Raw genomic sequence first — 121,896 nt, forward strand, 5'->3', positions numbered from 1 at the left:
ATTTCAGCTGATCCCAAATGATGCAAACTGACCGACTGGTTCACTGAAGACATAAATATCACTCAGTAGGCTAAAGCTGACTGTGCGCACAAACCGGGTGCCGTAAATTGTTCTTTATATTAATAGAAAGTTTTCTCACACACACACTTTCAATTAAACATTGAGCTTTTCTTCTTACGTTGTTTCTTTTAGTTGACTGATAATAAAAACACTTTCAGAATCATATTGTCAAATATAAAATATGATTTAAAAAGTATAATATATTATTATGATTATATTATTGTTTTGTTCTTAATATCACGAGTGGACAATAACTGCACACAGACTCGCTATCCATACAGGGATATTCCGGTGCTTTTTAGTTAAGTGGAAAAATATATTTGAGTGTCAAAGATCAAGCATGTCGACGTACTTTTGACAATTTGTGACAATAAAAGGCATAGGCCTACATGATAAAGTAAAACATAAATAGTAGATGTATACATTTTTGTATTTCTTGTATTTTAAATCTAAATCAAACTTTTCCAAATAGTTTTATTCTATTTCTTATTTTAATTAGGTTTCAAACTGGTAACAATTAGGCGTTTCTTTTTCCTCTTTGGCTCTGCGATGCATTTTCGCCTGATTGCTTTGCTTTAACGGGTTTTCAGGGGCAAAGCTGACAGAACACGACGATCAGGCTCCAAGTCGCTTTAATAAGAGTTTTATATGGGGTCTCAGTGTCCGCTCATATGAATGCGTTTTAAATCAAATCACAGATGCACTTTTATTCAGCCGGTTAAAATAGCAGAACAAAACCGTCTTTAGAAATAAAGCTTTTTTTTATTCCTCTGGGCTTTTTTTTGAAGAGAAGAGAGGGCAGGAGAGAAAGGCCGAGGGGCGCCTCCTCCGCAGCTGAGGCTGACAGTTAGTTCATGCTTAACAGGATCATGAGCGCACTGCTCAGGCCGCACACTTCTCCTGTGCGCACTGAGCTGCGGCTCTGCGCACTGAATAGAGCCTGTGCAAAAAGAGTGATATTTAACACATCTGTTAAAGCGTTTTGATAGCAGAAATCCGTTTAAGACATTATTCCATGACGAGGGCCAGATTGAGTGTTGAGAATCCTATGAAACCCTAAAACTGATTTACATTTCATATGCTGCGCGGCGTTGCAACTAGTGAAGAAAATGTTCGCCCAGATTTAACATAATACACTCAGTTATTATTTGAATAGTATTATATTGTTTAAAGCCTGCTTTTATCATCTTGTATGTGTATATATTTTTTATTTTTGTAGTGCTGAAAATAGAATAAAAGAATAATTTCACATTGTTAACAAGTAGGCTGTATATTTTTTTATAATCTGCATAACAGAAAGACACCATGAATGGGAACGAATAACGTATCTTTTATTTAAGTACTCATTAAAAGTCCCCATATAATGGCTGAATCTGTAAAGATTGCTCTTTAATTAGGCCGCTTGCCTCTGCCAAACAAAACAAATTGAAAGGAAAGTGGTCAACATGCAAAATTGATGACTGGGACTCTTTTGTGGTGGGGACATTGTGTGTTGCTTGCTTATGAAGTCTAATGCAATCATAAATTGCGTCCTTCGGCCAATCAGCGGGCCGGGGGATGCGGCATGAAAGCGACCCATGTGGAGAACTTTGTTGAGCCCCATTGTTGAGGCTGTCAGCGCTGAGCGGAGGGCCGGGGAGGGGGGGGCAGGCCACTATAAAATACCTCTCCCCTGAGTGGGGAAACCAGAGGAGTTAGCAGCCATTCACACGACTGATTCTCTCCCAGCTGACACAAGGAGTATCTCAGATTTCACACACTGACTTTTTTCTCATCCGGGACCATGATGATCCCAAGCGTCCTCGCGCCTCCTGCCTTCTACCCGGGTCTGTACCGGCCCGCCGCCGCTCTGCCGTTCCACCACGCCCACCCGTCCGGCTTCCATACCCACTCCAGCTTTCTAGTGGAGGACCTGCTGCGGATAAGCCGGCCTGCCGCTTTCATTAACCGGACTGTCCCGTCAGCGTGCGCCTCCCTGCCCACGGCCACAACCACCGTATCCTTCAGTGGCGTGCCCGCGGAGCGCGCGGTGGCCACGACCGCGGTGACGCGCGAATCGTGCTCGCCGAAAATGTCGGTGTCGAGCAGCAAGGACCCAACTTTTCTCAAGTTTGGAGTGAGCGCCATCCTCGCACCTTCACCAAAGATCGGTGAGTAGACGGACTCCGTGCTCCTACCATCAGTTTGAGTTGACGTGTTTCTTAGAAATTATTGTTTCTCATTCGGGAATAATTAACGTGTGATGTTCCTCCACAGCGTCCTCACACCCTACTTTCCACAGCCTGCACTCCAAGACCTTCCCCATCCCCTGCTTTGACGGAACCTTTCACCCCATATTCAGGACGCCTTATTTTCCAGGTAGGCGCAACTTTTAAGCACTTCTCCATCTATCTTTAGCCTTTAGAATTTTCTCTGAACTAATTGCTTTTCAATGTAAAAAACTCTCGCACCCTGTCATATAGTTTTTTTTACCACCGAAAGAAGAAATCACTGTCTTATTAATGGGGAGCTCTGGCCCCTGCCCGGACGCACACACCCACCCCTAATTAACCAATTATCCCAAATCGTCACGCTCTAAATTTGAGGCGGGGTGGCGAGTTATAGTCCCCCCTGCTTCCCATTGGGGGCGTTTTGGCATTTCTCTGGCCCCGCGTTTTCCCACAGAGCCCGGGGGGCCACCGGGCCGCTGTGGCGGGCAACAAAGCCTTCAGCACCATGACCAATTTGGTCAGCTCCCACCGGGCGAACCACCCACACACCCCGGAGAGTGACTTTTACCAGGGGGGGTGTGGGGGGGCCAAAGGCGTGAACCAGTCATGCACTAATTTCCCTATTAGGCGCTATTGAGAGTTTTCAATATTCTCACAAGACCACATAGCGCGTCGTTGTTCCTGATTCATCTGCGGCCACAGGGCAGCTACTGTCAGGAAGACGTCCAGTTAGCAGAACGCAGACAGGAAAAGTGTCTCGCGCGGAGGGAGTTGAAGTAAGGCGATTTAAAAAATAAAAAAAGCCCTACTGCATCCAAAAATGTCCCAGCTGGGGGACGTTTGTCACTGCGTGCTGCTCGGCCCATAGGATAGGTTACCACTGACCTCCAATCCTCCCTCTCTCTGTGCCCTAAACGTTTATTCTCCAAGCGGGCCAATCAACGAGTTGAGATAAAGAATAATCTCTTAGAAAAGTCTATAAAGTCGCTAGTCCGTGCTTTCATTCAGACAAATCATAATGGAGATGGAGTCTTTTCATGGGCTCAGCTGAAAGCCTCAACAAAACAACTCCAGCGTGCTGAATAGCTTTTCGTGTTCATTTAATGAAAATGATTTGAAGGCACGAAGAAAAAAAAAAAGCGCCATTCCCCTCCACTCTTCACTCCCCCCTCCGGGCATCAGTATTCTGGTATGCAGTTGTGTTTAGTTTGAAAGTGTAAATCTCCTTTTGTTGCGATAATATATGGCCTTCGCCGCCTGTCCAGAGTCTTTTCTGCGTTAGTTCATTACTACACAATTACCGTTCACGGTTTATTAACTCCTCTATCCGCCCTCACAGGGTTCCTTAAAGGATATGCTACCTCTTTACCATACCAATGCGGTTGGAGACCGGCCAATGTGCTAATTAGTCACCTCGTGCCATTTCACTCAAAACGGAGACGTATTGCACAGTTCTAAAGGAAGAAAACTTCCAATAAAAAGTTGAAAAGTACGGGCTTAAAGGGAAATCATTATATTCATATAGATTTCTGAGGGATTTTTAGTTTAGATTTAGACAACAGAAGAATATTCAATATCTCCTAGTTGGTCATTTGTGTCTGCAGGGTCGTTTTAAGGATAATTTCTTCTCCGCGAACAGTATTTTTTTCGGAGATGTAGCAAAAAAAGAAAAGCTAACAAGTTCCAATTTCTCCTCTTTCTTTGTATTGTAGCATCTTCATCCGTTATCCCCATTCCCGGGACCTTTTCTTGGCCCCTGGCCGCCAGAGGGAAACCCCGGAGAGGGATGCTGAGGAGGGCCGTGTTCTCCGATGTGCAGCGCAAAGCTCTGGAGAAAATGTTCCAGAAACAGAAATACATCAGCAAGCCCGACAGGAAGAAGCTTGCCTCTAAGCTGGGCCTTAAAGACTCACAGGTAAAACTTCACAAGTGATTCAAATCTTCAATACGTCGTGCGTAATGTGCGCGTAACACCACTGTTGTGCATTCCGCTGCACTTAACGCAGACCTTTTTCACTCACCGTTTTTTCTCGCCGTCTACAGGTGAAAATCTGGTTCCAGAACCGGAGAATGAAGTGGAGGAACTCCAAGGAACGAGAGCTGCTGTCATCCGGTGGCAGCCGCGAGCAGACGCTGCCCACCAAAGCCAACCCGCACCCGGACCTCAGCGACGTGGGCAAGAAGTCCTCGGCTGAGGAGGAAGATGAGGAAGAAGAGTTTCGACGAGAGAGAATCAGGGCGCACTCCAGCATCTCCTCTCCATCTCTTTCCAGTAAGCACTCGGACTTCTCAGAGTCAGACGAAGAAGAAATAACAGTATCTTAATTTATTTAAAAATAAGCAAATATAGAGAGAATATAACCCATGTTTTGTTTTCGTATGAGACTGTGACCAGATTTGTAAGAAGCTGCCGACCCCATAAATGTCATTGTTAAAAAAAAAAGTTTCTCTCAAGTTTGTTGCTTACTCAGCGCATGCGCACTGTACAGGATCTGCTTCTGGGACACAATTTGCTGTTTTGCACAGCTTTGTTCAATTGTACAGTATTTTGTACAATTTTGTATGGAAATTTTATGCCAAGAATATTGAGTTACTTTTACCTTGAATAGAGTTGTTTATTGAAAAAAATTTAGCTATTTCGTTAATAATTTATATGAATTTCTTTAATAAGTATGTTGTATTATGTGCTGTATATATGTTTATTTCACACTTTTTGTACAATACCAAATAAAATTGTAAACAATTCCAAGTCAAATGTGTGTTTGTTACATTTTTTGTTGTTGACACAATTCACAAATAACCTGGTTGACATGACACCGGCTCTAAACGCCCACCTGCTTTTCCAGAAGGTAGGCTGGGAGGTTTAAAGAAAGTACAATATTCTTTACATCACAGTCACAGAAATGATGTCAAACCGTTTTACATCACCATTCAACCCAGATACCTTCCTATCTTTAACCTCAGATTACTTATGTCCCTATAAACAGAGTAGAATATACTGTAGTTTTGTTCATCACAAATCACATAAAGCAGGCTTTGCAGTGAAAGGATGGGAATGAGTTATTAAGTCAACACATTTTCACCCAATCAACCTGCAAAACGTTCTGATTTCGAGCACCAAAACACATCAATATATTTTTTTTTGTTGCTAGTGGTCCAAATATTTACACCAACTTCACAGCATTGGGTTATACATGCATACACTTTAATTTGAATCCCAAAGTACTGCTTCTCGTTCATGTCTGCTCCTTGACAACCCGAGGTGCTCGAGGGGAGAGTCGACTCGAAAGCCCTATTAAGTTTACAGCCATTTATTAGACAATTTAAAAAATCTGCGAATGTACATAGTCTGTTAGAAAATAAGGTATTGTTTGAATTCAGTCCAGCACCAAAAGGCATTTGTGCAACAGCCTGTTTTGGCCAATCTGCATGGAGATCTAAAAGGATTATTAAGTAGTCAAAGTGATAACTTGTAGAGGCTTATTTGTGAAGAGGAAAAAGGACATTATCTCAAACATGGTAAAGGTTAAAAGGATAAATCTAGCCATGGTGAATGTTTATTCCCCATTTAGAAAGTCTGTGTTTTTGGTAAAAGTAGGACTCTAAAGGGATTTTGTAAATTAGATTTAGTCCTGGGCTTGTCTTGCTTTGTAAAATACATTAAAGATGTGGATGTCTGTGCTTACGTATGTGTTTGACCAGTGAAATGTGTGCACTTAATGACTGTGTTTATTAAAATTGCATACTTGTATACTATTCATGCTAAGTATGATGTAAAAGTGAAAGTGAGTACGTTTGTTCACACTTCATAGTATGTGGATGTAGATTAGCAAGAATGTCTGAGTTTGCGACATGAGCTTTCTGTGCATACTCAACTGCCCCACAATGCATTGGGACCGGCTGTCAGTCGTGAGGTTTTGAGCCAGGCCAAAACCTGATAATGTGTCAATTTGCTAAGTCTTTGTATATTTTCAGGCCACAGAGTGACTATTTAGTATGTGGTCAGTATATCCAAAAAATGCCAATTTGGATATTTGCGATGATGTTTTCAGAGATGTGACAGAGAAAATAGTTCCTATCAAATACATCTGAATGAAATCCATGATATAAACATGGTAACATGGAAGTTGGCAAACACTGAAGCAACATTGTTTCACCACCAGAACAAAGTCTGTGAAAAAAATCTCCAAACCCAGGAGACAAGCTTGGCCATATTAATCAAGCATTCTCACAACAATCCTTGTTGACAATTTGTTTTTGTTTCTTTCGGGGTGCTGACACAATCTCCTTCATTGACTATTATTTCAAAATTGATATAAATATAAATATGGCTTTGATATAGTTTTGGGTTGAATAAAATGAAACAGCGTACGGAGTTTGGGATGTAACTGATGATCTCTCTGAGGAGTTTTTTGGACGTGTTTGTGGGCTTGCTGTAGGAGTTAACATTCACTTATCCTCCAGTAATCACACAGGCAACTTCAGCCAAAGAGGAGGAAGAAGAGCAGAAAGCTGCTGGCTGTTGATCCATCCAACCAGCAGCAACAGCCTCATGAGTGTTCTCAGAGGCTGGTAACTGAGGCCCACTGATGCTGCAGAGAGTCTGTATCGCCATCTGCAGACAGCTCAGACACACTGCAGCTGGGCAGGAACAGGAGTATCTCAGTCTAAATGAGATGAAGCTGTGGCTCGGTGGAGATTGAAGGACTCCTGGTTGGTTGTTGGTGATGACGGTTATGACTCTTTAGGGCGCTCTAGGAAGAGATAATTAAACATAAATCCCAATGACAGTAGGCAACGCTGAAGGCTGCTTTGAATTAGTAAAAAAGTAACAGCTTCTGAGGAAACAAGCCAGCAGTACATTGATATGAAATAAACACTTTATGAGTATTCTCTAAAACCAAACAAAGCAAGGATGGAGAATTGCAACTGTTCTATTATTTTATTCCAGGTGAAGATGAACTGCAGTCTCAAAAAAAAAAAAAAAAAAAAATGTTCACATGAATAAGTTGAATTTACTTTTTTTCTGAAATACGGTGCCAAGACTTTTTTGTGAGTAACAATGCTGGGACATATTATTTATTAAACATGTTTATGAAATATTATACTATTATACTGTATCAGCTGAACAACAATAAAATACAAGCATGCAGGTAGATGAGGGTCGACCGTAATCGTTTCAGTTGTGTTGTTCCAAATGAATAAAAGCGAATCAATGGCTGCACATGTCTTTGGATCAACATAAAGTGAGATAGCATACTGTTCTTGATATCCCCTCCAACTTTGCCGCAATGCACGGCTCTGACGAGTCGTCTGTTGCAGAGAGAGGAGGAGCTGTAGGACAGGAGGAGGAGCTGTAGGACAGGAGGAGGAGGAGGAGGAGGTGCAGCGCAATCAGCTGAGAGGATGTTAGAGCTTAGTTAGCTGTTAGCTTGACGTTAGCTTATCAATATGACACGAACGCTGCTGAGGGGTCTTCAGCTACAATGCTCTGCGATCTTTGACGTTGCACCACGTATCTTAGGAAGGACGTTTCATATTCAGACGCTTACGCTAAACAAAGGCAAGCAAGCTATTAGGATGGATAAGGTTACCACGAGCAACATCTCGAGTGCTTACCGACGTTAGCTTCGCTAGCCTGCCTAGCATGTCTTTAGCATGCTGCATTATTTATCCGTCGAGCACTTTCTTGTAAAGACCAGCAACACTACCTCTGCTTTATTCTGGTACAATGCGTAAGTAAAGCGAGGCTTATTATTATACAAGTATGTGCTTTGGTGACATTATTTTTAATAGAGGTTACGGTTGTTTACGTTAGGAACTCTCGCGAGAACTTGGGTTTCAGATGCAACGTGGTGACGAAAGGGTTGTCATTTTTTTTGCAGATTTATCTATCAAAAATGGGTTTTATTCACAATGCATTCAATGACAGTTATGTAGCGACGTGTATAAGAGCTTGGAGTTACCACCACGACGTGTCACGGCGTATGATAAAGTATATAGTTAAAGTTACGTGTCTTTTGAGGAGGGGCTAATTTGGCGCAACTCTCAGAGCGGGAGATTTCATTCAAATAGCAGGGACCGCCAAGAACACTGGAGCAGAAGCTTGTTAACCTTCCAGTAGTCTGTTGTAGCTTCACGTCTTGCTTAGTCTTTTGTCCGTATACATTATTCAGTGTACTATCGGTCTTAACTGTGAGAACTTGTGCCAACATGCCCTCCCTAGAAGTTACAGCAGTTACAGATGCATCTGCAATTTCTCCATCGAAGAGAGCAAGGACGGAGACAAAGCGTGCAGAAGACAGATCTGTCCTCAGGTTCGCAAAGCTTTCCGAGTATGCCACGACACCGACCAGAGGCTCAACTAAAGCAGCGGGATATGATCTCTACAGGTTAGTTACACGATGAGTTAATGGTGTTTAGCTTTACTGATAGTCACTTCAAATGCTTGTGAGTATTCAGCTTGCGCTCCTGCAAAGGTTGCATCCAAGTGCTGTGTAAAAGCGTCTGTTAACCAGCCAACCTTAACTCTCTGGGTTGAAACAGTGCATATGATTACACCATTGGTCCTATGGACAAGGCCATCGTGAAGACAGACATCCAGATAGCAGTTCCACATGGCTGCTATGGGAGAGTGGGTGAGTGTTTGACATACTGATGCAACTCTGCCAGTACATGTTTTTCCCGCTTTGTCTACTTGCTGCTTAGGTTTAGCTCACTGCATGCGAGTTCAAGTCAGGATTATGTCACAGCAGTTGATAAAATGTGTCTTTGTCCATTGTGTCATTCTCAGCACCGAGGTCTGGACTGGCAGCAAAACACTTCATTGATGTTGGCGGTGAGTCTTTGATCTAGTTATGATAAGAATCCATGTGAGCAGCTGATGTTTTAACCCAGGACGTGTCCAGTCATTCACATTTTATTTCTCCGAATGCATCTATATGTTCTCTCCTCAGCTGGAGTTGTAGATGAAGACTACAGAGGAAATGTGGGAGTTGTGCTCTTCAACTTCAGCAAGGACTCTTTTGATGGTGAGTCGTGGCCTCATCGTGACGATGTCAGGCTGGGGGGGGGGGATGTTGAGTTTCATTCACAGTAAACATGACATGGTGAGTTTAAATCTGACCCAGCTCCCTGTAGGGTAACAGATTTAACTGTTGTAAAATAAATCTATGTATATATAGCAGAATGAATGAGGTCATTGCATCTCTGATACTAAATTATCTCTATGTTTGGTAGAACACAAAACTGGCTAAAACTAACCTGGAATATTTGTTTGCCTCTAAATTTAAAAAGTAGAAATGAATAAGTAAAATTGTTTTGCTATTAACATGCTTATTGCATCCTGTACATAACTAAAGATATGAAGCTCTTTATACATATATTTTTTTAGTCTTTGCTGCAATTGACTAATAACTGCTTTTTAAAATGTATTTATTATCTCCGTCTTTGTCTTTCCAGTGAAAAAGGGCGACAGAGTTGCTCAGCTTGTCTGCGAGAGGATCTGCTACCCAGATCTGGTGGAGCAAAAGGTAAACTGCAGGTTGAAAAAACAACACTAAGTTTCCAGTTTATTGGGTACACTTGTATTAAACTGCATTAGTTTAATCTAGCGGTCCTGCAGTAAATCCTACCCTCCTGGAGGTTATAATGTTCAGTGTTTGTCAGCTGCATTAGAGAGGTGTTGATTCAACTTAATGGAGGCTTTAGTTTGTGGTGCTGTGGAATTGTATTGTTACAATGACGGGTGTTTTCTATTATTTTTACCCAACCCAATTATATCATCGAGGATAGGCAAAATAACACCTCGGAAATGCAATAAAATGTAACCACAAACGTCATCCTGTGAAAGAATCATTAACCAACACCTCTCTGGAACAGTTTTAACAAACAGAACATTCAACACCTTCATGGTGATAGAATTTATTGCAGGACTGTTGTATTGGACTAAAACTGGCAACTTGTGTGTGCTTTACCTGTTTCAGATTGTTGTGGAAACATTGTCAGATTTTCCATTTGCTGTTTGGCTTTATTTCATGTTAGTAATCAGGTAGATTTTAATCATAAATTCATGGCTGTGTTCTTTCAGACGCTCGATGAGACGGAGCGTGGCGCTGGAGGTTTTGGATCAACTGGAAGCAACTGAAAGCTCCAAATATTATATGTTAAAATGTATTGATTAGGTGCTAATAAAGTCTTTTTTTGTACTTTGGAGAGTTTGGTGTCTTTACTGGGACTGTCACAGTTTGAGTTCTGTCAGATGAACTGACCCTCCAAAGTAAAGAATAACAATCTTCCAAATCTCCACATGGGGGCAGTGCAGGACAAGAAATGCTTCTCGGGGAAAATAACCTAACCATGTTGAGCTCAACTCATAACAGTTTCCATTGGGCTAATGTGAGTTTTACTAACTAAAACAACCACAGATCAGGTTGCACATGACTGAGGGGAAGGGATGTTAAACATGAAGCAAGCAGCCTGTAGTTTAACTTTGTCACATTAATAATTCAATCTGGATAAAGGGGAAGGTACAGCAGTGAATACATATACACCAAACATGTTTTTATTGTGAATTTACAACTAAACCTTTACTGATGGAAACACAGACTGGTGTCAGGCTGGTCTGTGGCAATGCAGCACTGATTGTATTTTGTGAGAGAATGTGTGGCCACGAAGACCTCAGTGCATAATCATGAAGGCCCAGGTTTGGCATCATCAATGTGTGTGTTGTGTGTGTGTATGTATACACAGTTTACAAAGGAAGTAGTTGGTCATTATAAGCACCATTACAAACCCCTCTATTCCAGGGGCTTCCTCTAGTTTACAAATGCTTCATAGATTAAAAGTGGCATCGGTTATTACAGTATAAACACAATTTACATGTAGTATAAAGGAGAGCGGACAGGCTATGCAGCTAGCTGTTACTGTTGCAAAGACATGAAATCTTCAGAATGACCAATGGGATTGTATTGTTGACTACTGAGTTTTGTATAGTAGTACAGTGCATTCAGAAGTCTATGTGGTTGTGTTGCTAGCACCAGTAAATATGAATTATTCTAGTCAGTAGGAAAAATGGAAAAGCATAGTTTAAATATGCAGTTGGAGTCATTCAAGCTCAGACATGGCTACATCTCAATAGTCCATAGTGGGTTCCTTTCCTCTCCTAAACATTCTCATAATTTCATCTTCACTCCGTTAAATTAACATCTGGGGAAGGAGAAATGTGTTCACTTTCATGTATCCAGGTTTGTTCAGTTGTTTACCTGAGCTGAGGGGAGGAAATGAATGTATTGCAGACTATTGGGACTCACCCTTTTCTTCCACCTAAGCTGAGTTCTAAAAAACTCAGCCTTTAGAGCTTTCTGCAGTCCTCATGCCCTTCAAAGTGGCACCTGATTCCACATATCATCATACAACATGAAACCCGACAATTAAAAACCACTCACGTTCTCAATAGTGCTTCACACACAGCTGACGTTGTGTGTCGGGGGCAATATGCTCTTCATTTGACTGAAATCTCTCATACTACCTCATTCAGCCTGCATGTTCCACAGCAATTGTATCTATGATATGTAGAATCATCTTTGGCAATCAAACGACGCAGTCCCCCCCCACCCCCCACCCCCACCCCTTTCTTGTCTCTTTGGTGGCGAGCCCTTCTCCCTGTTGGAGCAAGTAGAAGTTGCCCCTAACCACTGATCCAGAGTCAGAGATGTTTGGCCTTTTTGGCGAATTGTGAGCCTGACACTGGATTAGCAGCTTTAGCAACATCTGCCTGTCTCAGTCTTGTGACGGTTAATGGAGGATGATCTGCACCCTCATCTTCAGTATGTCTCCCAGCTGTCCTGTGAGGTAGTCTTTATCGTGTCGGTCCTCCAGCTCAGCCAGCTCCTCCTTCCTGTAGAGCGGCATGCTGCTGATCTGAAGGTAGTACGCCCCTGGGGGGAGGGCCTTCTTCTTGCTCAGATGCAGGTAGCTGACGCCCTCTCTCTGGTTGATCTTGAAGTAGCCCTCTTCGTTTCCGTAGTCGATGCTGTAACGCACGTGGTCAGTGAGGGCCGATAAGGCCGGGGTGAACTCAAGGATGTGGTCGCGGTTGCTCAGGTCGCTGATGTTCAAGTGGAACTGCAGAGTGTCCTCGATGTCAACACTGGCCAGGCTGACCATCTCCTTCTCAGTCAGCTGCAGAAAGACAGATATGGTCCAACTTTTTAGTGGATACAAGACATGTGTCCTAGAGTACATAATGTTTTCTGTCATTAATCAAGCGAGGGAAAATAACAAGTTGTAATAGTACGTATGCTTCCCCCAACCAGTCAAGTTGTAGTTTACGTCCATGTCCAAAATCTAATCACTTCATTGTTCTATCCTTTTAGATCCTGTGTCCACAGATCGTTTTTTTACAAGCACCAGTGTCAATTTGTAATTGTTCCCAACGAGGAGAGGGCATAAAGGCGCTGCACACAGTGACTTTTCTCTGAGCGCTCCGCCCTTTTTTGTGTGGCCACTCAGAGTGCTTTAAGTTGAACGTCCTCGTCGCTTTATAGCTGTCGGGTTGAGCGGTCACAAGCTCATCCACACAAAGAATGAAGCAGACATCCTTTGGTCGGTGCTCATGGTGAAAAACAATGTCAAACAAATGGATAGTAGCCCAAATAGACAAGAGAAAGCAAAGGAGCGATACTAGTCTATCATACAACGGGGGTTAGAGTAGTAATATGTTGGTAAGATATTGGTAAGATATTGTTGTCACTGAAACATAAAAAAAGGGCTTGGAGCATTTTTTTATGAAATGCTGGAATGAAGGCCTGCGAGCCTGTGGGCGCTTTTTTCCTCCAGAAAAAGATGCTATGTGGACACAGATTCTTATCCATTAGTGTGGAATTGTCATAATTAGCATATGAATTCTTGAGTTATGGTCAAAAATATGTTTTGTGAGGTTGCAGTGACCTTAGACCACCACATTTTAATCAATTCATCCTTGGGTCAAAAAGAAATTCTCTCAAGGCGTTCCTGGGAGAATGGGACGTACGGACGGATGGACAGAAAACCTGAAAACATAATGCCTCCTGCGCAGAGAATACAAGTCCATACAAACTGGACTGTTGCCAGGATTTTAGCTATAGTGAGTTCCGTCAATGAGTCCCTACCACCTGCAGAAACGTTTCACGAGAAACCAAACAGGAGGTTTCTATCATGTTTTAATTATTTAGATGTTACATGATTCAGATATTTCTGAAGGTAACTGTTGGTACATTCCATTTCCCAACATGAATGTCTAAATGCTGCTACAAGGCCTTTCCCACACTGCCAGGAACAAAATAATGGGGGTAAATGCTGAATCGTTTACTATATTTGTTTATTATTTTGTTGCCCCGAAAGTAGGAAAATCTATAAATATTGCAAAATGACTGGAATTCATTTATGTTTTTATTTGTTGAATATTAAGTCCCCTCAGGTGGGTAAAACCCGAAAGGTTCCCATGACTTTCGCGTCCTCAGCGTCGGCATTATTGCACACAGACAGACAGATTACCTGCATGTCTTCCAGAGGGTCCTCCTGTGTTGAGTTGGTGCTGCGACGTTTGCGTCCCTTCTTGGGATAGCCGTTGATCTTGCATTCATAGCAGGCCTCAGGAGACAGAGAATTATCATCCACCTCACCTCCCTGTCCAGCACTGGAGTCGCCACCAGTGAAGCCCAGACCTGTGACACAGTGCCTGAAACGAAGACAAAGCCATCAGTCGACTAGAAACCTCTACAGAGAGCTTCCACACACAGTTTATTCGCTCACGTACCCTTGTCCTGCACGGAAGTATCCAGTTGGACATCCACAGAGGTAGCCCCCGTCTGTGTTGGAGCAGCCAAACTTGCAGGGGTTGTGGCTGGTGGAGCACTCGTTGACATCTGAGCAGCCGCCGCCCGTCTGCTCGTAGTTGAAGCCGGTGGGGCAGAGGCAGCGGAAGCTCCCCAGGGTGTTGTGGCACGACGCTCCCCCACAGATCTGGCTGTTCTGACACTCGTTCTCATCTGGGTCACAGGAAGTTGACGGGAAGTAAACAAACAAGAGGTCAGTCCAGTCAAAGGACACAAACAATACTGGGAAAGTCTGCCATGAATGTGGAGAGATTCAAATTAAAAATAGATGTTTAACTAACAAAAGCTCTTTATTTTGGGGCATTACACCAGGGCACACGCACGCTGTACCACACAATTACTTTGTCTATGCTTGAACTATTTCTGATTACTTTTAAGTTCTTACAGAGTTTGATGTTGCACCATCCTCCTTTTTTAATTTGTTTTTTGTCCCTACTTCACTTTATCCATTTAGAGTGAGATATTTCCATAACATCTCTTATCACCCTCATGATTTGTGTTTTTTGTGTCTTTGTTTTACTTAGTGGGTATATATAATAAAGTTTTGAGCATTTAGTTTTAACATAACATGTCCTTTTCTCATGACCTTACCACAGAAAGGGAAGGGTCAAACTTCCAGAGGAAAGGAAAAATATATTTATATTTTAAGAGGCAGGAAAGAGGTGAAGGATGGATAACTTGTTTTAAAAAGGCTCCAGGCCAGCCTCTAATCCCGAACATCAAGGCTGCATACTTTGGCAACCAAGTCATAAGGTTGCCCCAAAAGGAAAGAATTTTTATATTTGCTGATAAAAACAACGGCATTACTCACCCACACACTGGTTCCACTGGTAGTGCTGTAGGTAGCCCTGTGGACAGCTGCATCTGTATCCACCCACCAGGTTCTGACAGCCATGCTGACACCTGTGGTTACCGTCGCACTCATCCATATCTGTCAGGGACAAACACACAACAAAACTACAGTAAGAGCCTGGTTTTCTGTGATGAATCAGCTGATACTGAGGTTGGTATCAATCGTTGTCAGACCTTCACAGGCTTGTCCATTGGGATCTAATGAGAATCCCCGCTGGCAGTCGCAATTGAAGCTCCCTGGAGTGTTCTGGCAGGCACCGTTGGAGCCGCACAGATTAGGGTCCGATGCACATTCATTGTTGTCTACACAGAGAGGAGGGAAGGTTCAGACAAGGGTAAAGTGGGAAATTTGATATAACGGCTGACTAAAACCCTGATTTGGATGTGCAGAGTCATTTTAAAATTCACGGGGGTCGACATTGGTTCCAAGATAATAGGACAGGTCCACTATAGGCTGGTGGCACAAATGGGGTTTAGAATACAATCTCTCACCTACTGATTTGACTTCAGACCAGAGGATATAATCACATATGACAATCAACAAGTGAAACACAACGTCCACTTACAAACTTTTCCCGGGAAAAAAAAAAGTTGTTGTTCGGCTGTTGTGTCGGCAAATCTGAACCCAATTAGGCAGTTTAAACTGTTTAGCAACTCAAATGAAAGAAGGTTGCAATGTCAGCTGTTGTAAGTGTGATCCTTGTCGTCTCATGTGTTCCCAGATTTAGATATTTGTTTGCTGATGAAAAAGATTTCAAACAAGTATTGTTTGAAAGGAAGCAGCACTATTATACTGGAAAAGGACACATATTTCTTTACAGCAGCAGCTTCAAGGAACAGATGTATTGGAAGGAATAAGAGGATCTTACATTCAGTATTTACAACATGTCAAGTATTCAGAACAATAGAAGTGTCTTTGGCCAATGGGCACCTGCCCTGAAGGAGTTTGGAGTTTAGTGTCCTACACTAAAGCACATCAGCAGTAGTTAATGAGGTATGATTTGAACAAGTGTTTTAATGTTCCACCCATGTTTCTCCAACCTCCTCACTCCAAAAACACGTCCACACCTACTGTGTGTCATTTGCCTGGTGTTATTCCTATAGTCAAAACTGAGGGTTCCCTGTCCCTAATTTGATCTGAGGTCATGGGAGCTGTTTTATGGTCTGGAAAAAAAAAAAAGAAAAAAGATTGTGGTTGTCATGGCGATCCACTGCAAAGTTCCATAACAAAGCATTGCTAAGCTGCCATGACTCCAAACCAGTCCAGCCTAATAAGATCAGTGTGATATCAGCCGGAGTCTATTAACTCTGAATAAGAGTTGGTAAAGGTTAAGATGATTCAGGGGTGTTTATAAGCTTGGCAGGAAGATACTATATGAAATGATTCTGTGAAAGAACATTTGACACGATATGGGAGTGGAGGCTGAATTTGTTTAAATGTTCTAAAACAATGCTTTCGGGAATAAACAGAAAAGTGCATAAAGAGCATTTTTAATTACAAAATATTTGGATGTGCAGTAATATCTATATTGTGCGTTTGCTCATTTACCAATGCAGGCAGTATGATGCTGGGTGAAGCCAGGAGGACATTTGCAGGTGAACCCGCCGATGGTGTTTACACATAAGAACTGACAGTTATGCTGTTTGGTCGAACACTCATCCAGATCTGAAAAAGAGGAGTTGCACAACATTAAACCACCTATAAATTCTACAGAAAAGTAAAAACTGCGAAGTAGTTTAAGTAGTTCATCTAAGACACTGTTTCAGATCACCACTACTGTTTGGGCGCTGCTCTTTTTCTGAGTCAAATTCCAGTCCTTCTACAGTCACTGACCTACAAATGAACCAGACACCGGAAACACGGAGGGGGTCCGTAGAGGGGGAAACTAAAGCTATGGTAAATAAAGATGAAAGAGGACCTAAAAAACTGAACACCACGAGCACACTTGTTTAGACTCACAAACAAGTCCGATAAACAGAGACACTGCCAGATGCACTTTGTCACAGGCCCTGGATGTAGGGTACACGTTCATGAACAAACACGTGTACACGGACAAACCAGTCCAAGTGGAGCGTCTTTGGACAGTGAGCAGATCCCTGGCAGGGGGCCTGACCCACTCAGCACTACAGTGGGTCTAACCTGGAAACTAAGTCAAGCATAACTTAAACCTTATTGTCCTAAAGGGGAAATTTGTCTCACAGCCAAGTACCTGCTGCTGGTCGCTACAAGAGCAGTGCCCTCTTTCCACTAAACTCTACTGATCTGAGTAGCACTGGGCTTAATGTGGGCTACTCTCCACTATGTAGAGGTTCTGTTTTGGTGTGTGTGTGTGTGTGTGTCACCTCTGCAGCTCTTTCCATCTTCCTGTAGGATGTATCCGCGGGGGCAGGAACAGAGGTAGCCTCCCTCTGTGTTCTTACAGATAAAGTTACAAGGCTTTGGTGCCTGTATGCACTCATCCACATCTAGACAGAGAGGGAGAGGGTGATGGTGAGACAGTGAGGGAGAGAGAGAGTTTGATCCTGTAGACAGAAATTCCATAAGGGGAGATGATGAGACAGACAGACTCGGGCTGCATTTTTCGGAGGAGTGTGTGGGCAGTCCACCCACGTAGTTTCAGCTCTTTACTAGACAGCAGGACTGAGAACAGGAGGTAGGCATGGTAGGAAGAGAGTCCATAAAGTGTGTAAGCGCTGGAGGTGAAAGTAAGACTTACCCACACACTGTGTGCTGCTGATGTCAGTGCTGTAGCCAGGCTTGCAGTTGCAGCTATAGGAGCCCAAAGTGTTGAGACACTGACCATTTTTGCACAAGTTGCCCATCACACGACACTCGTCAATATCTGGACGGAAACAAAAAATGTTAGCTCCAGATAAACTGGAACGGAATTACCAGAGTGGGGATAACAGTGTTACAGTGTATATGCTAAGATGAAAAAAATCAATGCTTGCAAACAACAACCATCTGTTAATTTAACACTCACTATATGAGTGGTTTCATGTGAACATTGCTGCTGACAAATTCAAAAAGTACAACAATTGATTTCGTACTTTACAGGCAGCAATTTATCAGGATGGTTTCCAATCATTTCAGTGCACATAGAACATTAACTCATAGAGACCTTTAACACTTTTACATTTGAGGATCATTGTTCAAGGCTAAATCATAGAAAAAATACATTGATATTTAATTTACCTCTGCCATCGGTGGTGAACCCAGGTCCAAGAGGACACATCTTCTTATACTGAGTGGTCCCGGGCAGGGGACACAGCTCGCAGTTGGTGCCCCAGCCTCGGCCTCCATCACAGCAACACTCGGACTTGGTCACCAAGTTCCTGTTACTAGAGGTCATCTGACACAGAGTGGTCAGAACTTCAGTGAAACAGAAGCCTTCGCGGTTATCTGGAGGAGGGGGGAGAGATAGAGTAATGAACATAAGAGCGAGAGAAACAGAAGGACAGTCAAACAAAGAGATGGGCCCGAGGAAAGCAGACCAAACCACCCAGAAAGGAGCTGGCCTGAGAGAACCAGACGTAAATAGATGACCCACACTCCTCTATCACTACTGTCTGTAAGAAGTAAGATAGTCATAGAACCACGGAGGTTACAAAATCTCCCCGGTGGTTTTCTCACCGAGTTCAGCACATCACGTCTATCCAGAAGTATATATTTAGATTAGGGAGGAAGGCTTTGAAAGGATTTCCTCTCTCCTATCTTGACAGTAACAGGCATGTTTCTTAACGATACAGTGTCATGGAATGGTTACATTTTTTTTGTTATTTCACCTAGTTAGTCAGGATTCATTAAACATTTCTATTCAGATATAAAGGTCATAAAAAAGCAACAACACGTGGCTATGTTAAACTCTAAAATATTGATAATGTCATGTATTTAAACTGATATATATAGTAATTAATATGGGGGATTGAGTGAGAGGGAGAAGTATAGCTTTTTGATGTTCATCAAACCCATATCCCTGTCACAGTGACTGTAACTTGTTCAATTAATTTAGCAATTTCAAAAAGTTCCCAAAAGACTATTTACAACATTTTAAAAATCTTTTGGTCTCCTTAACTGTCCATCACAGTATTACCTTCCATTCAAACATCCTATTTCAGTCAGAGACGTTTGAAATACAGAAACAAAATGACAATAAATACAAGTGTTTTCTTTTGAGCTTATAACTTTACGGCCTCATTTCCTACAAGCTGTCTTAACACAAGAGGCTCCTTCTGAACAAACTGGGGTAAGTCAAATTAGAGATCCTGTTAAAAACTGACACTGAACTCAGATCAGTGAAGTTAGAGCGCAATGAACACAGTACGAGCAAGATATATACATTGATAACAATGTACGTACCGATACATTCAGTCTGCGTGGGGTTAGCGACGAATCCTTGGTCACATCTGCAGCGGTAGCTTCCCACTGTGTTGTCACAACGGCCATTCTTACAGACACCTGGTTTGGCTGTACACTCATTGAGATCTAACACAGAGACACACATGCACATGAACAGTGAAAATATAAACATTTGTTACACAGGACTTTCTCTTATATGCTAAACTTAGTTAAATGAAGCTGAAGTAGAAGTTCAACAAGGAAATCCACACATCAAAAACATACTTAAAAAATACATTTCACAATCAGGGACATAGCCATTAATAAAAGGCCATCATCTCTCCTACAAACACAAGTTTTTACTCCTAAATGTATTGTGCAACCGTAAGCCTTGAGGGTTAAGGGTTTATTCCATACTGTTGTGTGTCATGAATACTTACGTATATAAAGTAATTAATCCTTTTAATCATGTTGGTTTTTTCATCCTGGTTTAACTAACAAGTTATTATTTACAAAGGGTGGATTTTAGTAAGAAGTAAATATTTCCAATACATCAAGAGTGAACCCTGATATGTTGACTGAAGCTGGACATTGCTAGTAGAGCTTAACATTTCATTTTGAATGGCATAAATGGAAAGGATTAAGTTTGTCATCCAGATTTCTTTGGCTCAGTGACAAGTCCACTAATTACCAGGAAAGAATATGGGGGAGGGTTAACAACTTTAAAATCCAGAATACACAACTATCTTTGTATACTGTTACACAGACGTGCATAGTAAAACAGATTGAGGCAAAACAGATTTGTATCATTCAAGTGAAGCCAAGATTGGAGGCCATAAACAAGAATGATGGTTCATTGCTTCCTACAGTGGGACACAATGATAATCTTACCCATGCAACCGTCTCCGCCGGGCTGCCGTGTGTAACCAGGGGAACAGATGCACATGTATGTACCAATCAGGTTTTTGCAGGTCATGCCTCTGCTGGCGCAGTCATCTATACCATCCTCACACTCATTCTGGTCTGGAAAACAAACAATGTTCTCAGAGTAAGAGGATGCAAAAGTAAGGCAAAGACAGATATATGTGTATGCATGCATGTGCAGCACACCAGTGGTGTAACACAGACACTCATGGAAACTGCAGCACTCAAGAGTTTAATGTAACCACCCAATGAACCACTGAGCTGTGTAGCGCTAACAGGCGTGTAGTGGGAGGGTTGGTGGTCTGTTTGGAGCTCTAATGTAAACAGTGACGCTATAGACACTGACAAGTTCCTCCTGTCTCCGCGCCTCGCTCCAAATACAACCGTTGCTATGTTGCCCGAGCTATCTGAGAGAGCGGAGTTGTAAACAGTGACTCGGTTTTAAGTTCGTCCGAGACAGAGAACTCTTGAGGATCTCGCAGAGATAGTGTGTTACGTAACTTTATGAACGGGGCCACCGTGTCTCTATGAGGTACTTAGTTTATTTTCTACCAACACTTTCCAGTAAATGGACCATGACTAACAAAGCAGGGTGTATGAGTGAGTCATTTCGCTGTAGTACCTTTACACATCCTCTTGTCCTCGCGCAGCACGTAGCCTGTGGGACACTTGCACTCGTACGAGCCCACCACGTTAACGCAGCGGAAGGCACATAGTAAAGGATTCTGGGCGCACTCATTGATGTCTGGACAAGAAGCAGAAGGCAACAAGTTACAGTTGTAGTACAGCACCACAAAGACAGGATGGAAGTGAGAGTGCAGACATAACTTCACAGACCTTCACAGGTCATCATTGGCCCAGGCTCAAAGCCGTCATCACATGCACACTCAAAGCCACCGATGACGTTCGTGCATGTGCCGTTGCCGCAGGGATTGCCAATGGCACACTCGTCAGTGTCTGTATTCAAGAAAGTTACAAAAAAGCACGTTAGTGTTACAGAACATCGAACAGGTAAATAAATCAATGAGTACAACAGAGAGAGGAGGAAGATGAGGATAAGAAGACATTGAGAGAAACAGTGAGTAAACTGGCCTTCACACTTGACTCCAGTAACGTCCAGACGGTATCCCATGGGACATTCACAGCGGAAAGAGCCATCTATGTTGATGCACTGGCCATTGATGCAAGGGTCATTGAGGCATTCATCAATATCTACAATTAAAAAACATCAACACCAAATTAATTACCTGCCACAACTTTAACAGAGGTGTAGGACAGTGAAGGTTCAGTGTTAATGACACACATACCTTTTGGGTGGTCGTCTGTTCCCCGTTGATATCCCTCATTGGGGCAGAGAAGAGGATAACCATCTGGAACCATGAGATGTAATAAGTCATGAATAATACCATTCAGTAATACACATCATTTCATTGTGTTCCCTGCATGTGTGTCTATGAACGTGGTTGCTCTTATCTTTTCAATGCAACTTTTGTAATCTGATTACGCAAGGATGCATTAACTGTCAAGGCTGTACACTCCGATCAGATCTGGCTTACATTAGGATCCGATCACGTGGTCTACCTCGCATTGAGTACGGACAGCAAATGGGCACAATCCGGACAATTTATCATCATCTTTCCCCCACGATGGAGTTCCTCCCCGGAGTGAGAGCAAAGGTAAGAGAGGAGGAAAACCGAGGCTGGATCGTGTTAAGTTACTGCTGATGAAAACCAAACATTTCCTGATTTTGCTGCATCAAAATCAAAACTTAAAAAAAAAAACTGTTCTACCAACAGTGCATAGAGGAAGAGTAAACAGCAAAAATAAAGTGCATTTGAATTTATAGGAAATTAAATGCTTTTATTCACCATTTTGCCGTCGTTCCTTTGACAATAAAATATATCCGATCACCATCCGATTAGACAGATCCTACTGAAGTGTCACATGTAGACACAGCTGAGTTTACGATCTGGTGCATCCGATGACGAAAGTCGCATTGAACAGAAAAGTGTAACCACGGCGTATGTGATAGGAGGTGTACGTACCCTCTCCCTTGGTGGGACAGATTTCACAGGGATCTCCCCAGCCTTGACCTGGCATCCCAGTGCAGCAGCACGCTTCCTTAGAAGTGTTCTGAGGCTTTGGAGCCTGGCAGCGGCCATTTTCAAACTTGGTATAGCAGTAGTTCACACGGATATCTGAGGGTTAACACACACAGGGGAGAAAAGTAGTGAAAAATTAGAGACTGAAGGAGAAGTGAGTCGTGGGTTCAGTGTTATGCTCACCTCTGGATACTGTAAATTGACAAAAACTACAACTTTTCTTTTAATGTATTTTTCCTTTAAACCACCATTTTACATTTTTTGATGATGTATTTGCAGTGAGGACGGAGGTTGGCTAATTATCCTGAATTATCTGTGTTTGCCAGTCTTTCTCCCTGCTTCTGAGGGCTCTTGTTCCTCCTGGACGAGGCAGGAATTTACTTGTAATGAGAAGCATATGGTCGCGCTCTTCTGCTTGCATTGGCCTTCACTGAACTCAACACAAATAAGCTTTCTGACCACCATAGATCACACACACACACACACACCTGGCTCAGAGGCAAGGATCACATACATGAACACCTGGTGCTTTGAGGAGAATGTCAAAGAGAGTCATGTTACTTTCCTCCATGAAACTGATTTGTCAGCCTTTCCGCAAAAGAGATTTATGGTGCTCTGTGCACAGCTGTTGTTCAAGTGTGTGTGAGTGCATGCACAAGTGCATCTGCACGTGGATATGTCATTCTTATTTGGTAGTTTGCACACTGAAATATGGTACAAATGTTTAAATATTGTGGTCTGATTAAAATGTCAAGGCTACGTCATTTTTCAAATCAGATGTTGAATTTAATACTGAAAAAAATAAAACAATTAATAACATTTTTTTTTTTTTTAATAAATCAACAGTTCTGGTTTGGCAGTGATGACACACATCTGATGGTGGTGTGGGTGGGTGACAGATTTAATGGTCATGATTATGGAAATGTGCATAACCACTACGGCATTTTAATTTAAAACATATTATTAATTGGGGACTTGTGGCCTAGTGGTTAAGACACATACCATATACTGTTATCGCAGTATCACAAGTATGATTCCAGCCAGGGACCGATGTTGCACGTAACCCCCCTGTGTCTCTCCCTATGTGTATATACTATCGATAAAGACTGAGACTGTAGACTGGAGTCCTTTGCAGTGGCCTTTGCGGTCCTTGGTCATCCCCTGCCTCTCCCCCTTTGCTGTCATTCTCCAGCTGCTCCTATAAAGGGCAATAAATGCCTAAAAAATTAAATAAATAAGGACGAAGAAAAAAATAGGACTGTATTTTCTGCGGCTGTTGTTTTGTCACTTAGCGTCTAAATAGCTTAACATGTGGTTAAGAACGGGTCCAGCTAAAGTGGAACTTGCATTGGTTTAAAACGCAGCTGCGTGCAAAGCTGGTCCTGAGGGTTTTGAGTCTTTATTTGTCAATTGCAAAACAATTACAGTGGAGCAGTTGGAAATGAAACTCTTGCTCCCGGGCTCTCTCCTAAATGCTACTACAAAATGTGTAAAAAGAAAAATGCACAAGTAAAGATGAGAATCGAAGACATAAACGAGCACAGGTTCAGCACCTAAACACAACAAGCGATGTTGTGTTAATGACTATTAATATTCTCACTGTTCATTGCAACTTTATGAGTCAATGCAATAATTAGCAATGAACTAAATTTAACCAATAAATCACAAGTCTGTAACTGTGTAACGTTCCCCCATCTATATTTTAATATTACATATAAATGAGTGCAAACAAAGACCCACAAATGATTTCCATCACGGTTGCCATCATGGTTTTCTTCATTTTCTTCATGTCAATCATCATTTTTAATAAAAACAAGGGTTTTTCTCAGTGGGATAGGCTTTGTCCTCAATGACTTTTACTGCTCATGTTGCTCACTCTCCACCCTTCTCCTCCCGCTTATCCCCCAACCCTCAGTCGAGCACTTATGACACTGGAGAGAAAAGTGAAATACAAACTGTAAACTGCCTCACTGAACTGATGATGTCATCACTTCAGTGTTTGGAGGGGGAACTCCCTAACAGAGGACTCAGCGCGCCCCCACCCAACCCAAAAACACACGTATGTACATAAACACACACACACACACACACACACACACACACACACACACACACACACACACACACACACACACACTGGTGAGGAAATGGAAAAGTGATCTGTTCAGAGCCACCCATGGCCTTGTTGAGGAGGCTGCAGCAGCAGAACCAGCTGGAACACTGTGTGCTATCATGAAAGAGCAGGAAAAGTCTAACACCACTGACTGCTGCTTTGTCTCCACTAGCACTCAGAGACAGACTATACAGATGCACTAATATTTACACTTTGCACTTTAAACTTGATGCATAAGATAGTTTCATAGCCTCGTCTCTCCTCTTCCTCACACACACACACACACACACACACACCTACACATGCACACACACACACACAATTACCTAAACATCTGCGTCCGGAGGCAGAGACCTGGAAGCCTTCGGGGCACAAGCAGATGAAGCTTCCTTCATTGTTGGAGCAGGTTCCAAATGTACAGATCTCCGGTGACTGGGAGCACTCGTCAATATCTGACACACAAAAAGAGGAACAGCATCAACCACCTCATCAAATTCACACTTTAAAATCCATTTCTAATTTTCACCATCTGAAGTTTCACCCATGCAGTGCTTCATTGACATCTACGTTTTGTTTTTAATATCGTCATAGCTGCAAGGATGACTTAATACATGTATTCTCAACAATGGACAGTTGGATAAAGGCGTATTTTAGCCTCCACGTCACGTTTTTGCTCATCTCAATGAGCAGCTGCTGCTGTTACTGATGCTGAGAATTCAGTGCTGTTCCTCCCTGCTTCCAGGAACAGAGCACAGAGCAGGAATGTGTTGAAGTCTGCCGAATATCTCTTCATCAGCCCCACTGTATAAACAATCCAAGTGTTCTGGCTTGGGCCCACTCCCACGTGTGAAAGGGAGAAGAGGGGTGTTTTGCAGCAGCGAGGCAATTGAAGAGAAGGAGGCGTTTATTCTTGTCCACCTCAGCAGAGCTGTGATTTGTGTGTGTCTGTGTGAGTGAGCGTGTTGCATGTAAGCAGGTGCTGTCTGAATTGCTTGAGGTGAGATTTACCCCCACACATGCAGATATTTTATTACTTCATACATTCCTGTTATTTTCCATATTTGGCTTATATATTTGTTGACCATGACGCAGAATGAACTTAAGGCCGCTGTACCTTCACAGGTTTCCTCATGGAGGTAGTAGCCAGCTGGGCAGATACACCTGTAAGAGCCATCCATATTCAGACAAGTTCCTGCACCACATGTGCCTGGATTCACTGCACATTCATTGATATCTGAGGAAAAAAAGGAATTCATAAGGAATACACTGTAAAAACATACCTTTTACATTCAGATAAACGTTCAAAATGAAAAATGGCGCTTCATTACCTCCACACTGTCTGCCGTCCAAAGTGAGCTCATAGCCATCGTGGCACACACAGAGGAAGGTGCCCACGGTGTTCACACACTGGCCATTTCGACACATGCCCCTCTGCGTCGAACACTCATCGACATCTGATCAACGCACAAACACAACGCTTTTCATATTAATACAATGACATCTGTTGCCTTTTCTCTTTTACAAGCTCACATCCGCAGACGCACATACCTATGCAGTCGCCGTTGTGTGAGTTCTGAAAGCCGTGGTAGCAGAGACAGTTGTAGGAGCCCACTGTGTTCTTACAGGTCCCGTTGCCACAGGGTTGCCTCTCACACTCGTCCACGTCTAAAAGACAGAGAGCGTCGTCAACACAGTTTAACCTCAGACAGCACTCACATTCTTGTCAAACACAAGCGAGAAACTGACAGGAACCAACGCAGCTTACCGACACACATCGACTTGTCCCGCGTTGTTTTGAAACCATTGGGGCAGATGCAGTGGTAGCTCCCCAGCGAGTCAATGCACTGACCTGGGTTGCATATACCAGGACTCTCAATGCATTCATTACGGTCTGAAAGAGGAGGAAAACAACTGTCACACTGTGTGAAAACTCCAGAGTTAAACCATCTCTGAAAAACAGTGAAATATACAATTCCACTGAAATAGCAACCAACTTGTTCAATTATAACAGATTTAGTTATTTGACTAATTTACTGTTGTATTTATTCTACTGGTATATTATGGGGTAATTAAACACCTTTAAATGAAGATCCCCTTTCTATATTGTTATCTTTCTCTTTCATTGTACTCAAAATTACAAATAAATGTGTCCTATAAATGTGAGCATACAGTCTGATAGCATTGCATTGCCAGTCAATCATTTTCCTCTCCCGCTGTTGTCTGGCAAGGCTCTTGATTGAGACATGTCATTTGAATCCAGCTGGAGAATAGATGATTTGCTGCTCTCTCCTTTACTCAGACATCAGTGTGAAACCTAATTACTCCAGACTGGACAAACCCCCAATCTCCAGGCAGCCATTAGTCTTTGGGACAATTTTTAAACAGGAAAAACTGTCCATTTGTCCAAATGTCCATTTATATACCTGCATGTATATCATGTGTATCATCATGTATATCATCAATCAAACAGGTATCTTGTCAAGCTTAAATTACTCAAAGGTGGTTGTGTGCCATACATACTGTAAAGAGTCTTGATATGCAAGGCCAACATTTGAAGAGATCCAAACTAACTATTACTGTATAAATAATTTCAAATATGTATAACAATTAAAATAATTATAATCGCAGTTAACAATCACTAATATGGGCATTTATTTATTCTTTCATGGGACACAAAACTGGCCAATAACTCATACAGGAGTAACATTTAAGTCAAAATATGTCTATTTTGAAATACTCTATTTCCCATCATGCCTTGCAGCAATGCTTATTTTTTCTTCAAATCCCTATAAATCACTGTATATAATTCACACTTCAGCTTCTCTCTCACTGGAGTCTGACCGTGTTTTGTTTTTAGGACTTGCATGAAAAGCAGGAAGCAAAACAGGATGTTGATTTAACATTTGCTTATCAGTGAGGACTGACAGTGACATGTTTCAGATATACAACAGCATATGTTCAACAGCTCAACACATGCTCCACATCCTCTCTCCTTTAACAAGCCCACGAGGTAGAATTCCTACTCAGCCCGACTGTCATTGTGCTGCCTCTGGTGCTTTATCTTTGGCCTACAACTGGCAAGAATGTGCAGGTCAAAGAGTTTCATATAACTGAGTTTGATACAAGAGCTTGAGGAGGCAAGACAGTGTCAGGCCACAGGAGGATCCAAGGCATCATCCTCAAGGAAGACAGCAGTGTTTTGGCTGCTTCCTCTAATCTTTTCTCTAATCCTGCTCTGTGTTTCCACCAATTCTGTATGATCTCCACTGAGGTCCTGAGGCAACCAAGCATCACACCAGTAATGCACTGTATAATCTGAGTGCTGCTGACCCATTTCACCTCTTTAAAGGACAATACCTGATCACCACCACAGACTTACCGAGACACTGTCCGGTCGGGGTGAAGCGATATCCAGGTTTACAATCGCAGCGGTAGCTTCCTGGCTGGTTCAGGCAGGCTGCATTCTGCTGGCACACCGGTCCATTCTGACACTCGTCAATATCTAACAACAGGGACAGACGAGTTCAAAGGCAGTCATCTACTGGTGACACTTTTATCAAGAGGGTATGAATATAAAAAGACTGACTTAGTTTCAAAACCGAGGAAGAATTGTCAGTGTTTTACATTTTGGCATCATTTTTGGTAGGACTTAAATTGAGTGCAGGCTTTACTTTACCTTCGCAAATCAACAGCTTGTCGTTGTAGACGAAGCCAATGGGGCACTCACACCTGAAGCTGCCAACCATGTTGATGCACACTCCATTCTCACACACTCCTGGGATTTCCCTGCACTCATCAATATCTAGCACATAGGAAAGAGACGAGGGGAAAACATTAGAACAGAACTAACATTTATTTTCATCATAAAAACCTTTGAATTCTGAAATATTACCAATGACCCGTCCAGTGGTGATGTCGATGAAATATCCTGGTCTCTCACTGCCGCACAGGATCGCAAACTCGTCTGTGAGGACATAAGACACGAGTTTATAAAAGCTCCTTTTTAGTTACTTATACTTTCTACATGTGTGTGTGTGTGTGTGTGTGTGTATGAGACCTCACCTGTGCTGGGCACAGGACACCGTTCACAGGGTTTATTCCATGCACGGCCAATGTTGTAGGAGCAGCAGCACATCTTTTTGGTCATGTTGAAGGTCAGCTCTCCGTCACATGTCCCGTTATCAGAGTAAAAGTTCCTGTAGCAGTAGCTCTTCCTCATATCTGTGTGTGTTCATAAGAGAAATGTTACTGAATGTTACTATATCTTGCTGATTGATGACTTCATGAGAGGGCAGCGTGCAGGCCTACCCATGCAGTTGTTCCCGCCGTTGACCTGCATGTAGTCCACAGGGCAGATACAGGTGTAGTTTCCAATGGTGTTGTAGCACTGGCCTGGGCCGCAGATACCCGGTCGTTCACACTCATTGACATCTGCACACAGAAAGAAGGATAGACAGCAATTAGTCAGTGTTTTTATTGTTGTAGTTGAGGTGAAAAAAAACGTATTTATTTAAAATTTGTAATTTAAAGCAAGGTGGAATGAAAGATACAACATGATACAAATTCCCAATAGAAATCGACCTCTCTGCTAGATATTCCGATCATATACATTGTGTTTAACAACCCCTCCCCCCTCCCTACAACTACAGCAAGACACATTCTGGGATTTGCTTTTAACATCTTCTACTCATATCAATAATACTTTTTTCTAATAGCTTTCCTTGTTTCTATACTTCTCTATCAACAGTACTGCTTGTTCCTTACAGCCCAGCTAACAGCTGAACTGTTGATTGGCTAGAGACATAGTGGATGTGCAGTCCTGGACTTTACAGAGAAGGCACATGCGTTTGTTCTCCTGGCCAACAAACACACGCTAATTAAAATGCCGCCAGCCACATGTCATTGTCTAACCCGTAGCCCCCTCCTCTCCTCTCTTTGTTCCTATTTCTCTTTTCTAAACACCCTTCTCATTTATTTTTGTGCCCCCCCCCCCTTCCCATCTTTCATTCCTTCGTCTCTCCCTCCCTCTGTCATCTCTGGCCCGTCTACAGGGGACTCAGTGTACTTCCCTGAGGAGAGGGCTGACCACATCAGAGCCTCGCTCCTCTGGACACAGTTAGGCGCTCAGCTGTCTCATCATCCTAGTTGAGCTTTGCAGGGTTAGCAACAGACGGGGAACTCGGGCAGAGACACATTGAGCTAGAATGAGCTGCAGTGTCGTCTACGGGACAAAAAGGGGCCAATACTTCTTTGTCTCTTTGCTCTCAATGCTTTCTCCCCTCTTTCCATGTGTCCTCGCTGAACGAAGGCCTTTGAGGATGGACTCAATTTCCATCCCACTGAAACATCCCAGGGCAAGAGCTAGAGTGGAATAGGTCGCCTGTGTGTTCATGTGATAGTTGGGCTGCATAGGAATATAAATATGTGTGTGTGTGTGTGTGTGTGTGTTTAATACCTTCACAGACTCTGGTATCTGGGTTGAGGGCGTAGCCTCTTGGACATTCACACTGGAAGCTGCCAAAGGTGTTGATACACTGTCCTCCCTGGCACAAGCCTGGCAGCTCCTGGCACTCATTGATGTCTACCAGAGAGAGAAACCAAACACTCAGTGGGCATTGTGTGTGTGTGTGTGTGTGTGTGTGTGTGTGTGTGTTATTTGTGTCTCTAAGTGTGCACAGGAGCAAATTGACACAAATACATGGTGGCATGTTGCTGCCTGACCTTCCAAGATGACAGTGATGGGGTTCGGTCTGAAGCCTTCTCCTCCGGGACACAGCGTCTTGTACTCAGCTGTAACACAGTTCAGTAACAAACACATGAACAAGCAACAACGACACAGCGCAAAAGCCACAATCAAGATTGTTTTAATGCAGGATTTGACGTTAACTATCAGCCAGCTCAGATCTCAGGAGTTATTCACAGTTTTTGTTCTTGTCATAGAAGCAAGTATTTCCTCGAGCTGAAAAGGATGAGTCATTTCCTGCAATGTTTTGAACCATCTGTTGGCAATTTCAAGTAAGTTGCACAAAGCTGTCTCATTTTTACCAGCAACAATAATTACAGCAAACACAAACGCGCACCATGGAACTAATAAATAATTTTACAACTAATAAAAGGATTTGACAGGCTGTTGATCAAAGCCAGTGACAGTGAAATTACTTTGCCAGATAGTGACATTCAAAATCCATTTTTTAGCCACTTCCCCGTCCATTCAGTCATCCAAAGTCTACTCAACTCTTTACTTATTAAGTGTTGACAAGACAGAGACTGAAACTTTAAGACAACTCAGCTACACAAACTAAAAACAACAACTTTGGTCTTAGAGAGAGAACACCTGACAAAGTAGCATCAACTTTGTTTTTTGACATTTGTATTGGTTCTCCTTTCTTATTATCCATTCTTATCATCTACAACTGACTCTATTGTGAAAATAACGACAGAATTGTTCATTTTAATTATATGCCCATGTATCAGGAGTTCTGTGGTTGAGTTGGATTGGTGGAAATAACTTCATAAATGTTGCTGCATCTCTCATGTTAAAAAAAGATGCATGTTGTTGTTGATTCAGATTCATTCAGGAACGCTGCACTTGTTTGTTTCTAAATAAACATGACAACTCACTTCGATAACTTGAGGAGGTTTTAATTGAAGTAAGTAATAAATCATTAAATTCTAATGTCTCAAGCTACAGAACTTGCTGCTGGGAGGTGAGATATGTCGCTTCTGTACATCTCTGCCAAGAGCTCGCAAACCTTGCTATCGAACTGAAACATAAAAATAAACATACACTATGCTGGCAAAATCTAAATAAGGATGGGTTGACTCACTTGAGTTGACGAAGGGGCATGATTCACAAGGATTTCCCCAGCCCAGGCCCATGGAGCAGCAGCAGGATGCTTTGGGAACACCAACTCCAATCTCATTGGAGCATTCCAAGCTCTCTGATGCATCTCCTCGAGAACGAACATCTAGGTAGCAGCTTCCAGAGCGAGTGTCTGTAAACACACACACACACACACACACACAGGTGTTCAGGTATACTGTACAGGTGTGTCTTGCCTTTGCCTCAGAATTAGTTCAATGATTAGCTAAGCTCAAACACCAACAATGTGTAGTGAGAACTTGTTGAGTCTCACCTACACAGCCCACCCGAGTGGGGTTGAGTTCAAAGTCTGCAGGGCAGTTACAGTGATAGCTTCCAGGGATGTTGACACATATCCCATTAATACAGATGGTCGGGTCAGCACACTCATTGATGTCTGAGAGAAAAAGAGAAAGCAACAGTCTATGCAAGTTCTTTATCTCCACAGAAATATGTTCAACAGCCAAGAGAGAAGCAGTGACTTCCCCTGTAAATCTCAGAGGGGATATGAGAGCTGTTCACTGCTGTTGCTCCATTTCTTTTACATTTAAAAAAAATCTCCTCAGCCCATTGGGGCATAAACAGAGCATCATTGGGGCTGGCAGCTTGACTGGTGCGTCGACTAGTCTTACCTGTGCAGTTGCCTCCACTCCTGTCCAGTTCATAACCAATGTTACATTCACATCTAAAAAGTCCTGGGATGTTCTGGCAACGTCCATTGACACAGATGTCAGCAAAGGTACATTCGTCTATGTCTGTAAAAGAGAGAAAGTTAGAGAGAGAGAGAGAGAGAGAGAGAGTGATAAAGAAGGAGAGAGAGGCCCAGCTGTGAGGGATTAGTGGATCATGGGATCATCGTGGAAAATTGGCAGCCAGCAATAGGAAGTGAAGGCCGCTCACCTTTGCTAAAGAATGACAGTTCTGGGGCAAAAAGAAATGCCCAGACAGACACACACATACACTATCAGAGTATCAGCCAAGGTTATGAAATTGTGCTCTTCCACATCATTAGACTCTGCACAAATCATTACTGTCCAGTGCTGCCTGAGCTGAGACAGGCAGGACTGGACAGGTTATTTCAGGATGTTAGACACATCAGCACAATGAGGTCAGTCTGCTGCTCATTCGATTGAATCCAGCAATGTCTTATCACTGGAAGCATGAGTCACACTCGTCTTCTACCAGTCATAAATGTGCTCATTGTGTCGACTCTACAGTAATTTAGCTAGACAGATCTACTGTCTATGGGATATTGAAATAAGGCAAACCTGAATTGAATGTAAGCATAACACCAATGTATTGAATTAAAGGTTCAGCATTATCTCAAACAAGAACTTGAAAAGAATAAAAGACCAATGTAAACATCATTGAAGCCAGCAGGATGTCAGAAATTAGATTCAGACCACATGGCCCTTTGTTACCACTCTATTCTGTAGCATTTGTAAGTCTGTACAGCGTATAGACAGACGTTTTGTACAATAAATGTTAAATACAATGACAATTTGCACTTTAGGGGAGCAAAAATCTTTGGCCGTGAATTTCTATGGTGCAAAAAAGAGTTCCTTTCACCCAGTCCATTGTTTATCTGCATCAGGAAAAATCACAGACCTTTATCACTCTAAACTGTATAACATGGACATGGGCCAATGAAGCCAATGTTTAATTAACTCAAGACAAAACTAAAGTCAGGGCCCACTCAACCTCCTGTTGTTATCTAACAAGAAACGCTTGGATAGCAAGGTTGTCATCAGCCGATGTCTGCTATTTTGACCCTCAAACAAAAGCAAACAAAAAATATTTGACCGACCACCAAACCAACAACCAAATTTCTCTAAAGTTGTCAGTCTCTTAGAAATGTTCTCACAACTAAAACCACTTGGATGCTGAGCTTATTGTGTGCTTCCTACGTACAAATACGCACTCATGAGTTCCATTTGAAGGCAACATCTGTTTGGATTATTTGTTTCTCCAAACAGGGAAACAAACAACCATTCACTAGAGTAGCCGAACACCAGGCCTGTTTCAATCACTCAACCTAATTTAGGATGTGGGCACCAATTCAGAGGTCTGGAACCAAAATAGTCAGGAATAGCAGTGTTGTATTGTTTTACCCTCGCAGGCCTTTCCTTCAGCAGTCGGGATGAAGCCCATGTCACATTCACAGCGGAAGCCTCCTGGCTGGTTCAGACAGTGGCCACTCTCACACAGGTTGCCGTTCTCTGCACACTCATCGCTGTCTGTCGGGGTGATCAAACACACATTCACAGTCCGTATACACACAATGCATTAGTGTATCTTTTAAAAAAGCAATACATGTGGTTTTAGAAGTGTGACCTGAGCAGTAGAATCCATCTCCAGAGAATCCATCCTTGCACGCACAGCGGTATGAGCCCAAGGTGTTGAGACAGTCGGCGTTGTTGCTGCACATGTGTGTCCCATTGGAGCACTCGTCCAGGTCTGAAACACAACAACACAATAACAATAACATGTATGCATGTGGAAACTACTTCATCCAAATGTTGAGGATATGTTTTCTTCTTGGTAACAAGCACATTCATCACAAATCTAAAAAAAAAAACAGCTCAGAAATTTAGTTTCATTTACAAAAAAGGCGTTATAATTTCCTAAAATAGCTTGGCACTGTCATGTTAACAAAAGTTACTCAGACAGGGGTAGTGCATTTGTTCAGCCATGGATTAATACACAAGTATTAAGTCACTGTATGTGGTACTGTACATTGTAAGGTAGTTTACAGAGAATACTGTAAGATACTCCATATATATCTTGGCTAGAGCGGCAATACTTCACCTCAATTGTTGGTTTTGGTCATTTCTGACCAACTTTTAGCAAAAACTAGCTTTTGTCATGCCAGAGTATTTGTAACCTTTTGTTTGGTTGCTAAATCAAAAACAGCGAGATAGTCTCACATCAGCTTTCTTGGATACTGACAAAATGTTAAAGAAATGTCTACTCCTTCTCTGAGATCATATATACTATTTCAATGGAGCCATTGAGTGGCAGCATTTACCTGTGGGGTTAAAGGCCATCAGCCTTACCTGTGCATTTGAGGCCGTCGCCAATCCATCCGGAAGCACAGTCGCATTTGAAGCCGCCAGCTATGTTGGTGCAGGTAGCATGTCTGTCACAGTTATGTGCTCCGATCTCACACTCATTGACATCTGAAATAGAGGAAACAAACGAGGGGCCATGTAAAGAAAAATAGGCAGCGCTCTGATGGTCTGATGTTTTGGGTCTGCATTCCCAGTCCAGTGGGGTTCTTGGCATTGTGGGGCGAGTTGATGCTCGGTTTGAATTGCATACAGACAGCAGCAGGAGACGACGGGACTAAGTCTTTCTGGGTCACTGTCTCCGCCATGTATTTCAGAGCAGAAGGCAAAGAGACATTCTCATGATCTCCGATACTAATAGCCTTCCTGCAGAGGTTTAATGAGCAGACCCCGTCTCTGGATTTTCATTGTGCAAGTGTGTCCAGGGAGCTATGAAGAACGCCAAGAGGGAGAACGATATCCTAACGCTAAGGCCTTGTCCTGTCTGCTCAGTCTGAACTAGAATTTCTGAGGTTATTTTAGGCAAAGATTTCCCTCTTTGCACACAGACCCCCAGAACCTCTCATATGAGGCTTTTATAACAGCCCTCTTTTAGTGCTCATGTTTGGTTTGCTCACCACCCCAGATGTTTGGAAATGTAATCTTTCCCAAATATAATTTCTATAAAAATGCGATGTGGTAACGTGCCAACACTACAAATAAACATTCCTTCAGGGCAAAACCATTAAAATTATTATAATGGATGAAATATTGAGGCACTTAGTAGATAATGCGGTTATAAAAGTACCTCTCTATATAGGCTAACCTATTGTATCTGGCCATGGAGTCTAATAAATGAACAACAGCAATTAATGGGAACAATTAAATTGGCTACTATTAAAATCTGCCCTGCCCATAAAGTTGTTTACATCCTTTAGGGCGTAACCAATACGATTTCCATGAAGCAGCTGGCGGTGACGAGATACTGTGAAAGTGGCTCTGCAGCTCTTGTTCTTCAAGCAGTTCTGACATGATCGACGGCATGGGACCATGGAAAAAGCCTGTATGGTGTTACAACAATGACGACTGCTAATATGAGTCAAAAACAACCCTGTGAAAAGTGACCAACACAATGCCTTGCCACGTGTTACAGCTTTGATAGAGAGTTTGTGTGTGAATGTGTGTGTCCCTTTACATCAAGGGAAGCCATGCCATGAACTCGATCAAGATGTTAAGACTTATCAGCCAATGAGATGCACCCCGCTCTGTGTGTCTGTCTTTGTGAGGGTAGTAATTCAAAACACTGTCAATTAGAGAGGTGCTGCTGGTTTACAGTCTTCCTGAGGAGAGGGTACGGTATATTTACACTACATTTGATGACGGGGTTAATATGAGGGCTGGTAGCAAACAAATCTCCCTGGATTACAGACGGAATTAAAGATAATTTCCCACCAAGCCTTTGATGACAGAGAGAGCACAACAAACAGACACACGTTCTCATGTGGAAATGTAAAACGCAAACAGGGGTTGTTGCATGCAAGAAGCGTGTCAGCGATCACAGCTGGTGTCAAAGAGGAGGCTTGATTTGACTATGGCGAATGTTTGACAGATGAAGGGCAAAAAAAGGGAGAACAAATAATTACAGATGTGCCTACCTGGCTGTCCAGGTGTCTCATTACATTCCAGTCATTTAGCAGACGCTTTTATCCAAAGCAACTTACAATTCTATCACATTTCTACACCGTAGGCACAGCTACGGGAGCAATATTTTGGGGGTTAAGTGTCTTGCTCAAAGACACATCGACATGCGACTAGCGGAGCCGAGGATCGAACCGCCGATCCTCTGATTGAAGGACGGCCCTGCTCTCCACTTAGCCACAGTCTCCTAGTCTGTATACCTGCCTGATTACCTGTTTATCTGTTTTCTGTCTATATGTCTGCCTGCCTGTCTGGCTAGATGTCTAAATGCCTGCTAGTATGGCTGCCCTCCTGACAGCCCTGAAGTAATAGCGATACACTACTAACTATCTGCTGATCCAAGCCATTTTAAGCAAATTAAATAATCCCATTTTACTAAATTTGAAGGCTCCCCTCGCCATTTATGTTTCATCGCCTGACAAGCCCCTTTCCGCTGTTTTTGTGAATAGCTATGTGCTGTCATCTTCTCTATGTATCTGTTATGACACAATGAATCCTGACACTGCGTGATTTCTGATAAACTACAACATCTGTGGCCACAAGACAACAGGGAGATAATGGTAAGTATTAAAATGCATTGTAACATTAGCACAAGAGTTTTGCAAGAGTTTTCCGCCCAAAAAAAGCAAATATTGCGCTACGGTCCAAGGCTAACATTAGCTATCTTTAGCCAACATAAGCCAATAACTAAGCATACTCATTAATAGGGAGACTATGTGGCAATAACAGGATAATGGTAATAAGTAGAGAAGAGTCATTAAGTTAAGAAACTCAATCAGTAATGTCGGTTACACAACAATATAATATAATATTCAAAGTAACCACTAAGGATCTAACATTAGCTAGCTTTAGCCAACATAAGCTACAGGTTGTACCAGACCAAATAAGACTGTAGAAGCAAAACTTGTTTTTTTATTGCTTTTGAGCTTAACTTTTCATTTTTAAGAGGAAGATTGTGTTGTGTGTTATGCTGAAAATGTTTGACAGTTTAGTCATTTAGCTTTAAGATGACAAATTCAACACGATTAAGCTTTCACCCTGATCCTCTCTTTAAAGATGAGATACTCCCAGCCTTGTAAACTCCCCCAGCACATCTCCACCCAGTCCTAACTTTCTATTACACACGCAAGGACACAAAACTCCCTAAGTGTTCATACAAATACTGACTCCATGCCTGCCCACTGAGTTGTCAGTGTTGTAGTGTGTAATAAATAAAAAGAGAAATAATTATTGTGGGAGATTCATCCACAGCTGGATCAGATCTGAGCTTGAGAGCACCACTTACTCATTATCACTCACACACACGCAAGAAGATTTAATCCACGCATACCAACGTGGTCACATGAAGCTTTCCGACAATGACAACAAATTTCGTATTCATTTTTCGTCTGAATTGAAAGCGGATCCGACCCAAATAGATTAGCAGGTTTTGTTCACTTGTCTATAACAAGACATCCTGCCTGCCTGAGAGGAATTAGTGTCTTGACTCCTTGGTATTCTGGGGCTGAAATTCCAAACCTGTGAATCAGCACCGACTGCTTTACTGCAACCCCAGCTTTCTCAAAACAAGTGAAATACTGTACGGACATTTTAATGGGATTAGAACGAGCGAGGGTGTGTGTGTGAGTGAGTTTGAATCATACTTCAGACCTGTTTATTTACGTCTGAAGGAAGACACGCTGCTGCTAACTGTGTGTCTGACTCATTTCGATAACCAAGATGAGGTCAGATAAGATTTCTGAACGAAAACTCTCAACGAGCCTTCAATTCCAAACTTTTAAGTGCCCTTGTAAATCAGACTTAACTCTGGCTCGACAAGGAGTGAGTCCAAACTATAGCAAAAGGGCTCTACTGGCCAGACAGACTTTGTATTTATGTGTTCTGGAGCCCTTTCAGGCGATTGCATGCTGCAGAACTCTTCCAACCATCACGTAATGTTTAACTGACCTTAATGAAAGAGCAACAAAGGAATAAACAAAGGTGCGATGTGATCCATGCATCTGACAGAAGACAGTGACCTCACTGCTCCTGTAGCAGTTGCTGCTAGCGCATGTGAGTGTGTGTTAACGACGTCCGTGAGCGTGTTTCTCGTCAAGTCAGACAGGAGCTCTTGAATGAAGGTGAGTAATGTTAGAGAGGCTTCTGGTTAGCCAGACGTTCTTCGTGCGTCCTCTCATTTCTCACCTCTTTCTTCGAGTTGCTTTCACTCCTGTAGTTTAACAAAACCACACACACACACACACACACACACACACACACACACACACACACACACACACACACACACACACACACACACACACACACACACACACACACACACACCTCTCCTTCACCACTTAATCAGCAGCAGCCCTCTATACTGACTCACCATCGTTTTCACTCCCATCCATGTTCTTCCACTGACAGGATGTTTTGTTGTGGTTAGCAATGTGTGGGTTTGTTTCGCTCACCTGTGCAGCCTGTGGTTCCCTTGCGGACAGAGTATCCCAGTTCACAGTGACAGATGAAGGATCCCTTCGTGTTCTCACAGTTCCCACTCAGACAGATGTTTGGATTCAGATCACACTCATCCACATCTAGACAGGGAGGGAAGAGAAGAGTGGAACAGAGAAAGAGCAAGAATTTTAATTTGCTTAACACAACTATAATAAAGGAAAAGATCATTACAAATTGATCGAATTCATTTTTGTTTGTAAGATGTGATATATGGAAGTGAGTCACAAAAGAATCACATTATGAACTAAAATAAATGTGTTAACCATTATAAATACAGCAATAAGAGAGTGTGTGTGTGTGCTCACCAATCTAAAAGTCCTTACATCATTGATGGAAGGGTTTTGTTTTCTTGCTCAGTGGAACCAGACTTCTAAATGTCAAGCAATCCTCCATGCTCAACCCAAACTAACACAATGTTCACTGTCTTGTAAATCAACAACAACAACATTACATTCTGTTCTCTCTCACACACACAGAGTCATAGATCTGAGTCATTAAGTCTTATTCTCATGACTCATATCTTGGATAACCTTTAAGATAATCATTAAGGTGTTTCAGTAAATCTCTGAGAACCCACTGAATATAGTAAAAGCCAAGCTCCAGGAGGGTGTGGTGTTTTATTTCAGGCATAAATTGTGCATCCATTACCCAGGCAGGTCTTCATATCGTCAGATGACATGAAACCGTCAAAGCACAGGCACTGGTACGTCCCTGGGGTGTTGGTACACTGGCCTCCATCACAGACTTCTGGGCTCTCCTCACACTCATCAATATCTGGAGATTGAAGACAGAGAGGCAAATCAAAAATGAAATGTGAGCAGACAAAGTGTAGAGGACAGGAACAACTGTAATGAGTACTAGTAATCCAGGATTGAATGTTGATACATTATTTACCCCACAGATTTTAATAGAACACATCAAGACCACAACATAAAACAATGCGACTTCAGGGGCATATTCCTCTTTCCTATGAGTGACAAGTACATTTACTTTGTCACTCATAAATCAGCACGGTTAATTCAGGACACAGCATTTGCAATAATGTTTCATGATATTTCAAGCTCTTCGTTTGCACAAACAACTCTGAAATTACCCTTGTTGTGCCTTTGATCTCTGTCTGTATATCTGTCTCTGGTAAATAAAGGAATAGGAATCACAGGAGTCAGTCTACGTACAACACGTGAGGCCTACAGTCATGGAAATGAAATAAAATGCCAGGAATCAATAAACAAGCACCATCTACTTATCTATCGTATTTGGTAACATTTTGGATCTAATAGCAAATGATAAATCGTCAGATTTGGCCTTAACTTTTTTTGTCTGCCGACGAACTTATGCTTTCTTTGAACACGTGCCAGTCAAATCCCAGCAGTGACTCTCTCTGTTTGTTCCTGCTCTTAAATCCGTTCTCTCTAAAAACAACCTTTTAAATGTCTTTAGTACTACTGCATGTGCAATCTTCACTCAATCTCAAAAACCTTGATTCAAATAATTTAAAGGTAGTTTTGTTTAGATAACACATCTATTACAAATTGTAGAGATGAAAAGGTGAATTACGACAGAATGAGAGCCAGAGAGACAAGATACAAAGCTACTTACCAGTGCAGCTTCTCAGGTCGGGCATCAGGGCGTATCCACTGTGGCAGCTGCACTCATAGCTTCCCTCTGAGTTGGTGCAGAAAGTCTCACAGCCACCGTTCTCAATGGTACACTCGTCGATGTCTGAGAGCCAGAAAAACCCACCGTCACATTTAAACTTCAGATGGAAACATCTCTGAGAGGAAATGATCAGTAATATGTTTAATACGCACCAACACACTCCAGTCTGTTCTCTGTAGATTTGTATCCCGTGTCGCAGGAACACTGGTAGCGGCCGATCATATTGACACACTGGCCGTTCCTGCACAGCCTGTCACTCAGGTCACATTCGTTGATATCTGTGAAAGAACAAAGCAAATTCAAAGTATTTATAAATAAATAATCAATACGGATAACCCCCTCATTTTTAAAGCTGAAGGTGCCATCGGCATGTTTGCATGATGGTTTTAATCTTCTTCTGCAAGTCAGGATGGAATAAATGGAGTAAGTCACACGCTCCTAAATGTCAATCACTTGCCCTTCAAAGTGCCTTTAAGCAAGGCACCCACCTACAGTATGGTGTCACCAGCAATTCATTTCATTATCGATTTCCCGGTTGATTTTTTTTCTTGATTATTTGATTAATAATTTGACTCATAATATCAAAAGAAATTCACAATTTCACAAAAATCCAAAGTTACAAATGTTACAAAACAGTCCAAAACTCAACTCAATAATATTCATTTCAATACTACGGAAACTACTGTTCATATTTTAAATATTAGAACCTTTAATATTATTGCAATTTTTGTCATTGACAAACGATGAATTGAATATCAGAATAGCTGCCTTTAAATTTGAGCCGATCGACTAATTGATAATCGTTTCGGCTCTACACCCACAGTTGATTGCACTGTTAAAACTCTTACAGTGGAGACACGAATCATACTTCAAGTATAACTTGTGACAGATGTTTCATGATGGATTCAGTACTTAATGGTGATATATAGGACCTTTCCAACAAAGGATCTGACATCATTAGGCACACTGTATCACACCCATCTCTGAAATATGCTAAATATTCAAGGTTTATTATCATCATCATTTTAGCACTTCAACTTGTTACTTCACCAGAGATAATGAAGACCATTGTCTCAGAAGGGATGAGGTGAGCAGTTTTCAGTAATGCTTTCATTATTTGTATTACTTGTGTGGGTTATAAAGAAAATAAATGTGCTTGAAGGGCAGTGGTTGAGCATTAGGTCATGGCCTGAAACCTTAATACACTGCATTAGGTCATCAGAATGACACCCAGTGAATATTGCATGATCAGCGCAACGCAAACTAAACATGGGTTGAGTTGTGAAACTATAGAAAGCGTGGGAAAAGTCAGGCGCTCAGTGACAAACTGACTTACTGGAAGAAACTGGTCACTATTGAGCCAACATGTTTCAGCAAAGAGTATTCACTGGGGTGTTTTACAGAAAAGGGGCAACAAGTTGCCTGTATATAGACAACAAGATGGCTGAATCTCAATTATCCAATCAGAGCTAGACACATAAAAAAAGATGTCCTCTCAAAACTGATTTCTGAATAAAAGTTGTGTATTTAGTCACCGCTTGTCTTTGGTCAGTTTGTCTTTGCTGTTTAGTTGCTGTATGAAGTTTTTCTGTTACCTGCCTTTTTTGTACCAGTACGTTTTTTATGAAAGTATCTTCATCGTGTCCGAGTCTGCGTCTGTTGGATCCTTCTTGACTGTGCTGCTTCATCAGCCACAACACTGACACACTCCCACCCCACACAGAGGCAGAACCAGAGGAAGATGGAGTAGGACGAGCCAAAGCTTACTTGTCACTCATACTGTCTCCTCTGAGGCAGCAACTGGACTTACTCATCTTCTTTTTGACCTTCTTTCCTCTCTCAGGAAAATAGAGTAGAAACTATATTCTGCAACACATATTTCACAAACAACGGAGAAAAGCGAGAAGGAGGAAAAAGTTGGGAGACGCTGAGTTTGCTGGACTCTCCTCTCTGATGACCTCATCACTCACCGAGACAGGCCGAGCCATCTTGTGCGATCTCGTGTCCCTCGGGGCAAGTGCACTGGAAGCTTCCCTCTGTGTTTACACATTCACCTCCACGGCACAGCAGAGGGTTCCTCTCACACTCATCGATGTCTGATAGTGGACACAAGTAGAGATATTTATGTTACGTTCAAACTGCAGGCAAATCAGATTTGTTTCTCGAGCGGCCAGAGCGCCAATTTAATCAAACGGCAATGGCGACGGACCAGAACAGAGATAGAGCGTTAAGTATTTTCTCAGATGGCAGAACATTAGGACTTGTACTGTAGCTGCATATGAAAATCATTGCGTGTCCCTCACATGCAGGTCAAGTATGTAATAAAGAACAATTATCTTTTAAGACTTTATGGAGCACTTTTTCAAAGTGATTGTGACGAGACTTTGGCTGCACAGACTAAACCCCTTTCAACACCCAGCAGGGGTTTAAATGAAGTCAGTTTAATTCTCCGTCTCTCTCTCTCACACACACACACATATATATATATATACAAATGCACACAGCCTGCAAATTTCAGATTACATCAGCCGTCTAAACAGTGAGTCCCGTGTCTGGCATGTTAGCCTCAGCACCTCATCCAGAGGGAGTGTGGAGGAGATGGCCGGGTTGTGATTAGGACTGGGGATGTGACGTAGGTCTTCCCTATACTTGGAGACCTTTATAGGTTGGCAAAGCTGTCTGCTCTTTAGATGTTGCCCATTTAATAGGGTGTGTGAGAGAGTTGTTAAGGAGATCAAGTTTCTCGCTCATGTCCTCACAGACTAAATGATTTCATATGCAAGAGTGCTGTCTCTGCATGTAGCGGTACCAAATCACCTCCCGCTGAAGATTCAGTGAAGGTGTTTTTAGCATCTGCAGGTGTCGGTGTGTGAGGATTCGCCACTCACCCATGCAGTTTTTCATCATCATGAAGCCACTCTCATAACCTTCGAAGCACTCGCATTTAAAATCTCCGACTGTGTTGATACATCTGCCCTGTCCACACAGGTCAGGAGAGATGTGGCACTCGTCAATGTCTGCAAGACAGGAACACAATAAAACTCAGCAAGGTAAAACTTCTCTTTAAAACACCATTAACATTCCCGCATGCAGATAAAAACATTTAGAGAGCTCCCTGGATTCATTATAAATATAGCGAGATAGAGAAATAAAAAAAAAAACATGATGATTGTTTTGTAGATATTTTCAACTCTGTAACAAATTCATTTAACAAAGAAGTGAGGAACTGATAACATTAGTAGCAAAAAGCAATGACGCTAAGGTACAAAATATGAATATAAGTCAAACCAAGCGAAAAAGCACAAAAGGTTACAACAAAGAAAGGATATAAAATGAGATAAAGGGGTGAATTTATGGAGGACTTAGGCAGCCTTAGCTCTTCAAGCTGATTCTTCCAAAGTCTAAAGCTAAAGGCCTGATCCCCTTTGAATTTAATCCGCATTCTGAAACACTCAACACAAAGACTTTCTGCTGGGATCTCATTCATATGGGTTTAAAAGGCCTCAGATATCATTTACTTACTGAGACCATATACATTATCTCAAAATAAAGCCATGGCACTGGCATTTAAAGCTAAAATGATGTGTGCACATTTCACCAGAGCAGTAATGCAGACTACAGGGACCAGCTCCAACAAGTCCAAAGCAGCCATACTCTCATTAGACTGAATGAGTGTAGGCAATGGCTTTACACCACATTGCTGTGATTAGCATTGGCAGAGGGATTCAGAGAGGGCGACTGATGAAGAATGACTCAACTGGTAAATTTACAATGGAGCTGAGATATAAAGCAAACTTTCCAGCCAAAAATAGCAACTACATGTATATCAGCTTTTAAATTATTGGCAATGTGAACAGCTCATTCCAGAAGAGCTTCAAATTATTTTGATAAAAATACTGATTTTTAATCAGTTATGTATTTTTCAATAAATCAATGTGTTGTTTAGCCTATAAAATGTCAGAAAATAGTGAAATATGCCTATCACAATTTTTCCAGAGTCCCAGGCGTCTTCAAATTGCCCCAAAACTCAAAGACATAAAAATAACAATGATATAAAACAGAGATCCTGACAATTCTGAAGCTGGGACCAGCAGATGTTTGATATTTTTGCTTGATAAATAACTCAAATGATGAATCAATTATCAACTTGTTGTTGATTAGTTTCCTTGTCGACTAGATGACAATTAATCGGCTAATTGCTTCAGTACTACTCACCAGTGCAATTCCTCTCATCAGAGTCCAGAGCATAGCCGCCATCACAGCGACACCGGAAGCTCCCGATGGTGTTTCTACACCTTCCATTTGAGCACAGGCTGTTTATCATCCTGCATTCATTTAAATCTGAGGTAAGAAGCAGAGGGTTGAAGGCAGGTGAGAGACCATTAATGAAACAACCCACGCAGTCTGTCTGTGGAGGGTGCGGTACCTTTGAGGAAGGGTCTGCCGTTGATGAAGTCCCCCCTGTGCGAGAAGCCTGGGCCACGAGGACAGAGCTGGGTATATTCTGGAGTGCCCCTCTCCGGACACTCGTCACACTCAGGGCCCCAGGCTACACCCACTGAGCAGCAGCAGGCATCCACACGCTGCTTCCCTGAGATGGCAGCCCCACAGCGCTCATCGTCATGGGTGAGGTAACAATGCTCCATACGCAGGTCTGGAAGTCACACGTACAGTATATTACATGCATTTGTAGTAAAGTGGTGTAAATGACACATTTAACAGATGACATCAATTCCACTACACGTGGACAGTCCTCACCAATGCACGTCCTGCCGCTCACATCAACAGTCATTCCTGGAGGGCACTGGCAGAAGAAGGAGCCCGGTGTGTTGATGCATTTGCCATTGATACACACTCCGGGAAACACTTGACACTCGTCCACATCTGACAGTCGGCAGAGAAAATAGAGCAACGTCATCAGCAGGTCCAGTGTTTCAAATGACTAAAACGAGATGCAAGTGCATTTCTGGGTCTAAATGGAATCAAAGCAGACCTTACCTTCACAGACATTTCCTTTGACTCTGGCAAAGCCTTTACCGCAGATTGGATCTGAAAAAGAAGGGCACCCAATAAAATGTCAGTCAATGCAGGTATGTGGTTGACTAAAATGTGCAAAAACGGTGCATGTCGATCATCTCACCTTTTTCGCATTTGGCACACGGACTGTTCCAGGCTTCTCCCAGTGTGGAGCAGCAGTGGGACTTCAGTGTAGCCCCGTTGATGTTGACCTCACAGCGATTATTGACTATCTTCAGCCAGCAGGTGCTCTTAGTAGTCTCTGTTTTAATGAAACAACCCTTATAGTTACTTGACATTCAGTTATGTGGAACTAAATAACATGTGGGTCAACATGTTGAATATAGATCTTTGATGCCAAAGGTCTGTATTTAATTAGTTGATTCAATTAATCTTCATAGCTGTTCTTAAATAAAAGGGAGTGCTGAATGGCTTACTAGTAGTCAACTTGGCCTAGACGGGACAACCAGTCCCTCCTGGCTTCACTATGAGCTCATTTCATTCAAGTGTGACAGTGCTGGTAGAGCATTTGACCCAACTCTTGTCACAACACGATGCTCACTCACCGATACACTCCATCCCAGTGCTGTCCAACGAACTGCCGAGTGAACACAAACACACAAAGGACCCTTGGCTGTTCCTACAATCTCCATTAACACAGGGGCTAGACAGACACTCATCCACATCTGTGGGAGACAAAAAACAAACAACAGATCTGTTTTTCTCAATTTGGTCATTTCTTATCCATCTGATATAGCAGACATGCAGTGAGGAAGTGACATTGTGCTGTACAACAGAATGAATGAGCCTCTGACCCGTGCAGACGTCTGTCTCAGGATCAAAGACGTATCCTTTGGGACACTGACAGGTGAAACTGCCTGGCGTGTTCCTGCACAGACCGTTTTCACACAGCTGCCTGTTCATCAGACACTCATCAATATCTGAGGAAAAAACACATACAGAGAGAGAGAGAGAGAGAGAGAGAGAGAGAGAGAGAGAGAGAGAGAGAGAGAGAGAGAGAGAGAGAACAGGGTGACTTTCCTCAAACTGGCTTTTGATATGAGGGCTGTATGCTTTCATTTTCAAAGAGGGCGAGGACATAAAGGAGCAGTTAACCTACCGACACAGTTTTTGCCCGTCAGGTCTACCTCAAAGCCTTCATTGCAGGTGCATTTGTAGGCCCTCAACATGTTCTCACACACCCCATTCTGGCAGATGTCTGGGTCGAGGGCGCACTCGTTAATATCTGAGAAGGCAAAGAATAACCTGTTGAACGTCACAGTGTGAAAAAACCTTACCACCATTAATAACCGGTGATCATTTAATTTAGTAGTTTTAATATCAATGGAAGACCCACGACGAGCTTGCGTTCGTTACCTCTTCCATCGCCGCTTATGCCAGGGCCACTGGGGCACAGAGCCAGGAACTCAGCTGCAACAAAACACACAAACAGCAAAGTTTGGTTGATAAAAAAGAAGAAATACCAGCGTTTGAGAAAATATCACATTTGCCAAAATTCAAGAAATCTTAAAGCGAAACATTTAATACCATGTCATTATCCATTTCCATGCTTTCTCATTTAGCCAAGATGTATATAAAACTGTCTCCTTAATGTGGTGCAGCTCTGGCGTCTTTTGATACAGAAACTTTAATTGGCAGGACTAATGACAAGTGACTGGATGAAGTGTGTGTTCATTTGTGCGTGCGTGTGTGTGTTTGGGGGCTGTCAATGTCTCCTAACTGTGGGCGTCTCTGTCAAACAAGTTAGCCATGACTTCATCACCGCTATTCTGTCATTTGTGAAATCCAAGCTAGAATGTCAGAGAACACGAAGCATTTGATCTGGTCATCCGGACTTTGACAGGTGTGTTTTGAATTAAACACAAGTGTGTGTGTGTGTGTGTGTGTGTGTGTGTATGTGTCAGGCGGCAGGAGGTGGCTCCATATGTGTAAAAGGCAGGGTGATTCTAGTATCCGTACCAGAGGTTTGTGGTGGGCAGGGTTGGCAGGGCTCTCCGTAGGCGTACTCTGTGCTGGCGCAGCAGCACTCCGACTTGGTCACAGATCCAAATAAAGGCCTAACACACTGCCCTCGCGTGTAGCCACCATAACACGAACTGCGCATATGTGTATCTGTTTTGGACAACAAAAAAAAAGACAAGAGTGTGTGCAAAACAGAGATGAGGCAAAATATCTGGAAAGAGGCTAGAGACAGAACGAAGGAGAGAGACAGGGAGGCAAGAGTCCGTAGCTCCAAAAAAGCAACAACACTGGGAAAACAAATGGTTGTTCCCTCTCCATAATATCCAGGGATTTGAGGCATTCTTCTGCGCTGATATCATCCAGACGAAGAACTCACCCAGAACGAACAACAGCATTTCAACACTTTCCACACAACACACAAAAAAAAAGTCATTTGGGGGAATATACTGTCGGAATGTTGAAAATAGAGGCATAAACAGATCTGCTCTCGGAGTCCCAGTCCAGGAGATTAAAGCCCAAGGAGGCAGGAAAACATTCATCAACACATGCTCATTAATGATAGTGAGCATATGTTTGCAACAGGGATGAGCTGTTGGTCAAGTGTATTACAATGTGGTTATTCTCTGCTTGCTCACATTCGGTTTTGTTTATTTAATCACTTGACTGGAAAATGCTTGTGTTGTGGTTATTCTGGGTAAAATGTGAAGACAGCAGTGAGATCAATCCTTAAAAGTTTGCTCACACTGAGCTTGTAGTTGCTTACAAAAAAGGAATTTACTAGAATCTTAAGCATACGTGCTAGCAGGAAACTGCTGGAAGTACTAATTATTTCCCAAAGTAGTCAATTAAGTTCTTAAACAGACATGTTGTAAAAAATAAAACAGAATAACTTCATTTGCATCTTCTCCATGCAACAACAGAGAACTTTTAGCCAGACTGAAACAAGGGGACACATGACGGAGATAAAAAAAAAAGAGGTTTTAGTTTTGTGTGATTACTGTTTGCCATGGTATCCAAAATGAACACATGAACCGTTCCTGGAAACACAACATTTACTCACCAACACAGACCCGTCCATCCAGGCCCACTGCCATCCCAGCCATACACTCACAGCGGAAGGATCCCTCCGTGTTGACGCAGTGGCCGTTCATACACATGCCTGGAGTCTCACACTCATCAATGTCTAAAAACAGATACAGCAAAATCAGTCCTTTGTTTACTTTTCTTTACAAAATGAATGTTATGAAGCTCCAATTTCCTGCTTAAGCATTATTAAAGTCCTCAGGTGCTTGATTCATTAAAACCAATTGAGGCAAAACTGCTGCACAGTTTCAATTTTATGACCTCAGTTAAGAAAACATTCTGTTCCTTTCCTCTTGATCCCATCAGCGTATTACAATAATTATCCCAATGAGCGTAAACAAGGATATGGTATGCAAGCATAACTGTGTTTTTATGTGTGTTCTGTCTGGGTGTGTTGGGAACAGACAGACTGTAGATAGAAATGATGAGGGCCCCAGGGCCCCTTTAGACTACACATTTCATTAATGACTGCATACATCAGGACACATCACCCACACCCTACTCCCCTATTTATTTATTCTGCTCTGACTTAACCAGGTCAGTGTCTCTGAGATCAAACGTCTGTATCTGAAGCCGTGTGGAGCACAATGGCTGCAAAAGATTTGCCTAGTTGGAGATGTATTTCAAACATTACATGAATTAATCTGTTTTGATGTTGCAAATAAGCTTCCAAACAGCATCTAATACATATACCATAAATGGTGGATCCTTTGGTAAGTGACTGACACGTTGGCTCCTCCTAAACAAACCAGTGTTTATTGTGGCATGTTTTGTCGATTTCAGGAGAAGGCCCAAATCTCTTTTCTCTTTGCATTGAACAGGTTTAGGGAAGGCTGTCTGAATCACAGGCGTGCCCCAACAGTCTGCATGTCCAGCTGGCCTGCCAGGATTCTGAGGGGGTTTTCCAGGCTGTTAGGGGGATTTTTTTGGCTTGCTTGCTACATGCCAGAGAGAAAGCGACCTTCCAAACTAGCTAAATATGAAGGTCAAAAGAGCAAACTGACTCAAAGTTTCTACTGGTTGAAGTAGCTGGTTACATTAGAACGTAGAGATGTGACTGTAATAATCTGCGGTTCTTTCTGACAAACGCACCTACACACATGCGTCCACTGGTGTCAAGCAGGAATCCAGGTTTACAGATGCATTTGAAGCTGCCATCGTCATTGATACACAGTCCATTTAGACACATGTTCCTGATCAGACACTCATCCTGGTCTGTGGATGAACAGAAACAAATTGATAGCTTAATAGCAGTGCTTTTAGGAAAGATGCACAGATATACAGAGTGGTTAAAGGCACAACCATGGTTTAGTACATTCACAACAGCTTTCATAATTGTTGACCAGAGACAAACTACACTTCAGTTAACTATATTCTGTCTTGACAATCATATTGTAATAGAACTTGCTTGCTTTAATCAAAGTTATATTGCTGTTTTTTTTACCAATGCAGCGTCTATATTCAAAACCCTCCTTCACACATTGGAGAATTGATCATTACACTGGCGAGCTATGTATGCTGTCAGGAAATTAAGTCCAGAGGACAAACATAGGCAGACATAGGAACCAGGACATTTTGGACAACAAATGTTACTTTTTAGCAGCCAACCCTTGAATTTGGGATCGTAGCGCATTCTTCAACAAAACAGCAAGTGGGTTTCCAATACACTTAAAATGTAATTCCCATGTGTCAATACTTATTTGACTAGTTTGAAGCTGTTCAGAACGGCCACATTGGAAGGCAGGTGAAAGAGACGGTCATCTTAAAAAGGGAGGATATTGTTTAAAATGGGGATAACTGCAAGCATTTTCTGTCCGGGAGGGTATTTATAAACAAGTTCTAAAGAAATGTGACCGTACTTCTGATATACAGATATATAAACTGACCCCTTAGTCTCAACAAAAGGTTTCCTGTGATGGACTACCTATCTAACGCAAAACTTGCCAAACTATATAGCAAACTAAAATGAATGGAAACAAATCGATGCCTGCAAGGTAAGAGAAGTAAATACGAATAATATGGAGTCCTTTGGAAAAAGGTTGGTAGTGATGTAAAATGTACATATTTTGTAGTTAATAGGCTAAAACACACAAAACCACCAGCATGATCATTTAAAAAGCTGTCTATTACAGCACATGCCTCCAACAGGCATTGGTATTAAATCACCACCTCCAACAGATCCACGGTCCATTAAACATAAACATTACACATGCTGTGGTTATTACAGAAAACTACCCTTTAAAAATGTCTTAACTCCATAAATGCAGATGTCAGAACTTGACAAACCTTGACAGTTTTTTCCATCTGCTGTAATCTCAAATCCAGCGTTGCAGACACAATGGAAGCTGCCCACAGTGTTCACACAGCGGCCATTGTTGCAGATACGACCGTTGGCCACACACTCGTCCAGATCTGGCGGACACAAACACGTAGCACAGTAAACACATACATCCTCTTAAAGGTGTGTGCACATGTGTGTGTCTGTGTGTGTGTGTATGTGTAACCTCGGCACTCTGTCCTGGTTGCGGTAGTCTGGAATCCAGCGGGACACTGACAGATGTAAGACCCTGGGGTGTTCACACAATCTCCGTGTGCACACGGGCTTCTCTCGCATTCATCATCATCTGGGGAACAAACGTAAAGCTCATAAACCTTCACCTTTGTGTGCCTCCAGTTTAATGCTTAAGAAACTTGCTCCTCACTCACTTACCGAAGCAATCTCTTCTTTCATTCAACTTGAAGCCCATGTTGCACTCACAGCGATATCCGATACCTGGCATGGGGATACACCTGCCATTCTGGCAGAGGTTACGGTAGGCCTGGCACATGTTGGTGATGTTCTGGGTTTGGATAATACCTGACAAAAACATTCACACAAATCTTTTTTTGTCTTGTTTTACATTTTTAAGATAAGTGGTCAACCGAAATCAACCATACAATATGTCTGAACAAAGTAGCAAAGGAAACGTAATATCTCAACTGCTTGCAAAAGTAAATTGGCATTTCATAAGCACGTAGTCTTGCATTGCCAGATGTACTAAAGTCACTATGATTCTCATTAAGGCAAAAAAGCTCTGAGTTGTTTGAATTTCCTAAGCATAGCCTAAACTTTTCCAAGCTCCCTTGTAAAATACTGTTGCGGAGGATTTTGGCTAAATAAACTCTTGACATGGTCTGGTCTGCAAACTTGTCAGAAGCTTTTCTTTTTCCGCTTATATACTTTTGTATCTGTTGATACGCCAATGCCCAAATGGAATGAGCAGCCTTACGTCAGTGCACAATTAGAGTCTTAGTAAAAGTAACCATCATTAACACGTAGCTCATTAGCTGGAGGGTGTGTGTTGTGATTGCTCAAAACTGGAATTTTGAACATGGCAACAGAAGACCAATGGGTGTAGAGCAGGGGTGGGCAATTATTGTTCCCAAGGGGCCACATGAGAAACAGAGACTGTTGTGGAGGGCCAGACCAATAGACTGAACTCAGTCCTGCTCCATATTATTCCACCTCTTTATAAAAAGTAAATTGTCTATGGTTCTGATAAGCTGTGAGTGGTAAGAGTAAATATTATGATCAGTGGTCGAATGTAACTAAGTATATTTGCTTAAGTACAAATTCAAGGTACTTTACTTTAGTATTTCCTTTTTATTCAACTTTGTACTTCCACTCCACTACATCTCAGAGGGGAATGTTGTACTCTTTACTCCACTACATTTGTCTGGCAGCTTTAGTTACTTTGCACATTATCATTTTTCAAACCTTTCCTAACTACCCAACTGAACAAAGTAGTTAAGTACAGAGGAGTTAAAATGAGCTCCACCTGAAACATCTGCAGCAGAATTAAGGATCCAAACAAATATACATTTATAATATCCATATATAATAGTACAACACTGACAGGAATCATGTTTCTGATAAATTAGTACTTTTATCACTATTGTTTGTAGTCCAATAACCTCATTTTCTGTTTGTCAGTTCAGTGAACGAGTGACTGAAGTCAGGTTGAATGTGTGAGATGTGAAGGACAGGTGACAGGTGATCGTCAGTGAGAGAGGATCTGGATCTGGATTGTTAAACTTTATCACGGAGAATGTTTGTTTACATATGTAGGTCGATCCAAAGAGAACAAACTAATTCTGAGCATGTTGCTTTTGCAGCTTAGCTAGCAAAGCCTCAGATGTCCGTGTCCGCTCTGCATCACAACACATCCCAGTTTGCCAAAATGACGTGGCCCAGCTCCGGCGTAAGCTCGGCATGCCGGAAGAAACACGTCAGGCTGAGACTCGGGATGAATTACGCCTTCAAAATAAAAGCAATGCAGCTGTATTCCGTGCATGATGTACAATTATTTACGTTTTATTCCTAATTTCCCATTGACGTCCCACGGGCCGGTCGGCGACAGCCAACGGGCCGGATATGGTCCGCGGGCCATACAATACATGTATACGTTGTGAACCAAACAAAAGCAGAAAGTAGGAGCGTACCTGGTGGAGGTTGTAAAGGTGGTTGTCCTGGAAATGGAAATTGTCCTGGAATTTGTCCAGGAAATGGAAGTGGTCCAGGAATCTGACCATTGCCAGGGATGGGAATTTGACCAGGAAACACTCCAGGGACCTGGCCAGGACCTTGCCCAGGAGTTTGACCAGGATATGGAACTGGGTAGATGCCAGGAAAGTCAGGACTCCCTGGGACACGACCGGGTATCGGCCCTCCACCGTTCCCATCGGGTGGCTGGAAGCACAGTTTCTGGTACTCCTCTAAAATGAGCACATGTGGGAAAACAACAGGAGGTTAGCTCTGTGTTGTTGAGGCGTTGAGACACATAGATGAGAAGAAGAAATTTAAAGCCATGTGATGGTGAGTGACCCCACCTGTTCCACGAATAGGGCACATTTCAGGGGAGGATCCATCAGACCAGCAGCGTCCATTATCACAGCAGCACTGCATTTTGGTCGACAGCTGCGAGTTTTGGTTGGCGCAGCGCCCGTTCAGCAGGCTAGTGAAGCAATACCCACCTCGAGAATCTGTGGGAAACATCACAGCATGAAGTTGACTTAACCGTGCTGTATGCAATATAGCATGTGTTGTCTTCATGTTGAGCATATTGGCACAAGAACAATCACAACGTAGTGGTTGTTGCTTCAGATTTTCCATCATTTGGAAGCCAATAGTCATCACTTCCTATTTATGAGAACCTTTCCTACATCCTGCAGTTTCTGGCACTGTGCACTAGCATGACTAACACTCAGGTTCTCTATTAACATAAATATATCATGTCTTGTTTCACACCCAGCCCATCCAGCGTATTCACATGGAGAAACTGACAGGATACACTACTGATTGCTTGGTTACATTTGACAAGATGTCAGGCGAGCATAGAGTTGGTTGAAAGAAAAACAGTTGGGCCCTTCAGGCGTCGGAGTAGACGTTGCTGCATGGGAAACAAACTAAAATGTTTGGCACAACAGTTTTCTGGAGCAAAAGACTCAGACATTCCTTTCTTGCAAACATCCTCTCCTCGGGGGGGTAATCTGAGCGTGGGTTTGCATATGTTTGTGTGCGAATGCATGTGTGTATACATGCACGTAAGAGTATGTGCGTGTACATCTAATGGTCTATTCTGATCCAAATTCCTTCCTGGTCTGTTTTGGGTCAAACTGAGCTGAACCTGCGAGCTTAACAGGCTTTTCTGGCGATCGCGTGTGTATATGTGTGCGTGCACATACTGATAGAAAAATGCACACACACTGTAAAGTCAAAAAGCAAAGTCACTTGAGCACGAGAGGAGTTCACTTTACTTCTCTCGTCACGTCTCCTCCTCAGTTTAAAGAGAATATAGCTCATTGTTGTGGAACTAGAAACAAGTGACTACTGACCTAAATTCTACCAGCTGGAACATTGGACAGATTTCAGTTCTTCCTGCCAGGCATAAAGGGGGAAGAACCAAAATAGGGTGGAAAAAGGAAAGCACCTTCTTTTCTCAACTGCTTCGTCTCATATTTCATCTATCATAGTGACAATAAACCAAAGCAAGTACAAAGCAGGCGATTATCCTTCGAAGAGGTTTGACAGCCAGTGGGACAGACAGCTCACCTATACACCTGGATCCGTCCGAGGAGGTGTAATATCCCGGGGGACACTTGCAGAAGTAGCTGCCGACAGTATTAGAGCATTCACCTACACCACAGAGACCTGGAATGTTTGAACACTCGTCCAGATCTACAGAGAGGAGAGGAGGAAATTAACAACAAAAAGAGCTATCAAGAATGTCTCAAAACATTTCAGATCACTTCCTGTTTGTTAAAAACTGCACAGTAATCCTAACTTTCGATGAAAGCGATTCAGATGAAACGTGAATGCTTTCAAAAGTGACTTGAGCACATGTTGGCAGGGACAATGGAAATAAGGCATTGTCACAGGATATTAAATCCAGGGGCCTCTGTAGCTGCTCATCTGTTAGCACCGTTGCACAAAGTCTCTTAAGAAATACACTGTAACTTAGACCCGTTCAAAATGTCTTTTACACAGTCCAGAAGTTTTCCGGTAATTATTTCTGGGCATAAAATAGCACATATTTTACTCTGCAAATGAGTGCCACAAAAGTTTCACTAGAGTAAAACTCGGTCTGGAAATTGTCATATTCAGGTTTTAATGAGTCAATATTTTACACAAGCTAACTGTGGGTCTTTATGTGCCGAGGACTAGAAGTGATGCAGAGTGAGGGCCACTATTTACATTTACTAACATAAGCTAACATCAGCTACCATAAGCTACTGGTCAGTAAGGTTAAAGCAACAAAACCTGTGAGTGTATTTATTGCTCATCAACGTTTTATTTGGATGAGGTGTTATTTAGACTTTCAAAAGTTGCATAGTCTCTCTTTAACAAGCGTATAGTGGGGGAAAAGCCTCTTTCAAGCCTCACAATTAAGTGTTAAACAGGATTACTGAGAGAAAGCTGAGTGCTGCTTTGGTTTAATTAAACGTATTTCTAGGGAAGGGCAAAGTGGCTTATGTGTGGTCTTTCCCCACAAAGTAATAATCAGAATACCGCAGCTGAGGTGAAGTTAACCACATCTAGACGGATGTGGCTTTTAACTCTACTTTCACATTGTTAGCTGGTAGCTTTTAAAATAATTTCTTTTAGCCTACCCTGTCATTCAAGCACACACTGACAGTCAGACATTTCACAGCTTTAATGTGACGGCTGCTAGCTTGATACCTACCATCACATTTCTGTGAGACCTCATTGAACTTGTGCCCAGCGGGGCATTTACATTCAAAGGATCCCACTGTGTTGATACAGTTTCCTCCTTGACAGATGCCAGGGATGGCCTGGCACTCATCCACATCTGTACATACAAAGCATACAATTAACACACACACACACACACACACACACACACACACACACACATGAGCACACATTACTTAAATGTACAAAACAAGGAAAATGATAAAGAGATGATAAAAAATAAACTCAGGGGTAAGAGGGCAACACACACACGGACTAACATGAACACAGAAATCTGCACACGTTTGGATGTGCCTGTATTGAAACTGGGTCTGTTTTAAGAGTCTGGCTCTGACCTTCCTGCAATCAAGTGAGTGACAAGCGAAGAGAGAGAAAGAGAGAGAGAGAGAGAGAGACAGAGAGAGCGAGAGATAGAGAGAGAGAGAGAGAGAGAGAGAGAGAGAGAGAGAGAGAGAGAGAGAGAGAGAGAGAGAGAGAGAGAGAGAGAGAGAGAGAGAGAAAGGAATGTCTCCTGCAAGAGGAACAGAAATCAAAGCCAAGTAGACCACGGAAGAGATAGAAATATAGAAAAGACAGGTCTCCAGTAAGACAGTAGGTAATAGTTGTGATCACATACAAAGACTAACATGAAGATTTACTTCCAAAGGAGGGACACTCTATCAATCTATCCATCCAATAATTTTTGGGGGAAAATAAAAACTTGAATTCTGTGACTTTGTGAGTTGCATTGATGGTTAAATGAAAGTAATTTAATGAATTTGACAGAATAAAATGTAGGTCTCAGGCTGAAAACCTCCAGGAGGCTGTGACCTGGAGTCTCAGAGCACTCCATGTTCTTCTGGGTCCTGGCTCAGGTCCGCCTCCCCTGCAGAGGTTCTGATGTTGTTGGGTCTGGAGCAGACAGGCAGAGGGCCGTCTTACCATAAATGAGCTCTCCCACGTGGTACCGCCACTGACCCGTGTTACTGACTCTGACAGTCCCGCCACAGCGGGTGTCTGCGGGCATTCCATACACATGTGGGAGGCACTGCCACCCACCCCAATTTAACCCAATTAGAACTAATCTTCTGGAGAGGGGATGATGGGTAGGGATGAGGGGACGACAGAGGGAGAGGGGCGAAGGCAGACAAAGAGGGAGAAGGAGTTAAACGACAGAGAGGATAGAAGCAGCACTTCACCTGAAGAAGGAGGGGGAGGGAGGGTGACAGAGAGACAAAAAACAGACAAAAACGGAAAAAGAGACAGAGATGATGAGGAACAGACTTTACCTTGGCACGCCCCGGTGCGGTGGTTTGGTATGAACCCTCTGCGGCAGGGTTGAGGCTGGGCTGGGCACATCTCACAGGGGTGACCCCACGCCCGTCCCACTGTGGCGCAGCACAAAGTCTTTGTGCACACAATGCCTGTGAGCTGGCCCTGACACATCTGGTTATGCACCGAGGCGAAGCACGGCCCAGTGCGATAGTCTGCAGAGGCAAAGCAAGAGTTTGTTTTTGTGGAAACTTAAATTTGTTTCTTTATTTCCAGTACAAACGCAATGCAAAACAGCAACGTTTTTGGTCTTACACGTAAAAAGGAAGAGAAATTTGAAAAAAATGTTTTGAAATACTTCAACCAAAATTGTTCAACCAAAAGCTTAAGTTTATAATCCTGAAAAACCTAGAACCTGAACTTGATTCTGTGAGTGAATGATTGTGAAATTACACAAACAGAGACGCTCAAACTGAATGCAATTTTGCATGACATTCACAACTCGCTTACACTATATGTGATTAAAGGGCTGCAGAGCGGACAGTAACACACTCCATAAAGAATGCATTGTCTGTTCCTGGCATTTTAATCAGTCTGGCTCTCAGGTGCATTGTACATGCATGTGTGTGTGTGTGTGTGTGTGAGTGTGTGTGTGATAGAGAAAAGCAGAGATAGGGAAAGGGTCTGGAAAACCTTTTAAAGTTGTGTGGGCGGATGTGGAGAGTAAAAGACACAAGCTAGAATAAACAGAGACAATGAAAAATCAGTCTGGTGCACACGATATATGATCATCAGTTCTTTAGTTGCCTGTATTGTGTTTGAAGGCAATGTCACAAATTCACCATGGAGTGTGCTGCTTTTTCTCATTTTTCTAGCAATACACAATCTAGGCAATTGATCAACTCTAAGGCCAGCAGGGGCTGATTGACAGGGCACGTCTGCGGAGTACAGTGGGTGATTTTGGCCGCTAGAAACAGCAGCCTAGAATTACACACTGAATAGCTTATAATAAATATGAGCTCAAGTGTGTAAAGAAAGTCCCTTCGTCAAGATTCTTCACCTCACCTCCCCTTCAAACTGGTTTATTCCTCATTCCCTTGATCCCATTGCTTGCATGCATCTAACCCCTCACTTCATCCTCTCTCCAAACACCACTCCTTAGCTGCAAACTCCCCACGGATTTAACAAAATCACTGAATCTTATCAGGTGAGGATTTGGAAGATGGCGAAACAGAGATAGGGACGGAAAGAAAGAGAGAGCGAAAAACTCATCCCTCCCAAAAGAATCTGGCCGTGATCCAGAAGCAAAAATCATTTCCACATTTCACGGCAGACAACAGACGGCGAGAGGAAAGAGGGAGACCAGTTCCAACAGTGCAGTCGTTTAAAACAAACGAGACATTGTGCGTTTCCCGTGTGGACAGGGGCCCAGCCCAGATCCGTCACGTGCACCACAGCCTCCACGGTCTCTCTGCCTGTGGCACCAGCGCTGTGTGAAACAGAACTGGGTCATCTCTCCTGCTCTTTCTCACTCACTCCTGCTCTGGCTCAACTGGGGACCAAATGCTTTTAATCCTTAGTCTACTTCTCTGTTCACCCAGCGGAGGAATGTAACTAAGTACATTTACTTAAGTACAATTTTCAGGTACTAGTACTTTACTTGATTATTTCCATTTTGTGCAACCTCTACACCAGGGAGCAACCAGAAAGCTACTTGCTATTGTAACAGAACTATAAAAATATAGTCCAAGAACAACAAGTTTGACATAGCACCAGCTGGACCAGCTGAAACATTTAAGGAATAGTTTAACATTTTGGGAAATACAAGAGTTAGATGAGAAGCTTGATTGTCCTGCACAAAGGCCCCTGTAAAACCGCAACCTGCTGTTTTTACAGTTCAGGTTTTCTACAGCTTAAACAAACCAGGTAAAACATGCTAATTAGTGAACTTTAGTGGTGCAGGTCTGCAGGTAGGTCAGTTACTTTAAGAGAGAACCATGCTAGTTGGTACTAAACTAAGCTTTATATTCAACAGACAGATATGAGAGTGATATCATTCTTCTTGATCTCTATGCAAGAAAGCTAATGGTTGCATTGCCAAAAACTATTCCTTTAAAAATCTATCAATATATGACCTACATACACTACAAAAATCATAAACGAGACATCAGCGAGAAGATTGGCTATTTCTATATCATTATTCATAATTTTTGTCATCAGTGCCACCGGGTCGGTTTATGCGCAAAATCAGATGAAATCATGCAGGTTCACAAGTAAGTCAAGTGGGGCCTCCGGCAGTGACCAGCCCACCGCGGACAGACCCAGATACGGCTACGCTGTCGCCTTCGACCTGCAGACGGAAGCTCCGGCGGGAGGAGGAGAGCCCCGTAGCAGTGTCTCCTTTTCCTGCCAGGAGCAGAGCTTTGCCTCGTTGCTCTGACACCATGCTGCTGGAGAAAAGGGAGGCACGGGAGAACCAGAACCAGGACTGAGTGGGGCAGATTGTCAGATCCCGTTGCATTGAAAGTTGAGGTTTTCTAAAGGGACACTGGTGGTGGGAAACACCGCCACTTTCATCCACAGGGACCCCCAAAATGAAAGTTCCTTGTATTAACTTTAAGCAAAACTTTTCTGCAGACAACAAACACAACCAGCTGCCACGTATCGTCTGTATTTACTTAAAGCCTACATTATGTGCCTTACCTACAACAACAAAGCAATACACCGTATAGGAAAAAGCAATTACAGGAGCTATGGAAAGTTTTTACATGGCGCCCGAATAAGTACAGCAGACTGTGTAAAGAACTCAAGTTTCTCTTTTCATCAGATTAAGGTTTATGTGTTATTACAGTCGGGCTGCCACACATAATAAATCTGACATAATACCTGCTCATTACAGCTGTTAGTGGAGGAGAGCAAACACTAAAAACACAAAGATCTGAGCATGAAAGAATGCGAATACAAGTGCAGCACTTAAACAGTCAGCTGAGGTAAACAGGGAGAGGCGGACAGCTGTATGGTGAAAGTGTTGTCATTTCATCTGTCATCTCACTGTCTCTCTGTGAACTGCATACATCTGGAGGATCCACCCATGTCCTGTACATCTGGGAGCAATCGCATGTGTTCACACACAAACACACACACACACACACACACACACACACACACACACACACACACACACACACACACACACACACACACACACACACACACACACACACACACACACACACACACATACAGAATCTAAGCCAATGTCCCAGCCCCTCATCCGCAGTCTAGCCAGAGATGATCTCAACAGACCAAAACTTACAAAAATGCCGCTCTTGTTTTTGCTTAACTGCTTTTAACTTTTGGGAACATGTTTGCATATTATGGTAGCTGCTTCAGTAAACATGCATCTCAATATGGGAGCAAATTTCTCTGCACAGACAATTTCATGTCTGTGCAGAGGTTCAGTTAATTTTGGAACAAAACAGAAATGCTGGCTTCCTCAATGATCGGTGAGTTTATGCACAACAACAGCCTCGGTGTGAACAGGAGGGAAGCCCGAAGGGAAGTTGATTAAAAGAGTTTCCTGGATTAACTCCAAAATGTTTGTACACAGACACACACAAAAATCCATTTAGCTTTTCCATATCCACCCTTCTCCAATCTACGTCCTTGCAGATGGTGTTCACAGCATCCTTACATGCCTTAACATAAGGAATTTGTGCACATGCATTCGTGTGTGCATGTTTGCGTGTGTTTCCATGCATGTGCAATGGGGTCTTGTATCTGGGTGGGGTCTTCCCTATTGGCTCATCAGCAGATTTCTCCATCCTCCCAGGACTAGCAAGTTGAGCGTGCACTCAAAGACACACACAGACACACAGTTGGTTATCTATCTTCTGAGGTTTGCATTGGGCTAGAACAGAGCCTGATAGGGGAAAGTCAGTGAGGCATTAAGAGACAAGAGAGCCTCTCAGCTGACTGACCGGCTTCCCTGTTGTGCTCTGACTGCTGACTTATCGACTGTGTAACTCACATGTTACCACTTTTCAGGCCAGTCTTTCACCACCATCCCATGTGAACTCGATGGCGTCACACCGAAAGCTCAACTTTATTGCTCCGTAGCTAAACGACTCTGCAGCAGGAGCAGAGAGCCCTGCGTGCGATCAGCAGCAGCGAGCTGGATCTCACCAATCCCACATTCCGACCTAAATCACATTTATAACCAACAAAGAACACGTTGACGTACCAGGCTGCATTTTCACTGCAGTCAGCTGTGCCTGGTGGTGGGACCACTGGTCAGCAGATCGCCAGTCATTTGGCAGCAGCACACAGCTCAAAGTCACACAGCTCCGCAGTGGTGATGTGTTCTCGCTGAGCCCTGATTGCACCAGGATCTTTTCCACATCCAAGACAACCTCCTGATTGCAGCTACTTCTCCCCTGGTCAGATCACGTGTTTGTGTAAAACCTTGTGTTTTTGTTAATGTTGATAAGATCAGGCCATAATGGGGCACGGTTCTGTAAATTGCATTAAAAACAGTGTGGGGTCGTGCATGTGCGCATGGATGTGTGTATACATGTACTCTATGCATGTGCTTGTGTTTGTGTGAGAGCACAATGGCTTTCGCTTGGGAGGTGATGGATACTAGCCAAGGAAATTCCAAGGAAAGTAACCTAACCCAAAACGCCACTGTATCCGTTGGCCTACTTTCTCCACCTTTCTTGGTGTAACGAAATGCAAGATAAAGGACCAAATAACTGATAAATTTACAAGGCTGCAAATACTGATTATTTTGCTATAGTTGATAACCGTAAAGGTCAATAAAATGTGTCATAAATAAAGCCCATCACATGTGCCCGAATACAAACAAGATATCTTCAAACAGCTTCAAAACCCAAAAATATTGAATTAATAATCATACAAAACAGATAAAAACAGCAGATCCTCACTTTTGAGAACCTCTTTCGATATATTCAGCACAATGAACTGTGTAGATGACTGATAGAAGACGGAAGCTGTTCCCAGACACACACAAACACACACACACACACGCACACAACAAAAAGTCTGCCTGTTTCAATCATAGAACAACACTATCATTATAGCAGACAAGAAACGACCATTCATAAAGCAGCAGACAGCGAGTGGCCAGTTTGCATGCTTGTCACCTTACAAGACAAACTATGTGGTCATATCCTTTGCCCGTACACTATTTCTTCATCACAAATACAACACAAGACACAACAGCAGAGTTTCGCAGAGATTTCTTATGTTCACTGAAAGGTATGAACATCTAGAAGAGACTGTGTGCTGATTTTGAATTCCTCCACAGTCTCACAAGGTCTTTGGCCAAGCTTCCGCAGGAAAGAGTGGAAACCAGAGTCACAACATGTAGAAGTGTGCTTCAGCAGATAAGACCTGGCGCTAACCCACCCGGCAACCAGATAGAGACTTATTAGCTGCAGGGTGGAAGAAAACACTGAAGTAAACTAAAGGATCAATCCTCATCCAGACCCGACAGACAGCCCTCTGAAGCATGGCCTCATTAAAAAGGGACGTTACTAATTAGGAGCTCTGCAGCCAATCCAAATATTAGCTTTACACGGTCACATCTTTGACTTCTACAGGTCATCACAGCCACAGACCCCAAGCACAGACACAGCGTAGGGCTGCTCTCGGTTTGTGTGTGCTTGTATACTTTGGAGCCTTTGCTCTCATGTGCAAGAGAGCAACCACAGGAGGTTGGGAGGTCTTCAGTTAACAAACAGTGCATATTTAGAAAGACGTTACATTCCCCAGAGCGTTGTTTGGGAACAGATGTGGAAAATAATTGTCATTTCTGAGCTCAAGCTTGACATGCAAATGTTGCACATCAAACCACATTCCTGGTGCTGGTGGCATGACTAAGCAGGAATTTGACTTGAGTCACAACAAAAAAAAACGTCATTCAGCGTCCAGTCACGTTGTCACATAAGCAGCACGTGTGGCTTTAAAAAACACTTCATCAGCAGTGAGTTGTGAATGTAGAGCACAGAGACAGCGTGATGTAAGACAAATGAGAGAAACGCGAAGCACCGCAAGTGTGGCGCTCATTACCTCTCTCACACTGAGCGCCGGTGAAGCCGTAGGTACACACGCATCTGTTGGGAGCCACACACCTTCCTCCATTAAGACAGCCATTTTCACAAACCGCTGGAGAAGAAAAGAGAGAAAAACAAACAATGACATGACGATAAAACAAGTAAAAAATTCACAGGATATTTTATGGCTTGTATGGGTCTCATGTTTGTAGGCCATCATTTCTATTGGTTATGGGTAACAATGCAGTCACTAAATAAATTGCAGGTATCTGGGAACATGACGACATCGCTAAAAAGAAGTCAGATGGGGAAACAAACAGAGCAGCTATTGATCGGACCAGCCACAGACAAACTAAGGCACATTAACTAAACCACTTTATTTGGATGTAAAACCCAGAATGCTGGCAATGATCCTTCATTACACTGGAAAACTGAAAACAGCACACACAACTATAGTAAGTATGCAAGTTGAATCAGGAACATGATCTGTACACAGTAACAGATGTTTAAAAGAGTTTGATTGAAAATGTTACAGCTTACATTTGTTTTCTCTTCCAAATAAGTCTGACTGCTCTTGTTTCTTGCCCCGTCGCTCTTTGTTCCAGAAGTAACCTAAGCCTGGGTGGCGATCATGCCTTCAGTCGCGTGTGTATCTGTCCGTCTGTCCACTAATCTCGCATACTACTGGACCCATCAGCCAGCTTGTTCTATGGAGCAGAGCCGTATTTGTCTGACTCTGGTCAGAGGTGGCAGGTGCTACGCCATGATTGGCCAGTCTGCGGTGGAAGGGTGGGGCTTAAAGAAGGATGAATTGAGTGAGATTCAATTCTTCTTTGTTTGCAAGGAGAGAGGGAGACCCACCTGGCGAGGATCTGCACTCTACTGTGTGCGCTTTTCTAGTTACTAATAGGAATGATGGCCAAAACTATCTATCAGCTCTGAGGGGCCGTCCTTGGGCATAGCAGTTTTGAGCTAAACGCTAACGCTGACATGGCAACACGCTCACAATGACAATGTTAACAGTCTAATGTTTAGCAAGTCTAATGTTTACCATGCTCACATCTTAGTGTGATAGTATGCTAACATTTGCTAATTAGCACTAAACTCAGGCTTAAAAGGATAAACTTTAGGAAATGGATGTTATATGTCTTTCTCTTGAATAAATCTTAAGATGTCAATGTTAAAACATGCTGACAATGTTAAAGTGTGTCACAGCGGCCATGTTGTATTTTCAGGATGATCCTTACGTTGACCACAGTGGTTTCCCACGTAGCCTTTCTGGCACTGGCAGTTGTCCTCGGCACATGTTCCCCCGTTCATACACCGAACGTTACAGTGCTGGACTGTGGGCACAGCAACACAAACACACACACAGACATTTACACACAGAGCAGTGTTGCGAGTTAAATTCAGAGTACACAAACATGCGCTGCATATTAGATTTACAACATAAACAGAATGCACTCTGAACTTCAAAGTCATGCTCAGCTATAATTTCGGGTTGAACATTGGGTTGAAGCGCTGAGAGCTGCAAGAAGAGCAACATGGAGAACATGTTGACTGTGGATGTCTTCCAAAGCACACACACACACACACCCAAATGACTCACGCACGCACACACACACAACCCACGAGATTGACCGCTATTTGCAAGATCGTGATTGCAACATATATATAAATTGCTTGACACAGTTTCAAGGGATGCTTTTTTGGCTTAGTACCTCATATTTTTGTGCCATGCTAGGTAGTGCTCATTACTCATGATGAGGAAAAGAAAACTTAAGAAAAAAAGATGCAGATGTAAAGATCTGAGCCAATTACAACCGCTTAGATTTTTATCCTAAGGAGGATAAGATGTGACAAGACTGCACCTTTTCTGCCATCTATCATCTGTCACTGCTTGTCATTGTTGTTACTGCATGGTGAAATGTTTGTTCTTCAGATTACAGATTATTTTAATTAAAAAAAGGCAAAGATGGGGGGGGGGGGGGGGGGGTGTTCTAGAAACACAATTTGTTCACATATTCTCTTATTTACATAAATCATATCATTACTGTGTTTATCCATAGGCCAAATACCAGTGAACGCCTCCATCTATGCACACCATATTATAAAACACGTAAAGCTGATGATAGCAAGCTTCAAAGGAGTTCACTCCGTGGGAAAGGGGAGGCGCTGTTTAATGACCTGACTTGGATCCACAGGATGGGGCGATCTGGCCGGTGGGGCAGGTGCACATGTTGGGTCTGGAGCAGAAACCATCTCCACATGTACTCCGACAGATCGCTGCAAAGGAGAACATGAGACTCGGTCAAACAACATAACAAACTTCCTTTGACAGGTGAAAGGTAAAATAACACTCCAATGCTCACTTTACGGTGCCAGGATTTGTCTGGATTGTGCGTGAGAGAAAATTCATGTTATGTATCTGTTGCTTGTTAGCCTCTCCCCTGCTGCTTTTGAATTTCAGGTTTGAGTTTCATTTGGTGCAACTTAGGCCATGATCTAAACATCATACTGAACTCTCATCTATAATATTTCAAAGCTAAAACAGACCACAGTCCACATTTGGCCAAACCTTCCTTTTAACCTTCATCATGGCTACGTTATAGAAGCCCAATTGGCAACGGTATGGAGCTATTTTCTTCTTTGAGTTGTGTTGCCATAAATGTGTACCAGTGTGTGTTTTCAGTTGGCGCAGGCGGTTTTCGCTCAGTTGTTCTCTTTCCCACAGATTGTTGTTGGCATGGTCCCCTGAACCCAGCTCCCATCAGGTAGAGTCCAGCCACTGACCCCTACTCCCTGAACCCCACTGCTAAACAATGTCATTAGAGCTGCAACAGGCATCCGGCCAGCCGACCCGCCAGACTGAAATCACACAACTCTAGAGCCCCTCAGACCTTCCTGTCTACTGAGGGGGAGAGGGAGAGAGAGGGAGAAGGAGAGAGAGAGAGATAGAGAGATAGAGGGGAGGGAGAGATAGAAAGGCGTGGGGAGGAAAGAGGAAAGAGAGAAGAAACCAGAAAAAGAAACCACTGCCAGAATACAAGAGGAAATGGACCAAAATGAATGACCAGTTCCCACTTGTTTTAAGTCACGTTATCGGCTTATTGCGATCATTAGCCCAACTAAACCGTTGCTAATGTAAAATCATAGGGTGATCAAACACCTTTAAATATTTGGTTTGTACCTTTGTTCAGTCCAATTAATGAGTCCCAATATTTAGGCAAGTGGACAAATATTTGGTATCATATACCAAAAAAAACGCACACCTGTATAGAAAAGACAGGTGAGTCAGAGAACAAAAGATAAATCGCCATCTAGAAAGCTTTTACTAATTGTTTTCATTACTGTTATTATAACAGTTATAACAGTTATTTTTGCTAATACAATAATCTAATGATAATTTAAACTGTTATGTAGTTTTTCACCTGTTGCAACTTTGAACCATCTGAATGCAACAACACTTCTGAAAGTCCTCAATGTTTGTTCATTACTAACTCACTAAATAAGCGCAATAAATGAAGTAAAGTTACATATTAAAGTAATATGTATAGAATAGTAATATAGTACAGTGCATTTCATTCCTGTTATATTAATAAGATACAGTTAAGACAAAAGATGAATACATTTCTTATATGCTGGAAATCACTTAAAATAAAGGTCTAGTCTGCAGGAGTCCCATTCCTGTTTTTTTTTCAAGTAATGTTACATGCATTCACTTTGCATCCCAGGTGTGTAACACTCTGTGACCGGATGGCTCCAATAAAAAAAAACAGCAGGGTGCTGGAATCTGAAAATTACAGATGTTCATGAAGAGCTCAAAATTCTACCTGACCTGAATTTAACACGATACAGGAATAATGGAGGCAATACTCACGAACAATACACTGGTTTCCTCCAGTCAGAGTCTTCCAGCCAGGGCAGCAGTAGGCGTTGTTCCTTGAGCCACACACATTTGGCCTGAGGAAGACGCAGCATCAGAAGGTCAATAACCCAATAACCAGTTCAGATCGCTCTCGAGTCAAGTCCATTGTATTCATGAAGACCATCATCACAGATCTGTCTTTGAGGGCTTTACAACCTGTCCAACAGGCAACATCTTCTGTCTTTAGACCCTCGACTGCTGAAAGCTCAGTGATTACTGATCCACATACTGTAACTAATACTGTACCCCCTCTGCAGAATCATCAAACACAGCAGGAATAAGGACACTTCAACGGGATCAAAATTCATTACATGCTCGGTTCCATATCACTCAAAATTCCAGTGACATTTGCAGGATTAGCAAGGCCCCTCCCATAATACTGAAATATGTTTATGCACACATTTTCCACAAAGTCTACTAATGACCCTCATCATAGGTGTCATGATTAGTGAGCAGCTCAATCGAAGACTGATTTTTCCCTTCTTTTTTGGTCCTGAATAGGTTAATCTGTCTTAAAAAGTTTTAAGACAATTTATACAGTATTACCTGCAATTATCTAGTGACCCCTTGGATTCATCTTGTGACCCACTGTGGGGGCCTCGAACCTTATGTTGAGAACCACTGGACTGGTGTTAAGGTGTGTGCTCCTTGTACTGTAGGGCGCGGCCTGGCATGCCGCATTTGGCACTTTTCTAATACAAAATATTGTTGGTGAGGAAAATATTATGCTGCATAAGGTGTTTCATTTGAATCATTTGAAGTAATTTGATACACCTGTAAAAAAAAATATATATATATGTATAAATAAAAGATTCTATCTGACATGGAAGTGACTGCCTGGGCCATCCTGCTACAGGTCTGTAACAGTCCTATTACATTTGTGAATTTCTAAGCTTCGACTGGGCATGTATTGACTGTACAGTGTAACTCCAAACAGATCGAGGTGAAAAATGAAACCTGATGGATGTCTGGTTACGTCAGCGTGACACAGTATGCGGCCTGTATGCACTTCCTTCCTCTGAACCCAGATGTTCTGATAAATGAATTTAAAGCATGTCAAATAAAAATGCCTGTGGAGGATGCTCATTGAGCTGTCTACAGTGTGACCTTCATCAGCTGCTTGCTGTCATCGCTGGACACACAAGTTCTTTCTTTTCTTTTCTTTTTTCTCTCTCTCCCTCTCTCCATACATACACACATGCACAAAACCTCTCCAGCAGTGACCCACTGTGTACAGCTGCAGATGTGATTTATCCACAACTGGGGTGTGGTGTTTTTGGCCAGAGGGATTAGACTGTTAGTCTCTCCCTCTTTCTCTCTCTCTCTCTGCCACAGCCACACACGACCAATGGCCTCCTTTGTTTGCATGTAATTTATTATTGCGGTCGGCAGGAATGTGATATTCCTGCCAGTATCTAATTGCTCCGAACTTCCCATCACAGACAATGTCACTCATGGGTCTCAGCCTGCCTGATTCAAAAAAAGTGTTTTCTGACCTTCATTGATCATGAAGGAGTTCTAAGAACAGACACCTGCTCTAAAACACACATGAAGATGCTCATTTAAATTAAAAGTTGCGTGTAAAAAAAAATAACTGGCATACAGTGTTAGAAAAGAAAAATGTTCCAAAATCGGACCAATAAGGATTATCATAGTCACATTACCCTCTGAGGACGTCCGAGCCTCCCCTCCTCTTGGCCCTGCTGGCTCTGGAGTCGGTCTGCTTGGTCAACGTCTCGCTGTCCTCGGTGTCCACCACCTCTGCAGTGTCTCCAAGCTCGGTGCAGAGCGACAGCAAGGCCAGCAGAGCCACGGCCAACTGCAGCAGCCGTCCTCTACACTTACTGTCGGGCATATCCACTCTCAAGTGTACACAGCTCCAGTGCTCGGTAGAAAAAAAATGTATCCTAAACTAGTTTCCCAGCCCCGTCGACCTCTGCAGTTTGGAGTCAAAGCTGCAAAAAAATACGAAAAAAAAAAAAAAAGTTCAAATAGTTCAAAAAGGTTTGGAAAAGACGCAGAGGAGAGCGCAGGAGATGCTGCGCACAAAAGAAAAACAACTGTGCTGCACTCTGAGAGGTGGCTGCTGTGATATCACTTCCATTAATACTTTATAAAATCATTCAGCTCAAGAATCGCAAAAGCAAAGCATGCAGTGTAGAAATGATCATGTGCAAAACTGCGCACGAGTGAGTCGTTACTTTACCTTGTCTCCCGAACAGGAGATTCGCCTCAGACCCGACAGAGGACTACTTCACTCTCACTTGCAGGTACTGCTAAAATATAAGTTTAGAGGAAAACTGCGGAGAAGAAGAAAAGTCACTCAAACCTTTCGCTGAGCTCCTATAAATAGATGCGCATCGTAACTTCTAGAGTCTGCTGGTGCGCATCCAGTTGTGTGTTGACTTTGCACAGATAAGTTAAAGGAGCTGATGCATTCCAGAGGATGAGAATGGCAAAACTCACTGTGTCTCTCCCTCTCAGCAGCGCTCTTTCCTCATCCCTGCTCTGCTCAACTTTCCCTAAAACTTTTTTTTCTCTCTTTCTTCCGCTGCTCTCGCGATACAAAAGCTTGAGTGCAAAAAAAAAGCACAAGTTAAACTTTGGACCACTAGCTTCGACTTTGAACCTTAAAGTAAACTCATAGAAGTTTAGAGGGAGAAGACAGAGCTTCTCATGCATTCATTTGTGTCAAATATAGACTATAAATAATCTGCTTTTGTTTTTTTTAAACAATGCACCTGTTAACTCTTTACTGTAAAGTGTGGCATGTGCCACCTCCGAACAGGGAAAAGGGTTAATAACTTGTAAAAATGCCTTTAATAATGTTGATAAACAATTTGCTAATTCTATCAGTTATTAGCCATTAATAAAAACTAAAATCTCTTTGGCTGGTAAAGTCTGCAGGTATAAATGTTAATAAGACATCAATAACGTGTTTGCTGCTTACAATTCTGCAGCTTGCTGGAAGAGAAGAAACAACTTCAAATTGAAGTCCATTATTATTACAACTCATACATCGTTTAAATGTTTACTATTGAAACAGGTGCCCAAATGTCGCCAGAGAATCATGATAGCTAATTTGTCAGTGACTTCTAAATAGACACACTTCAGTTCACAAAATCCCAACTTAGTCCTTGTGAATACAATATGAATATGTTTCAATCCTCATCTAGTGTTGAATTATATCCTTTACATATATACACTGTGCATGCTGTGTGTTTTGAGGAATTTTGTCCAGCGCAGTGATAGTTTTCACACACACTGATTCATGTCTGCAGCCACACCCAGCAAATATAGAGTCAGCCTGGCTCCTCTCTCAAGTATGCTATCACTCTAAAGCCTCTTGACACTGTATATTCCACTACATTAGTTTCCACTATCAGCTTTTTCCCTTCTTTCTTGCTCTCATTATCATCCACATTCTCCTCTCGCACATGTCCGAACACGGTCTCAACCAGCACTTACTCATAGATTGTGTTGATTTAGCACATTCGATCTTACACTTTTGACCATGGACAATAGTTTTCATAGTAGTCATGAAATATGACCACGACAGAACTTTGCAAGTGAAACATTTAATTTTCTGTTTCTGTTGACCCACTCTGCTGTGCCTCTAAACCGCAACCCTAAGCCCTTTTCGTCACCTCTTCTGTCAAAAAACAAATGGCGGTGACCTGCCGAAGCTGTTCCAACATGCGTCTCGCCGTATGTAGTATTACATCTGGTGCACAGGGTAGTATATATATTATTAACTTCTAGAGCTTTTCTTTTCCATCCTCTGACACTCAGGTTGAGGCACGCATCTCCACTAGCCTCGCCGACATCTCCAGTTGGATGTCTGCCCACCTTCTCAAACTTAGTCTCAACAATACTGCACTGCTTTTTTTTCCCCCTGGAAAGTCCTGCCCTCTGCAAGGCCTCTCCATCACCGCTGACAAGACCACGTTTACTCCTGAACTGACTGCCAAGAGTCTTTGTCTGCCTCAAGACAACTCAGACAGCACTCAGAGTGCAATCCTGCAAGTTTGCTAATTTTTTTTCTAATCACTGTCCTTAAAAAGCTTAATTATTTTCTTTGTAGTTATGTCCTGTTTGGGCTACTGCAGGTCTCTCTCAGAAAAACACGCCCTGTAAACCCCCCAACCACTCCACCAAAATATTGGAGGCTGCCCCATCTTCAGTTTCATAAGTTTCTCGATCTACTCCCTTTGTAAACTCCCTTTCCTTCTCGCCCATGACCTTCTATATGTAATTTGAAATGCTTAGGCTTTCTGCTTCCATACCTCCATGTCATGGTTCAGATGTTTTCTTGCCCTGCAGCTCTTCTGCTCATCGCTTCACTAAGTCTCCTCTCATCTTTTTGCCAGCTGCGTAGTGGAGGAAACAAACGGTGTACATTTTTATTTGAATCAGCGCCTAGTATACTTTCTTTTTTGCATGTTAATGACTTCACTTCTGAATGATGAAATAATCCAGATTTGTATATGCTGATGACACACTACAGTATTTTATCAATATGATTTGAATGCTCCCTTGATCATTTAAAAAAACTATCTCCTGAACTCTGTAATTTGTTAAAATCACCTTATTATTAAAAAAATTGCATTATGCATGTGACACCCGACTAAACTTTGATCTTAAATAATGAGGCAACAGTCAGTTTGGGTCAAAGTGCCATAAAAGGGTGGTTTATGATAATCGGGGTCACTAGCATCAATTCAAGAAGTTAAAAGTTGAAGTATCTTGTAGACTTGCAGCGCACCAATCAGCAGGCAGATGCACTGGAAGTATGCTATCAGTGGATAGCTAAAACTACACACAAACCCGTTTTCCCAATAACAGGAAAAAAACACAGGAGCAGGAATGAAGCTGACACACCTGTGTTTCATGAGCAGCTTAACCGTTGAGGTGCTGGGTCCTAGAGTCCCTCCCAGTACCCATGTATTGTTTTTATTGTACAGCATCATGTCTCATTTGCTACTGCTGTTGAAAATGACAAATTCCTTAACCACCAACCAGTGATGGAAGAAGTACTCAGACCTTCTACTTACGGTAAGTAAAAGTAGTGATACCACAGTGTTAAGTAAAAGCATGCGTTTAAACCTTCTTTAACTAAAAGTACAAAAATATTATGAAAATATACTTATATAAAAGTCATTATGCAGAATGGCTCATTTCAGATTAATGTATATTACATAATTGAAATAAAAATGATTAATACATTAATGCATTTTATCATTACAGCTGGTTAAGACGGGACAACTTTTAATTACTTTATATGTTGCTGTGTATTGTACATTTCCCCCTAGAGAACTCCTATTTCATTTGTTGATTATATTTTGTGTTATCAAAATATGTAACTAGCAACTAAAGTTACTAACTTTTGCACTTTTATGGCATAAAAAGTACAATATTTGCCTCTGAATTATAGCAGCGGAGAAGTATAAAGTAGCAAAACATTGATATACTCAAAAAAAAGTACAAAACTTGAGCAAATGTACTAGTTAGAGTTGGGAGTTTTTTCCTTATCCGGCTTGAGTGTCAAAGAATAGAGGATGTTGCATGCTAAACTGATTGTAAAGCCCCAGATATTCTGCTATATAACTGACTTTACACCACTGCCATCATCTGTTATTCATAAATTCATATCACCAAGAAGCTAAATCAGAAACTATACATATATGTCAAACAACATACATTCAAGATTCATGTCAAACCTCGGGGTTTGTCTTTATATATTTGGATGTATTGCTCTGTCACAGGCAATTTCCTTGACCTCCATCATTATATATACTGCACCTGGCTTTTAAGAACAGTCTCTTCCTTCGTATACTTCATGATCTATTACCAAGTCAAGACATTAACTCATTTACACAGCTGTTGGACAAGCACATTTTTTCACACAATCTTTCAGATTTTTATTGACTCAAGCCCATGTTAACCACCATGGTTTGGAGTAATTAATCACAATTACAGATCACCTTCTCCTATTTCTTCTCTCTGCTACTCAGTTATGATTTGCTGACTGAATCCATTCCCTCTCTTTTGCTCTCTTACATTATTATCTTGTCAGTGAAATATTATTTGAGGCTCAACATCCCTGTGCCATATGAAAGTAATATAATAGTGGAATAACTGGTGGTAAGGTTGGTGAAATATGAATGTAAATGAGAGCTGAAACGTTATCTTTCTATTAGACATGTTGTAAGATAGGAACATCAATAACAGTAAATGGTATGTATGAGTTGACAGAGGAGACAAAGATCCAGAGGAAAGGAGAAAAGGTCTTGAGTCAAGGAATGAGAGAGTCTGGGGGAGAGGCAGAGGGCAGAAGTGGCCACCGTTGATTGGTTTGTTTTGACAGTAAGACAGCCTCTCCCTGGTCGTCATGGAGCCTCGACTCTCCCTCTCTCTCTCTCTCTCTCTCGCTCTCTCTCTCTCTCTCTCTGAGCGTATAGCTGAGATCAACCTCTGAAACATAAGCATGGCCTTGGTGTGAGGAGCTGAGATGAGGCTGAATAGCTGTGTGCTCGAGCGTAAAGTGGTCTGTGGCATGTTGGTGGGAGTCAGAGACTGCTCACTGGCTTTGACACCCCTCGACGTCGGGCATTGACGTGCTTCTATTGCAGATGTTCCTTCAGCCAGCTGTAGAAAGTAACTCATACATTCACCTAGGTGCTGTGCTTAAAGGGACCGTTTCACATTCAGGGAAATATGCTTATTCGCATTCTTGCTGTGAGTTAGAAGAAAAGATCCCGCTCACATGTTTATCTGGTAAATAAATCCGGATGTATGCAGAAGCAGGCAGTGGACAAAATAACACAAACACCTTACAATGTAAACACAAAATAAAGCCTCAAAAACTGCAATGATGTTAAATTAACGCCAATGTGTATTGAAAGTTCAATATTACATAAAAGGTATTCATTGCATGGCAATTATATTATATGTATACAGGGCATTACCTCATTGGTATGTGTAATTAAAGCAAGAAATCTGATATTTGGGGAAATATGCTCATTTTCTTTCTTGCCGAGAGTTAAATGAAAAGATCGATACCCCCCTCTAAAGGAGACATTTAGTTTGTTTAATCCTTACAAAAACAAGAAATAGTGTAAAAATGTTCACATTTTTACAGGGTTTTGATACATGTTAATTTGAGATCTAAGATTAAAGGAAAGCTGTTGTTGTTTTTTTTAAATCTATCAACTGATTCGGGCTAACTGTTTCCCCCTGTTTGCAGTCCTTGAGCTAAAGTATCTCCTGGCTGTAACTTCATATTTAGTGTTGTGTTAGTGTTAATCTTCTAATCTAACTCTTGGCAAAAATGAAGATAAGACCCAACATGTTAAGTACAGTTTTTAGGTATTTTTTGAGTACTTATTATTATATATATTCTCCTAATTCATTACATTCCAGAGGGAAACATATTTATATTTAATAGTTTACGTGACAGCTGTAGTCAGCCCTGTAATCATGATAATTATATCATTACAAAATGTCAAAGGTCAATTGGGTTATAAATGTGTCGTCTCCAAACCCAAACTTAGATTACTCATTACTAATTACTGCATTAGTAATAACAAACAAATAATTACAGGTGTATAACACTCTGACATGCAGAGGATCATTTGGATGAAAATGCAGAGAGACCACCACTAAAGACAAGAATACGTATACTCAAACACACACGCACACGCACACGCACACGCACACGCACGCACACACACACACACACACACACACACACACACACACACACACACACGCACGCACGCACACACACACCATACTGTTAGGTTGACGTCAGAGCAGAGCGTACTGCAGGATTGTTTCTCCTGAAGCTTCAAGTCATGTTTCTCAACAAGACGTATTGTGAGAGAAAACTGATGGATAGCAGAGAAGGGTTGCCCTCTGCTCTTCCTCAACACAGAGGAGGTGTCATTTACAGTAAGACACCACCTCCCCCACCCCACCCTCCTTCTCCACCCCACCCACCTCTGCGTCTCACCCCATCCTTTCTTCAGTTAATCCCCTTAATGTTAGTAACTGAGCGTGGGTTTCATTTTGGGGAATGTTTACTCCACTGGCCTGAAATGGCTGAACTAAAAAGCCTGAAATAGCAAGACTATAAAGAGGTTGGATTCACATGTTTTATGAGTGTAGTCTGGTTATTTCTGCGGAGTATTTCAATACCAAACACCAGGCAATTAACTTATTATCATCTAATAATAACACAACTCGTGCACTGAAATGTTTCTTGCTTTAATGTTCACCACGACAGAAGCTCATTTTTCTCCGGCTACGTCACAGATATTCCTTCACCGACTCCTTTTCTGTGTTCATGTATTTCATATATCCCAAGGCAGTTTTTAATAGCTTAGATTGAGCTTGTCTCTCACTGTGCTGCGAGCAGTAACTGCAACGAGACTTTCTCACACTGTGTGTTGTCTTTGGCTTCAGCAGCTACGGTTCATTTCCTTTTGTCTTCTGCAGCACAACTGCTGCCAATATTCATGTGAAATATTTCAAGAAAATGAGCTGCAGCAGAAATGAGTCTCCACCTCCTCCCCTCCTCCCCTCCTCCCCTCCTCCCCTCCTCCCCTCCTCCCTCTCTCTTTCTGTATGTATGTGTGTGTCTGTATGTGTGTGTGTGTGCAATGGGGTTACTTCTACTTATTCTGGAGTTGGCTTTTTTGTCATAAGGATAATATAATGATAGAATTCTATCAACAGTTTGGGCTTGGCCGTCTATTATCACATATGGTCTCCTTCACTAACTCTCTCACACACACACACACACACACGCACACACACATACAGTGCACTGCTGCAGTACAAAATCACCACAAAATAACTCTGAGGAATCCCCTTTTGCCTCCAAATGGATCACTTTCCCTGTGTGTACCTGGACTCATTTCCCTTAAAAAATTGTTTCACCAGATGAACAGAATAGAATTTTTCGGGTCATAAAAAGTTGTAATTGGTCCCTTTTAATGGTGAGGATGCCTCTTTTAAGCAACAGTTATGAGGAGAAGGAGGAGGAGGAGGAGAGGGGGAACAGGGTTGACAGTATGAGTCATCTCTAAGTGTCCTGGGACCAGTGTTTAATGGTGCTCACCCTGGATGTTTTTCGTCCGTGCTCTGCCTCTGGCGTCACCCCTGATTGAGAAAACAGGACACTGCATTAGAACACCCCCCATGGATGGAGAAAGGTAGTGAGAAAGCCTCTCAAATCCCAGATCCTCAATCTCAGCTATAAACACTTCTGAATCTGCTGGTATAAACACCCAGGAGTGTATGCACGTTCCTTTTGTGTGTGTGTGTGTGTGTGTGTGTGTGTGTAGGGAGCTTCACACAAACCCAATGCAGAAATAGAAGGGACTTTGGGGGAATAGGTTGACAATTTTGGAAATATGCTTATCTGTGTTCTTGCCAAGAATTAGATAAGAAGATCAATATCACTCTCATATCTGTCTGTTAAATATAAAGCTATAGCCAGCAGCTGCTTATCATATTTAATCTTAGCTTAAAGCTTAGCTTTTTATCTTAAAGACAAGAAATAGGGGGACACAGCTAGCCTAGCTCTGTCCAAACTGACAAAATCCACCAACCAACACCACCTCTAAAAATCACTAATTAACAGTTTGTGTTTGTGTAATGCATACAAACACCAAAGTGAAAAATTATAAATTGTAGTTTTACCGGAATTGTAATCCTTTCAGTAATTGTGTTTACATTCTTTCATTTACTTTGTGATATAGAGCCACAGTGGGCTGTGACTTACAGTACAGAACTGGCGTTGTGTTTATGTTGCTCCATTCACACTCGAGAGCTGTAATCGTGGAGAGTAGAAGGTTTGCAGTGGGGATGGCTTTGTGTGTTCACTATGTGTCCCGATGATGGTTAAGGTGCATAATCGCAATGTGGCCAGTTCAGCTCTAGCGACCTCTGTTGCATGTCATACCCCTCTCTCTGCCCTTGTTTCACACTTGCCTCTCCACTGTCTGCCATGCAATAAGGTGGGAAAAAAAAAACCTTACTTGTAAGACAAAATACAAGTAGGTCTGTCTGTGAGTCCACAGTAGTCTATTACATAACGAGCCCTGGAAACAGTCGCAGTCTAGTTAGGTTTAGGCCCCAAAACTTGGTTTCAGACTTGCATGAAGACCATGCATGAAGCTGCACTCGCTACATAATAAAACCTTGAAGGACCAGTTTGTAGAATGCAATGGCATCTAGCAGTGAGGTTGCAGATTGTGTGACGGAGAACTGCGGTGGCCTTCACAGAAAGACCCTCTATAGAGCCAGTGATGGTTTGTCTGTTCTGGGCAACTGTAGAAACATGACAGGACCGCTCCATATATGTAGATAAGAAGGGCTCGTTCTAAGCTCACGAAAACACCATTCTTAGTTTCAGGAAATTACACACTATTGAAATGATAGTTATGATTCCAACTAAATCCTACACACTGGACCTTTAATGCACAGTTATATACTACAGGCTGATGTTTTAACATAGCTCCCAGTCTTAATGCTTAAGCTAACCTAAGATTAATATGTCTTGGCTGTAGCTTCACACTTAACGGACAAATGGTGGTATCAATATTCTGATCTAACTCTTAGCAAGAAAAAATATATAAGTGTATTTCCCAAAATGCTGAACCGCTGCCTTTAAGGAAGTCTACTCCAGAGGTAATACCTCATTGAAATACACTTGCCCTGCAATAAAAACTACAGTTTGCAGTTAATAATATATTTTCATACACATTGCTGTTAATTCTACTTCAGGCTGATTTTGGGGGTTGCAGTTTGTGGTATTGAATTGTAATATATTATAAGGTATTTGTGTTATTTTGTGCACACACTGTGTTTGAATACATACCGATTTATTCAGGGTCTTTCCCCCGCGGGGCACAGTGGATAGTATTTTTGGCTTGAGCCATCCATCCAGGCTGGTCTAGCCGCTCACTTATCTCCCCTCCACATGTGATTTATGCAGAGTCAGTGTTCCCCCACACGGATCTGACCATCTTAGGGATGGAAAACATTCCCTGTTGAGTTTTCCCGCCAGGGGTTCGCCCTCACCATTTGTAATAGACACTCAGCACAGATGTAGAGACCCATAAACACACTCTATGCAAATAGACACATTGAGAAATACACTAATATACACACTACTTCAGTATTAATGGGATACATTTATGCTAAGGCGTAAATGCTTTCTTGTAAAAAAGGGTGAACAGAATAGGAGGTAAGAAGAATGACAGAGAAAGTTTTCAACAGAGATACTGTAGATGAAAAAATGGCAGTGATGGAAAAGAGAATTTAACTGCTGAGTTCTGTAGACAAAGGCTTCACTTCCTCATTGTTTGGGCCTGACTACTATGACAACTACTTTACTATGTGTAAAAACAAGACTAAGACTCTACAGCAATGCTAGCGGCTCTGTGGGGTTGCACTAACAGTACTTTGAGCTGAATACTGAACTTCAGCATGATAACATATCACATTGACAATGCTAACATGCTAATTCTTTATCAGGTCATGTTTAGCATGTTTACCATCATTTGCTGAACAGCCCAAAACACAAAGTACAGCTGACAATCATTTGGAATGTCCTTAGTTTTGCAGGTGTTTGGCAATAATATTGGACAAACTGAAATGTTGGCCTGATGACAAGTCAGATGATCACCAAAGTTACACTATTGCACTTTAACGTTTAAACAATTTATCTACAAGATGTTCAGCTATTTCACCGGAAACTGAACATTTTGACCTGCTGATTGCACTTTATGAAAAGTAAAGACATCGTGAACGTCAGTAGGATTAATCCTCTGGGACGATAATCCATCTAATAATTGAGACATTTAAGTGTGGGCCAAGGTGGTGGACCAAATGGCAGAGTGACCTACATTGCCATTGAGTGGTGTCGCTAATAATAACGATCATTTAAAAAATCCAACTTTGTTTCCTTCTGACTTTATTAAAAAACAATATGTAGAAAAGTTTCCTTGCCACAATGTGAGCTTGCATATTCAATGAAGGTGATAATATATGCAAATGTTTAAAAAGCCTCATTATTACACCAAATAATGAAAACATATTTTAGCTTTATATGTTATATGGATATGAACAAGTATATATTCCCTCTGTTTGACAAAAAGTCATTCAGAGACCAAAAAATGATACAGTGTTGCCCAAAGAAGTGGTGCTAATGTAGGGGGTCAAAGTAATGTCAACACCAATCACAGATAGATAACAAATTATATCCATTGCATTGAACTATATTTTATAGCCAGGGTCTCTAAGACAAGCAAAGTCTCATAAAATTGGGAAAAGTCATGGAGGTATCAACGTGATAAAAACAATATTAAGTGGGTTTTCTGAGCTGCTAAAGATGCCCCAGGTTCTCCAGGAAAACTACAAACAAAAAGTCTCAGCAAGACAAAGATTCACTGAATCATCCCTAGAATCAAAGTTTTGATCCCGGCCTCTGCTTGAAATCCAAAAGGAGAAGTGTGCGCTGCCGGCCAAAGCAAGAGGAAGTGGCAGAGGAATGGAGAGCGAAAAGAGTTTAACACTGGAGGAAAAGTTGCCTTTTGAAGTTTGCCAACAGAAAAGTTTTGATTCAAGTCTCCCACATCTGCCTGCTGCCTCATGCAACAATCCTGGAATCCCCCACCCCCTCATCATCACCATGTCACACACAGTTGCGTTTTCATGACTTTTGGGGGCATTACATTGACTCACATTCATTTTCTGGAGACTAAACCAAGCCTTCACCCTAAAGGGTAATGACCTACCTTATGGGGACCCCCATTTTGTCCTCACTCACAACAAAGACACTCCCCTGCACACACAGTCATACACTTGGAGCAGAAGCTATTGGCATGACCTAGTTTCCAAAGGGTTAATGATAAAGAGAGAGTGGAAAGATGAAGAAACTTCAGGGCCTATTGTGCTTTAGGACACAGTGTGTTGTGAATGTGAGTATACGTGTGTGTTTTTGCTCAGAAAGGCCTGCCAGAACAGTCCATACACCCATCAGAGCTTCAGGGACGAGCCGTCATGCTAAGCCGGGGTAGAGGGCTGAGGCCTGAGTGTAGAGGGAGGTAAAAGCTCAACTAGAGCGCTGCTGAGGAGTGAGGCGATAACTGTGGGGGTTACACACACACACACGCACACGCACACGCACACACACACACACACACACTCATCCACTCTGCACTGACTCTGGCCAACAGCAACTTACTGTATACTCATTTAACAGAGACTTTTGGCTCACTCCTCTGCACAGCGTGCCCTCACTGGTTCCTGACTTGTAGACTTGTGGAAACAGGAAACAGAACCAAGGAACCAAAAACTAGCCCGTCTCTTTATTTGTGTGCATTTGTTTGCGCACCTCACATGACTCACTCGTCTCTAGAGGAACATACGTGTCGATCTTGACATGCTGCTGCAACACGGCCCAGTCAGTGGCCAAGTCTTGTTTGGTTTCCTCCCAGATTTGAACTCTGTGTGACTCTGATAACATTGAAATGAGGAACAATTTCATGCTCTCGTACTCTGGGCGCTTTTTATGACTTTAATTGTTCCATTAAGGCGCTTCAGGGTCTGGGAATGCTTTGTCATATGCTCAATATGCGTGTTTGTGCGTGAGCGAGCGCCCGAGTGTGTGCGCACGTGTGTGTGTGTAAAGTGAATGCCCTCAGGCTCATCAGCACTCAAGTTTATTCTATAAAGGAATTCAAGGAGTTTACTTTTTAATGCTCTGGATCTGAACCAAAGACACAGAACCTGAAGATTAGACTGAATGTTTATCATTTCCTGTTTCAAGAGTCATGTCACTGCCTCGGTTCAAGGAATGCACACACATGTACTAACAAATGCACACACATGTGGTTGCATAGATTAAGATAAATACCTACTGTTTCACACTTTTCATTTCTGCTGGTGATGTTTGTCTTCAAAGTTTAAAACTTCTCAGTGATAACTCATGTCTACATTTATTACTGGTGCTGATGACTTTATCATGGATGTTTTTTCAATTAGATTATTATAAAAATGATTTACAGGTGAACAGAGTGGTCATGTATGGAGGCTATGATGATTTACTCCTTGGTTTATATAATTGAAAATGTTGTAGATATTGTTAGTATAACGATTATCAAGTCGACATATTCAAATAGCTTTTGTTTGTCTAATTGCAAGTCCAAAACCCAAGTATATTTGGTCTACTATAATAGCAAATATTCATACTTTTCCTATTCTGTCAACTAATCAATTATTTAAGGAATATTTTCAGCTCCAATTGAAATTGTTTAATTCCTTCTGAGTAATTTTATCGGGTTGCAGTTACTATAGTACGGAGTAAATATAAAATGGTTATCCACAGTAACGCGTATGTATTAATATAAATAATTGTTTGATCCGTTTTATAGCCTGCTTAGTCCACATAAATGCCCCAATTAAAACAAATCTGAAGATTTCAATATGGAGGTTTGAATAAATCTCCATTATCTAAAGTAAATAATATTAATAATGGTAATGACATACACATATAGTAATTAAATAGCAAAATTTAAACATACATACCTTAAAACATCATGACAAATTATAAATAAATGCATTCTGAAATATCCTTCAGCATCATCTTAATAATCCTAATTAAAATTGCCAGTATTGGTTTTTATTACTTTTCATGTAAAATCGCTAAAAAGGTGGCCCAGTTTATGTTCCTCCCAAAACTGCTTATATGATAACGCCACACAGGTTACCAGCTGCTGCTTTGACATGAATGAGGGGTCGGAGGTCAAACAGTGACCTCACAGTTTTGACAACATGTGTCCATCAGCAGGCCTCACACATCTGCAAGACAGGCATCACACACATGGGTCATTGCTGCTCTTGGTGAGTTGTTTTGGGCGAGGTCCCTGTGACTCAGAGAAAGTCCAGAGAGACGTAATAGAAGCAGGAAAATCACTTAACTCGGTTGAAGAATCACTTAATGTTACACTTGTGATAGCTTTCATGTTAATAGATGATAGTTATATCTGATTTTTGGTTTGCCGAGAGACACTTTCAGTTTCTGTTTGTCTACTGACTGAATCAGATAAGATGAAGATATAATTTATCATATTTAACTTGTGCACAAAGTGTGTAGAAGAGGGCAGAGATAGCATTTCAAGTGCATTCATTTTCTGCTCTTTGTAACAAACCAGATAAGCCCTCTTTTTGACGCCCCAAGAGCTAGGGATTGTGGGAAGTTATGTGAGATCTGTGATTACATTTGACAGAGTTATCTGAACAGAAAGGCTTGAAGTGATGTTTTTCTTTAGATACCCTATAGTGTTTGTATCACCCTTTGGCAGAGCTGCTTCTTTCCTCATCAGCTGCCGGTGGTTCCCTGATCTCAGCCTAACAAGCTGTGCTGAGGGTGATTAATGTGGGCGAGACCCTCCAAGCCTCTCGAGAGGACGACGAGGGCCACAGCCCGAAAACAGTCAGCTGCATACTTTTAGCACACAGTCATCTTTCACTTCACCAAAAGTGAAAGGCTGCTGAAAGCTGTGAGAAGTGTTGCAGCAATTATTATCGGCTGTTTACTACCAGTGATTTTCACTGCTCTTTCAGACACACATCTGTCTCAAGAACACAGGAATAGCGGGAAAAAATGCATGATGTCACTGTAGTTTAAATCAGTGGCTTGAGCATATATGCATAATCAGATTATATATTTCATCCAGAACATCTTGTACATAACATCGGGAGAAATGCAACCACCACACAAACCAATTTTTAGAAGAATTTAAGAAATCAAGCCAGAGTATTTGACCTATCAATAAAACATATGCTGGTAGATGCTGAAGGAGAATGAGCTTTTTAAAAAGACTGATAGCGCCATCTTGTGGCATAATTAATCCAGGCCGTTAAAAAAATAGATTGCTTGATTTCCATAGTAATTATTTTTCCGTGTGTGGCTCAAGTGAAGTAACTGAAGTCAGAGCAAGATCTTTATAAAGGAACATTTAAAAAACATGTCTTTGCAGTTATTAATCATTAGCATGTGAAACAGGAGTTATAAGCTAAATATATTTTAAAATCACAATTACTGAGGGCATATGAAATAACAACCTGGAATATAAATTACAAAAGCGTATGGGCCTCTGCAGACTGGATTCAAGATTCCTGCTTTGAAGTGGCTGTGAAAGAGTTGCATGGCATTTCCAGTGTTGCTGGAACCACACAGACCTTAACTACTGATAGTTGTGAATTGGGATTTCTTACCAGGTAGTTACAGTAAGCTTGTGCTGTGAATATTTCCTTAATTTAATAATAATTAGCTTATAAAAGGGGTAGGAAGAAATAAAGTTGTGTTTTTGAGTATTAACAAGAAAGAAATTAAAAACTAAATCCAGTGATCCATTCTGTAAAAGAACTGATGATGTATTTGATTACCTTATTGGAAACAAAAAAACGTTACTATTTGCATATTTGCCATCTTATCTGAGACTGAACTGCACATCTGTTGCTGTAGTCTCTGTTTACAAAGAGCATTTAAATTTTTTATACAGAATGTAACAAATAAGTGGGATTCAAAAGTCAAGCATGGGAAATGGGTCACGAAGCACTAACAAATCAAAAACAAATGAACACAAGACAAATTTCACATGTAAAAAAAAAAAGATTCTGAAAGTCTGCCAACATTCTGGTAATTTCCTCCCGACACCAGTGATTGTGCTTAGACTTTGAGTAAACACCAGCTAATTTAGCCTGAGAGAGAGAGAGACAGGATGTTCTGCAGGCCAGCAGCTGTAGTAGTCAACGCGGGGTGAGGCACAGTGTGCACAAGAGTGAGAATTTACTCAAATATTAAGAAACAACTCACTGCACATGTGCAGTATATGTACTCAGTAATGTCTCACATGTTGACAGGTTTAATGTTTTTTTCGCTTGTGCACGTTGTGCCTCAGCTCAAAACTGTTGAGAACCGCTGCTGTAGGCTAATTTATACATGCTATGAATGTGTTTGTGTGTGTGTGTGTGTGTGTGTTAGTGTCGTTGTAGGATTGGCTGTCTCAGACACAGCTCACTGCTTCCAGAGACGATGGGCATCTGGTTCTCCATATGGAATCGCACCAGGTGACCAACACTCAGGAACACCTGATCTCGGGTCCGCACCTGGTTAAGCAAAAACACAGACAAGTTTAAACATTAAAGCCAGCTGGCATTTGCCTCTCTGCATGTTTTGAGTATTTGAAATCCAACACCAAAGCTCTTTACCTGTCCATGTGGATCCACCAGCAGTAGGTGGCGCACGGTGGCTCCCTCCATCCCGCTGAGTACGTACTGACCAGAGGCAGAGCTGCTCTCTCTGACCAGAAAATCCCCGCTACAGGTGAGAAGTGACTCCGCCTGCTCCCTTCCTAATCTGGGATGAAGGACAGACATTAAAGTTACTAAGAAAGGAAGAGGGAGATAGACATTAGAAGACAAACACATTTAAATTGGTAATTCACTGGCAGTGAAGGACAGGGATGTTGATTACCTGCCGTGGAACCAGACTTCCTCCTGGATCAGGTCCTGGATCCGTGTCTCAGAGAGAGGGATGCACTGTTCAGCACTGATCTCAGATACCACTGAGTCTGATGGAGACACAATAGAGGAAGAATATAACTGTTCACAAGGGTGGGTTGCTCCAATCATTAGTAACTTTAAAGCAAGATAATATCATGTTTTCTTTTTTTTTAAACTATGCTGTTGTACCAAATCTATAAACTTAGTGTTAATGAGGCTAGTTCTAGATCTTTCTTAAAATCTAATCTTACTCTAAAACTACTTTCTAATCAGCTCCAGGTTGCAAAACTCAGATTTAAACTCAGATTAGTGGTTCACTTTGAACTGACAGCTGAGGTGTTTTAAAATGGCTGCATTTTGAAAGAGAAAATGGCAGATTGACCCCTGCTGAATAACATATTCTTTATGTTTGGGGCACTGCAGCATCAGCAAAGAGTCCAATAGTCAACAATCCAATAAAAAGAATGCTCTATGTGACATTTTCTCACTCAGATGTAGGCTACTGATTGGTTTCATTAACCCTGAGCTATAGTATTTTCACCTTTGGTTGAAACCATATCATTTGGTTTACTTAATCGGGTTTTCATTGAAATTACGCAGCACAGATGGGATGGATTTAAAATCTGGATTAATCATTTTAAACAAAGTTTACTTGAATGAACCCTTATGTTGGTTTGAAGTACACTTTCTCATAGACATAGAAACACAAAGTGGTTACAGACACATACAGTCTGAACACTTTGCAGTGTATTGATGAGTTTTACCTGCAGGTGGAGCTGGAGTTTCTTCTGTGATGGAGCAGTTCTCATACAGTGAAAGAGGCTGAGATGAACAAACCTGCAACAGCACTGGATGAGTCATACAGACAAGATCTGTGTGTGCATGTGTGTATGCAGGAGCAGTGATGGCATGAAGGTTAGAGACATGTGCTCATGCCCGGAAAGTCGCAGGCTTAATTCCCAGACTAGCACAATAATTCTGGGAAGTTATTACAAACAACTGAGGCGTCCTTGAACAAGCTCAAGTGCTTCTGGAGATGAAATTATTCTTCTATTTTAAAATGTAAAATGATCTTTTGGGTGTCATAAAAAAGAGCTTTCTTCAAATTAGGCAGTGTATTACTGAGATATACAGCTACACATATGAAACCATTGTAACATTTACAACTCCACTACTGTGGAGGAAATTAAGAGTGGGCTATAATACAATATACAGTATATGCACACATCCAAGGACTCACTCCAATCCCTTCATGTCACAAGAAGAACAAGAAACAGAAGAAGAATTATTACTATTAATCCAATGGCATTAGCCCATACTGTCTACAACGTTCACCACAAAATCATTATCTCATTATTATATTCCATTGTTTAATCATGAGACAACTACTAAACCATCTCCATGGTCGCAGAATAACTTAATATACTGAGGAGGGCCCGGAGATGTGGTTGAAAGCTTTGGAAAAAGGTTGGACTTGTTGTGTTTTTTTTTCTTTCTGGTCTCCCTGAAGCTGACTAAATGTTAATGTCACTCTTACCCCCATTATGTCAGGATCCTGTTTGTTCTCCTCGCTCGTGATCCGCAGGTCTTCTATTCCACCAGCGGGCGGCGTCTTTCCGGGGATCACATTGTAGTAGTCACGGTGCTCGCTGGCTTCAACTTCCTGCTTGGCCTTTAGGTCCGTTATCGTCTCCTCTGTGTTCCATTTGTGACAGATCCTCACTGCTGACCTGCAGGCAGACAGTTACATGATGTTCACCTCACTGCCTCCACTGTGGAGAAGCTGTGACATGACTTCTGTTACTATAATAAACACACGAGAACACACACTCACACACGCACATAAAAACACAAACATAGACACATACTCAAATCATATTGATTCCTTTGAGTTCGCTGTATAAAAGTCCTTATGCATGTATGGATATCAAATTAATATATGGCTGCAAGTGATTGACTAATCACTTTGTCTGAATGAATGTCATAGTGGAAAAGCCCTAAAGCCGAAAGTGACATTTTCAAATTGCTTGCTTTTGTTAAACTAAGGACAAAACCAAAAGCTATTCTATCTCCACTATAGATTACCAGGCAATAAGACAAAGAAAAGCATCAAATGTCAACATTGGATTAGCTAGAACGAGCAAATGTTTGGCTTTAAAGAACATATCTCAAATAAGAGTCAAATTATACTTAGATTATCAAAATTGCTGTAGCTTAATTTTGTGTCGATGAGGACATTTTCATACAAACACAAAAATTAAGACACCAAACAATAAGGGACCCCTGGATCAAACTCTCAAAGAACTATGCTGTTGTAAAAGCCAGTGAAAATAATAATTGGCCAACACAGAATTGTTAAATTGCATTCCTGATCAGATGGGTGAAATGTGCATTAAACACACCAATAAGACAGTTACAGTAGACAGAAGGACAACCTGGGATTGTTGGAGAGGAGCGATGGCGTGTGGTTCAGAAGTTGTCGGAAACGAGTTTCGAAGGCCTGACCGATGCTGTTGATAACCTCACTGGCACGACCCCTTGGACACTCCAGGATGTGACATGCTGTCAGAGACAGAGACAGAGAGACAGAGAGAGAGAGAGAGATACACAATAAAGGTAGTAAGTCCAGTGGAAGCCGAGCTCATCATAATGTGAAATTAAACTGTGCTATACCTCTCTGATTGATGAGGTCCTTGGCAACATAAGCAATGTAATCAGCCATGTCCTGCAAACAAGAGAGAACAATTATAACAAGAAGACTTTTAGCAAAACTATGTCAACTTTGTTGAACACCGTGGCCAAAAATTACAAGATGCTAATTCTAATATAGTGTATACATACAGTTTAACAGTAGCACAAATAGATAATATAACAACAAGTGAGATCATGACTCAGTAATTACACAACCGTAAGTGTCTACATTAGCTAACATTAGCCTCCATAAGCTACTGGTCATATCAGACCAAGTAAGACTGTAGCAGCGAGTGTATTGAATTGAGTAGTATGACTTTTCATTTGTAAAAGAAAGATAATATTATTTTGTCTTTCAGAAATCCCTTTAAAGATATTCTCAGCATTTGTATGCGCACAAGGCCACTATTAAACCTCCTGACTCTGTTGTTGTGTTGCTCAGTTTATAACCTGTGTATCTGGTGGGTTTAGGCTCTATAATTCATGATTTAATAATGGAAAAAACAGCAGACATTTTCAGTTAGCTGGTCGTCCACGTGTATTCTGTTTAAATGATTCACTTCCTATCAGTGGTTCTCTGATACTAATACAAGAGCAGAGTCAGCGGAATATGTTTCACCATAAAGCCTCTGTGGCAGATTGATTTTAATTCCCCCCCCGCTATCTTCTATGTGTCGAAGCCAACTGAGCCGAGGCTTAGAGCACACTACAAGATTATTTTAGCTAATTAATTAAGCAGCGAGCTATAATCCCATCCATCGCTTCGATGGTGTTGTGTTTGCCTGAGAGAAACCGCCCTCCTGTTCTCTCTAATCTTTGGCCAGAGCGACGTCGCGGTATCACAATGGAAATTAAATATTGAATACAAATGCTGAGTACAGTGTGAACCCAGCATTTGTATTCATTGTTTGTTGGAGCTGAACAATGGAGTTCATGAACACATACCAAAAACAAGTAACCGTTTTTGTTAGTCAAGCCGTTTGCAGGCAGGATGTGACCTAGACAGCAGCTAATAACTGACATGTCCTGCTGGCTATTTACAGCATTGATTTTATTTTTTTCACTCAGGATGAATAACTCAAATTCTTCCATATGGAAATAATGCAGGAATGGAAGGAAAGAGGATTAATTAAAACACATAAGAGTAATTAGTTTGAAACAAACTTGGTATGGTGTAAAAGCAAAGAAAGCACAAACCAGCTTTGATGGTTGTTTAAAAGAAACGATTTCATGAATTGTTGCTTATCCCAAGAATTATTCTAAGCCAATCTTAGATGAGAATTTATTTCTTCTTTCTTTTAAATCCTATATTTTACCTTGTGGTATTCTGAAAATGTCTGTAATTGAAACAACAAGCAAAACGGGGGGAATTATTTTGCTGGTAGAGGAGGAACATCAGAGAAATCCTAATAAGGGGAATTTGCAAACTAAATCAAAGACAGCAGCAATATTGCTTCTTTGCATTGTTCAAAATGTTTGAATCAAATTTAAATAGTAGCCATACGCTATTCTGAATAAAATAAATTGCTTCAAATAACTTATTATTCATCATGAACAATGATATTTTGTAAAATCTTTTCAATACGTGCTTCACTTCCAGTGTTTGTACTGCAGTCATCTAGAATCTACTCTTAAAGGAACAGTGTGTAACGTTTGGGGGGATAATTGGCAGATCTGGAATATAATATTCACGATTATGTTACCATTACTGTATAATTACCTGAAACTAAGAATCGTTTTGTTTTTGTTAGAATGAGCTGTTTGTATCTAAACAGGGAGGGGGTCCTCCTAACGTAGTCCGCCATGTTGCACTGCCATGTTTCTACAGTAGCCCAGAACGGACAAACCAAACACTGGCTCTAGCGAGAGCCTTTCACATTTTTACGTTACCCGAAGGCCATGGTAGTTTTTCGACATGCTTGGAAATGGAGGGGTGAACGGAGGAGTATTCAGATGCAATCTAAAACCTCACCACTAGATGTCAATAAATGAAATTGCTCCTTTAATAACCTTGGAGTTTCTATTAACTTTAAGAGTATTTTTTTAAGCTGCAAGGATTTTATGAATAGCTTTTATTCTTGAGTTTGTGTCCGAAATGTAACTTTTAGTGGCTTGATAAATACAGACCTCACACCACCAATTAAAAGTGAAAAAGATTCAAGCGTTGGGGTCGGAAATAATTCAATCCTCCACACATTGCAGCAAAGGAAGCAGTAATGAAGCTAAATCAAATGAGTCACTCTGTGTATGTATGTGTATGTATGTGTGTTCGTGCCCCCTATCTGCACATGAACATTTATTTTGAACACACATTTGTTCATGTGAAACATTTGAGAATATGAACATACTGGATCTCCTCCTGAGGCAAATGAAATGGCCTGCATGGGGTGGTGGGCAATCTTCTGTGGAGGAGAAGAGAGAGGAACAAAGCAAGCACAGAGGTTGTTTTTGTTTTTTTACTTCGCATGCCTCAATAATTAAGATGTGTGACAGTTATAATACATTTAAGCGTGTTGACTCGGTCACCTGAAAGGATGAGGCAGCGATCAGAGTCACACTGTCTGTGGAGACAGTGACGATGATTCTGCTCCCTGAAAACTGTAGGTTGATTTGACCCAGAAGAGCAGACAGTCCCTTGTAAACAGGCTGATGATGACAAAAATCTGTTATTCTAGTTGGGTCTGTGTTGATTGCATTGGTGTATGTGTGTGTGTGTGTGTGTGTGTACCTTACCCTTTTAGTTTTCACTGCTGATGTCCTCTCACACAGTCTGCTGATTGCCTCTCTGCACACACAAACAGATTATAAACATGTACACATACAGACGCACATACACACACACACACACACCGAACACAGAGATACCTTTGTGAACATGGGATCCAGTGCGCCCTGCTAACATGTGACTTGCATGTGAAAACATGAGAGGAAGGAAACTACATCACAAGAAGCTCATCTACAGTATTTTAGAGAAGTAAAATACACTGTAACATTACTTTTAAAAGTAGTACTATATTCAGTGGAGAACTGTAACAAAATACATTTACTCAGGTACAGTTTTCAGGTATTTGTAATTTGAATAACATAATATTCAATAATGATACAACACTTTGAAAGGAGCCATTCTACATAATGAGTACTTTTTACATAATAAAAACTACCATTCTGCTGATAATACTTCTGTAGTTTTACTTAAGTACCGTTTTAAATACAGGACTTTTACTTCTAATATTGTATTTCTATATTTCTACTTTTACCCAAGCAAAGCATCTGAGTACTTATTCCACCACTGCTTGTACTCCACTACAATTAAGAGGGAAATGTTTGTACTTATTACTTTATTTATTTTAGTAGTTATTGCAGATTAACATTTAAAGAAAACCATACATACATTGTTACAGACTACCAAGTAATCTATCAAGTATAGGTCAATGTTGGAAGAACATAAAATGACTAATACTTCAATTTAAGCCCACTCTGTTGTAAGCAAAAAGCCTGCATTCAAAATCCTACTGCAGCAAAAGTATTATTACCAACATGTACTTCACCTATCAATTGAATATCAGTGAGCCCTTGCCTGTTTAGAAAAGCTATACATACACAGCTTTGTAGTTGCTGATGCTTCGGTCAGAGAGGCCAAACCATAAAAACAACCACGCACACAAAATTAACATCCCACTATCAAGGAAGTAAGACTTTTTTCCAGGAAATACTTTTCTTCTCCTTGAAAACAAATCGTATGTAATGGATTGAGGTCTCTCTGCCTCTCTCTCTCCTCTTAATAAGACTATGAGAGATCATTAGGAGGAAATTTATCTAATTGGATTTTCTGCCCCATCATTCAGCAGTGTTGTTGTGAACAGAGGGAGCTGTGTCCTTCGGCGTTACGGCATCCTGCACAAGGATGTCAATATCAAATGATGAGGAGAAAGCCCCGGTTTATGAAACATTATACTTTTAATTTGATTTCCCCTTTTGAAATATTTTTTTTCAAATAAACCACACGTCTTGCTTGGCAAATATATGTATATTTGTTCTTCCATGCACACTGTCAGCAGTTAGATCTTTAGTTGTATTATGTATCTTAAGTACTGTATCTGTGTGTGTGTGTGTGTGTGTGTGTGTGTGTGTGTGTGTGTGTGTGTGTGTGTGTGTGTGTGTGTGTGTGTGTGTGTGTGTGTGTGTGTGTGTGTGTGTGTGTGGTACTTGGAGAACTTCCTACCGTGTGACTTTCATTCTCATATCAAAGTCGAGGGTTCTCATGGACTGGGTCACTTCCACACTACCCATGTACTAGGAAAACACAACAAAACATCAGTTACTCACTGATCTAAATGTTAAGTAATACAGCCACAATAAAAGTGTTGTATGATCTCAGACAGAGTGCTGATGTGGGCAATGTTTCTGTCCTGTTTCTCCTCAATTTAAATGGGATCATGCTTTTCTCTCTTCTTGGCTGTTGCAGAAATCTTTGACATGACTACCTAGGAAATCAGTTAAAATAACCATTTAACAAAAACAAGTAAACACGACTTAGAGTACAGTCACGTTAGTGCCTCTGTGGGGCTGTAATAAATGTTATTATGCTGGCAGGAACAATGCTAACGTGCTGATATCATGTTCACCATCTTACTTTAGCATGTTAGCATGCTAACATTTGCTAATTAGAACAAAATACAAACTACAGCTAATGACATTTGTTTTTCAGGGATTTGGTCAAGTATTGGACAATTGATGATGAAAAATTAAGAAATCACCAAAGTTGTTACAATCCCCATTGAGGGGGGATGTCTAACAAGTTTCAAGGTAATACATACAGTAGTTGACGAGACCTTTTATACAACATCTCATAATGGTGCTCGATGAAAATTTGTCTGAACAAAAATGTGGTGCCAAACTATCCAGTAGATACTGAGATGTTTCAGAGTATAAGAAAACTGCTTGTGTTCTAGGGGAGAAATCATCAACGTCATTAGAATGCATCTTCTGGGCAGAGTGGTTACCCGAACCAAATCCATCCAATAGTTATCAAGAAATAACAAGGCGCCAAAACCCCCAAATGTTAATCGTAGTTGTGGAGATATTTCAGTCTGGACCAAAGTGGTGGACCGATCAACTTTGCCATTAATAAGGAAAAATAAGGAAAAGGAAAAATAAATAAAAAACAATTTTAGCACTCTCTTCTTTTCCACTCATAACTGCTGCATTAAACATGAAATGTACATACAGATGTGCTTGTGGACAAAAACTGTGGAATAGTCCACCCATAGCAATCCGACAAGCAACTTCTGTACTAAAGAAATAGTTTTGGACGTCTTGACATGTAATAAATGCAACCAGGCGACATTTAGACCATGTGCATGGATACACTTTGGGTAGTCCCACTTCTATTGGCCGTAAGCTTCAGCAGAGCAGACTCTATAGGCCGAGGGCAGGATGAGTAAGACCACTGATGAAGACCGGACTTAAATCAATATGTGTGTGTGTATGTGTGAATGGGGTCAGTGGGCGGTAGTGCGTAATGTATGTGTGTGCTTGTTTATAAAGGACAATCAAACAGTCCGTTCTCATTTCCATCAGTGGTCAGCTCACAGACCCTGCTCTTAATCACCCATGCGGACACACCTCCGGTTCTAGGACAGCATGGGCTCTGCTGATACCGGATACATTCATTCACACACACACGCACGCACGCACGCACGCACACACACGCACACACACACACACACACGCACACAGAAGCAGAGCAGATCTAGTGAGCAGCAGAGAGCCAGGATGAGTCACTACTGCCTACACAGGAAGCTCTATCTGAGAGGGAGGGGATGAACGTATGAGAGTGAGTGTGATGGTGTGGATAAAGCTCAGGGAGACAGAGTGTTTCGATGTGTGTTTGCATTCTTCGTTCACTTGTATGTGTTTTTATGTTGGCACTAGTGGGAATCAAACCTCAAGTCTCTGATGGGACCCTGGATATGAGGTTAGCTGCACTTTCTTACAAAGTGTAAAGTGAAGAAGCTTTACACTAACAACCGATCAATATTTTAGTAATAAACATTAACAATTTTAGGCAAATTGTTTAAAAAAAGTGAAAAACATGAAGATAAGGTAAGGAACTCTTAGCAGCCGTCTGATTTCTGTTTGTGCACAGCCGAGTGTATTCACGTGTGATAGGTACCTTGATGTGATGGTGAACCCTTCTGCTTGCTGTCCCCACCACTGCACAGTGGTCTACTGCTGAGGATGTCTTCAAAGGGCACAGACCGTCTCTGTGCTGTGAGCAAGGAGGACAGTCGGGGGTCCAGGGGAGGCTGGTAATCCGATGCAGGGTGATGGATCTTTTTGTGCAGCGCAGAGCCGAGTGGTTTAGGTTATTGCCAGTGGATAGGGGCACATTGAGGGAAGGTTTGCTACAAAATCTCTGATCAGGCCCTGAGCCCCATTCTGCCCTGGATAAGGGTCTGTCAGTGTGTCCATCAATGGTTCTGTCCCGGTCTGTGTTCGTCTGTCCCCTCGGGGTAATTGGACTTTGCAATCGGATGTTGGCCATGCGGGGGATGAAGTTCCTCAGGGTGGACGTCCCTTGGTGTGTCGGTGCTCCGGCATCCAGCTGTGCAAAATCAGAGTCGAGGCAAAGGTCCCTCTTTGAGGGCAGCATTCTTTGGGGGCAATCCTCCAGGGACGTCAGCGAATCGTTGCGCAGACGGCTGTATTTGGTGCGCTTCAGCATGCCTGTAGAAGATGAAGCAGAAAGTGACAATCAGATATCCAGCAAAGTGCATTTCATTGCACTGATCATGTCTGTAAAGACTACACAAGAGATGAGCCACCTGGTAGAAGTCCCGTCTGTGATTTGAACCTGGGTGAGGTTTGCTCTCTCATAATCAAGAAGCTGGACGAGGTGGAGCACTAGGACACAGCAGAACAGAAACAGGAATCAGTTATTTCATAGAGGTTTGACTCGATTACATAGATGTGACTACAGATAGCTGAAAACAAGAGAGGCATGAAATGCAATAAGTTGATGATTTCGGTTCAATTGATAATCACCTGATTTTTGGGAAGTGATCTAAGCATCCGGCACACTGTGTCCTCAGATTATTACCGTACGTTACAGTAGATTCAACTCACCAGCGTGGGACAGCGGGTGTCCAGTGTAGTCTAACGTCCAGTCTGCTCCGCTCTAGTCCTGCTGAGTAGTCCCACTAGAATGACCCAGACACTTTCTCAGTCAGTCGCCAGGCTTCCAGCTCTGCTTCACCTCCACATCAACTTTCCTCCCCTCTGCCTCTTCTCTTTGAGGCACATCGAAATTGTGCAGCTTTTATGAATGAACTTTTCTATTTCTTTTTATGAATGAGAGGCTCTCGCTCACTTCGCTCGTCTCTCTCTATGACGGTGCATGCAGATGAATGTGTGAATGGAGCGGAGGAGAGATTGACAGACGGCCCCCTAAGGCTCTCACCCCCTCCCTCACCCATAAACTGCCATCCAATCACAGGCGAGTAGGGTGACTCATGCTGTACATACACACACACTCATACACTGAGGCAGAGCCAATACAGTACATGAGTGCTGAGTCTAACATCAGCTGCACCTCAGAGATGCTGTTAAAGTGGGATATTAATACACTAGCTTTGCCCTAAAAAGGTTTTCTCCTAATCTAAGAACATAAGGGGTTGACATCTTTTGTAGAAATGAATCAAAGTGACTTGATTTACCCAATAATACATTCCATAGTGTACCTCGTGCATGTGATATTCAAATGACCTGCATGAACACACAAGAGGAAGGGCATTTAACTGAAACATTTACATTTCCGTTTGATTCCAATCAGAGCAATATGTCAGGCGCCGACTTAAGTGTTTTACATATCGCACTTATTACTGATTAAAAGATTAATAGGAAACAAAAGCAAAGTGCAGACAGTGTAGAAGTACTTCCATACTGCAGCTTGGAATATAAGAGTAAGGCACTACTTCTTTGACTTTAGGATTTTTCTTCAAAACAAATAATTGAACTACAGATAACTCGTCCACTGCATACTATATGTAAATAAGATGGATGTGACAATATTAAGAGTCAAGTCTGGGTGCATAAAACAGTGTGCGGCAGAGTTTTGTCCCATCCTGGTGGTCGTTTGGTGAAACTGCAATCTAGGCCTAGAACTAACAATTATTTAGATAATCAATTATCTGAGGACTAGCTCCTCGATTAATTGAAGCATCGTTTATTTCTGTGGAATATTTCAAAACTATTTAAAAAATTGCTGTTTTTTGTATCCAACCAAGAGTCCAAAACCCAAATAAATTAAATTTACTATCATACAACAAAGAGGACAAGGTATCAGTCAAACAATTTACTTAAACAACATTTTAATGATGTTAATAATCATCAGTTCATATAGGTTAAGAGCAATAACAGGATTATGAGAAACAGCCTATAACAATGTTGCTAGTGATGTACAGTCTGAAGGAGACGGTCTTAAATATCCATATAAAGACGAGGAACACGCTGAAAGAAAAAGTACTTCATTGAACCGTTCTGTTTTTTTTTTGTTGTTGTTCACATTAGTTACAAGACCTTTACCAGTACTGTATTTACATAGTGCAAAGAAACACACTTGCTGTTAATTAACATACTTTAAACACTTTGATGGAAGTCAGAGCAACCAAAAGCCTACACACAGCGTACTTGTTACCAAACTAGAAATACTTTCATAATCCCAAGTATGATATTTAAGACGCCGTCATCTCCCATCTCAAGGCTTCACATTGCATACAGCCCGGCATACTGCATTTAAACACACCGCCTCGTCGTCGACTGGCTGACACCTCACTACGATTCGCTATCAAACACCATTATCAAATTGGATTCAAACTGTTAAATTGTTAAAACTTATCAAATGGCTTTAAGAACAGGATGATTGAATTTGTTTTAATACAATGAAAAATCAAAATCTCTTTTGTACACATGTATTTACAAAGGTCTGAGCACGACTGTGTGACTACTTCCAGGGTGCCTCTGCCCCGATGAGGGAGCTTCTCGGCTGTGGTGAACAGACTTTAGGCAACCCGTCTGTAAAATCTAGAAGAGCTCTAAACGGATTGATCCATATCTCATACTTTTGGCCTACTTGGGCATTTTTAAACTTTATGAATACCAGTAAACACCTGCTTGATTTAAGGGTCATTTTTAAGGAAATAGAGGGAATACTGGTAAACCAATGACTTTCCGGTACCAGGATTATTTCATACATTACAACTATGCTCTGTGGCGAACCTTTGCAAATCTTCTCAGATCTCAATGTTAGGGCTTCTAAAAAAATGTTGTTCTGTCATTACCAAGAAGACCGCCCTCCTCATCAGAGAACAAACACCACCAGAGGGAACAACAGGAACATTTCTTTTTTTTTTTTCTGGAGCACAGACATCTGGGAACTCAAGACAATTCCAGTCAGAGGAAAAACAACCAAAATAGCTTCACACGAGGCAGAATCAATATGACAAACCAATATATACTGTAGTAGAACCACATAGACATGGTTATATACACAAAAGCTCATTTTGCTTCTTAGAAGTTAAAGTCATCTGAATCATCTGAACACAGAATGGGACACTTATTATTTGAACATTAAAATAACACTCTGAAGACTGATGGGTGGGAGTGGTTTTGGTAGAAAGACAGAACCCCCTGACACTGTAATGCTCTGTGAAAAAAGCTAAATATCAACCAAGAAGTAATCAGGAAATGCATGTTTCTCCTTCCCTCAAAAAAAACCATTATTTACAAAGATAAAGCTAAAGAACACAGCAAAAATTAAATGCAAACTATGTGCCTGTAAACACACACACACACACACACACACACACGCACACGAATACTTGCAGAGCTGTAAACCTTCTGCGCTCTGTATGAAAAGAGATGGGAGCTGAACGGTTCCAACCTTCATTCTTTGTGAGCTACAGACAGCAGTTCACCATTTTTAAGCACTTGCTCCCAGAAACGTCCCCGACTCTAAACGAGTTCAGCCTCGGAGGAGGAAAGTCACAAACTTCCCTCTGAATTCAAGTGTAGCAGGTTATGGGCCGAAGAAGTGAGGGCATCCTTTTAAATTACAAGAGGAGTGTTGGTGTCGACGACTGTCCCTCAGACTGTGTTAGTTGCCGTTTGGTCTGCGATGCTGTGTGTTGGTAAGTTGGTGAGTTTCTCTGTAATGTATGCGAGTGTTGGTCAGTTGGTTGGATACCTGAGATTATGTCTGGTGTCAGGGGTTGGAGACAATAGGAGAGAAGCTGCTGGTTGCTGTGAAGAAGGATGTGAGAGCAACAGAGGGAATGAGTGTATGTGAGAACAGAGGAGGGAGGAGGAAGAGGAGGAGACATCAACCTGTGACCTTCTTAGCCTCCACTTGCTCTTTGCCCTCGGTCCTCGTATCTGTGATATCCGCTGAATCAAGGTCCTCCTCCTCACTCTGCCCTTTCTCTTCCTCCTCCTCCTCCTCATCGTCGTCGTCTTCCTCTTCTGTACTCTCCTGGCTCTTCCCCAGCTGCAGGTTTTCCAGAGTCTTTGACACCCAGGATTCAATGCGGCTGCTGAGGGTCGGCACCTCCACAGAAATAGGCTCAGGAGTGTAGTCCTCCTCCTCCTCTTCCTCCTCCTCCGCCTCTTCCAACATCCCGGGGACCAGGGTGGACGTGGTGGAGGTGATGGAGGAGTTCAGCGGGCCCCTGCAGCTCCCATCCAGCGAGCCCGTCTCTGTGCTCTGCTGAGAGGCCAGCTCCAGCCGGTCGTCTACCCGGACCTCGTCTCTCTCACCGTTACCCTGTGTCAGCGTCAGTGTCGGAGGCGCTGGCCTGGCTGGCTGGGGAGCAGCTGAGCCAGGCGTGGCTGCAGTGGCGGTGGCTGCCAGAGTCTCACCGTCTCTTTGGGTGGCTGTGGAAGGTGCAGGGCGACTCGGCTCAGCCTCTACAGGCTCCAGGGCATCTGAATTCTCCACTATACTCCTCCAGTTGGTCTCTGAAAGAATTAATAGAGTTGTTATGCTCCATAACTGGTGCTTTTACTTACCGATTATAGATAACCCTAAATAACGGAGAGAAAATGAGGGAGCTTACCGTACTCCTTTTCATTGACCTCTGAAATAGGCTCAGAGAAGATGGAGCAGAAGGAGATGGCAGAGGCAGCAGAGTGGTTGCGGGAGTGCCCCATGTGGTGTGGGACTTTCTTGTCATTCTTTTGAGCCTCCTCGGCCTGCTCCTGCTCCAGAGCTGACACCATGTCCTTGTAGGCCTTCCTAGCCTCTTCTGTCAGAGACACCAGACGGTTGAAGAGACTCTGAAGAAGGTTTAACCAAGTTAGTGAGAGGCAAAAACAAATGCTAAGAGATGACCCTGTGTTTCTACTGTTCTATACTAAAATTTACTGACTGTATACGTGTTATGAAAGTGACTTACCTCAGCTCCAGAGTAGTTGAAAATGCCAACCACACTAACAGGCACTAGTTTGTTGACGCAGCGTCCAAGAGCTTTTCTGCCCAAGGCAAACACAAACGGGATCTCCTGATCCCGTGCCATGGCAATTACATTGTATAGAGCTTCATCCAAACCACCTGCAACATAGTCAACAATAAGGGACTCAAATGTATCAAATTTCAGAAAATAAATGAACTAAAACAACAGAAAATCCCAGCTAGTGACTTGAGCACAAAGTACAAAAACCTGCCGTTTTGGAATTTGGCATATGGGTATACCATGAAACACTAAAATATGGACTAACCCTGGGTGGTTTTACAACATTCTTTACCTTTGGCTTGGATCTTCTCACAGTTGGGAGATATGATGACACACTTAATCTTATTCAGCTTCATGTGCTTGGTGACCTCTCGGAGACCCATGACCAGGCGGCGTTTGGACTTGGCCTTGGTAGGATCTTTCTGGTAGACCCGCTCCTGGAAGCGAACCAGTTCCTGCAACAGCATAGTCACGCTCTCGTCGATCTCCTTACTTAGCACCTGGTTACAGTACCTGCAGAAAGACACGAGGGGGCAGAGAGAAAACAAATAAGAGGTTATAGATGTTCAAAAGAGTGTTTTCATCTTTTGGGTGGCTACCAAGCTAACAATGATGATCACCATTAATGGTAACTAGCACATATAATGCTGCAAAATGTTAATTTTAAGTTAAATGATTACTTTATTAATCGATAAGTTAATTCAATTAATAATCTTTTGAGCAAAGTTGGTCACAGCCTCAAAATTGTGATGATCTGCTGCTTCTCTTTATCTAATGCAACGGTTAACTTAATAGATATGGTTTTGGAGTGTTGGTCCAACAAAACCAGCAATTAGATGGTGTCAACTTGCGATTTAGAAAATTGTGATGACATCTTCTATTATTCTCTTACATTTCATGGATTTAAAAAAATAACCAAAAGCAGTCTGTGATGAAAATAAATGTTGAAGCCCTATGTGGCTTTCATCGTTGTGGCTCTTATTAGAATGACACAAAGTGTATACAGCTTTGTTGGTTATGTTTACACTATCGCACTTCATTGCTATCTGACCAGAGCCATAAAACAGGATGCATACTCCCAGGAGCTTTATGGTTTGGTGAAATATCGAATCGGAAGATCGACGTAGTGTGGCCTGAGGAACAAGCGTCCTGGCGGGCACAGCTGAGGGGAGGAGCTTGGCTACAGAGGCCTTTTGGAGGCTTTAAATGCTAAATCTGTTCGAGATGGGTGGGCTGGGACAATAGGCCCACAGCAGAGGACATAGAGGGACAAAGCTGTGTTTGTGACCACTGGCATACATCGTTGCTAAGAAGGGACAAAGTGCTCGGCATCTGTGCCATACTCTACAATTCATTATTGTACAGTTCCGCCCTTAAGAACACCCGATCACTTTCAGAGTACGCTTCTCCCAGCCAAGGCTCTGGTTTCCGAGTGGGACAAGTATTTGCTTTGCTCACTATTTTTTGTGCATTTTTGAGACATTTCAATGCACGGGATTCCTACAAAATGTCAGCTCAATACTCCGTTTCTCGCTCCATGCAGGTTGAGAGTGTCTACTTACTCTCTGAAACGACGGCTGTGGATCTTAGTGATGGCGTTTGAGGCCATGGGACTCCCGATGCCAGAGCTGGCAGGAGAACCCTGGGACACCGGGGTGATGCTATATGGAGAGTTCTGACTGGCCGGGGAAAGGGACGCATCGCTGGGCATACTCAGACCATTGTCTGTGGTACAAACAGCAGACCACAAATAACAATTAGAAAATGTGTGATGGACAAAAAAAAATGGGTACACATCTGAATAGTTTTCACTCACCTTCTTGGGAGGCAGGCTCTCGTGCAAGATCATCAGTAAAATGTAAACTTTCCTCCCCGTGCTCCTCCTGGCCTGAGGACTCCTGTTCCACGCTAGCCTTCCCTTTCTTCCCTTCACGTTCCTTCAAGATGATCTATCGAAACACAGAACAAAAATGTAAAAAAAAGGCATTACAAAGATTTGCAGGTTCAAAACATCTCCATTCCTTTTACTAATCTTCTACTATCTTCCTCCCACCTCTCCTAAATGATGAACTTAAATCATTTACCTTCTTCAGGGCTGTGGGCCGTTTTACTTTGGGGATCTCTCTCTCCTTCCCTCTCTTGATACGGGGTGCGGTGGAATCTAGGGAATTGTGTGGGACCGAGTATGTCTGCTGATGGCCCTTCAACATGGACGGCAGGCTGACCAAGCCTGAACCGTGGAATGGAGTGGTTGTTCCAACTGGAGAGAAGGACAACAAAGTTAATACACAAGCAGAATGTGAATATGCGTACATGTAAGTTAAAACAACATTAGAGGCATGCGTTTTGTGAGTCTGACAAGCAATATATCCTTAAACAGGTTTTCATGCGAACATTTACAAAAAGGCACAAAAATTATGGAATTTCTGAATTACTTATTAGGATATTTGCGGAACATTGATAGATACTTGAACCCAACATCGTCATTTAATGCAGGGCTGATGTATTGTGAAAGTATGTTTGTTTCTGTTCTTAAACCCTGTGTTGATGTCTGACTGAGTTAATGAATACCTGTAAATGACAGCGGCTTGGTATTGTTCAGTTGTCTGGCCTTCATAGCCTGCTGGTGTTTCTCCAAAGCTGCCAGCATATCTCCCAGGTCCAGCTCGACGGAGGTTTTGCTCTTCTTCCCTGCTGCTTTGGTGAATGCTTCCTGCCGGGCGCGGAAAGAAAAGGCAGGAGACGGTCACACCAATGAACCCGTCAAATGCAACTTAAGATCAGAATGTCCTGACCATAAGCCAGGCAGCGGTGAGGACAAGAACCGATGAAACAAGCCATAACATTCAAACTGAACCAATCCTACATGACCAGTTGACATAGTGCGTGTTCATACCTGTAATTTCTTCTGTTCCATGCTGATTTCAGAGTACTCTTGTGCAGTGGCCAAAGCAGCAGCCAGAGCCTTCTTCCTCTGGCTCTTGGCCCTCTTGGGCACAGAGGTGGTAATGGGGATGGGTGTCTGCACAATGTTGATGGGGGAGTTTTCTGGCAGGTTATCCAGCTGTGATTAGTGTAGAGACACAAATAAGAAATTAGTCGGGGTGAAAAGATGAACCGATACAAGAGTCAGATATTCGGCTGAATAGATACGCAAACACAGATCTTATTTCTGATGAACAAGATTGGTGGATGGTTTGTAGCGTTAATGATTTCAACTTTGTTGTATAGTGCTCCACATATAATTACAATGTCCTGATTATGGGAAAAGATTCCTGTTTTCTATATGGATGGAATAAAATCACAGATCTGTTTGTGGTACACATTTTGACGTGGTGTCATAATTAGATGTAATATTATCCTTTATGTTGATATGGTTAACTGATGAACAACACAATTAAAAAATGACATTTTTGCCGACTCCTGCTACAGCCTGTGTGTTAATCGTTGAATGCATCCTGTGCCTCTCCTGCAGGTTTGCAATGTTTCCAAATCACATAGTCAAGAGTCCACAAAATGCCAGTACCATTGTGTACAATGCTGCCTGATGTTTGCATTGCATTTACAGTCTTCAAAACACGCAGAGGTATTATAAAAGAAACGCCCAGAGCACCACACACCTTGCTACTAACTTAAAACACTGTACACAGAGTAAAGCTGCCAGGAGGAGCAGTCACAACGCAGCCAAAGCTAAAGCGAATCCTAGCTCAAGGCCAAACTGCTACTAAACTATGTGCTGTTTATTTACAGCAGTAGCTCTCAAAGCGCATGTGACCGAGAAAATATGAAGCGGAACTGATGGTATGATGTCGTAAACTTTTCCATGGTGGAAACAAATAAACAAATCGTGTTTTCACAATAGCAATGGTGTTCATTTGGACAGATAGTCTGTCGTCTGTAGATTTTAGTGATGCCCTAGTTAACCCAACCCAACCAGCTCAGCCTTCTGTCCTATTTCTGACAATTTTGCGAGCGTGATGCATAAAGTTGGTGGTTCGCAGGTCGGGTTTGGGGGCTTGCTTCCGGAATAAGAAGGCAATGTGGCCAGCTGACAATAATTAAGCAAAAATGTAGTACTTGAAATGAAAATTAACAAATCAAACAAGTTAATTTAGTCCACTTATTCTTTAAAAAAGGAAAAAAATATTAATATTAGCTGTTTCAAATCTGCCTTGAATTGCATTACAAAGATACACACCCCGAGTGATTAGTAAGTCCTGCAAACAGTGAGCACATCATAGCCCTCATAGACAGCTGTAACCTTACCAGGTTTTTGGGAAGTTTAGGTTGCGCGTGTGTCTGGGCTGAAGTAGATTCTGGTTTGGTGCTGCGTTGGGCAGCCCCTCCAGTAGCCAGATCTGGGAATTCATCTTCATCCTGACAAACATGTGGAACACATTTGAGCACAACAAATAAACTCTGAACTAGATCTATAATGAGTGTGATGGTGACCGTGCTGCACTGATAATTCATCACAGTGAAAGTCACAAGAAACCCTCTCTCACCTCAAAGTAGAGGGGCTCTGGGGAGACCACAGTACCAGTGGGCGCTGCTGGCTGCAGCCTTTGTTCTGACTGGTTGGGCGGCACACGCCCTGGATAGCCACTGTGGAAATCCTGAAAGGCAGAGACGGTCGGAGAACACAGAAGTCAAACAGGGTACCACTGGTATTCAATAACTTTCAAACTAATACAAGTGGCGCTGCATCACTTTTGTTGGCAATATTTTTCTTGCTCATAGAAGTTTCCCTATAAGTTGACTCATGTATATACACCTGTTTTGTATTGTTTATCGACTGTGTGACGGCATTATATAAGAGATTATTTTTGATAGCCTTCAGGTGAACAACGTCCATCTTTAAATGCCATAAATAACAATGCTATGCTAATAATTCATATAATTGTAAGACTACATACGTTCAGTATTTCCCTGTTAAGTCAGGGTGTTATTAGATAACAATTGCATGAATCAGCCTCCCTTATTTCAGCCAATTAGGAATGATAATAATGCACACCACCTTTTTTATGAAGCCAAAATTACAATAAGAAAATGTTGATTTGGTGCTTTTCTAATCACCTTCTATTAAGCTTAAGTGTGACTCACAGGACAGAGCCTTTACGCCAACATTAACAGCATTTGATCTTTTCTCATAACTAAACACTACAGCTGTTCCCCAGACGTACAGCAAGCTTCTACTCAGCGTCTGCTCCAGTGAGATCTACTGTACCTGTGAGAAGTTTCTCTGTTCAGGATTCCTCCTCTGGTCTGCTCTGTGAAACTGGCCGTTCCTGTCCCCCCAGGACTTCTGGGTAGCCTGAGAAGCTACATTTACCCAGGTACCTGCTAGTGAAGAGAAGGTAAAAGAAAAATCTAAATTCCTTTGTCATATCTTATAGACAGGCTGCATAAGAATTATGAATATGAAAGCACGATGTGAGGATGTTCACAACATGTTGCATCAAGCTTACCTGTCATTACACCAGCCTCTACTCCCTGTACAACACAGAAGATACGGAGAGGGTAGAGAAGAAAAAGACATGTTGAGATATCTAGTGTGTGTTTAATGTGCTAAAAACAGTGAGAGCAACTACATTACACCTCTCCCTGTTGGTATTTGCTCCGTGCATTGCTGTTACACGAGTTGAGTCCTGTATGCTGTGACATGTCCCAGTCGTTCTCTCTGGTATGCAGTAACTACCACTGCTACAAACAACTGCCCTGACCGTAATATTTATCAGCACTTTTATGATAAAGTGATTCAAGATTGATCACTCTACCCAACGCATTGAACTTAAATGTGACAATTTTTAATAATAATAACCTACCTGCAATTACAAATTCACCTTTATGTATTGCAGTAAAGCATATTTTCTCATTTCTGTTCCTTCAGTTTTTAGACCTGATATGTAGCCGTTTGATAACATAACGGCTTGTATATTTAAATGACTTTTTCTTTGGAGCGGTACTCAGCTTTGAGTAGACAATGCCCTACCTAACAACTTAAGAATGTTCAAATGCCTACTGCCTGACTTTCTCTCTTTATTTTACACTTCACATGTTTACAATGTTTAAAACATTGCAAACAGGAATCAAGAATTATTATTAAATGATCATTAAATCAAATTCTGCAGTCCACTGTAAGTCTGTTGGGTCTGGAGCTGGTGGTAAGCAGCCAACTTACTGTGGGTGCTGCTGTGTTTTCTGCGGTTCGTTGCGTTGCCCCTGCAGCCTGGTTGTGCTTGGGGCTACAGTAGCCGCTGTCACTGTCTATATCTGCCTCACTGGCGCCCTGCTCGTTGTAGTTTTCGGCTGGATGGGACGCCCGTCTTCTCTTTGTCTGCCTGTTCTTCCACAGCAGGGGACTAGCCCGCTCTGCAGCGCACCTCCCTGACACCTCACCCGGGAAATCTGAGGACAAAGTAAGAGAAGCTCAGACCAGAAGTTAACTGGTTACAGTGTTACAAAGTGGAATCAAACTGCTGCCATCATTAACATACAAAATGACAATTATTACAGTAGATGAATCAGTGGAGACTCACTCACCACAAACGTGGACGGAGTTTACTTTGTCGGACGTCATTCATGTGATTTAAAACCACAATTGCCAAATTATTTACACAGGCTCATTGGCTCCCTCAAGAATGGAGACATCACTGCTGACATCATGAGATGCGCACCTGAATTATGTTAACCTGGTAACTCTGCATTCCAGTTCTTTCAGAAGATAAGCACAGGCATCATCAACGTCAACCTGTACGACCGGCCAGCAGACTTACTGGCATTGTGTGCTGCTTTCTCTCTGACGGCTTTCTTGTTCACAGGCAAGACAGACAACTTTAACAATGTCTGGAATGTTTTTAGGAACATGTGTTGATAACGTCGTCTTTAGTTGTTGTGAAACTACTGCTTATTTGTTGTCCAAGGATGGGATGCAGCCTTTACAACAAAACCAACTGCAACTTCTCATCTTTAGTTAGCAGAGTTTTAGTTCGATTTTTGTATTATTGTTTAAAAACCCTCTGTGTACACCCTGCATGGTAGGACGTAGTTATAGCTTGGATTATTGCCGCAGTATTCTTACCAGTCTGCTGTGCTGCATCCACCAGCATGACCATCTTGGTCCTACCATCAGGCCCCAAAGTGCACACCTCCTTCTGCACAGCTACACTCCTGGTTGGAGGCCGACGACCCCTTGGAGCTTGGCACACACCCAGCTGTTGCTGTAGGAGAAAGAGAGGCAGTGCATGCTCACTAAATAGATTAAGGATGAGGACGGACACTTTTTAGCGACACAAATAACATGCAACGTTAATGTGACAGTATCACGATAAGGCTGTTGACCCTCTCTGTACCTTTGGGAGAACGTTAGGTCGCACCATGCCTCTCCCCCTCTGACTGGCCATCCCATACGCTGGCCCCAGAGGCAGCGGTCTTTCGCCGACATCGGCTGAGACAGGGTTGACCACTCCAGCTTGCACAGGACCTGCATAGGGGCCAGGGAAGGGCTGGTAGAAGCCCATCACCGGTGGGCATGGAGCAGGCATAATCTGGTAGTAAGCATAGTCATTGGCGACAGGAGGCTGGGGTGAAGACAAGATGGGGTAGGCCAGGTACGAACCACCCGGGCTGGGGTTAGGCTGCTGCCAGCGCACCTCCCCTCCATTATACATAGGATGTTGCCTGTGAAGGAGCACAGAGGTAACATGTTCAATGACTTTGTTGTCTATTTTAGTGAATGTTTTCATAATTTATGGCAGCTGTCCAAATCTAATCCAAAACGTCCTGCCATATTATTAACTGAATGTCACTCCTCCCCCAATGGGTATCAAACAAAATACCACAGGACACTCCCAAACGTTATATATGAAACATTAAAAAAAGGCTGTGGTGCAGGTTAAATTGTCTTCATACTAATCTATTTAGTTTTCATGCGTTTTCTTTCTTCTCACGTTTATTTATTCAGGGGGAGTTTCACTGCTCTCTTTTGCAGGAATGCCCTGATCCCATTCACACCTGCGAGTCCAACAACAGTCTGATCTGCGGACCACTGAGCAGCTCTACTGGAGCAGTTGGGTTTAGACGCCTTGCTCAAGGGCCCCTCAGTGGTGGAAATGAGGGAGGGGCAAGTGCTGCTTTTCAGTTTCCCCACCCAGATTTAGCCTGCTTGATTGAACCGCCGACTCCTACAGCCAAGTGTTATTCTATTGTAGGTCAACTTTAGGCTAGATGTGCACTGTGCACCTTTGTTGTGTGAGAAAGAAAGAGATTCAAAAGAAACTAAATGAAACTCTGTACTGGCAGATACTCGATACTGAGAAACTCACATGTTCAGTTTCAAGAAACATGATTGCAACATCCTGAGTTACAGTCACAGCAGTGTGTGAAGTTTTTGGGACTTTGTTTCCCTTATTTTAAATATTTCTCACTTTGTGTTTCCCCTCAAAACGTGCAACAGTGTTCGGGAGACGCATTAAAGTGTGTTCCACAAAATAAGGCTAAAGCCCATTTAGCGAGACAGGGCCGACGCTCCCCGGGTTAACATCTGTGAAGCTGCGGTGATGTGCATGGCGGTGGGGTTGTTAGGGGGTGTGTACATGCGATGCAGAAATGTTGATAAGGATCCAGATGATATTTTCACAGCCAGTCTACTATAGAGGGCATTTCCTTGCATTCAAATAGGGGGGGAAGGAAACAGAGGAACGGATGTGTGCAAGGATACAGCAGATCACTCGGGACAAAGAAAGAGCCACTGGAAACGTTGATTGCGGTTCCAAATAAACTCCAACTCTGGGAGGGTTTCCATTCATAATTAAGCAGTCTGAAACTATTGCACAATCTAATGGCACTAAGGATCTGATTATGGACACAGCATTTTCTTGTTATTACTAAAGTAAATAGTGCATTGAATGAGTTGGGAAAATAGAAAAGGTCCACAAGAGAGCAGATTGTTCTTGGGCGGTTCCAAATGGGAACACCAGACTTCCCACAACACCACAAAGAATGGCAATATTTCTGCCAAAGTGGGAAACATCGGCAAAATCCAAAATGATCATGAACCTAAACCACTGGTGCCATTCGCGCTCCGTTAAATGGGGTTGGAACAACGGGCTTTTTCTATTCCAAAATCTTTCCCCACTGAAAAGGAGTGACCGTACCTGTTGGGTTGGTTCTCCTGGACAAAAGGGTAGCAGGTGATGAGGTAGCTGGGTATGGGAGTGGTTTCCACCCCTCCACCGCCTCCTCCTATACCTCCGCCACCTCCCCCTCCCCCTGCCTCTCCAGAAAGACTCATGCTGACGAGAGATCCTTCGAGACCTTTCTTCTGTGGGATGAACGGCTCCACTTCGGCTGAAAGCTTCACATCCTGCGCGAAAGACAAATGAACAGCCATCACGGTCAGACTGTGAGCAACATCAAATGGGTTAGTTCTAAAGTCAAAGCAACAATTCAGATCAGCGTGGTGATAACTCCACCTCCAGTCTTCCTTAAATTAACTTTATTGTTTTGTGTAGGTTTGCTAAGCTCTTTCTAAAGGGCCTAAAGACTAATGATACCAGCGTCAACTTTCCAAAAATTGTGTGAGAAGATCTATGCAGAGGTGTTATTAAGTTATTAACTTGAGTACTGAATGTCTTGACAGACAAAGAGCTGTAGACGCTCTATTGATCAACCTCTCCTTTGTTTAGTGTTTATCACAGCTGAGCAATGATTTCGTCACACTGTTCTAGTTGGTTTAGTCTTGCGTATCGACCACAATCAATAAACAAGGCCTCAACACTCATAAAACCAAAGGTGACATAGCACACTACTGCCAGATGATCTAAGCACAGTACACAACAAGTCGAAAGAGGACTCCAGCTATTTTTGACAGTCAATTTCTCGTGCGACTCACACATCTGCAGCTAGATCAACCGAGGTGAAGAATATAAAAGCTTCTTGTCAAAATGGTCGACAATGAGGCGAGTCTCTGTACCTCAAAGCCAAAAACAAGTTTATAGATTGTTTTAGGAAACATTATATATAGATAATTATATATATATATATATATATATATATATATATATATATATATATATATATATATATAGATAGATATGTATGATAATATTAGATGCACACTAAAAGCTGGTGTTTGAGGCCTTAAATATCATGTTGTTACAGTCCCTCAATGGCATCCAGGTACAAACACCAGACTCATCGAAGTTACGAGACACAAACTGTAGATCATTTTAACAATTTAAGGACTTAACGTAACTTTTGTGTTATATTTAGAGCTTTGGCAGAGTTTGACAGAATGCCATTTCCTGTGTACAACTTACAACATATAATCAAAAGGCAATATAAATCAATCCAGAGAGCAATTTGGTTAAAAAAAAAAAAAGAATCTACATATTTCTGGCAGACAAAGGCCCAATAATGTCCTCTCCAAGTCATTGTGCACAAACTCGATGACGTCTTCTTCTAGTCAGTCTGTTTTCATGGGTCTCCAGATTTATGACCCAGACACACAACCAACAGTCAGATTGTTGTGGTGTAGGAAGCGGTATAGCAGGCCACAGAAAGGCAGGCTTGGGACTGAAACACTTCAGTACTTCCAAGCTCATATGGATATGATATGGTTGGTGATGACACCAGCTACATATCTCCTGAATAAATCACGAGCGAAAAATCAAACCAGAAAACATAGAACATGTAAAAACAATTGTGCATTGTTTTACAACGTAGTGAGTGATCCTTATTAAAAAGTTATATGTGTACTTTTTTATTAGAAGACATGAATCATGTAAATATTAGTCAAACGTTTCCATTTCTCAGTTTACAGTGATTTGCTCAACATGTCAAAGAGTTGCTATAAAGCCATAAAACTGTAAATTTGAAGTAATACATTTTACACTAAACAACATTTCTTCGAATTAAAGGACGGCACAAGAAGGGCGGTTGTATTATTTTCTCTCCGTCTTTTTTCCATTGCGGTCATGGAACATCTTTCACACCTCATCGTGCTCCTCCTTTGACATCGTGGTGGCATTGGTCTAACCCGAGGTGGCAGCTCCGTGCAAGAGGTCCCATTAAAATAATCTCCCGTTTTGCAGAGGATGAGGAGAGGTGACAAGGTTTAGAGTACAAAGGCTCCCCCTCACTTCTCTGAAACAGTGGTCGGGGTGCATGAATAGAGTCATCAGTGTGGCCAGTGGATGTCACACAGACAGCTATTGTCTCCCACTGCTACTGTCCCGTGGGTGGTTCCCTCACTTTTCCTCAGTTTATCTATAGAACCCATCCGATCTATGGTGAATGGAGCCAGGTCTACCGGTTCACTGAAGAAGACCAAACTACAGTTGCAATTCAATATTTTTTACAAATGCCCAGGTAGTAGCAGCCACCGTGGGCAGACTGACATCGCTGCAAAGACTCGAGTAGTCGGTCTGAACATGTACCACAGTACAGTATAGCTGATGGGGAGCTGTGTTATAGGATTAAGTTGGAAAGGATAAAGTCGGGACAGTGCTACAGGATAAGCTAATTATAGGGCAAGCCATAGCATGGAGGCCTCGTGTGCACTGAATTCTGAACACAAGTGGAAAAATCCAACTATCAAAAAATAAAAGTTGTGAAAGAAAACAGGGTTGGCCAGTGGATCCATCTCTTGAATCAACCATGTGTGTCTTTGTCGTATCCGAGTGTCAGGGAGAGGTCGAGGGAGAATGGCTGTGATTGTGGAAAAGGGCAATGAGGTCAGACCCAGATGTGCATGGGGTTGGGGGGTGACAGATCTCGGAGTAATTAGACTACTGATCTCACAAGCCTCTTGTTTGTTCGTGTGAGCACTTATTCTTACAGTTCAAAACACCAACAGGCAGCGTCTGTTTCTGTATGGTCTGTGTAGACAGGAGAGCAAAACGCATAGAGACTTTTAAAGGGGTTTCACAGAACTGACGAATACCACAACACTCGATCAGATGCACGAAAATCTCGCACACTCGACATGAGGAGCCCCCCCCCCCCCCCGTGATGTCAGCCAGAAAACACACCATCATTCAATGCTAACCGGTTAATCTGAAGCATTTGGCATTACGCCTCGGGACACAAAACCCAAACTCTAAGAATGCCATACATGCAGAAGAACCAGATATTCCTCCGCTGACGAAACCTGTCCGCCTCTCCTAACAACAACAGCAACGCTCTGTACACATTCCTGGTGACGCGACTGAAACCTTTATATCATCCAACGTTACCTCTGCAAATTGTGACCCAAACAATAACGCTACCTTTTTCCCAAAATACTGCTGGCTGTAACGTTATCTGTCACGCGTCGTCAAATGACAGAAGAGATATTTCGCTTTTGAGGCTAACTAGGGAGCTAAGCTAACTCTTAACACAAGACCCGTCTTTCTGAGCTTATCGCATAGAATTACTGTCATGGAAATACATCTGAATCGTTTTGTAAAACGACCAAAGACACATGACACTAACACAGAAGACCAGACGTGAATGAACGCTATATCCGGAGTCTTTCTTTTTAATGAGCTGCAGATACCGTTAGCTGTGTTCACGTTAGCTTGCTAGCCAAATGGGATAACAGTTTGCATGACACAACACCGAACTTAGAGCTATTGGGCGATTTGTATGTCTAATGACACAAATAGCTAATTTAAGCCACAACTGAGCATCGCTGCATTTTATAATTATTGTGGGTTATTTTATAACGTTGACCAGAGTGCGATGTTGGGCCTCGGCAGCATTAACTAAACCGTGTCCCCTTCTACCACAGGCTAAAGCTTTAGCCATCCAACCCAAACAAAACACAAAAAAACACCCCAGATAATTTTAAATTAAACTGACACGTTACCTTATTGTCACTAGCGTCCATGTCAGTCACCGACACCACGACAGACGGTCATTGACCAAAATGCGGACGTCAGGATGTGAGCATTTTTATTTTCTTCATAGTGAATACAAAATAATAATCACTGAAGGCTTACAGAGACTCACACCCAGTTTCTGCTAAGCGACAGCTGCACCCCCACGGCTCAGTACCGACTGTTGCTGCGTCAGCTGGCTGCGCTCTCCAGACTAGCTAGAAAGCTGGGGTCGCTGTGTGCCAGTGTGGAAATGGGAGTCACCTGGGACGGAAGCCGTCGTCGCTCAAAAAGCTTTTAACTGGCTAGGAAACGCAGTTATGTCACGAGTACAAGGAAGTGTTTCCAAAGAGCGATTCAAATGAAGTAAAAGAAAAGATTTATTCATATCTCATTTGTGACAGTTAAAAACATTTTTATTTGTATTCCTCCTCACCAGTCACAGAGTTAAAACTGTAGCTAGTCAAACCCAACAGAATCCTTTCAGTGCTGAGAGAAATCTGTTTATTACCAACAGGCAACAGTATACATTAAAATATTGTGTACAAGTCTTCATACACATTTTGGACTTTTCTTTTCTTTTTTTTTTTCTTTTTTTAAACAATTGAAGCATTTGTGTGATGCACATGGAAGAATCTGCCAATCAGGAACATAAAAAAATGAAAAGTAAGTGTCAGTGATTTCCTCTCATCACGACAAAACAACACACTTTGAACACGTTCTTGGGGGTTCCTGGAGTCTTCTTTAAGTTGGTGGCATTCGCAAAACCTGTGCTGTGTATCTCGTCTCAGAGGATTTACTTGAAGAAGCACAGTAGCATACTTTATGGATGTATTCATACATGCCATTTTCCTTGTCTCTTGATTTGACATGCCATCATGTGAGCTTGCTAACAATGGCTTGGTTGAGAGAGTTCAGCTGATTTGTCCATTTGTCTAAAGCTGTGTAGCGAGCCCCTCCTCTCTTCTGGTAGTCCAATTCTAGTAGCTGGTTGACTTGGTCAATTCGGCCATGGATTGTGCTGAAAGACAGAAAGAAGTAAAGTAAGCATTTAAGCCACATATATTGCTATAAAAATACAACTTAATTCTCCACATCATTTAGTCAAGCTATGATATTTGAGCCTTGAATTGCCGTTTCAACTGTTGCTAGTCTTCTTGTTACAACTGTATATCTGACTTGCTAAATTATGGGATAATGCAGAACAGAAAGTGAATGAAAACGAGAAGATATTTGTCATAATTTATTTAGAATGCCTAGTACTGAAAATCACAAATAATCTTGACTGGTCAACTGTTTTTTAAACATTGATGTCTGTATTAGAACAACAATATATGTTATTGTTTTTTCAAAATGAGTGGCAATAATAAAAAATAAAAAACATGTCAGAGGATCATGGCAACAATAAAAAACAATGTAAAAGAAATTAGTATAGACATTTCCCTCAGCAGTACATCAGAATAATCTGATGTTTTCCCTTCCTCGTGAAAGTTATTTACGTCAGAGAAAGAGAACAGCTGGGATGTGTGGCTGTAAACTGCAGATCACTATGACAGTATGACAATCAATCGAAGACAAGATGTAATTGAAAGTGCCAACTCATTCCGCCTGACTCTCTTACAAGCCAAAGAATGCGATGAATGAGGAACTACATTCATTTACAGGAAGGGAGCTATTTATTTCTCTGACTTCTCAGCAGGCACATGGGAGAGAAACTTACTTATCCAAGATGCACTGCACCAGCAAACTCTCCACATCACACACATCGATGTTCAGCTCCTGAAACACAAGAACAAAAAGAAAAGACTCATCCTCACATCTGTAAAGAACTATGTCAACTAGTATGATTTAACATGGAAGGACGCACAGAATCCAACACACTGCAGATTGTAAATGTTGTGCTAGATGTGTTGCAAAAGACCTGTCGAGAAAGTCTACCATGTCCAAGTATGTGAACTACTGAGTATATAAACAAATAAATAGAATGTGTTGAAAAAGCAGATACCATTCATGTACAAGCATTAGTGTTGACGTGAGTGAATTACTTCCTGCCTTGTTGGCGCCCGTTCTTTTGGTACAGTAATTCTAAGACACTTCCATGTGTAAAACAAGCTTATCTATGTGCTTTCTTCTAATGGTACTTCTCGCATCATTGATAGGCTTTCAATACAAAGCAAAAAATGGAAACGATCCACACAAAGTCACATGGCCATCAGTGCCAATGTGTGTCTAATAATATTCCGTAAAAATGCGATCAAAGAGGAACGACAACATAGAGGAACGACAACATAGAGGAACGACAACATAGAGAAACGACGACATAGAGAGTCAGCGGCGGACAGGATGTGTTCTGATCACATGGACTTACCTTAGAAATGAAAGGGATGTGTATTCTCGTGTACGGTTTGATGAGTTTGATAAGTACTTGAGTTCTAATGTTCCGCAGGAGCTCTGAAACACAAAAAAAAAATCAATGATAATCTTTTCTCAATGGATCCTCCAACACATTTATATCACGCATGTGGACTGCAGTCACGTTCGCCAACTCACCTTCTATGTGCTCTCTAATGAAGGGGTCGTCCATTATGTTACTGTGATTCGTTTTCAAGATTTTCTCAAATTCAGTGATGTCATTGTTCTGGTAGGCGCTGTAAAACAAAATAAATCAGTGTTGTTACACCACATACAATGTGTTTCCGTGACCTACAAGAGACTCATCCTGATAGCCGTCAAACACATTTCAAAATATTAGATTTTTTTGTAAACACTATTCTTATTATAGTTTGGGGAATCCTTTCTTAGTTTCTTGTTTATGCAATAAAAATGTAGAATATATTCATGGAAACTGAGCAAATCCGGGACAGTGCCAGTCATTTATGTTAGCATGAGGACAAAGGAGAGCAGACAATGAAGCAGAAGAGAACTGAAGGTCTCGGGAAGACATAAGTCATAAACCATACTTTATACGAATACTGTGAAATGCACACTAATGTTGATGGGGCTCTGTTTAACTGCTACGAATGATATTACAGCCATTATTGTTGTTAATGTATGATTTTGTACAAAAATGAATTAGGAAATGGGATCCATTAAAAAATGAACAAACGTCACGTATCAAACTGCATTAGTATGCAACTGGGACTGCTGAAATACTGACCAAAGGCCATACAGGAGATACCAATACATTCAAAAGACTGTCATTTCTAGCACTCTGGGTCTCTTTTTATATTTTACCAACAATAACATTTTCCTCACCAAGTTTGTTGTGCTAGATAAAGATGCAGCACGCAAAGCACAGTCTGGTTCATGTAAAGTGTGCCGAAGGCATGCTGGCACAAACCCAGGGTGCATTTGAATAAAAACTGAGATTCTGGAGAATTAATTATCACACTAAATGTGTGACTTGTTAGGGACTGGTCATAGCACATCTATGACCAGTTGAGGTGCTTATATTTTATTGTCAGTTAGAAATAGTTTACACAGTCGGGTTTAAAAAACACCAAAGTAGTCTCACTATTGTTGTTGCTTGTCCATTTGTGCTGCTTTGTGAAGCTGTGGCCATCAAGTTGGTATAAAGCTCCGAATTAATTTGGTGAGTAAAATGTTACGACAGGTAGAAATAATTGCCAATGCTATATAGCAAGACAAAAAAATACATTAATGTATGCTTACCTGACTAAGTTTGTCATTGCTAGGATTTCTGGGTCATTTTTGTATGGTTTGGCCTGTGGAACAAAAACATGAAAAGTTACGTCTGGCACTCAAACTTAAATAAATACGATCAACAAGTGATTCTGATTAGACTTTCCGGCTGTGCTTTATCTCAAAATTCAACTGCAACCTGCACAAATGTATGTGGCAACCACAAGTCTGTGTCTCTCATGTTTCATGTTCTTACATACAGAGTATGCAGAGTTATTAAAAGTAAACATTTCCAACAGTAAAATGACTTTCATACCTCTTGTGAGTCAAAAGGGTTTATTCCGGACTTCATCAGCATGTTGGCTAGGACCAAGTACTTCAGGCATGTCGTCCTTCTTGGGCTGCCGGACTCGTCATAGTTTTTAAAGGCCTCAAAGAAGTCCGTGTGAGCTTTCTCAAACTCCCCCTCTCTCAAGTGCATCTTCCCACCACACTCTGGTCAGGAGCAAACAAGCACAGGTCATTCAACAGACGGTGATGTCAGTACTCATAGTGACAGTCACGCTTAGCACAAAGCCGGACAACTGCGTTATGAACAAAGGAGATATGTGCAGCAATAATACCTCTGATAACTCCCATTATGAGCGGGTGAGGAATGGCGGATTTAATGTGAAGCGACTGCTCATACAAGGCTTTCAATTTCTTGTTGTTTTTTTGTGCCGTGTACATCTGGATCTCCAGAGCATAAATCTCCAACAGCTGTGTGCCTTTCTTCAGGTCATCCTCTCCATCATCCGTCTGTAGTTGGTATAAATATAGAACCACTTATTAGATCAATAGTGTGATCAAATCTACACACACACACACACACACACACTTACACCTGATAAAAAGACTTTGGCATCATAAATGGTGATACTGATACTTTACTATACAGGTTTGAATGACCAAGCAATCAACAAGTGCACAATGTATTCTAAGACATCTGGAAGGTTAAACCTTTTGTAGCAATATAAACTTCAAAACATATTATTGCAAATACAGAGAGAAAAGGAATAAAGAATTTATCTTACTACCTGGCATGACTGGTGAAGTTGCCTCAGGATCTTCTGCAGTTTCCCATACTCTTCTCTCTCCAAGTAAAGCTTCCCCAACTGGAGGAGAGGAACAAAAAACGTTTTACTCGGAAATGATGGTTTAAGACTGCTTTGAATCAGTGAAGAACCTTTGAATACCTTTGTGTTAGTTTTAAACCACAGTCTGTCATTTTTTGCATCCTTCAAAGCATCCAGCGTGGTTTCGTAGAACTCCTGTAGTAAGTCCATCTAGCAATACAAGAAATGCATTTCAGAAAGACAGATTCAAAAATCCGATACTGCCACTTGTATGTTTCTGTCTCCTATCGTCCATCCCTACCTGTTTGGAGGTAGAGATATAGTCCAGAATGGAGTTGATGGACTTCTCTGAGTAGTTTCTGGTGACAGCACTTCTGATGTATGTAAGGAGCTGTTTGTACCTGTTCATCATCTCTGGGAAGTTTGTCTACAGGGTTGAGACATAAAAAAAAACTTCTCAAGAATTCATGTCTGGTAGGAAAGGTGTAAACTAATTATGGCACATCTTGCACAGCCTACCAGCTTGAAGTTGATTTTGATCATCTGTTTCAATGCTTTGAATCCCCATTCTCCTTTTTCACCTTCTAGTTCCAACACCTGAGCACACGATAACACCAAGAGACGTCAGTAAATATTGTGCTTTTTAAATAACTGAAACAAGAAGAGATTGCTTTTATTGGAGTACAACTCCACCTTCTGGAAACTGCTGAGTGCTCCTTTGGGATCATCCTCCTTCAGGGCTTTAGAGTTGTAGTACTGGTTCTCCAGGTCCACATTGGGTTCTGAGTTACTATCCTCTGAGTATTCCTAAATGTAATCACATAATCATGTCAAAGTTCAAATCATAAAATCCAGCTCTAACATACAAGTTACGTTTGCTAACAAAATAAACCGAAATGCTTAGCTAGCTAACATAAACGTGGGGGAACTAGATTGCCCCTGAATATACCGGTTAATTCTACAAGTATGAGCCGTGAGCTAACGTTAGCCAAAGTTAGCCAACGCCATGGCGTGCTATCTAGCGGGGTGGTTTGCTTTTCATGTCGGTAATTTAAACCCAAAGGGCAGCTGAACGCACATAGCCAAAGTTAGCTATCCAGGATGGCTAATGTGTATTAGTATTAGCCAACTGCTTAAGGCTAGTGGCTAAAACCAACTATCATTAGCCAGCTAGGAGGCTAAACGTAAGTCATCCGCTGTCAGCTTGATATTAGCCAACATGCTAACTAAACAGCTAACATTAGCTAGCCCGTAGTGTCGACCCTTCACTGTTAGCGCTAAACGGATAAAACGGTTAGAGTATATATGCACAAAGTAATGAAATTGCAGTTACAGATACCAGGTCGTAATCTTCTTCATCGTCGCACATGAAATCGTCCTCCATGTCTGACATCTTGGTGGTCTTCGTTGCTCTTTTTCGGGGACAGTCAGTAGCCCGGCCTGTGCTGTGTTTTGCAGCGATGGAGTGGTGGTGTGTGTCCGGGTGGTGAGAAGCGACAGGCCCGCTTCCCGTCTATAGATGGTGCTGTTGGATCGCCTCAGATCCACCAACAACTGAACATGTTTCACCAGTTGCAGTCCTCTGGATGTTGTGAGCATGGCAACGTTTGATGGGTTATAAAGTGAATGTGATATTAGAATGAGTTTAAGTTAAAATAAATCACCTCTGGACAAATCATGCACAAGACTATAACACCGCTACACTAAAAATAACAGTATATGTTAATTTAATATGAACATATACTGTTATTTTTTTATTGTATATATTGTGCATTTTTATGTTTTCATTTTTTATATTTAATATTTTTTTACTCTGTTATTTTTTATTGTATATTGTGTGCATTTTTATACTCAATATTTTTTATTTTTTACTCTGTTACTTTGATTGCTTACCTGTATCATAATGCTGCTGTAGCGAACAAATGTCCCCTTGCAGGATTAATAAAGTATCTCTCTCTCTCTCTCTCTCTCTCTCTCTCTCTCTCTCTCTCTCTCTCTCTCTCTCTCTCTCTCTATCTATCTATCTATCTATCTATCTAATTAAATACATTCACTCAATTAGGTACTTGCACTTTATTTGGGGTATCTCTATTTAATGCTGCTTTTTTTACTCCAGTGCATTCATGACATATTTAGGGAGTAAATAACTAATTTACAGATTCAGAATCTAGAAATAAAATATGAGGCATTGTTAAACTGGATTATGCACATACATCTGTAACCATTCAATTCCAATATAATAAATAATTATATAAAAACTGACAGGGGGTTTTCTGCTGCATAATAATAAGATATTTACTTTTAATAATACATTTTTGCTTAATAATATATTTGTTTTTGTTGATATTGACTTTGAATGCAGGGCTTTTTCTTGCAATGGCTTATTTTTACATTGTTTCATGGCTACTTCTACCTAAATTATGTGAATATGTAAACACATACCCCTCAGAGTATAGCTCTGCTAAACAGCAGTTATTTGTGTTAGTGGTAGGGTTGAAATATACATTAAATAGGTATATAGATCGATATAATATAGCTCTTGTACACAACGATATACTGTGTATATAAAATGTAAAACATTAATGTAGAGCTTTAATACAAACACATAAAAGACATGACTTGACAAACAAAGTATCAATGTATCCAAGTGCACCAGGTTCATTTGAAGTGTTTTATGGTATGATTCATTTTACAGGGAAGGCATAACTCTTTAAAAAGATTAGTTTTTTTTCCCACCGGGTGGACTACATGAAAATACTTATACATCACATATCCAGTGGTGAAGGAAGTACTCAGATCTCATACTCAAGTAAAAATAGTTTGAGTGGAGCTGATTTTAATTACTTCATATATTGTTGTGCATTTTAATCTATAACTAACCATATTTGATGATATTGTTGTGTTTTTCAAACACACAATCTTTATCTGCAAAGTAACTAGTAACCATAATTTGTCAAGTAAAGAGAAATACAGTATTCCTCTCTGAAATGTTATGTACACGTACAAATTGTAAAGGACCAAGTACTTCAAAATTGTACTTATACACAGTGCTTGAGTAAACATAATTTGTCAATTTCTATCAATGCAAAAATCCCATGATTCCAGTTGTGTGCGTCAGATTTCAGTCAGCCCCATGAGTCAGATTGATGTCAAAAGGATTCCGTGACTGTTCTCTCAACAGTCTTGGCTGCCACACAGAGAGACCATTGGCAGCACTACATCTCTCTCCAGCCTCTCTGCCTCACTCGGGGAGTCATTCCACATCGAACCCTGTGAAAGATTCTCTGTTACTGAAGATTGAGATTACGTTCCTGTTCCCAAAATGTACGCAATCAGCTTGTGTGTCATCGAGTTATGTGTTATAAGTTTATTTAGTAAAACTGATGAGTGTGTGTGAAAAACTCAAGTCCTTCATCTTTCACAGTCACTTTGGTCATAATATTTACTATATCCAGACATGAGTCACCAACATCGATACTAGAAAGAAAATGTATTCACAGACTGAGCTATAACTTTAAGCATTAAGAATGTCTTCAGCTACATCCCTTTTGGGAGTGTGTTTGTACAAATGTGTCATAGACAGTGTAGTTTCCTCAGGTGTATTTTCTCATCATATTCGCACTTAACGAGTCATTGCATCTCTTACCTAAAGTCGAACTGTGGCTGACCAAAATATTCAAATTGCTCTCCATCAACATTGGGATGGTGACCTGTGTGTGCACGCACACTAGTGAAATGCTACAGTATGAGCACACCAATTTGTTGCATACACGAGATGCAGCAGTGGTGCGTGTGTAGAGTCTGTCAACATTTCATCAATTGAGCTGGGTTTGCCTCAACACAAAGACTTAACGAATGAGCAGCGCTTCTCTGCTGGAATCACCAACGCCAGGAAAGCTGTGCGTTTGATACAAAAGACACATAGGGTGCTGATTTGTCATCACAACGCCCACACAAACTCCTCAAATTATATGGCATTAGGCTTTTTCACATACCTGAAACACACCGTTATCGCCACAGACTGACTGATCTGTCAACACATTGGCAATCTTGAAAGAAGGCACTCCCCAGCTGTGGAGGGACAATGATCTAGTACTTGGAGGGCAACGCTTAATACAACTCTATCTCAGGCACCAACTTTGCGCAAAAGACTTTTATTTCTCTGACTGAGTCAGGAGGATGGTGTGGTAAACACAAGTTCATCATGTTGCCATTTAAACCTACTAACCTTATTTAGAGATCCAAAAGTGTGGTATTAAGCCGTATAAACACCCCCAAGCAGCCCTTCTCCTTTCAGATAATCTTTGATGATTCATTTGATAAAATGAGTACAACGATATTATTCCCTTAGCGTCAACGTGTATACACTGGGTTTTATAAGTCATTTAATTTTTGGTTGCCAAAAAATGTTTTATGCCGAAGCTAATAGAGTTAATATAATCTCATTTCTGACAGTTCCTTAAACATGAGACAAGTCTTTAATAGATCTCCAGCATGGCATCTGGCAGCTGAAGCGTGTGTAGCTCTCTCAGCAGGCTGCCTGCTTGTATACTCTGGTCCTCACCACTAAAGTGCTAACACAAGGGTGTGTACCCTTGTTGTACTGCTGCCAACCGCCTTGTAGATCATTACTCATACATGCACACAAATGCACGCACTATCACACACATAGATATTCATATAGTGTATTTATATATATATATATATATATATATATATATAAATATTTATGGTCTAATATACACACCTGCTTAATCACGTGTGCCTTTGCATGCACATACTGTTAAATGCGCTGAGAATCTGCAGTTGCCAACCTTGTACAACCTACCCTCAGGTCATGATAGCTGCTGCTCTCACTTCTCAACTTGTGCAAGATGCGTGACAAGCCTGTTTGTTTTTCTCTCTTCCTTTTTTTTGTTGTTGCTGTTTTCATTTTTACAAGATATGTAGAAGCGTGTCTCAATTTTATGCAACAACTTCCATCAAGTGGGGCTGTTGTTACAGATGAAAGCCAACTTGCAAGAGCTGAAACAGCCACTGCAGCCAAGTCTGTGCGCACGCCCTCTGTATCACACGCTAGCGTGCTGTGGTTTGTGTGTGGTGCTTTGAGCGGGGTATGTGGGGTAGAGCTTGTGCGTATCATCAATGGAGGTTAGGAAAATGCTATCCAGCGAAAGTTTTGATGATTTTAGACATAACTAAGCTTGACAAGACTGATCTGAGCTGAGCTCATCTGGGCCACTGAATGGTGGTTTGTGGTTTGAGTTTTGGACTCAAAAAACAAACAAAAAACAACAAACAAATTTAAAAGAATATTTTGACATTTTAGGGGAAGTTTGAATTCGCTTTTTGGTTCAGAGTTTTGATGATAAGAAGACTGTACACAGGAGGAAACAGCAAGCCAGGCTCTGTCCAAAAGTAACAATATCCTTCTATCAGCACCTCTAAAGTTATTTGACGTCATATTGTGTTTGTTTAATTGGTGCAAAAACATAGTGCGTTAAGTGATAGACTATTTCTTTGTTGGGTGCAAGTAACCATGACAGCAAGATTCCAGGAAGTAAGTGCAACTAAGCGTGTTTCTTACCATGTTGAACCACTCCTTTAGGTAGTGTGACGTCAGACATATCTGTGGTTTCTGTCAAGCTAAATTTCTTAAAAGGA

General features: G+C 41.8%; 6 protein-coding genes across 12 annotated transcripts; 2 read left to right on the forward strand and 4 right to left on the reverse strand.

Annotated features, from left to right (window-relative positions):
• Window positions 1–1,843: 1,843 nt before the first annotated feature.
• On the forward strand, window positions 1,844–4,595 carry dbx1a (developing brain homeobox 1a; the record flags this gene model as incomplete). Its single annotated transcript, XM_079166294.1, has 4 exons — window positions 1,844–2,210; window positions 2,317–2,418; window positions 3,983–4,185; window positions 4,314–4,595. 4 exons carry the CDS (start codon window positions 1,844–1,846, stop codon window positions 4,593–4,595), a joined length of 954 nt encoding a protein of 317 aa, XP_079022420.1.
• A 3,048-nt stretch (window positions 4,596–7,643) lies between these two features.
• dut (deoxyuridine triphosphatase) lies at window positions 7,644–10,477 on the forward strand. Of its 3 annotated transcripts, none has more exons than XM_079186616.1 (7): window positions 7,644–7,833; window positions 8,497–8,662; window positions 8,817–8,908; window positions 9,064–9,108; window positions 9,227–9,301; window positions 9,732–9,802; window positions 10,360–10,477. In XM_079186616.1, exons 1-7 carry the CDS (start codon window positions 7,722–7,724, stop codon window positions 10,414–10,416), a joined length of 618 nt encoding a protein of 205 aa, XP_079042742.1. In that variant the 5' UTR covers window positions 7,644–7,721; the 3' UTR covers window positions 10,417–10,477. The 3 variants fall into 3 exon arrangements, with proteins under 3 accessions (XP_079042742.1, XP_079042744.1, XP_079042743.1); XM_079186618.1 differs by having other exon boundaries at window positions 7,698–8,005; XM_079186617.1 differs by having other exon boundaries at window positions 7,701–8,662.
• Window positions 10,478–11,869: 1,392 nt separating this feature from the next.
• Window positions 11,870–68,726, reverse strand: fbn1 (fibrillin 1). The gene is made up of 65 exons (XM_079186647.1): window positions 68,496–68,726; window positions 66,784–66,866; window positions 65,091–65,189; window positions 64,151–64,246; window positions 62,920–63,015; window positions 56,844–57,041; window positions 55,547–55,672; window positions 54,415–54,540; window positions 53,193–53,345; window positions 52,806–53,078; window positions 51,034–51,180; window positions 50,828–50,947; window positions 50,610–50,735; window positions 49,416–49,538; window positions 48,301–48,423; window positions 47,238–47,390; window positions 46,635–46,688; window positions 46,378–46,503; window positions 46,073–46,198; window positions 45,824–45,943; window positions 45,382–45,519; window positions 45,240–45,290; window positions 45,000–45,125; window positions 44,668–44,895; window positions 44,457–44,582; window positions 43,130–43,258; window positions 42,212–42,337; window positions 40,394–40,519; window positions 40,182–40,304; window positions 39,231–39,356; window positions 38,537–38,662; window positions 34,395–34,517; window positions 33,673–33,795; window positions 33,450–33,575; window positions 31,971–32,093; window positions 31,613–31,735; window positions 31,304–31,471; window positions 30,198–30,266; window positions 29,932–30,057; window positions 28,785–28,907; window positions 28,539–28,697; window positions 28,369–28,440; window positions 28,153–28,278; window positions 27,856–27,978; window positions 26,242–26,367; window positions 26,025–26,141; window positions 25,805–25,930; window positions 25,591–25,710; window positions 24,803–24,928; window positions 22,307–22,459; window positions 21,569–21,631; window positions 21,354–21,473; window positions 21,099–21,218; window positions 20,884–21,006; window positions 20,229–20,360; window positions 19,359–19,484; window positions 18,195–18,401; window positions 17,716–17,841; window positions 17,342–17,464; window positions 16,548–16,664; window positions 15,173–15,301; window positions 14,958–15,077; window positions 14,068–14,299; window positions 13,806–13,989; window positions 11,870–12,452 (listed from the first exon to the last, which is right to left on the reverse strand). Exons 1-65 carry the CDS (start codon window positions 68,684–68,686, stop codon window positions 12,066–12,068), a joined length of 8,745 nt encoding a protein of 2,914 aa, XP_079042773.1. The 5' UTR covers window positions 68,687–68,726; the 3' UTR covers window positions 11,870–12,065.
• A 15,163-nt stretch (window positions 68,727–83,889) lies between these two features.
• LOC306714524 (SHC-transforming protein 1-like) lies at window positions 83,890–93,984 on the reverse strand (the record flags this gene model as incomplete). Its single annotated transcript, XM_079184567.1, has 13 exons — window positions 83,890–84,018; window positions 84,121–84,268; window positions 84,386–84,482; window positions 85,179–85,251; window positions 85,952–86,144; window positions 86,850–86,976; window positions 87,088–87,139; window positions 89,454–89,507; window positions 89,632–89,751; window positions 89,839–89,890; window positions 91,328–91,398; window positions 93,281–93,834; window positions 93,933–93,984. 13 exons carry the CDS (start codon window positions 93,982–93,984, stop codon window positions 83,890–83,892), a joined length of 1,722 nt encoding a protein of 573 aa, XP_079040693.1.
• A 1,482-nt stretch (window positions 93,985–95,466) lies between these two features.
• On the reverse strand, window positions 95,467–111,680 carry secisbp2l (SECIS binding protein 2-like; the record flags this gene model as incomplete). 4 transcript variants are annotated; one of them, XM_079171271.1, is made up of 18 exons in its annotated part: window positions 95,467–98,121; window positions 98,220–98,439; window positions 98,559–98,713; window positions 98,908–99,128; window positions 100,178–100,340; window positions 100,432–100,564; window positions 100,700–100,875; window positions 101,187–101,328; window positions 101,512–101,679; window positions 102,882–102,992; window positions 103,121–103,231; window positions 103,843–103,955; window positions 104,084–104,108; window positions 104,797–105,023; window positions 105,697–105,835; window positions 105,968–106,295; window positions 107,771–107,979; window positions 111,466–111,680. In XM_079171271.1, 18 exons carry the CDS (start codon window positions 111,484–111,486, stop codon window positions 97,487–97,489), a joined length of 3,297 nt encoding a protein of 1,098 aa, XP_079027397.1. In that variant the 3' UTR covers window positions 95,467–97,486. The 4 variants fall into 4 exon arrangements, with proteins under 4 accessions (XP_079027397.1, XP_079027396.1, XP_079027395.1 ...); XM_079171270.1 differs by having other exon boundaries at window positions 103,843–103,958; XM_079171269.1 differs by lacking the exon at window positions 111,466–111,680 and having other exon boundaries at window positions 107,771–108,006.
• Window positions 111,681–111,993: 313 nt separating this feature from the next.
• Window positions 111,994–117,692, reverse strand: cops2 (COP9 signalosome subunit 2). Of its 2 annotated transcripts, none has more exons than XM_079165418.1 (13): window positions 117,572–117,692; window positions 116,926–117,039; window positions 116,752–116,829; window positions 116,534–116,659; window positions 116,353–116,442; window positions 116,194–116,271; window positions 115,741–115,915; window positions 115,434–115,612; window positions 115,148–115,200; window positions 114,026–114,123; window positions 113,844–113,926; window positions 113,196–113,254; window positions 111,994–112,496 (listed from the first exon to the last, which is right to left on the reverse strand). In XM_079165418.1, exons 1-13 carry the CDS (start codon window positions 117,623–117,625, stop codon window positions 112,352–112,354), a joined length of 1,332 nt encoding a protein of 443 aa, XP_079021544.1. In that variant the 5' UTR covers window positions 117,626–117,692; the 3' UTR covers window positions 111,994–112,351. The 2 variants fall into 2 exon arrangements, with proteins under 2 accessions (XP_079021544.1, XP_079021543.1); XM_079165417.1 differs by having other exon boundaries at window positions 117,566–117,689.
• Window positions 117,693–121,896: the final 4,204 nt, after the last annotated feature.

This window comes from Pholis gunnellus (genome assembly GCF_910591455.1).
Source record: "Pholis gunnellus genome assembly, chromosome: 1".
In the NCBI taxonomy this organism is placed as follows: domain Eukaryota; kingdom Metazoa; phylum Chordata; class Actinopteri; order Perciformes; family Pholidae; genus Pholis; species Pholis gunnellus.

Coding starts and splice junctions, on each gene's coding strand:
- fbn1 (XM_079186647.1), bottom strand. CDS start 68,686: ATGCCCGACAGTAAGTGTAGAGGACGGCTGCTGCAGTTGGCCGTGGCT. Junction 51,181..52,805: donor ACCTTTACAACCTCCACCAG/GTACGCTCCTAC, acceptor TGTTTTTGTCAG/GTATTATCCAAACCCAGAAC. Junction 46,689..47,237: donor CTGCCCACCACAAACCTCTG/GTACGGATACTA, acceptor GTTTTGTTGCAG/CTGAGTTCCTGGCTCTGTGC.
- dut (XM_079186616.1), top strand. CDS start 7,722: ATGACACGAACGCTGCTGAGGGGTCTTCAGCTACAATGCTCTGCGATC. Junction 8,909..9,063: donor TGGCTGCTATGGGAGAGTGG/GTGAGTGTTTGA, acceptor TGTCATTCTCAG/CACCGAGGTCTGGACTGGCA. Junction 9,109..9,226: donor ACACTTCATTGATGTTGGCG/GTGAGTCTTTGA, acceptor TTCTCTCCTCAG/CTGGAGTTGTAGATGAAGAC.
- cops2 (XM_079165417.1), bottom strand. CDS start 117,625: ATGTCAGACATGGAGGACGATTTCATGTGCGACGATGAAGAAGATTAC. Junction 116,830..116,925: donor CACTCAGCAGTTTCCAGAAG/GTGGAGTTGTAC, acceptor TCGTGTGCTCAG/GTGTTGGAACTAGAAGGTGA. Junction 114,124..115,147: donor GCAATGACAAACTTAGTCAG/GTAAGCATACAT, acceptor TTTGTTTTACAG/CGCCTACCAGAACAATGACA.